The following is a 115,898-nucleotide window of genomic DNA, read 5'->3' on the forward strand; positions in this document are numbered from 1 at the left end:
CTGTAATCCCAACACTTTGAGAGGCCGAGATGAGTGGATCACGAGGTCTGGAGATCGAGACAATCCTGACTAATGCAGTGAAACCCCGTCTCCACTAAAAATACAAAAAAATAGCCGGGTGTGGTGGCAAGCGCCTGTAGTCCCAGCTACTCGGGAGGCTGAGGCAGGAGAATGGTGTGACCCCGGGAGGCAGAGCTTGCAGTGAGCTGAGATCATGTCACTGCACTCCAGCCTGAGCAACAGAGCAAGACTCTGTCTCAAAAAAAAAAAAAAAAGAAAGAAAGAAAGAAATATTTTCTCTGCAGTCTCCTGACACCAACTCCTGGCCTCAAGGAAGTTCTCCAGGGCAGAGGGTAACAATATGAAATGTAAACATGGGATGTGGGGGTGGTTCGATACCTCATCCTGATATCGGCTCTACCTTTTGGCTATGTCTTGGTCTAATTCAAAACCATGAACTCTGGAGCAGGGGATATCTCAGTAGCCTCCTTAGGAACATGCTACAAGCTGAGATCAACAAAGCAGGGGGCACTGGAGGTTGCACTTCAAAGATGAATGGGGGCCAGGAGCAGAGGCTGATGCGTGTAATCCCAGCACTTTGGGAGGCCCAGGTAGGTGGATCACTTGAGGCCAGGAGTTCAAGGCCAACATGGTGAAACCCTGTCTCTACTAAAAATACAAAAAAATTAGGCGAGCATGGTGGCACACACCTGTGGTCTCAGCTACTCAGGAGGCTGAGGCACAAGAATCGCTTGAACCTGGGAGGTGGAGGTTGCAGTGAGCCAAGATAGTGCCACTGAACTCCAGCCTGGGCAACAAAGCAAGACTCCATCTCAAAAAAATAAAAAAGATGAACGAATCCTCTCCAAGCAAGAAACGTCCTGGGGGCAGGAAAGCATCCATTTCTGCATCCTCAGCATCTAGCAGTTTCCAGCATATATCAGGTGCTGAAAAAAACTTTTTAAAAGGCCAGGCACAGTGGCTCACACCTGTAATCCCAGCACTTTGGGAGGCCGAGGCAGGAGGATCGCTTGAGCCCAAAAGTTTGAGACCCGCCTGGGGCAACATGGTGAAACCCTGTCTCTAAAAAATTAGCCAGGCATGGCGGCACATGCCTATACTCCCAGATACCCAGGAGGCTGAGATGGGAGGATAACCTGAGCCTGGGAGGTCAAGGCTATAGTGAGTCGTAATTGAGCCACTGCACTCCAGCCTGGACAAGTGAGACCTTGTCTCAAAAACAAAACAAAACAAAAATCTTAAAAAAAAAAAAAAAAAATGGGGGCCAGGCGTGGTAGCTCATGCCTGTAATCTCAGCACTTTGGGAGATCGGGGACAGCGGATCACCTGAGGTCAGGAGTTTAAGACCAGCCTAGCCAACGTGGTGAAACCTTGTCTCTACTAAGAATACAAAAAAAATTAGCTGGGCGTGGTGGCACGCACCTGAAGTCCCGGCTACTCAAGAGGCTGAGGCACAAGAATCGCTGGAACCCGGGTGGTGGAGGTTGCAGTGAACTGAGATCCGGCCACTGCACTCCAGCTTGGGTGACAGAGCGAGACTCCATCTCAATTAAAAAAAAAATTTTTATATATATATATGTACACACACACAAAAATTAGCTGAGCATGGTGGCAGGCGCGGTAATCCCAGCTACTTCGGAGCCTGAGACGGGAGAATAGCTTGAACTCAGGACGCGGAGGTTGCAGTGAGCCGAAATCGCGCCAGTGCACTCCAGCCTGGGCAATAGAGCAAGACTCCATCTCAAAAAAAATAGAGACTGGGTTTTGCCACGTTGCCCAGGCTGGTCTCAAGTGATCCTCCTGCCTCGGCCTTCCAAAGTGCTGGATTACAGGCTGGAGCTACCATATCTGGGCCTGAAAAAACTATGTCCTCGTGTTACAGGAGCATATTTGACAGGCTCATTTAAATATCCCCACTTCCATCAAGAACGGACCAAAGCTACCAAGGGTCATGGGGGAGAAATCCACCAGCCTTATCAAACCCCCACAACCCTACGGTTTCACATATGGGTGGACCAAGTGCCTACAAACAGCCAGATAGGACTTGCAGTTTGGCACAGAAGGATCTCGGAAGTCACCACACTGAGCTCACAAGTAAAAAGTTGAACAAACTGAAAAGTCAACAACTCCTCTGAAATCCGTCTGCGGAGGGAGGTCACAGGGCAAACTCCCCGCCGCAAAATTGGAGAGACAGGCGGATACAGAGAATTAAAACTTACCTGCGTAGAAACCCACGGGCAGAAGCCCCACACGGGACCCAGTGAAGAGGGGTGGGAAGAGCAGAAGGCTGAGGAGCTGAATTGCTGTGCCCCGCTGAAGAAGTCTGAGACAAAAACTCCCAGCAGGGCCGGGCGCGGTGGCTCACGCCTGTAAACCCAGCACTTGGGGAGGCCAAGGCGGGGGATCACGAGGTCAGGAGTTCTAGACCATCCTGGGTAACACGGTGAAACCCCGTCTCTACTAAAAATACACAAAATTAGCCAGGCGTAGTGGCAGGCGCCTGTAGTCCCAGCTACTGGGGAGGTTGAGGCAGGAGAATCGCTTGAACCCGGGAGGCGGAGCTTGCAGTGAGCAGAGATCACGCCATTGCACTCCAGCCTGGGCGACGGAGTGAAACTCCATCACAAAACAAAACAAAACAAAACAAAACAAAACAAAACAAAACAAAACTCCGAGCGGACCCAGACAGAGCGCCCTGTGCTCTTATGAGTTTTATCTACAGAGGCTCAACCAGGTTCTCAGAGTGAATATTAGAGAAAAATCCCCTCGTGCCTCCAGCAGGGGGAGAGGAAAAGAGACAACAAGCCCGGGCTTTCTGTTCTTAACAAGGTCAACCCTCAGGAGAAACTACTTAACCACAGCTGAACCTGCTGGGACTTCATCAGTGCCTACCTGACCTGGGGGAAGAAAAATACCCAACTCCAGCTGGCCCTAGCCTTCCACTTGGAGAAAAGGAAAAACCTAACCCCAGCCCCCAGGAGCCACCCTGTCCCGCCTCAGCGGGTGACTTGGGGTGTTAATAAGCACTTATGAAGTCCAGTCCAGAGGCACAGGCTCACTAAAGGATTAAGATCCGGCCGGGCACAGCCGGGCGCGGTGGCTCACGCCTGTAACTCCTGCACTTTGGGAGGCCGAGGCAGGCGCATCACGAAGTCAGGAGATCGAGACCATCCTGGCTAACACGGTGAAACCCCGTCTCTACTAAAAATACAAAAAATTAACCAGGCGTGGTAGCAGGTGCCTGTAGTCCCAGCTACTCGGGAGGCTAAGGCAGGAGAATGGCGTGAACCCGGGAGGCGGAGCTTGCAGTGAGCCCAGATGGCAACACTGCACTCCAGCCTGGGGAACAAAGCGAGACTCCGTCTCAAAAAAAAAAAAAAAAAAAAAAAAAAGATCTGGCCGTGCACAATGGCTCATGCCCAGAATCCCAGTACTTTGGAAGGTTGAGGTGGGAGGAATGCTTGAGCTCAACAGTTTAAGACCAGCCTGGGCAATATAGTGAGACCTCATCTTTAAAAAATAATAATAACTTAAAATAAAGATTAAGACCTGCTCAGAGGACTATTACAGAAGGCTTCTCCTCCCACCACACCTTACCACTGCTTTCCCCCAGGTCTATTTATAGCAGCTCCTTTTACCCAATAAATTATGTCCAGTTATCAGAGAAAAAATTATAAGGCATAATAAAATGCAAAAACCATCCAGAAGCTTTGTAGAAGGTGTTTTTTTTTTTAAAGGTCAGCCGGGCGCAGTGGCTCACGCCTGTGATCTCAGCACTTTGGGAGGCCGAGGAGGGCGGATCAACTGAGGTCAGGAGTTCAAGACCAGCCTGGCCAACATGGTGAAACTCCCATCTCTACTAAAAAAACACAAAAATTAGTTGGGCATGGCGGTGTGCGCCTGTGGTCCCAGCTACTCGGGAGGCTGAGGCAGGAGAATCGTTTGAACCCGGGAGGCGGAGGTTGCAACGAGCCAAAATGGCACCACTGCCTCCAGTCTGGGTGACAGAGCGAGATGCCATCTCTAAATAAATAAATAAATAAAGAGGTGGGGAAAGCTATACCATGATAATACTAAACAAAGAAGACTTCAAAGCAAGAAAGTTGTCAGAGCTTAAGAGGCATTACAGCCAGGTGTTGCCATTCACATCGATAATCCCAGCACTTTAGGAGCCCAAGGTGGGGGGGGGGATTGCTTGAGCCCAGGAGTTTGTGATCAACCTGGGCAACATAGCAAGACCCTGTCTCTACAATAAATAAAAATATATATACATATATCAGCTGGTCATGGTGGTGCATACCTGTAGTCCCAGCTACTTAGGAGACCAAAACTGGAGGATCACTTGATCCTGGGAGCTCCAGACTTCAGTGAGTCATGGTCACACCAGTGTACTCCAGCCTGGGTGACAGAATGAGACCCTGTGTCAAAAAAAAAAAGGGGGGGTTGCATTACAGAATGATAAAGGAGTCAATTCTCCAAAAACACATAATTAATCCCTAATGTGTATGCACCTAACAAAAGCATCAAAATACATGAGGTTAGAAGTGTTGGAACTAGGCCAGGTGCGCTGGCTCATGCCTGGAATCCCAGCACTTTGGGAGGCCGAGGCGTGTCGATCACCTGAGGTCAGGAGTTCAAGACCAGCCTGGGCAACATGGTGAAACCCCGTCTCTACTAAAAATACAAAAAATTAGCCGGGTGTGGTGGCAGGCGCCAGTAATCCCAGCTACTTGGGAGGCTGAGGCAGGAGAATCGCTTGAACCAGGGAGGTGGAAGTTGCAGTGAGCTGAGATTGCACCATTGCACTCCAGCCTGGGCGACAAGAATGAAATTCTGTCTCAAAAAAAAAAAAAAAGTGGTGGAATGGCACAGAGAAATTGATACAGTATGATGGTACTTCAAGACTTACTGTAAAGCTACGGTAATCAGGACAGTGTGATATTAGTGAAAAAATAGATAAATAGATCAATGAGCCAGGTGCAGTGTCTCACGCCTGTAATCCCAGCACTTTGGGAGGCCAAGGCAGGTGGTTCACTTAAGGTCAAGAGAATGAGACCACCCTGGACAACATGGCGAAACACTGTCTCTTAAAAAACAAAATAGATCAATTGAATAGAACAGAGATCTCAGAGACAGACCCACATAAATAGAGTCAAATGACCTTCGACGGAAGAGCAAAGGCAATACAACGAGCAAAGACAAAGACGGTCTTTTTAACAAATGTTGCTGAACAATTGGATGGACATCCACATGCAAAAAACTAAGTCCAGACTCTGACTTTACACACTTCACAGAATTAATTCAGATGGATCAGAGACCTAAATGTAAAGTTCAAAACCATAAAACTTTTAGAAGGTAACACAGGAGAAAATCTAGATAACTTCAGGTTTGGCAATGACTTTTTAGATACAGTGCCAAAGGTGGGATTCATGAAAGAAAGAATTGGGCTGCACGCAGTGGCTCACGCCTGTCATCCCAGCACTTTGAGAGGCTGAGGTGGGCAGATAACCTGAGGTCGGGAGTTTGAGACCAGCCTGACCAACATGGAGAAACCCCACCTCTACTAAAAATACAAAATTAGCCAGGTATGGTGGCACATGCCTGTAATCCCAGCTACTCGGGAGGCTGAGGCAGGAGAATCACTTGAACCCGGGAGGCAGAGGTTGCAGTGAGCCAACATCATGCCATTGCACTCCAGCCTGGGCAACAAGAGTGAAACTCCATCTCAAAAAAAAAAAAAACAGAAAAAAAATTGCTAAGTTGGACTTCACTGAATTAAAAAATGTCTTCTCTCTGAAAGATGTTGTCAAGAGAATGAAAAGACAAGCCGCAGACGGGGAGAAAATATTTGCTAAAGATATAGCTGATAAAGAAGCACTGTTGGCCGGGCGCGGTGGCTAACTCCTGTAATCCCAGCACTTTGGGAGGCCGAGGTGGGCAGATCACGAGGTCAGGAAATCGAGACCATCCTGGCTAACACAGTGAAACCCTGTCTCTACTAAAGATACAGAAAATTAGCCAGGCGTGGCGGCATGCACCTGTAGTCCCAGCTACTGGGGAGGCTAAGGCAGGAGAATGGCGTGAACCTGGGAGGCGGAAGCTTGCAGTGAGCCAAGATCACGCCACTGCACTCCAGCCTGGGCGACAGCGAGATTCGGTCTCAAAAAAAATAAAAAATAAAGAAGGACTGTTAACCAAAATATACAAAGAACTCTTGAAACTCAACAATAGGAAAACAACCTGATTTTTAAATGGGCCAAAAGACCTTAAGAGACATCTTTCCAAAGAAGATATACAGGTGGAGACCGGTCGCGGTGGCTCACGCCTGTAATCCCACCACTTCGGGAGGCCGAGGCAGGCGGATCACGAGGTCAGGAGATCGAGACCATCCTGGCTAATACAGTGAAACCCCGTCTCTACTAAAAATACAAAAAATTAGCCAGGCGTGGTGGCAGGCGCCTGTAGTCCCAGCTACTCGGGAGGCTGAGGCAGGAGAATGGCGTGAACCCAGGAGGTGGAGCTTGCAGTGAGCCAAGATCACGCCACTGCACTCCAGCCTGGGTGACAGAGCAAGACACCATCTCAAAAAAAAAAAAAGATACACAGGTGGCAAATATACATATGAAAAGATGCTTCATATCATATGTCATTGGGAAAATGCAAACTGAAACAATGAGATACCACTACAAACTTATTAGGATAACAAAAATCCAGAACACGGCAGAGCGCAGTGGCTCATGCCTGTAATCCCAGCACTTTGGGAGGCCGAGGCGGATGGATCACCTGAGGCCAGCAGTTCAAGACCAGCCTGGCCAACATGGTGAAACCCCGTCTCTACTAAAAATACAAAAATTAGCTGGGCGTGGTGGTGGGCGCCTGTAATCCCACTACTTGGGAGGCTGAGGCAGGAGAATTGCTTGAACCCGGGAGGTGGAGGTTGCAGTGAGCTGAGATCGCGCCATTGCACTCCAGCCTGGGGGACAAGAACGAGACTTCATCTCAAAAAAAAAAAAAAAATCCAGAATACTTGACTGGGCATGGGGACGCATACCCATAGTCCCAGCTCCTCAGAAGGCTGAGGCGGGAGGATCAATTGAGCACAGGACGTTAGGGCTGCAGTGAGCTATGATGGCACCACTGCTCTCCAGCCTGGGTGACAGAGCGAGACTCTGTCTCAAGGAAAAATAAAATGAAAAGCCTGTATGCTGTATGATGCCAACTATATTACATTCAGAAAAGGCCACACTATGGAGACAGTAAAAGGATCCGTTGCTAGGGTCTGGAAATAAAAGGTTGCCAGGGACAACCTTTTGTCCCTGGGACAGATGCATGAAGGGTGGGACGCATGAAGAGGCAGAGCACGGAGGATTTTTCGGGCAGGGAAACGCCTCTGAGAGAGCTGTAACAGTGGATGCATGTTCTGACACATTTATCCAAACCCATGACATGCACAACACCAAGACGGACCCTAATGCAAACTGTGGACTTTGGGTGAAAATGATGTCAATATAGGTTCCCTGATTGTAACAAATGTACCACTTTGGTGGAAGATGATAATGGGAGAGGCTATTAGCATGGGCAGGGAACATGTGAGAACTCTCTGTACCTTTTGCTCAATGTTGCTACGAATCTAAAACTGGCCTAAAAAAGTAAAGTCTATTAAAAAAAAAAAGACGCAGTGAGCATTGGGAAGAAAGGGACAGAGCACATGCCTTCCTCATGGAAATCATGCAAACATATTTTCTGAAGAAGACCGCACTTTTTTATTTTTTATTTTTATTTTTTTTTGAGATGGAGTTTCGCTCTTTCACCCAGTGGCATAATCTTGACTCACTGCATCCTCCAACCCGCAGGTTCAAGCTATTCTCCTGCCTCAGCCTCCCAAGTAGATGGGATTACAGGCGCCCGCCACCATGCCTGTCTAATTTTTGTATTTTTTAGTAGAGACGGGGTTTCGCCATGTTGGCCAGGCTGTTCTTGAACTCCTGACCTCAGTTGATCCACCTGCCTCAGCCTCCCAAAGTGCTGGGATTACAAGCATGAGCCACCGCAGCTGGCCAGACCCTACTTTTGAGTGGGGTCTTCTGCAGATGAGCCTGAGAAGGCCAGCAGGATTAGGTGACCAGGAAGAAGAGAGATCTTTGCATCTTCAGATGTAGGGGAGCACCGCCCATGGCAAATCTAAACATGAGCAGCTCCAGGCACCATGAAGTGGGCACAGGAAGATCAAAAGAGACTGAAGAATCTTTTTTTTTTTTTTTTTTGAGACGGAGTCTAGTTCTGTCGCCCGGGCTGGAATAGAGTGGCATGCTCTCAGCTCACTGCAACCTCCATCTCCCAAGTTCAAGCGATTCTCCTGTCTCAGCCTCCTGAACAGCTGGGATTACAGGCATGCATCACCACACCGGCTAATTTCTGTATTTTTAGTAGAGATGGGGTTTCACAGTGTTGGCCAGGCTGGTCTCAAACTCCTGGCCTCAAGTGATCAGCCTGCCACAGCCTCCCAGAATGCTGGGATTACAACCATGAGCGACCATACCCGGCCCAAAAGAGGCTGAAGAATCTTAATTTTAACTTTCAAATTTTATTGATGTAATTATTGTTAGAGTCAGGGTCTCGCTCTGTCTCCCAGGCTAGAGTGCAGTGGTGCAATCACAGCTCACTGTAGCCTCCAACTCCTGGCCTCAATCAATCCTCCTGCCTTAGCCTCCCAAAGTGCTGCACTTACAGATGTGAGCCACTGCACCCAGCCCCTAATTTTTAAAAAAAGCTTATGAATCTCAGAAAATATTTCTTTCCGGCTGGGCGTGGTGGCTCACACCTGTAAGCCCAGGACTTTGGGAGGTGGAGGCAGGCAGATCACCTGAGGTCAGGAGTTCAAGAACCGCCTGGCCAACATGGCGAATCCATGTCTCTAGTAAAAACACACAAAAAAGTTAGCAGGGCATGGTGGTGGGTGCCTGTAATCCCAGCTATTCAGGAGGCTGAGGCACGAGAATCGCTTGAACCCGGGAGGCGGAGGTTGCAGTGAGCCAAGATCGCACCATTGCACTCCAGCCTAGGCAACAAGAGTGAAACTCCATCTCAAAAAACAAAAAAAAAGAAATTATTTCTTTCCAACAGGAGAGAGCCTAGCACTTATAGGGAAGCCCTGAGCATGGATTCAGGTTAAAGAGCATTGGATCATGGCAGGTAACTGCAAGAAAAGCAACTACAGGGTTGTGAGGGGATGAAGGAGCCAGAAGGAACAGATCTCAGGATACAGATAACAGCCTTGAATCCGCCAGGCATGGTAGCTCATGGCTGTAATCCCAGTACTTTGGGTGGCTGAGGCAGGCAGATCACCTGAGGTCAGGAGTTCGAGACCAGCATGGCCAACATGGTGAAACCCCGTCTCTACTAAAAACTACCTCGGGAGGCTAAGGCGGGTGGATCACAAGGTCAAGAAATCAAGACCATCCTGGCCAACATGGTGAAACCTCGTCCCTACTAAAAATACAAAAATTAGCTGGGCGTGGTGGCACACGCTGTACTCCCAGCTACTTGGGAGGCTGAGGCAGGCGAATCACTTGAACCCAGGAGGTGGAGGCTGCAGTGAGCCGAGATTGCACCACTGCACTCCAGCCTAGCACCAGAGTTGAGACTGTGTCTCAAAAACAAAACAAAACAAAACTACAAAAATTAGCTGGGTGTGGTGGGATATACCTGTAATCCCAGCTACTCAGGAGGCTGAGGCAGGAGAATCGCTTGAACCCAGGAAGAGGAGGTTGCAGTGAGCCGAGATCGCACCATTGCACTCCAGCCTGGGTGACAGAGCAAAACTCTGTCTCCAAAAAAAAAAAAAAAAAAGTAGCTTAAACCAATAGCCAAGGGAGTTAGAGTCACCAGATACTTGGTTCTCTATAGAAATTAAAGATAACATCTTGGGCCTAGTATGGTGGCACACACCTATATTTCCATCACTTTAGGAGGCTGAGGCGGGTGGACCGCTTGAGCTCAGGAGTTTGAGACCAGCCTGGGCAACATAGCAAGACCCCTGCCTGCACTAAAAATACAAAACATTTGCCGGGCGTGGTGACACATGCATGTGGTCTCAGCTACTCAGGAGGCTGAAGTGGGAGAATCACCCGAGTCCAGGAAGTAGAGGCTGCAGTGGGCAATGATTGTGCCACTGCACTCCAGCAGCTGGGAGAAGGGAGTGAGACCCTGTCTCAAAAAAAAAAAAAAAATCAGTGAGAGGAAGCAAGGACTGGCCTTCACAGGGTCCAGATGCCTGGCACAGTGAGGCCAACCACCCACACCAAGGTTTGCAGCGAGAAAAAAGAGGGCATTTATTTGCAGGGCGCCAAGCAAGGAGAATCTGGCAGCTCATGTTTACATCCAGAACTCCCTGCTGGCTTGCAGGTAGGCGTCTTTAAAGGTAAGGAGGCAGAGGTTACGGCAAAGTCATAAATCAGTATGGAGGCTATACGTTGGTTTGGCCCTAAAAGGTGGGATATCTTAAAGTGGGGGCTTACAGGACATAGGTAGGTTCAAAGATTTTTTTTATTATTATTTCTAATTGGTTAAGGAAGAGAAAACTTTAAAAATGTGGAGTCGGCCAGGCGTGATGGCTCATGCCTGTAATCCCAGCACTTTGGGAGGCCGAGGGGGGTGGATCACCTGAGGTCAGGAGTTCAGGACCAGCCTGGGCAACTTGATAAAACCCCATCTGTACTAAAAGTACAAAATTTAGGTAGGGTGTGGTGGCGGGCACCTGTAATCTCAGCTACTTGGGAGGCTGAGGCAGGAGAAAAGCTAGAACCTGGGAGGCAGAGGTTGCGGTGAGCCAAGATGATGCCACTGCACTCCAGCCTGGGCGACAGAGCAAGACTCTGTCTCAGAAAAAAATAAAATAATATAATATAAAAATAAAATAAAAGTACAAAAATTGGCCAGGTGCGGTGGTTCACGCCTGTAATCCCAACACTTTGGGGGGCCAAGGTGGATGAATCACATAAGGTCAGGGGTTGGAGACAAGCCTGGCCAACATGGCGAAACCCCATCTCTACTAAAAACACAATAATTAGCTGGGCATGGTGGTGGGTGCTTGTAAGCCCAGCTACTAAAAAGGCTGAGGCAGGAGAATTGCTTGAACCCGGAAGGCGGAGGTTGCAGTGAGCCGAGATCATGCTACTAAACTCCAACCTGGGCAACAGAGCGAGACTCCGTTTCAATAAATAAATAGGCGGGGTGGGGTGGCTCATGCCTGTAATCCCAGCACTTTGGGAGGCCGAGGTGGGTGGATCACGAGGTCAGGAGTTCGAGACCAGCCTGGCCAAGATGGTGAAACCCCGTCTCTACTAAAAATACAAAAATTAGCCAGGCGTGGTGGCATGCACCTGTAATCCCAGCTATTTGGGAGGCTGAGGCAGGAGAATCGCTTGAACCCGGGAGGCAGAGGTTGCAGGGAGCAGAGATCGCACTACTACACTCCAGCCTAGGCGACACAGCAAGACTCCATCTTGAAAAAATAATAATAATGATAAATAAATAAATTCTAAGAGGTAGCACTTAGCCATCAGAGGTGAGAGAAATACATTGATCATACGGGTGGCAATGCTGGAATGAGAACCATGACGTCCTAACCGCAAGCAATCAGTGGCAATGGGAAATAGACCTAGTGGTGTTCCTAATGGATTGACAGCTACCCAGTGATGCCGTGGCTTGATCTACACAACAAAAACAACAACAAAAGAGGTCAAGAGCAGGCCGGGTATGGTGGCTCAAGCCTGTAATCCCAGTACTTTGGGAGGCCAAGGTGGGTGGATCACCCGAGATCAGGAGTTCGAGACCAGCCTGGCCAACATGGTGAAACTCCATCTCTACTAAAAATACAAAAATTAGCCAGGCATGGTGGTGCGTGCCTGCAGTCCCCACAGCAACTTGGGAAGCTGAGGCAGGAGAATCGCTTGAATGCTTGAACCTGGGAGGCAGAGGTTGCAGATCACGCCACTGCACTCCAGCCTGAGAGACAGAGAGAGACTCTGTCTCAAAAAACACCACAACAAAAAACAAAACAAAAACACCAGCACCCACAAAGGCTCAGCAGCATGCAGCAGTGTGGTGTGATTGGAGTCCCTCTGGTTCCCAGAATTGGAGTAAGGGTTCTGGCCTCTGTCCTCCAGGTGCCGGGGAGGGAAGGAAGTAGGGGAACCACACACTCAGTGTCACAGGAGGGTGTGGCATGGGTGCTTGGAAAAGGTGGTGCTGCCATTTAGGGCAGGAGCTGGTTCCACGTTGACTTGGGGGGATCAGAGAATGCAGATTCCAGGAGACAGAGTCCAGAGTTTTCAAAGGAAGTGGGTAGGTGGTGGCCACTGAGGGCAGTGCCTAGGTTCCTGGCTGCTGAGCTTCTTTTATTTGTCTTCGTATCTTTTTTTTTTTTTTTTTTTTTTTTCTGAGAGAGTCGTCTTTCTCTGTCACCCAGGCTGGAGTGCAGTAGCGCAATCTCGGCAGACTGCAACCTCTGCCTACTAGGTTCAAGCGATTCTCATGCCTCAGGTTTGCCAGAAGCTGCGTTTACAGACGTGCACCACCATGCCCACCTAATTTTTGTATTTTTAGTCGAAACAGAGTTTCACCATGTTGGCCAGGCTGGTCTCAAACTCCTGACCTCAAGTGATCCACCCGCCTCGGCCTCCCAAAGTGTTGGGATTACAGGCGTGAGCCACTGCACCCGGCCTGGCTGAGCTTAACAATAACACCATATTTCATTAGATCTAGGGCACCATCACCTGTAAGATGCATGTTTCTCTTAGGTACTACTAAGAAAGAGAAATCAGGCCAGGCAAGGTAGCTCATATCTGTAATCCCAGCACTTTGGCAGGCTGAAGGGGTCGGATCCCCTGAGCCCAGGATTTTGAGACCAGCCTGGGCAACAGAGCAAGACCCATATCTACAAAAAAAAAAATTTTTTTTTTTTTTATTTTCTTTGAGATGAAGTCTTGCTCTGTTGCCCAGGCTGGAGAGCAGTGGCGTGATCTCTGCTCACTGCAACCTCTGCCTCCCCAGTTTAAGCAATTCTTCTGGCTCAGCCTCCCAAGTAGCTGGGGGTTACAGGCGCATGCCACCACGCCTGGCTAATTTTTTTTTCTTTTGTTTTTTCCTTTGTATTTTTAGTAGAGACAGGGTTTCACCATGTTGGCCAGGCTGGTCTCGAACTCCTGACCTCAGGTCATCCACCAACCTTGGCCTCCCAAAGTGCTGGGATTACAGGCATGAGCCGCCGAGCCCAGCCTCTACAAAAAATTTTTAAAAATCAACTGGGCGTGTTGGCACACGCCTGTAATCCCAGCTACTGGGGAGGCTGAGTCAGGGGGATCACTTGAGCCCAGGAGGCTGAGGCTACAGAGAGCTATGATCATGCCACAGCACTCCAGCCTCAGCAACAGAGCCAGACCCTGTCTCTAAAACAGAAACAAACAAAAAAAAGACAAAAAGATAAATCACTGACAGTTAATTTTGCCAACATTTTTATCTTGTACTTTTTCAAGCATTCAGAGAAGTTTAACAGAATTGTTATCATGAACACACATATGGCCACCTCCCAGATGCTACTACTGGCATCTTACCCTATTTGTCCTGTCATGTATCTATCCCTTGATACATTCATCCATCCTTTTTTCTTTTTTTTTCCTTTCTTTAATTTTGAGACAGAGTCTCACTCTGTGTCCAGGCTGAAGCACAGTGGTGCTGTCTTACAACCACCCCCGGTTAATATTTTGTATTTCGACTATAGATGGGGTTTCACCACATTGCCTGGGATGGTCTCAAACTCCTGACCTCAAGCCACTCCCACCCACCCCCTTTGCTTCCCAAAGTGCTCTCAAAGCATGAATCACTACACCTGGCCAGAATATATATATATATAGTTGTTGTTGTTTTTGTTTTTGCCTTTTTTGAGATGGAGTCTCACTCTGTCACCCAGGCTGGAGTGCAGTGGCATGATCTCGGCTCACTGCAACCTTTGCCTCCTGGGTTCAAGTGATTCTCCTCCCTCAGCCTCCTGAGTAGCTGGGATTACAGGCATGTGCCACCACATCTGGGTGATTTTGTATTTTTAGTAGAAATGGGGTTTCACCATGTTGGCCAGGCTGGTCTCAAACCCCTGAACTCAGGTAATCCACCGCCACGGCCTCCCAAAGTGCTGGGATTACAGGCATGCGTCACCGCGCCCGGCTGATTCTATATATATTTAAAGGGCTTTGGCTCACACGTGTTTCTGCATTTGTCAACCATCAGTGAACGTTCACTCAAAAGTTGTCCATTTCACTGTGTAAATTTCCCCGCCAAAAACGAAGTGGTAAACACATATTCAACTGTAGTTAATAGTATGCATGCTGAAGTGCTTATCGTGATGTTTGCCAGCTACTTTGAAATGCATTTTAAAAAATGATGGGGCGGGTGTGGTGACTCACGCCTGCAGTCCTAGCACTTCAGGAGGCTAAGTCAGGCAGATCACTTGAGTCCAGGAGATCGAGACCAGCCTGGGCAACATGGCAAGACCCTGCCTCTACAACAACTACAAAAATTAGCCAGGTGTGGTGGCGTGCCTGTGGTCCCAGCTAGCCGGGAGGCTGAGGCAGAAGGATCACCTGAGCCCGGGAGGTCGAGGCTGCAGTGAGCTATGATCATGCCACTGCACCACTGCACTCCAGCCTGGGTGACAGAGCAAGACCCTGTCTCAAAAAAAAAAAAAAAAGAATCCCAGAAAGTTCCATCATGCCTGTCCCAGTCAATCTTCACTGCCTGTTCTGACTAGCTTTGCCTATTCTAGAACTTCTTAGAAATGGAATCATTCTAGATTCGATTCCTTAGAACGTGTTTGAGATCCATGCAAGTTGTGGGCATCAGTAGTTCACTTATTTTTATTGTCAAGTGGTTTTCTAGGGCATAGGTGCCCCATAGTTTGTTGAATCCTTCTGCTGTTGATCAACACCTGAGCTGTTTCCAGTGTTTGGTTATTATTGACAAAAAAAAATCATTGATTTTTTTTTGTTGTTTTTGGTTTTTGTTTTGTTTTGTTTTTTTGAGACCAAGTCTCACTCTGTCACCAGGCTGGAGTGCAGTGGCATGATCTCGGCTCACTGCAACCTCCGCCTCCCAGGTTCCGTGATTGTCCTGCCTCAGCCTCCCGAGTAGCTGGGATTACAGGCATGCGCCACCACGCCCAGCTAATTTTTGTATTTTTAGTAGAGACGGGCTTTTACCATGTTGGCCAGGATGTTCTCGAACTCCTGACCTCAAGTGATCCACCCACCTCGGCCTCCTGAAGTGCTGGGATTACAGGCGTGAGCCACTACGCCTAGCCTTTTTTTTTTTTTTCTTTTTTTTAAGACGGTATCTTGCTCTGTCACCCAGGCTGGAGTGCAGTGGCGCAATCATAGCTCACTGCAGCGTCAACTTCCTGGGGCCAGACGACCCTCCCACCTCAGCCTCTTGAGTAGCTTGGACCACAGCTGTGCACAGAGCGCTGTGAGATTACCGTGAGCTATGATGGCGCCACTGCATTCCAGCCTGGGCAACAGAGGAAGACTCCCCCTCTAAAAAAGAAAATGCACTCATTGTTGAAAAGACGCTTTATCAAAGAAGATATACGGATGGCAAATAAGCACATGAAAGATGCACAACATTACTGACCACGAAGAATTGCAAATTAAACCACAACAGGCCAAGTGAGGTGGCTCATGCCTGTCATCCTAGCACTTTGGGAGTCCCAGGTGGGTGGATCACTTGAGGCCAGGAGTTCGGGACCAGCCTGGCCAACATGATGAAACCCTGTCTCTACTAAAAATACAAAAATTAGCCAGGTGTGGTGGCAGGTGCCTGTAATCCCAGCATCTCAGGAGGCTGAGGCAAGAGCATCGCTTGAGCCTGGGAGTTGGAGGTTGCAGTGAGCTGAGATTGTGCCCTGCACACCAGCTTGGGTGACTGCGAGACTCCACCTCAAAAAAAAAAAAATGTGTAGAACTATACACCTAACACAGGTGAATTTTGCCGTATGTAAATTACACTTCAATCAACCAAAAAAAAGCACCTGAAAATATACGTAACTACACCAACAAAAAAGAGAGAGGCCACATCTCCATATCTTTGTACTCTGTGTGTGTGTGTGTGTGTGTGTGTGTGTGTGTGTGTGTGTGTCATGCATAGCAGAGGGGGGAAGAAGTGTGTTCGGAGGCACACCTGCTGCCATAACGATGGCTGGCAGCTTTAACTACCATGCATTTTTAATCACAGAAGCGTTCAGTGCTCGAATTTCCAGGAGCTGACCACCAGGTCTGAAATTCAGCCCGGCCCTTCTCTGACATGTGCAGCCTCTTGTCCAATCCTGCCCTGTCCGCCCCACTCCTCTAGTCCTGATCACGGGACTTGAGGTGTTTCCCGGAACAATAGTCCCATTCCCGCCTCCCGGAAGGGGAGCCCATGCCGAGTCAGCCAGCCTAGGAGGGTCCCCTTGGGTCCAACATGCTGGGTGTTGGTGGCCTCTTGTGGCCAGAAATAGAATTATCACATATTAAAAATGATCACTGGCCGGGCGCGGTGGCTCACGCCTGTAATTCCAGCACTTTTGGAGGCCGAGGCAGGCGGATCAGGAGGTCAGAAGTTCGGGACCAGCCGGGCCAACATGGTGAAACCCTGTCTCTACTAAAAATACAAAAATTAGCCAGGCATGGTTGCAGGAGTAGTCCCAGCTACTCGGGAGGCTGAGGCAGGAGAATCACTTGAACCCGGGAGGCGGAGGTTGCAGCCAGCCTAGATCGCACCCCTGCACTCCAGCCTGGTGACAGAGAGAGACTCCGTCTCAAAAAAAAAAAAAAAAAAAAAAATCACAATAGGTTGGGCACGGTGGCTCTTGCCTGTAATCCCAGCACTTTGCGAAGCCCAGGTGAGCCCAGGAATTCGAGACCAGCCTGGGCAACATGACAAAACCCCGTATCTACAAAAAATATATAAAAATTAGCTGGGAGGCCTGGCGCAGTGGCGCACGCCTGTAATCCCAACACTTTGGGAGGCCAAGGCAGGCGGATCACGAGGTCAGGAGATTGAGACCATCCTGGCCAACATGGTGAAACCCTGTCACTACTAAAAATACAAAAATTAGCTGAGCATGGTGGCGCATGCCTGTAATCCCAGCTACTCCGGAGGCTGAGGCAGGAGAATCGCTTGAACCAGGGAGTCGGAGGTTGCAGTGAGCCGAGATCGCACCACTGCACTCCAGCCTGGCGACAGAGCAGGACTCCATCTCAAAAAAATAAAAATAAAAATTAGCTGGGCATGGTGGGACGCTCCTGTAGTCTCAGCTACTTGGGACGCTGCGGTGGGAGGATGACTTGAGCCCAGGAGGTCAAGGCTGCAATGAGTCATAATTATGCCACTGCACTCCAGCCCGGGTGACAGAGCGAGACCCTGTCTCAGAAAAACTGAAAGAATTTTTTTTTTTTTGAGACGGAGTCTCGTTCTGTAGCCCAGGCTAGAGTGCAGTGGCGCGATCTCTGCTCACTGCAAGCTCCGCCTCCCGGGTTCACGCCATTCTCCTGCCTCAGCCTCCCGAGTAGCTGGGACTACAGGCGCCCGCCACCACGCCTAACTAATTTTTTGTATTTTTAGTAGAGATGGGGTTTCACCGTGTTAGCCAGGGTGGTCTCGATCTCCTGACCTCATGATCCGCCCGCCTCGGCCTCCCAAAGTGCTGGGATGACAGGCGTAAGCCACCGCGCCGGGCCCAAGAATTTTTAAAAGATCAGAGTAGGCCAGGTGTGGTGGCTCATGCCTGTATCCCATCATTTTGGGAGGCCCAGGTTGGAGAATCGCTTGAGCCCAGGAGTAGTTCTGGACAACAGAACAAGACCCTGTCTCTATTAAAAATATTAAAAGATCACATTAAGGGTTGATTCTGCTTATGGCTGGGGTGGGAACGGCATTTCCATACAGGGTTAGAGGCCTGTAAATTAGTGCAACCTTTTCAGCAGCACAAGTCAAAATCTAAAATACACACACCCGGCCGGGCGCGGTGGCTCACGCCTGTCATCCCAGCATTTTGGGAGGCCGAGGCGGGTGGATCACGAGGTCAGGAGATTGAGAGCATCCTGGCTAACAGTGAAACCCCGTCCCTACTTAAAAAATACAAAAAATTGGCCAGGCATGGTGGCGGGCACCTGTAGTCCCAGCTACTTGGGAGGATGAGGCAGGAGAATGGCGTGAACCCGGGAGGTGGAGATTGCAGTGAGCCGAGACAGCGCCACTGCACTCCAACCTGGGCAACAGAGCAAGACTCCGTCTCAAAAAAAAAAAAAAAAGAAAAAAGAAAAAAATACACACACCCTCTGACCTATGGGAATCACAGAAGTCTTGCCCAAACAGATTTTCCTCTAGTTCTAAGTAAAAGAGACAAGAATATTCACATCTTTGTGTTAAGTGAAACCACAGGAACACAATTGGCTATATCCAGAATGCGGGACCTTCTGTAGGACAGGGGCTTCAGTCTCGCCAACAAATCCCTGACATAAAAACGGGCAGTGAAGCTGGGCGCAGTGGCTCATGCCCGTAATCCCAGCACTTTGGGAGGCTGAGGCGGGCGGATTGCCTGAGGTCAAGAGTTTGAGACCAGTCTGGCCAACATGGTGAAACCCTGTCTCTACTAAAAATACAAAAAAATTAACTGGGCGTGGTGGCATGTGCCTGTAATCCCAGCTACTCAGGAGGCTGAGGCAGGGGAATTGCTTAAACCAGGAAGGTGGAGGTTTCAGTGAGCCAAGATCATGCCATTGCACTCCGTGGGTGACAGAGAGAGACTCCATCTCGAAAAAAAAGAAGTGCACTGAAGAGACCATTGATTATAAAGAAACTTAAGACCAGGCACATTGGCTCACATCTATAATCTCAGCACTTTGGGAAGCTAAGGCAGGCGGATCACCTGAGGTCAGGAGTTCAAGACCATCCTGGCCAACGTGGTGAAACCTCATCTCTACTAAAAATACAAAAATTAGCTGGGAGTGGCGGCACGCACCTGTAGTCCCAGCTACTCAGGAGGCTGAGGCAGGAGAATTGTTTGAACCTGGGAGGTAGAGGTTGCAGTGAGCTAACATCGCACCACTGCACTCCAGCCTGGGCAACAGAGCGAGACTCTGTCTCCAAAAAAAAACAAAAGAGAGAGAGAACGAGAGAAAGAGAGAGCCAAGAGTATCTCCACAGGATCATAGACAAATTGGGGGGAGGTGGTCAGGAATTCTGTGGACCTGTGCTTGGCAGCTCCCACTCGAAGCAATCAGATTAACACGTGGAGTAGACCCAAAACATTCCCCACATGCACCCAGACCCATCGTCACAGGCACCAGGGGCTTAGCATAAGCTGTGACCAGCACGGAACAAACGATAAGCCACTCTGGCACAGCGGTGACTCCTAGGAAGCCAGGCTTAAAGATGACGTCACAGCCATCCCCGGCCATCTGGAAGGCTGCCTGCCCAAAGCTGCGCCTTCTCGGGAGAAATCACAGGAAGAACGCCAAGCTACCAGTTCCTGACTGACCACGGGGCAAAAGGGGGAATTCTCTGAACGGTGATAGCAGCCTCCAAGCCACACACACATCCAATGGGAAAGGGCAAAAATCTAACTGGCCAAGGGGCTTAAGCACAGCTTTTTTTTGAGAGAGAGACAAGGTCTCACTCTGGCACTCAGGCTGCTGGAATGGAGTGGCATGATCATGGCTCACTGCAGCCTTCAACTCCTGGGCCCAAGCAATCCTCCCACCTCAGTCTCCTGAGTAGCTGGGACTACAGGCATGCACCACCATGACTGGCTGATTTGTTTAATTTTTTGTAGAGATGGGGTCTCGCTATGTTGCCCAGGCCGGTCTTGAATTCCTGGGCTCAAGTGATCCTCCTGCCTCGGCCTCCCAAAGTGCTGGGATTACAGGCATGAGCCACCGTGCCTGGCCAAGCACAATCTTTAACCATTAAGCGGCTTATGCTGACCCAGGGGCGACCCCTAGGTAGCCAAGTTAAAAGGTAAAAACAGGAAGAAAAAATCTGAGCAGGGACATCTGAGTCTGCATGGTGTGAGATGAGGATCGTGGTGGTGAAACTTGTTCAGCCCAGTCACAAAGTAATACATCACCTAGTGAACAACAGTAACCACAACCCCTGACTGGAGTTGGGGGAATCAAGTGTCAGAGTTGTTAAAATACATTATCTAAAACGTCCAGCTTTTGACCGGGCTTGGCAGCTCACGCCTGTAATCCCAGCACTTTGGGAGGCCAAGGCGGGCAGATCACGAGGTCAGGAGATTGAGACCATCCTGGCTAACACGGTGAAACCCCATCTCTACTGAAAATACAAAAAATCAGCCAGGTGTGGTGGCAGGCACCTGTGGTCCCAGCTACTCGGGAGGCTGAGGCAGGAGCACGGCATGAACCCAGGAGGCAGAGCTTGCAGTGAGCCAAGATTGCGCCACTGCACTCCAGCCTGGGTGACAGAGCAAGACTCCGTCTCAAATAATGATAATAATAATAATAATTTTTTAAAAATCCAGCTTTCAAGAAATAATTATGAGACATGCAAAGAAATAGGATTGGCTGGGCACAGTGGCTCATGCCTGTAATCCTAGCACTTTGGGAGGCCGAGGTGGGTGGATCACTTGAGGTCAGGAGTTCAAGAACAGCCTGGGCAACATGACGAAACCCCATCTCTACTAAAAACACAAAAAAATTAACTGGGAATGGTGGCATGAGCCTATAGTCCCAGCTACTCAGGAAGCTGAGGCATGAGAATGGCTTGAACCCTGGAGGCGGAGGTTGCAGTGAGCTGAGATTGCACCACTGCACTCCAGCCTGGGGACAGAGAGAGACTCCATCTCAAATAAATAAACAAATAAACTGCAAGACTTGTATATTTAAAACCACAAAACATTGTTGAAAGAAATCACAGACCTAAATAAATGGGAATACGTCCCATATTCATGGATCAGAAGACTTAATGTTGTGGGTTTTGTTTTTGTTTTTAGAGGTGAAGGTCTTACTATGTTGCCCAGGATGGACTTGAGTATCTGAGCTCAAATCATCCTTCTATTTCAGCTTCCAAAGTACCTGGCACTACAGGCATGTACCACCATGCCCAGGACTTAATATTAAGATACCAATTCTCTCAAAAATTACTTACAGGGCCAACACAACTCCTATCAAAATTCTGACTGTAGTTTTGTAAAAACTGACAAGCTGGTCCTAAAATTCCTACGAAAATTAAGAAACCTGGAATAGCTAAAACAATCTGGAAGACAGACGTACCAAGTTAGAGGTCTCACACTTCCCAGTTTTAAAACTTACTGCAAAGCTACGGTAATCAAGACAGTGTGGTACTGGCATAAGGATAGACATTAGATCAATAGAATAGAACCAAGAGTCCAGAAGTAAGCCCTTATGTTTTTGACAAGTGTTTCAATTTGAGGGGGAAAGAATTGCCTTTGCAAACAAATGGTGCTGGGAAAACTGGATCATGACCATTTTTTCTGATAGTAACTCAGCTGTTAATTTTATTGAACGTCCCTTGTATGTGATGAGTTACACTTTTCTTGCTACTTTCACGATTCTTTTTGACTTTCAACAGTTTGACTATCATGTGCCTAGCTGTTAATCGTTTTTTAGTTTATCATACTTGGAGTTCATCAAACTTTTTGAATATTTAGACTAATATTTTTTAAATCGAATTCAGGAAGTTTTCACCCTCTATTTCTTCTAATATTCTTTTTCCCCCTCTTCTCAATCCTATCCTTCTGGGATTCCCATTATGCATATACAGATATTCCTCAACTTACAATAGAATTATGTCTTGATAAACCCATTTTAAGTTGAAAATATCATAAGTCAAAATGCATTCAATACACCTAGCCTGGCAAACATCATAGTTTATGGCCGGGTGCAGTGGATCACGCCTGTAATCCCAGCACTTGGAAAGGCTAAGACAGGAGGATCACTTGAGCCCAGGACTTTGAGATCATCCTGGGCAACATAGGAAGACTCTGTCTCTACAAAAGAAAAAAAAAATTATATTAAACAATATGGCACTTCTGGAAATCAGATTCCTCTCTCCCCACTCCCTGGGGTTTGCTGTTGTTGTTGCTTGTTGCTGCTGGTGTTTGTTTAGTGACTTTTCTGGACTTTGTAAAATCTGTGTTCTTTGTTCTGTGCAACCACTGAAGACTTTGCTTAGTTATCTCAGTGGTCAGCTAATAACTGGACAGAGATATTCCTAGATGTCTACTTGCTTTGGCAGCACATACACTAAAATTAAAATGATACAGAGAAGATTATCTGACCCTCATGCAAGGATTACACACAAATTCGTGAATTATTCCATATTTTTAAAAAAGGATTTAAAAAATTAAAAAGAGATCTTTTTAAATGCTTTAGACCATTAAGTTTCCCAGCATTTGCTGACAAACTCTGTGTGTGTTGAGGCATGTTTTCAATATACTCCAGCAAGCAACTTACAACTCTGCCTTAGCCTTCATTTCCTCTTGTGTAGACACTCAAGGTCAGCCAGAGGTGAGAGTTTAGGACCTTCTCAGGTCTTCCTGGGTGTGCGCACAGCCCTGTACATACACATAGCCCACTAGATTCTCAGAAACACAGCAGGTGTTTTTTAAAGTATCTTATTGGCATCTCTTTTCCCAGTTATTCCTTTAAAAAATTTTTGATCAAGCCAGGCGCAGTGGCTCACGCCTGTAATCCCAGCACTTTGGGAGGCCAAGGCGGGGGATCACAAGGTCAGGAGATCGAGGCCATCCTGGCTAACATGGTGAAACCCCATCTCTACTAAAAATACAAAAAATTAGCTGGGCGTGGTGGTGGGCACCTGTAGTCCCAGCTACTTGGGAAGCTGAGGCAGGAGAATGGCGTGAACCCAGGAGGCAGAGCTTGCAGTGAGCAGAGATCACACCACTGCACTCCAGCCTGGGCTACAGAGCGAGACTCTGTCTCAAAATAAATAAATAAATATAAAAATAAAAATTTTTGGTCAGTTTCTTATTAGCCCCAACGGGTTATGTTGTGGGAAATAGAGGATTAGGGAGAAAAACAGAATCTACATATCTTACTAAATACAAGCATTGGCAAACATAGTCATAATTAATGGTTCAGAGAAGGAGAGACAGTAAAGGAATTTTTTTCTTTTCAACTTTGCTCAAGAGGGGGATGTCTGGAGCCCATTCCTTTGGCTTCGACTTTTCAGACAGTGTTATCTTGTAACTGTCCTTGAAGTGAGCTGGCTAAGCAGAGGAAAACTTGTTCTTCTTTTCTTCTTAACCCTTGCCTTGCCACAGTTACACCACATCAGGTAGTTGAAATGTTAAACAATTGCCACTGATTGTTTTGGGCAAATGCCTTGGGCATAGGGCTATTTGCACAGATACTGGCAAACTCTTGGATCAAATAAAGACAAGCTTTGAGAATAGCATTTTTCAGCAAACTGGCAGACAAGTCAAATAGTGACAGTTTTTTGGGGATGGGGCTTTTAGGGAGCTCCAAGCCCAGCCTGCCTCTTCCAGTGGCTGGCAAGATGCTTGTTTTCACAGCTACCATGGTTAAAAGCCAGCATATTTTCATGGATCTGGGAGAGAGGGATGCTTTTAGAGCAAATTAAAATGGCACAAAATCAGTGTTTATATTGAGATTCAGCCCTCTTACTTGAACACATCCTCTTCAAGTTGTTGCAGGCCTTTAGATAATTTCTAGGTCTGAAGAAGTTGATTTTGACCATTTTTGTCAACGTTCTCTTTGCTTATATGGAGGAGTGAGTTTTTGGAGATTCTTGCTCCACTATTCTGGAAGCATTTCCTTTTATCCATTCAATATTTTTTGTTTCCATTGCCATTCTTTAAATTTTTTAAATTTTATTGTAAATTGACCATGTGTGTATTTATGGTATACAGCGTGATGTTATGGCTTATGAATACAATGTGGAATAATTAAATCAAGCTAATTAATACATCCATCACCTCAAATATTTATATTTTTTGGTGGTGAGAACGTTTAAAATTTATTTTCTTAACAATTTTTTTTGTTTGTTTTAGAGACAGGGTCTCACTCTGTCACCTAGGCTGGAGTGCAGTGGCATGATCACGGCTCACTGCAGCCTCAACCTCCCAGGCTCAAGAAATTTTCCCACCTCAGCCTCTCAAGTAGCTGGGACTACAGCTGTGCGCCACCATGGCTGGCTAATTTTTAAAATTGTTTTGCCGAGATGGAGCCCCACTATATTGCCAAGGCTGGTCTCTAACTCCAGAGCTCAAGTGATCCTCCCACCTTGGCCTTCCAAAGTGATGGGATTACAGGCGTGAGCCACCACACCTGACCTCTTAACAGTTTTGAAATGTACTATACAGTATTGTTAATTATATTCACCAGGCTGTGCAATAGCTCTCAAAAAAGCACTCCTTCTGTCTAACTGAGATTTCGTACCTTTCTTTTTTTTTTTTTTTTTTTTGAGATGGAGTCTCGCTCTGTCGCCCAGGCTGGAGTGCAGTGGCGCGATCTCTGCTCACTGCAACCTCCGCCTCCAGGGTTCACACCATTCTCCTGCCTCAGCCTCCCAAGTAGCTGGGACTACAGGTGCCCACCACCATGCCCGGCTAATTTTTTCTATTTTTTAGTAGAGACGGGGTTTCATCGTGTTAGCCAGGATGGTCTCGATCTCCTGAACTCATGATCCACCCGCTTCAGCCTCCCAAAGTGCTGGGATTACAGGCATAAGACACCGCGTCTGGCCTCTTTTTTTTTTTTTTTTTTTTGAGATGTAGTTTCGCTCTGTTGCCCAGGCTGGAATGCAATGGCACGATCTCCGGCTCACTGCAACCTCTACCTCCCGGGTTCAAGCGATTCTCCTGCCTCAGCCTTCCGAGTAGATGGGATTATAGGCGCAAGCCACCATGCCCAGCTATCTTTTTGTATTTTTAGCAGAGACGGGATTTTGCCATGTTGGCCAGGCTTGTCTTGAACACCTGACCTCAAGTGATCCACCCGCCGCAGCCTACCAAAGTGCTGCGATTACAGGCATGAGCCACCGTGCCTGGCTCCCCACTCTATCTTAATAGCATTCTTAGGATGTGAGATATTCAAGCTCTTCTGTGTTTGTTTTTGTTTTTGTTTGAGATGGAGTCTCGCTCTGTCGCCCAGGCTAGAGTGCAGTGGTGTGATCTCAGCTCACTGCAACCTCCGCCTCCCGGGTTCAAGCTATTCTCCTGCCTCAGCCTCCTGAGTAGCTGGGATTACAGGCATTAGCCACCACGCCCAGCTAATTTTTGTATTTTTATTAGAGACGGGGTTTCACCATGTTGGTTTTGAACTCCTGACATCAGGTGAACCGCCCACCTCAGCCTCCCAAAGTGCTGGGATTACAGGCATGAACCACCGCGCCCAGCCATAGCCCTTCTTTTTAAAGAAACTAATGCTCAGCGAGGTTAGGTGACTGATGTAAAGTCATATATCCCCGGAGAACCGAGCCAGCGTTTGAACCCCAATACACCTGTTTGATATGAGTGTTCTGCATGTCCAGCCCTTCCTCCACTCATGTACCCTTTCACTCCAGTCCTTAGTTCCCTCCTCCACACCAGCTGTTTATCCCACAAGTTTATTTAGGCACTGATCTGTAGGAGGATTGCTCAGCTCCGAAGCTTGCAAATAAGGAGACTCCACGCACCTGCAGATGAGGGTTCTGCCCTCAGGTTGAAAGCAGAAAGTCTCTTCTCTCTGAGCTGGGCATCGGGCCGGTCACCTGGAGGAATCCCAAAGTGATGATAGAAGGCCCTGAGCATCCTTCCTGCTCTCCATGCCATCAGGAATGTCAGCTGATGCTGTCTCCAGGTGAGCCGAGACATGCAGGTGCATTCCTGCGTCACACGCAGGTCACGTCCCTGGCAGAAACCCAACCTGCTCTCTAACAACACCCTTCTGGCAGTTCCCAATACCACGCAGATGATAGAGCAATTAAACAAAAGCTGGATGAGTGAGCAGCGGCTCTCAGCTCCAGCCCATCCTTGCCATCAGAAAAGGAGGACCAGGGTTTAGTTCTTGAGGTGAAACCAGCCCAATTGTCCCCATGGAACTGATGTTTATGGTTTCTTTTAATAAACATAGAAATTGATCCTCCCAGTCTTTTTTTCTTTTTCTTTCTTTCTTTTTTTTTTTTTTTTTTTTTTTGAGACAGAGTCTCACTCTGTCACCCAAGCTGTAGTGCAGTGGTGTAGTCTCAGCTCACTGCAATCTGCCTCCTGGGTTCAAGCGATTCTTCTGCCTCAGCCTCCTGAGTAGCTGGGATGACAGGCGCCCTCCACCATGCCCGGCTAAGTTTTGCATTTTTAGTAGAGATGGGGTTTCACCATGTTGTCCAGGCTGGTATCGAACTCCTGACCTCAAGTGATCCACCTGCCTCGACCCCCCAAAGTGCTGGGATCACAGGCGTGAGCCACCGTGCCCACCCATTCACATCTCTTTTGACTGAGAACTTTACACTAAGATGAAGGAATTTTGACAATGGGCTCATGCGTTTGGGATTCACCATGTGCCCTATTACCCAGATGGATGGTAGAGTGGCCTACAGAAGGCTACTGAAGCAAGCCTATGGAAGGCTCGGTCGTGACTGCAGCTAAGAGACCACATCCTGTAAGACTGGGCTGTTGTTCAATAATATGCAGTACACGCCTGCAAACCAAGAGTGGAGGTGGTAGTGTTTCCTTGCATATAACATCTAATAACTCACTTAAGGAACTTTTGTTTTCATCTACCCAACTCAGGGCTTACTGGAGTTTGAGATCCTAACACACAAGGAATTCGCTTTTTTTTTTTTTTTTTTTTTGAGATGGAGTTTCGCTCTTGTTGCCCAGGCTAGAGTGCAATGGTGTGATCTTGGCTCACCACAATATCTGCCTCCCGGGTTCAAGTGATTCTCCTGCCTCGGCCTTCCGAGTAGCTGGGATTACAGGCAGGCGCCACCACGCCCGGATAATTTTGTATTTTTAGTAGAGATGAGGTTTCTCCATGTTGGCCAGGCTGGTCTCGAACTACTGACCTCAGGTGATCCACCCGCCTCAGCCTCCCAAAGTGCTGGGATTACAGGTGTGAGCCACCTCACCCAGGCCATGGAATTCCCTGTTTTATCCCAGGGAACAGAGTTGTGGTTCTGGTCCATTGGAAACTGAGTCTACTTCGCGGTCGTTTTGGGATCTTCATTCACTGAACCAATAGAGAGAGAAGGAGTTTCTATTCCAGCTGGGATCATAGATTGTTATGAGCAAGGGAAAGTTGGGTTGCTGCTCAGAATGAGATCGAGGAGAACTATGTCTAGAACCCCGAGGATTCACTCAGGCACCTCTTTATGTATCTTCATTCACCAATAACCATGGTGGGTGAGACATGACTATACAGTGGTAAGTAAAGAAAGGCAGACTTTTTTTTTTTTTTTTTTTTTTTGAGACGGAGTCTTGCTCTGTAGCCCAGGCTAGAGTGCAGTGGTGCAATCTCGGCTCACCACAACCTCTGCCTCCTGGGTTCAAATGATTCTCCTGCCTCAGCCTCCCAAGTAGCTGGGACCACAGGCGCCCGCCACCGCGCCCGGCTAATTTTTTGTATTTTTAGTAGAGACGGGGTTTCACCATGTTAGCCAAGATGGTTTTGATCTCCTGACCTCATGATCCGCCCTCCTCGGCCTCCCAAAGTGCTGTGATTGGCAGACTTATTAAAGAAAGTATGAAAGTACATTACCAAGCCAGGTGCGGTGAATCACGCCTGTAATCTCAGCACTTTATTATGAATGCAGTAGCTATGAACATTCTTATTTATGTCTTTTGGTGAAAATATGCACTAATTCTACTGTATATGCACCTAGAAATGCATATACAGTGCATTTGGCCGAGTCAAAAGGTATATATATGTTTAATTTTAGTAAATAGGCCGTGCTTGGTGGCCTGAGGTCAGGAATTCGAGACCAGCCTGACCAACAAGGTGAAACCCCATCTCTACTAAAAATACCAAAATTAGCTGGGCGTGGTGGTGGGTGCCTGTAATCCCAGCTACTCGGGTGGCTGAGACAGGAGAATCGCTGGAACCTAAGAGGTAGAGGCTGAGGTTACAGTGAGCCAAGATCGTGCCACTGCACTCCAGCCTGGGCGACAAGAGCAAAACTCCATTTAAAAAACAAAAAAACAAACAAAAAAAACAAACCTTTAGTAGGTAGTGCCCAAGTTTTCCAAAGTGGTTGAAACAATTTAGACTTTCATCTTGCAGTGAGCCGAGATCGTGCCACTGCATTCCAGCCTGGGCAACAGAGCGAGACTCCATCCACAGTGTATGAGAGTTCCAATTGCGCTCTATGGTCATCCACACTTGGGATTGTCAGTTGCTTTAATTTTAGCCAGTTTGGTGGATGCTTGGTAATACCTCATTTGCCCTTAATTTGCATTTTCTTTTTTTGTTTGTTTGTTTGGTTTTTTTGAGATGGAGTCTCGCTCTGTCACCCAGGCTGGAGTGCAGTGTTGTGATCCCGGCTCACTCCAACCTCTGCCTCCCAGGTTAAAGCGATTCTCCTGCCTCAGCCTCCCGAGTAGCTAGGACTATAGGTGCCTGCCACCAGGCCCGGCTCATTTTTGTATTTTTAGTAGAGACAGGGTTTCACCATGTTGGCCAGGCTGGTCTCGAACTCCTGACCTCAGGTGATCCTCCCACCTTGGCCTCCCAAAGTGCTGGGATTACAGGCGTGAGCCACCACACCCAGCCTTAAGTTACATTTTCTTAATGAGTATTAATGATGACCACCTTTTCAGGTGCTCATTAACCATTCTGATAACCTCTTTTGTGAAGTGCTTGTGTTCAAGTATTTTGCCTAGTTAAAAAAAAAAAAAGCTGTCTATATTTTTCTTATTGATGTGCAGAAGTTCTGGGTATAATTCCTTTGTCAAAAATATATATATTGCAGGCCGGGCGTGGTGGCTCATGCCTTTAATCCCAGCACTTTGGGAGGCCAAGGCGGGCAGATCACGAGATCAGGAGATTGAGACCATCCTGGCCAACACGGTGAAACCTCATCTCTACTAAAACACAAAAAATTAGCCTGGTGTGGTGGCACACTCCTGTAGTCCCAGCTACTTGGGAGGCTGAGGTAGGGGAATCGCTTGAACCCTAGAGGCAGAGGGTGCAGTGAGCCGAGATCGCGCCACTGCACTTCAGCCTGGTGACAGAGCAAGACTCCGTCTCAAAACAAAACAAAACAAAAATATATATATATATATATGTATAAAATAAATATATGTATCCCTGAAGCTTGCCTTTTCTTCCTCTCTTAATGGTCTCTTGAAAATAGCCCATTCTTCTCAATGTTGATGAAGGCCAATCTCCCATTTTGTGGTTACTACTTTTTTTCTTTTGAGACGGAGTCTCGCTCTGTCACCCAGCCTGGAGTGCAGTGGTGCAATCTCAGCTCACTGCAACCTCCACCTCCCGGGTTCACGCCATTCTCCTGCGTCAGCCTCTTGAGTAGCTGGGACCACAGGCGCCAGCCACCACGCCCGGCTAATTTTTTGTATTTTTAGTAGAGACGGGGTTTCGCCATGTCAGCCAGGATGGTCTCGATCTCCTGACCTCGTCATCCGCCTGTCTTGGCCTCTCAACATGCTGGGATTACAGGCGTGAGCCACCGCACCCGGCCTGTGGTTACTACTTTTTAAAGAACTTGTTTTGTTTTGAGACAGGATCTTGCTCTGCCACCCAGGCTGGAGTGTAGTGGCGCACTCATAGCTCACTGCAGGCTTGAACTCCCAGGTTCAAGCCATCTTCCCGCCTTAGCCTCTGAAGGTGCTGGGACCACAGGCACACACCACCACTCCCGGCTAATTTTTGTATTTTTGTAGAGACCGGGTTTCCCCATGTTGCCTAGTCTGGTTTCATAGTCCTGGACTCAAGCAATCCGCTTGCCTCAGCCTCCCAAAGTGTTGGGATTACAGGCATGAGCCAACACACCCGCTTTAAAGCACCTGTTTAGACTACTTTGTTTATCCCAAAATCATGAAGGCATTCTCTTGTTTCCTTCTAGAAATTCTATTGTTTTTACCTCTCACATCTAGGACTGTAATCCATCTCAAATTAATTTTTGAATGTGGTGTGAGGTAGGGGTATTTATTCCTTTTATTGAAAAGACCATCCTTTCCTCAATGATTTCCAATGTGTTCTTGACCCTATAATTAGAATTAACTTCTGTAAGCACTCATTAGATCGTTCCACTTTCCTGCCTAACGGCAGACCATTGCTCTTATGGACAATAATCAGATAATGGTCAGTTCCTTGCGTAACAATACACAGCTTGATCTGGCCACCTTCTGTCTCTCCTGCCAAATCTTGCCTTGTGTCTGCCTTTCCACTCTGAACATAGAGTTCTTTGGACAGGTCACACCCTCATCCTCAAGCCCTTCCCATATAGAGTGTTTTCATCCCCTTAGACTAGTTACTCAAACTTCAGGTCTCATCTCTTCCAGGAGCCTTCTCAATAGCACAGTCCCTGTCCCTTAAATCTAGGTTGTGTGACTTCTATATATGCATTCATGGTCAGGCACAGTGGCTCATGCCTGTAATCGCAGCACTTTGGGAGGCCGAGGCAGGCAGATTACCTGAGGTCAGAAGTTCGAGACCAGCGTGACCAACATGGAGAAATCCCGTCTCTACTAAACATACAAAAATTAACCGGGTGTGACGGTGCACACCTGTAATCCCAGCTACTCGGGAGGGTGAGGCAGGAGAATCACTTGAACCCGGAAGGTGGACGTTGTGGTGAGCCGAGATTGCGCCATCGCACTCCAGCCTGGGCAAGAACAATGAAACTCCGTCTCAAAAAAAAAAAATATATATATATATATATTCGCTCATTGTACCCCCGAGTTTCTAATTATATTTATTTAGTTTATTTTTTGAGATGGAGTCTCACTGTGTCGCCCAGGCTGGAGTGCAGTGGCATGATCTCGGCTCACTGCAGCCTTCACCTCCTGGGTTCAAGCAATTCTCCCACCTCAGTCTCCTGAGTAGCTGGGATTAAAGGGCCGTGCCACCACACCTGGCTAATTTTTTACATTTTTCATAGAGACAGGGTTTCACCATGTTGGGCAGGCTAGTCTCAAACTCATGACCTCAGGTGATCCACCTGCCTCAGCCTCCCAAAGTGCTGGGGTTACAGGCGTGAGTCACCATGCCCAGCCTATTTTATTTTATTTTTTTAGATGGAGTCTCGCTCTGTCGTCCATCCAGCCTGGAGTGCAGAGGTGCAATCTCGGCTCACTGCAACCTCCACCTGTTGGGTTCAAGCAATTCTCCCACCTCAGCCTCCCTAGTAGCTGAGATTACAGGTGCCCACCACCATACCCAACTAACTTGTGTATTTTTAGTAGAGACGGGGTTTCACCATGTTGGCCAGGCTGGTCTGGAACTCCCGACCTCAGGTGATCCACCCGCCTCAGCCTCCCAAAGTGCTGGGATTACAGGTAAGAGCCACCACACCTGGCCTTCTATGTATATTTAAATATCTCCCCATTATAACTTCTCTGAGGGAAAGGAGGAGGCCTATTTAGTTCACATGAGAGGTGCGTCCTAAATACTGTTGAATGAATGAATAAATTTAAGGGAAGATTCTGTCCCAGGAACCCAGACAGTATGGACCCTGGAGAAACAGGACGTTTCCAGTCTCAGATCTAGCGCTTGGCAAATAATTATTTCTGAGCCTCGATTTTCAAATCTGTAAAATAAAGATATACTATTCTCTACATAGGATTGTAATGGGCATCAAATAAGATAATGTGGCTGGGCACAGTGGCTCACATCTGTAATCCCAGTACTTTGGGAGGCCGAGGTGGGAGCATCACTCGAGGCCAGGAGTTCGAGACCAGCCTAGGCAACAGAGTAAGACCCCCCCCGCCCCCACCCCATCTCTACAAACAACTTAAAAGTTAGCAGGGTGCGGTGGCATGCACTTGTGGTCCCAGCTACTTGGAAGGCTAAGGTAGGAGGATCGCTTGAGCCTGAGTTTGAGGCTGCAGTGAGCTGTGATTGAGCCTCTGCACTCCAGCCTAGGCAACAGAGCGAGACCTTGTCTTTAAAAATAATAAAATGATAAGGTAATGCGCAGAAGCATTCAGCACAGTGATTGGCACATGGAGGGCCCATTGGGGTGTTTTTGTTTTTGTTTTTGTTGTTGTTTGAGACAGAGTCTCGCTCTATGGCCCAGGCTGGATGGATTGCAGTGGCATGATCTCGGCTCACTGCAATCTCCGCCTCCTGGGTTCAAGCGATTATCTTGCCTCAGCCTCCCGAGTAGCTGGGATTACAGGCGTACACCACCAAGCCCGGCTAATTTTTCTTGTATTTTTAGTAGAGACGGGGTTTCACCATGTTGGCCAGGCTGGTCTCGAACTTCTGATCTTAGGTGATCCGCCCGCCTTGGCCTCCCAAAATGCTGGGATTACAGGCCACCGTGCCCGGCCATTGAGTATTATTAAGAGGAGGGTACGCAGTAAACAGACTCCCGCCAGCTCTGCCCCATGCGCATGAGCGGCCGCGGCTCGCTCTCAGCCAGGCCCAGCGCGCCCCGACGCGTCCCCACGCGTGCGTGTTCCACCGGAACCCAAGCCCAGGCAGGCGGTGAGAGGGCGGGGCCTCCGCAGTGCGACTGCGCCGCTCGAGGCCGTGCGTCGCGGGGGCGGGGCCGCGCAGGCGCACCGGGTGCCCCGGCGCTGGAGCATAAACAAGAGCGGGGACGGGATGAGGCGGCGGTTGATCCCAGGGTGGCGAGTGGCGGCGACCGAGGCGGCGAGCGGGGCCCGGCGCCGACCCTGAGTGCAGCCTGACCCGCCCTCGCGCGCGCGCCCTCCCCGGCCGGGCCCACTCGCCGCGCGCCCAGCCATGAACCTGGCGAGCCAGAGCGGGGAGGCCGGCGCCGGCCAGCTGCTCTTCGCCAACTTCAACCAGGACAACACGTAAGGCCGGGGTCGGGGGTCGGAGTCGGGGTGAGGCCAGGGTCGGACCCGGGCTAGGGGGAGGGCCTCGCTGCCAAGCTCGGCGGCGTCGCAGGCTCGGCCTCCCCGCGAGCCAAGGCGCGCAGAGGCGTCCCCAGGGGCGGGCCCGGGGCGTGCAGGGAGGGACGCCCTCCAGGGAGACCCTCGGGTGCTGGCCTGGAGCTGCGGTCCCGGAGCGGGAGAGGTGGTGGAGAGGGGGCTGCTTTCACCCTCTTGCGGGGAGGCCCCCTGGCTTCAGACTTAACTACTTCTCGCAAAGTTGGGGCCGAACTTTGGGGCTTGACTTGTCTTGGCCGCCTGTGGAGCGCTGGGAGTGGGTCGCTTCCTCCTCTCGTCTCCTCTTCCCGCTGCTTGCTCAGCGTCTCCCACTCACTCTCCTTTGAATCAGGCCCTTCTCCTTGTCTTTTCATCGTCTTAAGACCCTTCTCTCTCTCTTGATTTTCTTTTCTTCGTTTCTCACTGTTTTTTTTGTTTGTTTTTGTTTTTTGGGGTTGGTTTTGTTTTGAGACAGAGTCTTGCTCTGTTGCCCGGGCTGGAGTGCAGTGGTGCGATCTCAGCTCACTGCAACCTCCGCCTCCTGGGTTCAAGCGATTCTCCTGCCTCAGCCTCCCGAGTAGCTGAGACTACAGGCACGCGCCACTGCGCCCAGCTAACTTTTTTGTATTTGTAGTAGAGACAGGGTTTCACCATGTTGGTCAGGCTGGTCTCGAATTCCTGACCTCAAGTGATCCGCCCACCTCAGCCTCCCAAAGTGCTGGGATTACAGGTGTGAGCCACCGTGCGCGGCCCTCACTGTTCTTTTTGGGCCATCAACTTTGATGTCTTCTCCAGCAAATAACAAACTTAGCAATAACCTTGGCATCTGAGCTAGCTAGGGAGAAACTGAGCCCAGAGAGGCGTTACGGACCAGTGCCCCAGGAGTCTCAGAGCTCCAGCGGGTGGGTCATCCTCAGGGCAAGAGAAGGCCTTAATGCCAGCCCGTGCATTCGGAACGCTGTTTGTCCACACTGATACGGGTTGGACGCTGCCTGGGAGGAGGACTTGTGGGGATGGTTAATAGATGAGCGAGCTTTCTGGAGAGAGAAGGGTGAGTTATGGGGTTGGCAGGGAGGAGGGCCATCTTGGAAGTGAGTAAGAGGAAGTGAGGAAAGAGAAGGAGTAGGGCATTTGGCATCTTACTAAGTCATTGGTTGAGTTGTTACTGGCTGAGTGGAATTAACAAAGCAGAAGATAAGATTCTTTAGGAAATTAAAAGTGAATTGTAGAATGGCCAACACTCAGTGGGTGGTGTACAGCAGGCGCTCAATAGCACCTCCCCAAAGCTGTGAAGACAGTCGCACAGTGGGACTGTATTGAGAGTCGGAAGGGGCAAATCACCTCATCCAGCTACAGATGAGGAAATCCTTCCGAAAGGCTCCAAGCTGGCCTGGGTCTTGGAATTGGTGGACCGGGGCGGAGCGGGGGCAAGAGTAGAATCTAGCCTCCTGAGCTCTCTTCCAATGTTCTTTCTGATCTGCCATGCTGTTTTTTTTTTTTTTCTGTTTGCAGAGTAGAATTCTGAAGACAGTGAATTTAGAAATAATAGCATAACAACGTGTAAAGATGAAAACTCCCAAGTACTGTAGTGTTCTGTGTGACCAAAAGCCAGAACAACAAACAATTCGGACAACCTGTTGCAGTTGAAGTGCAATAGACTATGTTAATCCAGATAGAGAAAAGGACACATCCCAAACCCATTCTGATTTCGTTTTTAAGCCCAAGGCCACAGTATTTTGAGACCAGTAAGAAATGGTAGTAGTAGTAGGGTGGTTTATGCCTTGTATAAATTAGAGAGTTTCCAAAACGTTGTCGGCCACTCTTTCAGTTTTTCACTAATTATTTCTATCAGAATGAAATCAAATAGAGAAAAGCATTCTCTTTTACTGTTACTTCAGCTGGACTGCCATGTTCCCTGTGTCACAGAAGAGTGTCACTCTGGCCTGAAATAGGACCTTTTCACACTTGGACGTTTTCACACTTACCCACTTCTCCATGCTCCCCGAAGTTATTACAGTTCAAGAGATTTCTGTTACTTTGAGATTTCATAACTTTGACTTGCCAGAGAGACCTTGATGTAGTGTAAACCTAAATTGGAATGAATAGTAAGCTAGGATTATACTAGAAGTTGACTGGGTTAAAATGACGGTAATTTGTTTTAAATCTACACTTGAATAGAGAAGTTCCCGGAGAGAGCTTTTATGGCTTATACGTTTTCCTCCCTTCTTAATCTCCAGAATTTATTGAGGAGCACAATTTTTAGCAAGTGAAAGAATGACCGTCTAGAACTCACATTTACTGTATGCAGTGAGAAAATTTGGAAGCCAGTTCACTTACTAGAATGTATATGTTACAGGGTCATTTCCCTTTTTTTTGTCTTTTAAATTCTTTTTGTATTTGTTACATACCAAACTATAACTGTCCTGCCTTTCTTCTTGTACTGGTAATATGATTTCCAATGTCGTACTTTTTCGTGATTCCTATCCTAAAAGTGTGCATCAGTTTTATTTGTTTTTTACCATTTGTTTTTTGTTTTGTTTTGTTTTTTTACCTAGAGAAGTGAAAAGGGCATCAAGAGCAGCTGGTCTTGGCCGTCGCGCTGTTGTCTGGTTAGTTCCAACCCTGGTTTCTGAAAGTATCACCTTGGAAGGCTTATGTTAGAGGACTTTTTTGGCTTTTTGAAATTGAAGTGAACCAGTTAATAAGTGGGAGAGGATCACTTGAATCTGAAATGGAAATATCAAGGACTACATTTTTCCAGTGGATACCACAGCTTGTGGGAAGTTAGTGATGTAGCAATGTCTGTTTTAAATGCCATGTCTAAAAGGGATGGAATGAAGAAAGGGACTTGACTTTCCAAGTCTTGTGTTTGTAGAATTGATGTTATGAAGTGTGTGGAGACAGTAGGAGAAAACTGTTGTTTTCTTCCGCCATGTCTCTTCTAGGCTATGCTTATTGTGCTGGGAAGGTACTGCTCTCCTCTGTTTGTTCATCTGTAAATCAAGGGTTTGGGTTTTTGTTTTTGAGATGGAGTCTCACTGTTGCACAGTTTGAAGTGCAGTGACATAGTTATAATGATCATAGCTTACTGCAACTTTGAGTTCCTGGGCTCAAGCAGTCCTCCTGCCTCAGCCTCCCGAGAAACCGGGACTACAGGCATAGGCCCCACACCTGGCTAATTTTTTTTTTAGTTTTTGTAGGCACAGGGTCTTGCTATGTCGACCAGGCTGGTCTTGAACTCCTGGCCTCATGCGATCTTCCTGCCTCAGCCTCCAGAGCATTGGGATTACAGGTGTGAGTCGTTGTGCCCAGCCTGAAGATGGTTTCTAAGATCCTTCACCCTTAAAGTTTTAAGTCATTCTGCCTGCTATGCAAAGGATATGTTTGAGGAGGGCAGGGGGTGACTTAGGAAGATATCGTCCAACAGCAGTGACCAGTGGGGAGGAGACTGTCTCGCCATCAGGACTTGTGTGACCCACAGGATGTGCATCATGCAGCCGAGGGAGAACTTAGGTGATGCCCAGTTTCTGGCTTGGGTTCTGGGTGAATGTGATAGCATCATGGTGAAAAAGCCGAGAAGGAGAGAACTCTGCTCGGGGATACTGATGAGTTGGAAAGGCCACAGCGATATGGAGGTGGAGGATGTGAGGTGGAGCGGGGATGGGGGTGGGCCGTCCATAGCCCTGAAAGAGAGGGCACCAGGGCCTCCCAGGTCTGGGCTGGCAGCCACAGTTGAGGTTGCTTTTGGTTTACAGTGTGGGGCTCTATCCACCTAAGCACGCAATCAAGTATGGCTTCTCTGCAAAGATGATGAAGAAGGAGTCTTTACGGACTGACGATTAGGGAAGGGGGAGAAAACGAAAATAAGCAAAAAATCTGACTCACATCTTCATTTTTGAGTGGCAGTCACTGTCTCTTTGATGTTGAATGTTCAAGTTTAAAATCATTGACGGAGACTTTCAGGTAAAAATGATGGATCAAACATAAGCATTTATTTTGGTTCCATCCCCAGACCCTAATAAAATGTTAATCAGTAAAATGTCAAAAAGATACATTTTCTAGTTTTAAACATTTCTTAATTTTTTATTTTTGTAGAGATGGGGTTTCACTTTGTTGCCCCGACTGGTCTCAAACTCCTGGCTTCAAGTGATCCTCCCGCCTGGGTAGCTCAGATTGCAGACGCAAGCCACCACCCTTGACCTCAAAAAGATATTTTAAAAGGCTTAAACTCATAGGATAGAAAGAATGAGAAGGGAGATATTAGCCAGTTTGGAAGCTAGCAAGTGGTAAAGGAAGTGGGATCTCAAATTGCTAGTGAAGAAAGCAGAGAACCAACCTAGTTTAAACTGCAGAATCCCCGCCAGGCTCAGGAATGGGCAGTCCAGGGCTCCAGAGGCGGGCTTGTGGGGCCGTGAAATGAGGAGGATGTGTTCAAGTGCGTTTAAAAAGCAGTGACTCTGTCCTTCCCTAGAGAAGGACAGGCCTCCTCTCTGGGGCGGGTAGAGCAGGGTCTCTGGGTTTGGGCACCAGGCACACTTGAAGGTGGGGATACTGGCAAAATGGGGGATTGAGCCAATACATATTTCTTTGGTTGTGATTTGCTAGTTTTCCCCTTTGTCAGTGAAAGAGCCCACTAATGGGGACAGGCACAGTGGCTCACGCCTGTAATCCTGGCACTATGCGAGGCCAAGGTGGGAGGATCCCTTGAGTTCAGGTGTTCAAGACCAGGTTGGGCAACACCGGGAGACCTTGACTCTACACAAAACAAAAATTAGCCGGGTGTGGTGGCACGCGCCTGTGGTCCCAGCTACTCGGGAGGCTGAGATGGGAGGATCCCTTGAGCCCAGGAGGTTGGGGCTGCAGTAAGGCGAGATCACACCACTGTGCTCCAGCCTGGGTGGCAGAGTGAGACCCTGTCTCAAATAAATAAAAATAAATAAATCCCACTCTGTTGACTTAAATAAATAAACATTTTTTGGCAATAAAGCTATGTATTAGGGAAAATCTCCTACTTACCTGTTGCTCTGTCTTTCCCATTAGTATGTCTGCCATTTTATGGTCAGGTCAATTTTGAAATTGTTTAAAGCCAAATCTCCAAAGGGGTGTTGAACTTGATTGTTGATGTTGAGACGAAAATATCAATCATATTTATATTTAATACCATTCTTTAAAAATACTCATCTGGCCAGGCACGGTGGTCACGCCTGTAATCCCAGCACTTTGGGAAGCCAGGGCAGGTGGATCACGAGGTCAGGAGTTCGAGACCAGCCTGGCCAAAATGGTGAAACCCCGTCTCTACTAAAAATACAAAAATTAGCCGGGTGTGATGGTGGTCACCTGTAATCCCAGCTGCTCGGGACTCTGAGGCAGGAGAATCACTTGAACCAGGAGGCTGAGGTTGCAGTGAGTTGAGATCACATCACTGCACTCTAGCCCGGGCAACAGAGCAAGACTCCATCTCAAAAAAAAAAAAAAAAAAAAAACTTATCTTTTGCCGGGCGTGGTAGCTTACACCTGTAATCCCAGCACTTTGGGAGGCTGAGGCAGGTGGATCACGTGAGGTCAAGAGTTCGAGACCAGACTGACTAACATGGTGAAACCCCATCTCTACTAAATACAAAAAATTAGCTGGGTTCGGTGGTGCATGCCTCTAATCCCAGCTACCTGGAACTACCTGGAAGGCTGAGGCAGGAGAATCGCTTGAACCCAGGAGGTGGAGGTTCCAGTGAGCCGAGATTGTGCCATTGCACTCCAGCCTGGGCAACAGAGCAAAACTCCGTCTAAAAAAAAAAAAGAAAAAAAAAAGCCAACTTATCTTTACTGATAAAGTGTACTCATACTATGGTATATATATCTCAAAAAATATTTGGAATATTTTTGTTTCCCTTTCTTAACGGATTGGAATGCACAGTTTTGTAAACTGTGGGGTTAAACTTCTAGCTGAGGTATTTAATATCGTAAATCAGCTTCCAAATATCTGAACTTGATTGGCAAAGTCCAGTTTTAACAAATGCTGTGTGTAGGGAGCACAGCAGAGAACTGGGATATCTAACCCAAGGATCAGGGACTAAGGCTCGTTAATTTTGCCCATGGGAGAAGCCCCCTCTTAAGCTCATTTTATACATAATGCTAATAAGCTTGGTGATTTGGTTTCCAAGTCACCAAGAAATTAGGAAGGACAGGGGCTGTTAATGATGGCAGGATGGTCACGAGGAAAAGTGACAACTGTCGGCAAAACAAGAGATGGAAAAATATTTTTATAAACTCAGTGCTACAGGCCGGGCATGGTGGCTCACGCCTGTAATCCCAGCACTTTGGGAGGCCAAGGCAAGTGGATCACCTAAGGTCAGGAGTTCAAGACCAGCCTGGCCAACATGGTAAAACCCCATTTCTACTAGAAATACAAAAATTAGCCAGGCGTGGTGGCAGGCACCTGTAATCCCAGCTACTTAGGAGGCTGAGGCAGGAGAATTGACTGAACCCAGGAGGCAGAGGTTTCAGTGAGCCAAGATCGCGCTGCTGCACTCCAGCCTGCGTGACAGAGCGAGACTCCGTCTCAAAAAAAAAAAAAAAAAAACCATAAAATAAATAAACTCAGCACTACAGTCTGGCTGTTTGATACGGGGTACACCAAACCCTCAGCTCAAAAGAACTTGTCATCCCTTGTTTTAAGGACACAGGAAGGTATACAATTTAAGAACAGTTTGTTTTTTTAATCAGAAAATGGGAGTGGGGGAGTCATGCTTAAAATAGCAACCCTTAGTTATCTGGAAAATGTTTTTCTGAACATCAGTTTCCCAAAAGTTCTGGGTTGCTGAGATTTTGTTTTAGTTTTAGCCTAGGGATATTACTCTATTCTTCTTGGTTCTTTTATTAATTTTCAAAATATTTACAGGTAGTAATACCTAATTATTTCATTGATATAACAATTGATATAACTAATTCAGTGTAGTAAAGAAGCAAAAAATTTTTGCAAAGAAAAATTATATGAGCTGGTAGAGTTTTGTTTCTGTTCTTTTTATGCTTCTAAGATCAATGTGATTTTACAGATTAATACTGATTATAGCAACTCTTCTTGGAATACATTTCTTCCACATACGTGTGAAAGAGTAGTTGGAAATCTCAAGTTTTTAATAAATCACATGATCATTAAAATAGCCCTGATCCTATCTTGGGGTACAAATACTTAGTGTGAAACGTGCCCCTTCCCTGTTTCAGCCTTCTGTTTTACCTCCTCATTTTCATGTTCTCCCAGATGTTAAAAGTGATCCTGGTATCTGATTCGTCTGTACCCCAGTGCTTCCTGCTTGTTCGCTCATCTTTCTTCTGCTGAAAGCTGGACTTGCTTCTTGTTATGCTTTCTTTGGTCAGCTGGGTTCTGGAGAGGCACTTTTCTCTCCAGAAAAAAGGGGAAACCCCTTCTGTGGTGTCCCCGAGGCCCCTGCTGGGAGGGGCTGCTGAGCTGTGGGCTCCTTGAGCCTCCTCTCAGAAGCGGGTGATGAGTATGGACTCATAAACGCAAGGCCATGAAACCAATCCTCTGCTTTTTCCTTGTAAGCCAACGACGGGGCCTTTGATTCCAGACTCTAAGGTAGCTTTGGAGTCCGTTTCGTTTCCAGCCCACTGCTCAGCCATGGCACAGCACAGGGGTAGAGCCACGGGTAGTAAAGGCCTGCAGAAGCACAGAGAGATGCCTGCGCCCACCTCGATTTTAAATACCTTTGTTTAAAATTTAGAAAATTCACTTACTTAACTTTTTTTTTTTTTTGGTTGGAGTCTCGCTCTATCACCCAGTCTGGAGTGCAGTGGCGCAATCTCCACTCACTGCAGCCACCTCCTCCCAGGTTCAAGCAATTCTCCTGCCTCAGCCTCCCAAGTAGCTGGGATTACAGGCGCCTTCCACCATGCCTGACTGATTTTTGTATTTTTAGTAGAGACAGGGTTTCGCCATGTTGGCCAGGCTGGTCTCAAATTCCTGACCTCAAGTAATCTGCCCGCCTCAGCCTTCCAAAGTGCTGGGATTATAGGCGTGAGCCACCGCACCTGGCCAGCTTACTTAACTCTCATACTCTGACATATACTGTGTGTATATATCAGACCACTTGAGAAACCTGAGTTTGTTTTGAGGGAACCAGTAAGGCTGATTCCTTGTGCTTATATCCCAAACTTATATTTAAAGTTTTATAGAGTTTGTTTTTTAGTATTTTTATTTTAATTTTCCCTCCACTTTATTGTGGTGTAATTAAAATTGTGTCTGTTGAAGGTATACAGTGTGATGTTTTATATACACACGTCTTTTGAAGTGATCACCAGTCCAGTTAATTAACATATCTGTCACCTCAAATAGTTACCTTTTTGTGACAAGCACACTTAAGATCTGCTGTCTCAGCAAATTTCAAGCACACAATACCTTATTATCAACTACAGTTACTATCCTGTATGTTAGATCTCCAGAAAGAGTTTTTTGGTTTCTTTTCTTGAGACAGTATCTCGCTCCGTCTCCCAGGCTGGAGTGCAGTAGCAGGATTAATCTTAGCTCACTGCAGCCTCAACCTCCTGTCCTGGGCTCAAGCAATCCTCCCACCTCAGCCTCCTGATTAGCTCTCTGGGACTGCAAGGGCACCACCATGCCTAGCTAATTGTTTTATTTTTAATGTTAATTTTGTAGAGATGGAGTCTCAGTATTTTGCCCAGGCTAATCTTGAACTCCTGGGCTCAAGCAGTCCTCCTGCCTCGGCCTCCCAAAGTGTTGGGATTACAGGCGTGAGCCACCACATCCAGCCTCAGAAAAGTTTTATAGGATTTAAGTAATAATATTGTCTGTATTTTATTGACCTTGTAGCATCTTCCTGTGCCAAGCACTTGATACAAACAGTGTGAAATGATTTGCTCTGTGCTGATTTGTGGAGGGCACGCGGGGAACTTGCTGGGAACTCGCTGGGAACGTGGGAGCTGGTTTCTACATTGTCACTGTCTGCACGTATCAGCTCTTATTTCTGAATTTGGCTTTTTTGCAGGTCCCTAGCTGTTGGTAGTAAGTCCGGTTATAAATTTTTCTCCCTTTCTTCTGTGGATAAGCTGGAACAGATCTATGAATGCAGTAAGTGTTTGCTTTATTTTTCCCCTTCTTTAAAAAAAAAAAAAAAGTTGTACTTGAATTGGAATGCGATCTAAAATTCAGACACTGTGGTTGAAGTCCAGACACCCTCTTACCAGTCCTCTGCTTCCACCTTCATCTCCCCAAGAGGTGGCAACTGGTGACGCCTGTGGCCATCTGCCCTGATCTGTGCATTTGCCTACATAGGAGGGCAGGTAGCGAGGGAGCTCTGTTCATGAGGGTCTTCAGTACATGAGCACATACCATGTGTGCTGGTCTGTAACTTCTCTCCCCTTTAATGCCATTTAAACCGTCTAAATTACTGTCATAAAGGGCTTCCAGAAAATTGAAAATTTTACAGCCCCTGTAGGAACAATTTATTTTCCCGCGTTGGCATTTTACAGCATTGAGGTGGCCTGCGTGTCGGAGAGGCGCATGGAACAGCGGGAGGTCATGCGCTTTGGCCTCTTGCTCAGTCATGTTTTGTGTGGTTCTAGATGGATTACTTCATCTCTGGGCCTCAGTTTCTTTTATTTTTTGCAAAACAGAAATAATGCAGGTCTGTAAGATTATTGCCAGGATTAGAGATTATGTATGTGTGTACTTAACAGTGTGCAAAAATAGTATTTGCTGAGTAAAGCCTGTGATGGAGACTGTGACTGGAAGCTTTGGACTCTTTCCACATGCGTAATTTTTAATTAAGATAGTTATGGATTCACGTGTAGTTGTAGGAAATAATACAGGTCCCTTGCATCCTTTACCCTGTTTTTCCCAATGTAACATCTCGCAAAGCCCCAGTGTAATATCATAGCTGGGATATTGACATCCACCTCTCCTGAGCACGCTCTCCAGTCCTCCTTGTGCTCGTTTGTGTGTGCGTAGGTTCTGTGCAGTCTTTTTTGTTTGTTTTTTTTTGAGACGGAGTTTTGCTTTTACTGCCCAGGCTGGAGTGCAGTGGTGCCATCTTGGCTCACCGCACCCTCCGTCTCCCCCAGGTTCCAGCGATTCTGAACTTTGTGCTGGTGACTTTTAATTATGGTGTTCTCCTGGCCCGCCAGCAGGTGCGGCCTTTCGGACTCCGTCCTGGGCCCTGGCCTCCTCTCTGCAGGTGAGCGTGCAGGTGCCGCTCACCTCCATCAGGGGATGTGTCTGATTCTTCCAAGCAGTCTCTTTCCTGTTGCTGCCCCCAAGAGCAAGTACCCAGGCCCTTTGCAGGGAGAGAGTGGGGCAGCAGAATTTCCATGATCAGCGTCCCTGACTCATGGCTCCTGGTGGCTGGCTTAGGTTTTACTCCTTTCTTTGTCCTTAGACTTGCCTGCTGGTACTTACTAAATCTTCCAAAAAAGCCTTTCTTCTGCCATGGAGGCTGGGAGATGTGATCTGGGCAATAACATAGGTGTGAGCCAGGGCTGTTTATCCCAGGCGCCGCCCGCCTTCCTGAAGTCCTGCCACCTGGCTGCCTTCACGTGAGCCACACAGGATTGCTCCCCACGGTGGTTTCTGCAGTGGAGGGCAGCCTCGTCTCCAGGCTTTTATGAATGACTGAAACTCAGTCCAGATCCAGATGAAGTGCCGGAATTGTGCTATTAAATTGTTGCTGGAGTCACTGTAGTCATCTGTTTTGAAATGCACAGAGTTTTTTTCCGTTGCTGGGGGCCAGTGCTTATAAAGAGTGGAAGAATGCCAAAACCTGGTCTTTCCTTTTCCTCAAATTGAAGTTTAGTTACTGGCTTCTAGTGACTTATTTCCCAGAGATTTTTAGTGGAACAAAATGGGATGTCTTGATAGTATCTTTTAGAGTGGATATTGGCCGGGCGCAGTGGCTCACGCCTGTAATCCCAGCACTTTGTAAGGCCAGGACAGGCGGATCACATGAGGCCAGGAGTTGAAGACGAGCCTGGCCAACATGGCACAACCCTGTCTCTACTAAAAATACAAAAAAATTAGCCAGGCGTGGTGGCACACACTTGTAATCCCAGCTAATAGGGAGGCTGAGGTACGAGAATCACTTGAACCCAGGAGGCAGAGGTTGCAGTGAGCCAAGATTGTGCCATTGCACTCCAGCCTCGGTGACAGTGACACTCTGTCTTAATAAATAATAAAAAATAAAGAGTGGATGTTTCCTGACCAACATGGTAAGGTGGGTGCGTGAATGTCTGTGTTCTTCTTAGTGAACTTTGGCCCTTAAAAATAGATGATGAAATGGACAAAGAATGTTTTGAGGGTTAATACTTTAAACTGATCTATTACGTTGTTCTATTCCTAGAATATTATCTGCCTTTCCTCTTTCACATTTTTTTTTTTTTTTAGTAGATAAGAGAATGTCTCTTAGAAAACAGGTTAGCTACTAAGTGAAATGTCAAGATTGTTTTCTAGCGTTTTTCTATAGGTAGACTCAGAGGAAAGAATGTTTCTTCATGTCTCAGTATTTAGTTCAGGCTCAGTATTGACGTCTACCCTCAAAACTTTTAACAATCCATCATAAAATCAGATCTTTGCTGTCACTCACTGTGGCTGTTACAGAAAGAATGGGCCAGAGCTGGTCTTAGAGAAAAACAAGATGGACAGGTACTTGTTGTTCATTTATTTACTTAGAAAAGAAAATTCACACACACACACAAAAGCTTGGTCTAGCAGTACTGGAAGATAGATTTTTCTACCATCAATGTTGTAATTTCAAACTTGAAAGTTGCGGGAACTGCCAGATAGGCTTTGCACATTGTTTATGGGCGCCTCATATATGTATATATATGGGGACAGAGTCTCGCTCTGTCACCCAGGCTGGAGTACAGTGGCATAATCATAGCTCACTGTACCCTTGACCTCCTGGGCTCAAGCGATCCTCCCTCCTCAGCCTCCTGAGTAGCTGGGACCACAGGCACATGCCACTACACCTGGCTAATTGTTTTTTAATTTTTGTAGAAACGGGGGTCTTACTATGTTGCCCAGGCTGGTCTTGAACTCCTGGCCTCAAGCAGTCCTCCCACCTCAGCCTCCCAAAGTGCTGGGATTACAGGCGTGAGCCACCGCACCCAGCCTCTCGTATGATCAGTGCTGGGATTACAGGCGTGAGCCACCGCGCCCGGCCTCTCGTATGATCAGTGCTGGGATTACAGGCGTGAGCCACCGCGCCCGGCCTCTCGTATGATCAGTGCTGGGATTACAGGCGTGAGCCACCGCGCCCAGCCTCTCATATGATCATTTTCTTTCTCCATGTGCATTTTTGTTGTCGTCATTTTTTGAATATACATAATGCACAAAATGTGGTCTCTTTTCCCTAAAATATTCTACAACAGTATCCTACACTGTTAGGCAAAATAAATGAAGGGTATGGGTTTATTATTTGTAAAAGATCACAAAAGTTTAGAAGTTGGCTTTTTTCAAAAGCTGCACTGTGTGTTTTCTTTACATTTGCTAAACTGGATTCTGAGCTAGGAAAACGTCTCATAAACATTCCGTTCTGAAACCCAGCACAAGCAGACTGCTCCTTAGCTCAGCAAAAGTGACTACAGCCTGCGTTGATTATGGAAGTGTAGCTGTTGACATATAACATGTTTTATCAACCTTCCTGCTTGGCCAAGAAACTAATCATTTACTTTACGGGCCATCATCTGCATCTTAAGGTTTGAGAAGTGGTGTTTTCTGACGTTAGTCTTATTTGACAGGCAGTGCACTGGTTGGAATATTAATTTCAGTGAGATTTATAGTAATGTATCCTACAGAGGAGAAACCACGAGCGTCTCTTGGCCTAAATCTGTGGTGCTGGAATGCTGGCCTCTTACCTTGCATCCTGGCGGAGCCGCAGACACACACGGAAGTGGATTCAAGCATTTATTTCATGGCCTCATTCTTCCCTTCCCACTCCAGAGCTTCATCGTTGCCAGCTATAAACCACGCCAGCAGAAGCAAAAAGCAACATTCTTTTTTAAATCAAGTAATTAATTTCTTAGATTTTAGTCAGGCAATCTCTAGGAGGGAAGTTTGGCAGAAAGTGTGGCTGAGGCCACCTAGAATGAGTGCTAAAAGCAAGGCCTCATTCCTCCAGTGGGATGGAAGTCACTAAAGTTTACGTTCAGCCTTTTTGTTTTTTTTTTTTTTTTTGAGACGGAGTGTCGCTCTGTAGCCCAGGCTGGAGTGTAGTGGCGCAGTCTTGGCTCACTGCAAGCTCCGCCTCCCGGATTCACGCCATTCTCCTGCCTCAGCCTCCCGAGTAGCGCCACCATGCCCGGCTGATTTTTTGTGTGTGTGTATTTTTAGTAGAGACAGGGTTTCACCGTGTTAGCCAGGATGGTCTCGGTCTCCTGACCTCATGATCCACCCGCCTCAGCCTCCCAAAGTGCTGGGATTATAGGCGTGAGCCACCACACTCTGCCACGTTCAGCCTTTCTTAGTGTCAGCGTGAGTGCCTCTTGGCACTGGTGTCCTGGGACGTGCCATCTTGAGTCAATACATCTGTGCAGTCTGGTTTCTTTGCTTTCTTTTGATTATTATGGCATCTTTCACCTAGCAGCCTGATCCATTGTCCACCATTATTTCATGGGAGGGCTGAGCCAGGTTTGTACTTCAGTTTACTGGAAAGTGATTGTTCTGGGTATGCGGGTTCCATGTATATTTATGTGTTTGAAAGTTCATCTGGGCCGGGCGCGGTGGCTCACGCCTGTTATCCCAACACTTTGGGAGGCCGAGGCGGGTGGATCACCTGAGGTGAGGAGTTAGAGACCAGCCTGGCCAACATGGTGAAACCCCGCCTCTACTAAAAATATAAAAATTAGACAGACATGGTGGCGCGCTCCTGTAATCCCAGCTACTCTGCAGGCTGAGGCAGGAGAATCACTTGGACCCGGGAGTCAAAGGTTGCAGTGAGTCAAGATTGTGCCACTGCGCTCCAGCTTGGGCTGTCTCAAAAAAATTAAAAATAAGAAAGTTCATCTCTATGTGAAGTGTAATAGAAAAATATTAGAGCATCTTGAAATAATACAGTAGGAAAATGGCAACAAACCTAAACTACTAGCAATATATAAAAGTAGGTTGCTTTCTGAAAGGTGTATTCCTGAAAAGATCTAGTCAGATTTGGTCCGTAGAACTTAATGTCACTGCGAAGTGCATCCTTTTGTGTTATGGCTGTTACCATTACTACTACTACTGCGTTTTTAAAACACAGGGTCTCGCTCTGTCACTCATGCAGTGGTGCCAACACGGCTCACTGTAGCCTCAACCTCCCGGGCTCAAGTGATCCTCCCTCTTCTTGCATAGCTGGGACTGACTATAGGTGCACACCACCATGCCCAGCTAATTTTTTTTTAAGAGTTGGGGTCTCACTGTGTTGCCAAGGCTGGTCTTGAACTCATGGGCTCAGGCCATCTTCCTGCCTCAGCCTCCTAAAGTGCTGGGCCTACAGGTGTGAGCCAACATGCCCGGCCTATTAGTCTTTTTTTTTTGAGACGGAGTCTCGCTGTATCGTCCAGGCTGGAGTGCAGTGGTGAGATCTCGGCTCACTGCAACCTCCACCTCCTGGGTTCAAGCAATTCTCCTGCCTCAGCCTCCCAAGGAGCTGGGATTAGAGGCATGCCCCACCACGCCCGGCTACATTTTGTATTTTGAGTAGAGACGGGGTTTCAGCATGTTGGCCAGGCTGGTCTCGAACTCCTGACCTCAGGTTATCCATCCGCCTCAGCTTCCCAAAGTGCTGGGATTACAGGCGCGAGCCACTGCACCCGGCCCTGGCCTATTAGTCTTGAGTAATGACAAAAATATGTTCACTCCAGAGTGATTGGTGGTTCATTTCTGCCTTTTGCAGAGCCGCCTCTCCTACTTGTGGTTACTGACTCTTGTAAATGTGATGAGAGTTACAGATCTGTCTCCCCCAGAACACTCAGTGTTTAGCATATGGTTTCAGCGACGTTAGAGACTCACGCAGCCCATCCAGTTATCCACGGACACCTGGTCTTTGCAGTTGGCCCTCACACTTAGTTTCTGTCCTGCCTCTGCTGCTGCCCATGTCCCCACAGGAGGAGGTGGCTCACTGTGCAACCTCCACCTCCTGAGTTCAAGTGATTCTCCTGCCCTAGCCTCCTTAGTAGCTGGGACTACAGGCATGTGTCACCACGCTCGGCTAATTTTTCTATTTTTTTTAGTAGAGATGGGGTTTCACCATACTGGGGAGGCTGGTGTTGAACTCCTGACCTCAAGTGATCCACCTGCCTCTGCCTCCCAAAGTGCTGGGATTATAGGCATGAACCATCATGCCTGGCCTTATCTACAATTCTTAAATCAACTCAAACTGAGTTCTTTTTTTTTTCCCCCCATGCAGTCATGTGCTGCTGCTGTTTTTTTTTTTTTTTAACTACCTGTTTCTGCCGTTTGCCTGTTTTTCTGTTGGGTTATTTATCTCCTCATGACTTAAAGCAAATTAGCCATTTGTTAGGGGTTGCAAATATTTTTTTTTTCTGTCATTTGCCTTTTGACCTTGTTTATGATTCTTTTCACTATTCTGAAGTCTTGAATTTCTATGTATTCAAATGCATTGGTCTTTTTTTGTAAGGCTTCTAAATACTAGAAGGGGTTTTTCCTGCTCCCAGCGTGTACATGAAACATTTCCCAAGGTGGTCACCTAATACTCTGGGGTCGTGTTCTACCTTCAGTACTTGGAGTGCATTGGATGTAAGGAATCCCTCCCTTGCATTAAGGGGCTGGGAAGGATGCTTGCCTGTGTCCTTACTTATGTAGAGGGGCTTCCTCTGAAGCATTTAGGGTGAATGTCAGAAGGAGCTTCTCTTCCAAACTTAAATAAAGAAAAAATCATGGAAGCAAAATGGTAGAAAGTTAATATTTGTTGGATTAGGTGGTGAGTATATGGAGGTTCATTTTACTGTTCTCTTTTATGAATATTTGCAGTTAAAAACGAGCTTTTCTGCCTTCATCCTCCCATCCCTGTTTAAAGCATTCTGAAAGCTCTGCTTTTTCCCATTAACATTTTAGAAAAACCATTTCCAAGTGATGGTTGGTGGTATTACCTTCTCAGCACCTGCACGTAAGCAACTGAAGACATCATTTTTCTTTCTAACATTTTATTAAAGGAAATTTTCAAACTGAAAAGTGGAAAGTATTTTACAGCTAACACCTGTGTATCCACCACTTAGATTCTTCCCTTGACATTTTACTATACTTGTCCTAACACACACACACACACACACCATCTATCTTTTTTATGTTTATTTCTTTTTTTGAGACAGCATCTAGCTCTGTCACCCGGGCTGTCAGGCTGGAGTGCAGTGGTGCAATCATAGCTTGCTACAGCTTTGACCTCTGGGGCTCAAGCGATCCTCCTGCCTCTGCCTCCAGAGTTGCTGAGACTACAGGAGTGCACTGCCATGCTCAGCTAATTTTTCGATTTTTTTGTAGGGACACGATCTTGTTATGTTGTCCAGGCTAGTCTCAAACTCCTGGGCTCAAGTGATCCACATCAGCCTCCCAGAGTGCTGAGATTACAGACAAACCACCACACCTGGCTTTATTTTGTGTGTGTGTGCATTTCCAGGTAGATGGCAGGCGTCAGTACATTTCTCCTTAATACTGAGTAGAGTTCAGTGTTTGTTTTTTTCTTGTAAGGTAAAATTTACTTACAGTGAAATGCATCTATCTTGAGTGAACACTATGTGAGTTTTAACAAATGCCTGCATCTCTGTGAACTGAAACCCTATCAAGGTTTACCATCACTCCAGAAAGTTCTCTCATACTTCCTTCCAGTCTCAGGTCCCTTCTGCCCACATTCCCCAAGAGGCAACCAGTGTTCTGGTTTTTTTCTACTATAGATTAGTTTTGTCTTTTCTAGAACTTGATATGAATGGAGCATCTACTCTTTTGATGACGTTTCTTTTGCTCTACATTTTTTTTAGATTTATCCACATCTTATGTCTCATTTGCCCAGTATGTGAATATATGACAGTTGTTGATGTATTCTTTTCATGACAGTTATCTGGGCTTTTTGTAGTTCAGCTATTATGAACAAAGCTACCATGAACATTCTCGTACAAGTCTTTTAATGGACACATATTTTCACTTAGATAAATATTGTAGTGGAATTGTTGGCTAGATATATGTTTAGTTTTGTAAGAAACCCCCATAACCTTCTCCTAAGTGACTATACCATTTGTGGTTCTGTCAGTGCTGTATGAGAGTTCTGATAGCTCTGTGTCCTCACTAACTTTTTTTTTTTTTTTTTGAGAGAGTCTCTGTCGCCCAGGCTGGAGTGCAGTGGCACAATCTCAGCTCACTGCAACCTCCACCTCTGGGGTTCAAGCAATTCTCCTCCCTCAGCCTCCCAAGTAGCTGGGATTACAGGTGTGCACCACCACACCTGGTTAATTTTTGTATTTTTGGTAGAGACGGGGTTTCACCACGTTGGCCAGGCTGGCCTGAAACTCCTGACCTCTGGCAATCCGGCCATCTCGACCTCACAAAGTGCTGGGATTACAGGCGTGAGCCACCATGCCCAGCCTCCTCACCAACTTTTGATATTACTAGTTTTTTTCTTTTCAGCCCTTCTGATGTGTGTATAATGATATCTTCGTGGTTTTAATTTGAATTTCTCAGGTAACTAATGGTGTTGAACATTTTCATGTGCTTGTTGGCCGTTTATATATCTTCTTCTGTGACATGTCTGTTCCAGTCTTTTGTTGCTTTTTAGGTTTGGTTGTTTATCTTTTTATTATAGAGTTGTTAGAGCTCTTTAGATATTCTGGATACCAGTCCTTTGTCAGATATGTTTTGTGACTGTTTCTCCTAGTCTGTGGCTTGCCTGTTTTCTTTCTTCGAGCAAATGGTTTAAATTTTGATGCAGTCATATTTATGTTGTTGTTTTTTTTTTTCTTCCATTTATGGTTTTTGCTTTCTAGGCCCTGTCCAGGAAACTTTTGCCTACCCTACAGTCAGGAAGGTGTTTTCCTATGTGTTCTGTGAAAGCTTTATATAGTTAACACTATACATAAAAGCTAAAGTTTTTATATTTAAGTCAATAATCTATCTCATTAATTTTTATGTATGTTGTGAGGTATGAATCAAGGTTGTTTTTTTCCTAATGGATTCCTATTCCATCATCATTTGTTGAGAAGATTTTTCTTCCCTCCTGGGATTGCTTTGGTGCTTTACAGTCCTGTGACCTGTGAGTCTGTTTCTGGACTCTTTAGTCTCTTCTAATGATCTATTTGTCAGTCTTCAACTTTGTTCTTTTTCAGGGTAGCTTTGCATTTTCTAGTTTCTTTTCCTTTCCATATAAAATTTAAAATCCACTTCGTCTGCAAAAGAGCCTGTTGGGATTATGATTAGGATGGGATTGGACCTAGAGATCAGTTTGAGAGTTGATACGTTAATAATGTTGAGTACCCAGAATATGGTATATCTCTTCATTTATTTAGCTCTTTTTAAATTTGTTTTGGTAATATTCTGTGATTTTTTTTTTTTTGATATGGAAGTCTTACATCTTTTGTAAAATTTATTCCTAATACTTTGGATTTTGACATTATCATAAAAGAAAATTATTTCACTTTTCCAGTTTGCTGCTGGCCTAAACATATAGTTAATTTTTTATATTTTAATCTCGTATCCTATGGCTTTGCTAAATTCATATATTAAATAGTTGCTCCATAGATTCCTTAAGATGGCAGTGAAGGCTGTTTGATGTCTTGCTTGCTAATGTTTGTGCCTTTTATTTCTTTTTCTTGCCTCACTGCAATGTGTAAGACCTCGAGCACAAAGTAAGGAGAGTGAGTATCCTTGCCTTGTTTCTAGTCTGAACGGGAAGAGTTCAGATATCTTCACCATTAAGTACAGTGTCAGCTGTAGATTTTCTTAACTGTTCTTCATCAGTGAGAGAAGGTTCTTCCTAATTCCAGGTTTCTTAAGTTTCTACCATGAATGAGCATTGCATTTTCTCATGCTTTTTCTGCATCTGTTGGGTTGGCACAGTCTTTCTCTGTCCAGTTGAATTGGAATTTATCACCACCTCTAATGGCGACTTGCTCTTTGAGATGATCGTCTCATACTGTCCTCACTTTGAAATCTCCCACCTCCATCCCATCACAGTTAACACCTGCTGCTGCTTCAAGAGAGGTTTGTGCTGTCGGTCTGGGGCTCCCTTCTCTTTCCTTCTTCAGGTGACCAGCCCCCTAAGTGGTTTGTTCCTCCAGGCAAACAGTCTCAACCATAAATCCATCTCAGTATATCTAGTAGCTCCTGTATTTGAAGACAGAAACTTCCCTTGCCCGTGCATATCCCCCAGCCCCTCCCATATTTCTACTTCTCCAGAACATAACTTCTTTTTTTGTTTTGTTTTTTTGGTTTTTTTGGTGGAGTCTTGCTGTGCTGCCCAGGCTGGAGTCTGGTGGTGCCATCTCAGCTGGCTGCAACCTCCGTCTCTCAGGTTCAACTGACGCTCCTGCCTCAGCCTCCCAAGTAGCTGGGATTACAGGCACCCACCACGATGCCTGGCTCATTTTTTGTATTTTTAGTAGAGATGGGGTTTCATCATGTTGGCCAGGCTGGCCTCGAACTCCTGACCTAGGTGATCTGCCTGCCTCAGCCTCCCAAAGTGATGGGACTCCAGGCGTGAGCCCCTGCGCCCAGCCTGTAGCATAACTCCTATAGGTAGTTGCCTAAGTTTTTTTCCACTTCTCATTCTCTTTCATGTTTCAGCCATTCTTCCTACACATCTCCATCAAAATATGTCGAGGTCGCCATATAAGCTCCTCGCTCCCAGACTCGGGGGACGCGTCTCATTTCCTCTTCCCTCCTCTGCAGTGCTGGGCACAGTTGCCTGCTTGCTGTTCTTCAGATGCCCTCTTCTGTTGACTTCCATCTCATACACGGTCTTGGCTTTTCTCTTACTCAATCTCCTTTGCTGACCTTTGGCAGTTTCGGTGCCACACAGGGCCCTGGGCCCACATCTCTTTGGCCTCCTCTCCGTGATGGCAGTTACTGCCCTGTTTACCACTGTATACTTGGGATGGTCTCTCCTGGTGTAGGATCTGCTGTTTGTGTTGAATGGGTGAAGTAAATAAGTCGAGTTTTACCAAGCAAAGCAGTAAGAACCTATTATTTGAAAAAAAATAAAAATACAGTTGATTCTTGTTGTTCACAGTTCTAGTCTGTAAGTCTCTGGGACGCTGGATTAGCGAATCATGAAGTGTTGCTCCCAGGGGAAGGATTGGTAGGTGGCCTCTGGTCGCAACATTTTCCTCAGCTGATCAAAAGACAGCCTCGTTTTGTGTGTGCTTCCCTGCCTCAAGACATGCTGACGTAATGGGGATTGTTGGTTCACTAACATTGAACTCGCGGCTCGCATAGAACTCAGCCCACACATGTGCTTTCTCCGCGGGGTACATCCCAGGCTGCTTGTGCTTAGGGCCACTCGACGACACTCAGCACTGTGCCAGGGCCAACAGTGAAATCAACAACAAGCACAAAAGTGCAAAAAGCAGACACTCAGTAGCACTATGTAGACCATGAAAAGGACAGTTGTTTTCAGAATCAACACGAGAAAATAGGACGTTGCCCTGTGTGACCTCAGCCAGGAACATGTGCATCATGTGACTCAAATCTTTTCCCGAGGCTGGGAGCGGTGGCGCACGCCTGTAATCCGAGCACTTTGGGAGGCTGAGGTGGGTGGATCACCTGAGGTCAGGAGTTCAAGACCAGCCTGGCCAACATGGTGAAACCCTGTCTCTACTAAAAATACAAAAATTAGGCAGGCGTGGCGGCATGCAACTGTAGTCCCAGCTACTCAGGAGGCTGAGGCAGGAGAATTGCTTGAACCCGGAAGGCAGTGGTTGCAGTGAGTCGAGATCACGCCATTGCACTCCAGCCTGGGCAACAAAAGCAAAACTCTGTCGCAAAAAAATAAAATCCCACTTTGCATGTGTCTACAGACGGCTGTAAAACACCGTGAGTGTTTATGCAGGGTCACAAATAAACCTTACCTAGCAGGTGAGTTCACAGATACTGAGCCTGTGCATGTTGAGGAGCAGCCCTATTTGGAAGTAAGTTCTTTTCACCACTGATTGGATTTAGGAGGCCAGTGGATTTAAATAAAATGGTACTTAATAAAAAACCAGTTTTGTGTATACCAGGTTTTCCTATGTGTCCCAACCCTGGAGTTAATGAAGCTGAGAGTCCAACTCTTCTTTCACCATTCAGGAAGTAGATATCAGGTCTTACAGCTAATTAGAGCAGAGCTGAGACTGGAATGTGACTGTTAAACTCACCTTCCTGCAGGGTCGCCGTGGCACCCAGTACTCACCAAGGTTGTAGTGCCGCACACACGCCCAGTACATGTGTTAGGACGCGTGCCGCTGAGCTTCACCAGGAGCACTTCTGCCTCTTGGATGTAGCACTGGGGTTAATGGCATTTCACCACCCACTGAAACTGAATGGCACAGAGATTGAGTTTTGTTTTTTGTTGTTGTTGTTGTTGTTTTGATGTTTTTAAAACAACACCATTTGGGGAGTTTGGGGAATATCCAAAATCTGGTCATAAGGTCCATTCCATCCATTCAGCCAGTGTGGAAGGAGCTCCTCCTCTGTGACAGGCGACATTAGACCTGGGGGTGGTGCAGCCGTGAATGGGCCAAACACGGCACCTGTCCTCAGACCATCAGTCCAGCAGGGAACTCTGTCGCTCAGCCATTGCCTAGATTCTCAGTGGTAAGCACGGTGACTGCTAGAGGCAACAGGTACAGGATGCATCTGGGCCAGTGCGTGCAGCCCCTAATACTACCAAGTACTACCTGAGAATGGGGTGCCTGGAGAGTGAGAGGCTGGACAGTGGCCGGGGAAGGGCCTTGTGCCCCTGGATTTGCACATCTGGCTGCCGGATTTGAGAAGTGAGGGTGGCAGCCTCAGGACACCAGCCATGATCATCGTTCAGTCCTACCCTCTTTTTTGGGGCAGGACTGGTATTACAGACAGGGTCTCACTCTTTTGCCCAGGCTGGCATGCAGGAACGTGATCACGGCTCATTGCAGCCCCAACCTCCTGGGATCAGGCACTCTTCCTACCCCAGCTACACCGGCATGCACCACCACGCCCAGCTAATTTTTGTATTTTTTGTAGAGATAGGACCTCACTATGTTACCCAGGCTGGTCTCGAATTCCTGCCCTCAAGCAATCCTCCCACCTTGGCCTCCCAAAGTGCGGGGATTACAGGTGCGAAGCACCGCATCTGGCCCCAGCCCTCTTTCTCGCCCACCGCCTAGCAAGAGGGCTGCCGTGACTTGGTATCCATGTCAATCTCCGGAGGGAAAGAGAGGACTGGTTAGAGAACCAGGGTCTGATCTTTAGGGAAATTATTTTTACTGCAAATAATTGACATTCTGGGTTATGCACCATCTCTTCTGAGTTGGGTTGGCCTCGTGTGTGAGTGGTGCTGCGTGCCAGGTGCTAGAGGTGTATCCGCTGACAAAGATTCCTGTGTCCACGTACTGGCATGATCCCTCCTGATCGTGCCTTTCGTTGACAGATCCTGGAAGACGGTGGCCCCTAGTCTGAGATGCTGCTGAGCAGAGAAGCTGCAGACAGAGCCTGTCCTCCCCGGCCCCCCCACCCTGCCACCATCTCCCCATTTGTGGCAGACGCTTGCATCTGTTCCTTTTGAATGAAGGTCACTTGCTGTTGTCAGAAAGAAGGTTTATGACAGCTTTCTGGTAAAAGCAACTGAAAAGACACTGAATGGATGCTGTGAAGAGCTCAGGATGATGCGCTTGTGTTTATGGCCCGTTCCATTGGACGTGGTGTCGCGCTGCACGATGGTGCGTAGGTCAGCGAGGGGCCGCGGGTGCGATGGTCCTGTGAGAGGAGCGGCCGTGTTTTTGCTGCAGCTTTCCCATGTTTCATTCACACACACAAGTACTTGTCACTGTGCTGCAGCTGGCCACAGTATCCAGTTAGTCACATGCGGCGCGGGTCTGTAGCCAGGAGCCACAGGCCACAGCATACAGCCTAGTGGCATAGTAGGCCTACCATCTAGATCTGTGTTTGCACGACAGAATTGCCTACGGGGCTTTTCTTTGTTTTGTTGTTGTTGTTGTTGTTTTTGAGATGGAATCTCGCTCTGTGGCCCAGGCTGGAGTGCAGTGGCGTTATTTTGGCTCACTTCAAGCTCCGCCCCCTGGATTCACACTGTTCTCCTGCCTCAGGCTCCCGAGTAGCTGGAACTACAGGTGCCCGCCACCAAGCCTGGCTAATTTTTTGTATTTTTAGTAGAGGTGGGGTTTCACCATGTTAGCCAGGATGGTCTTAATCTCCCGACCTTGTGATCCACCCACCTCGGCCTCCCAAAGTGCTGGGATTGCAGTCGTGAGCCACCGCGCCCGGCCCCTTCAGGGCATTTCTTAGAACGTAAGTCAGCGTTTTGTGACACATGAGTGTAATAGCAACATCTTTTTAATAAATATGTGTCATGCCACTTTGGACATGTGTGATTCTTTGGCCAGCCTCAGTGTGCGAGCACATAGGCTAGCGCTCAGCACATGAGTCTGTGGAACCCAGGGGAAGCAATTGCAGTTTCATAGTAGTTTGTGTCTTAATTAAGGGAGCCCCTAGACCTTACTCTTTCACTTTACCTAGGAGTTTGGTTCCTAAACTCACCATTCAAATCCAGCAACAGAACTGACTGAAAGGAACCTTTGTCTTTCGTGTGAATGCTCGTGAGGGGCCATCCTTAGAGTGGAAACGCTCCTGAGGCTCCAGCGACTCAAGACCCTCAGACCCCCAGGCTGTCCCCACCCCATGACCACATGTTCCACAGGCACCCTCAGCGCTGTGCCCTGCGTGTCGCCCAGGCAGGTGTTTGTTTTTGAGCACAGATTCTGCCTGTGGCCATAGCCATGTGGAGATGTTCACGCATGTACTTCCCTTTGTGATTTCAGCCGATACGGAAGATGTGTGCATTGTAGAGAGATTGTTCTCCAGCAGCCTAGTGGCCATCGTGAGCCTTAAAGCACCAAGGAAGCTAAAGGTTTGCCACTTTAAGAAGGGAACTGAGATCTGCAACTACAGCTACTCCAACACGATTCTGGCTGTGAAGCTCAACAGGCAGGTGAGCGCTGCCCCAGCTGGGTATGGGCTTGTCTGTTGCTCCCTCCAGCACTCTGGGACAAGCCCACCCCACCGGCATGCCCCTCCGTCATTCCCTTGCTGCCTGGCCCCACGTTGCTGGGCACAGATCCTTGCCTACAGAGACCAGCTCTGTTTCCTCACCCACCAGCTTTGCTCAGCCCATTCCATTCACGACAAATGCCCGGGCCTCTGCCACACTGCTCCCATACAGGCGTCCCCGGCACCACCCAGAGGGTGGATGGCAGTCTTTTTCACTTATTACCTGGTTTTGCTTTTATAAATGTTACTTAAAAAAAAAAAATTTGTCCGAGCACAGTGGCTCACGCCTGTAATCCCCACACTTTAGGAGGCCGAGGCGGGCAGATTGCCTGAGGTCAGGAATTTGAGATCAGCCTGGCCAACATGATGAAACCCCGTCTATACTAAACATACAAAAATTAGCCGGGCATGGTGGCAGGCACCTGTAATCCCGGCTACTCGGGAGGCTGAGGCAGGAAAATTGCTTGAACCCGGGAGTCGGAAGTTGCAGTGAGCCGAGGTCATGTCATTGCACTCCAGCTTGGGCAACAAGAGCGAGACTTCGTTTCAAAAAAAAAAAACTTACAGACTTTTTTTTTCCTTTTGTAAATTGTTAGTTTAACTTTGAATTCAAGATGAAGGATTTATTACTTTATCTCCTCCTAAACGAATAAGACTGTCCGGCACAGAGGAAGGACGTGGTGGGTGGCACGTGTGCGTGTTTCACGCACGTGTGTGTGTCTCCCAGCTTGTGCTCACACCCAGGGTAACAGCACCACCTGGGAGACCCCTGGCAATCTGATTCTGCCCGCGTTCCCTGCAGGGAAAGCTGATTAGGCTGCTGGCTGTAGAGTGGACATGATGACAGCCAGTAGCTGCACTCTGAGATATAGTGACTAGGTGAAGTCACAGTAGAGACTGTGACTCTAGCATTTGCGTAACGCTAAACTAAATGGCCTGGTTAGAATTCCCAGTAGAGCTGGGGTGAGTATGAGGGAGAGGTGCACCCGGCCTGGCTCCTTCTTGATTGTTGATGGAAAGCAGCTGTATCCTTGGCGCTTCTAACATTGGTCTGCATGGTGTTCTAGAAGGAACTAAGATTGTGAAGCCAAGGCAGGGGTGGATCACCTGAGGTCAGGAGTCCAAGACCAGCCTGGCCAACATGGTGAAACCCCATCTCTACTAAAAATACAGAAATTAGCCAGGCGTGGTGGCAGGCACCTGTAATTCCAGCTACTTGGGAGGCTGAGGCAGGAAAATCACTTGAACCCGGAAGGGAGAGGTTGCAGTGAGCCGAGATCACACCATTGCACTCCAGCCCGGGTGACACAGCGAGACACTGACTCCAAAAAAATAAAATACAATAACAGTAGAAGGAACGAGAGCGTCATAGTCCAGGAGTCAGTCAACTGGAGATTGGGGCAGGTACTGCACTGGCCGTTGCTTCACATTTGGTTTCGTTTTGTCTCTCGCCTAGAGGCTGATAGTATGCCTGGAGGAGTCCCTGTACATCCACAACATTCGGGACATGAAGGTGCTACATACGATCAGGGAGACGCCTCCAAACCCTGCAGGTGAGCTAACTTGTGAGGAGAGAATCCCATTTTTCTGATTTTGCCCTTGAAAGATAGCTATAGGTGAGAGAGATTTTTTCTTTTTATAGGTTCCGCAGGTGAGACAGATTTTAAAAGTATTGATCCCAAACCAAGCTGCCTTCCTACTGATGCTGGTCATGTGACCACATAAACTCATTGGTTTGATCAACTTTCAAGTTTGAGGTTACTGATCAGTTCAAACCAAAGGCCTTTAATCCTTTACAATACTGGTATCACCTAAGGTGGGGATTTGGGGTTGCAGAACTTTCTTAACACAGCAAACAAGATTGTATCCAAGCTATTATTTGTTCCTAATGCTCTGTTGAATGAACGCTGAATTATGTCTGACATCCAAGAAGGAGCTCTCAGGTGGAAGTTTGCATCTCATCCTCCGTGTGTCGTTTGCAGGCCTGTGTGCGCTGTCAATCAACAACGACAACTGCTACTTGGCGTACCCAGGGAGCGCGACCATCGGAGAGGTGCAGGTCTTCGATACCATTAATTTGGTGAGATGCCTTTCCTGCTCGAATAGCTCTCTAAAGTGTGGCTTTTTCCTGAAGAGGAGCACCGTGGTGTCCCTGGCATCCTGACTTGGCTCAGCAATACAACCGCTGCACCTTTTTTTTTGTTTGTTTTTTTGTTTTTGAGACAGGGTCTTGCTCTGTCGCCCATGCTGGAGTGCAGTGGTGCAGTCCTAGCTCACTGCAGCCTCAACCTCCCAGGCTCAAGTGATCCTCCTGCCTCAGCCTCCCGAGGGGTTACAGTCATGCAACACCACACCCAGCTAATTTTTTATTTTTGTAGAGATGGAGTCTTGCTGGGTTGCCCAGGCTGGCCTCAAACTCCTGGCCTCAAGCCATCCTCCCGCCTCGGCCCCCAAAAGTGCTGGGACTACAGGCGGGTGCCCCGCGCCCAGCCCCGCTACTCTCTTCTCAGTAGCAGAGCAGGTCTGGCTCATTCTGCTTCTGGATCTGCTGCAGCGTTCAGACCAGTGCTGAGCTCCTCGCCACGGGAATGTTTGAAGGAACATAGAAAACCTTAGGGGTAAATCGCTTTGCTTTTTCTAAAGTTGGAGCATTTCCTTGGATGCCCAGCCCCAGTAAATCAAGTGGGTTTGGCATTTGTTTGGACCGTAATGGTGTTTTAGGAACAGCTAATTGGCACTTGCGGACCAAGTGCCAGCCCTGGGGCGTGGGCGGTCACTGTGCGGTGGCCACGCTTTATTGGTGTCCCTTTTTCAGAGAGCTGCAAACATGATTCCGGCTCACGACAGTCCTTTAGCGGCACTGGCCTTTGACGCAAGTGGAACTAAACTTGCCACGGCTTCGGAGAAGGTGAGTCTGCTTTTCCCCGGGGGAGCACTGGTGCCAAGGCGTCCACAGACTTTTTCAGTTCTGTTCACACAGCCAGCTTAGAGGCAAGGTCCTATACTTACCAGCTCCGGGAGAAGCAAAGACAGCCACCCGCTTGTCAGGCCACGGGCGTGTACTGCCCGAGAGTGAGCGGAGCTTGCGGTGTGCCACTGGGACTGGAGAGCTGGTCCACATTTGTAGTAGAAAATACAGAAACGTCCAGAGGAGACAGAAGTGCCGTGTGTAACCACACCGCTCACCCAGTGTGTTTCTAAATGATGAAACTAACACATAACAGTAAAGAACCCAGACAGTGATGAAACGTGAAAAAGCAAAGACAGAATTCTATCCAGCTAGTCTGAACACATTTCAGTGTATTTCATTCTCTTTAGTCCACAAAATTAGGATCCTACTATGGGTATAATTTATCCTTTTTCACTCTGCATGACATTTGTCTAAGTTCAAAAACACTTGTAATGGCCGCGCAGTATTTAGTTGTGATTCATGTCAACATCACCCTTTTGGGACTTTGTTTCCAATATGTTGCTGCTGTAGGTAGTAGTGTATTTAAGTCACGTATCAATGTTTTATATGTATTTCTAACTATGAATTCAAGAGATTCCAGTAGGAAGAATGTCTGGCTTTAAAGGAGATGGCCTCTAAATGTCCCCGTGTACCTGTGACCGCGTGGCGAGGCTCCCTGGCCCCCAGGAGACTGAAGGCTCCTCGTTCTCTTCCTCACTTGGACTCTGCCTCTCTTTTCGTTTCGGTTCCTCTTTTCTTGAAAGTTGCGTCTTCCATTCTTCTGTCTTGAGGTCGCGTCTGCTCTCCCGCCTCCGTTGTCTCCGCTCTTCGTTGGCCACCGATGACCTTTACTTTGATTTGGATATGATTTTGCTTCTCATTGAAATCCTAAAATAGCCTCCCCTTTCAAGCCATCTCTCCCCTCAAACTATCGACCAGAGAAGATACAATAAAACGTCGGCTCACTTCCTTAGCTTTCCTGCCTGGGCCTTTGTTCTTCAGTCTCACACCCGAGTTCTGTAATAATGATGTCACCGCTTATGGGTCACTTCTGGGTCATGAATTATCCTGGATCTTTTATCTTCATTACCTCATTTGTTTCCCCTCAGCAAGGTAAACAGTTCTCTGTTTCATAGCAAGGGCTCAGAGAGGTTAAGCGGTGTGCCCGGGGCCGCCCAACTGGGCAGCAACAGAGGGGTCAGACTCCAAGTCTGACTTTGATTCTAATTATGCTAGACTATCCCAATATCACCTTGTCCTTTTCTTTTCCCTTTGAAATGGCCCTGAAATTCTGTTACCCTTTGACTAATCAAAGTCTCACTGGTAACGTTTTTTTAGTTGCTCTTATAAAGGCCCAAAAGTACTTGATGGAATATTAAGGCCCATAAAAATAGAATTTTTTTTTCTGGACTATAAAGAGGAACCTTGATTGCTTTTACATGGAATTCTCTCATCTGTGGAGTGAGAGCAGCAAGGCCTTCCCAGCCCTGCTCTGTGTCAGGTGCTGAGGCCCCCCTGAGGCCTGTGACTTAATCCTGCTTTCAAGAATCTTGCGGTCATGTGGTAACAAAACAACTCTTAATTAATTAGTATTGCACGGTAGACGTGCGCCACAAAATTATGTCTTACCTGAAAGTTTAGGCTGCAGAGGACAAAACCTTTGCCGTGGTTATTTTTGTATATGGATGCAGAAAATAGTTCATTCTCTAATTCTCAATGTTACAAGCTCAATTTGTGTCCCTCCATCCAGAGAGAACCAGGTGTTCTCAAGTACCAGGTTTTTTTTTTTTTTTGAGACAGGGTCCTGCTTGCTCTGTCACCCAGGCTGGAGTGCAGTGGCACAATCTCTGCTCTATGCACCCTCCACCTCCCAGGCTTAAGTGATCTTCCTACCTCGGCCTCCCAAGTAGCTGGGACGACAGGCACCTGCCACCACGCCCGGCTAATTGTTGTATTTTTTGTAGAGATGGGGTTTCACCATGTTGGCCAGGCTGGTTTCAAACTCCTGAGCTCAAGCGATCTACAAACCTCAGCCTCCCAAAGTGCTAGAATTACAGGAGTGAGCCACCGTGCCTGGCCTGTATCCTGATTTCTAATAGCTGTATACTATCCCATTGTATGAGTTTACCATAATTTATGTAAACAGTTCCTTGGTGTTCTACACTTTAGGTCATCTGCTGCTTTTTACTTTTTTTTTTGAAACGGAGTCTTGTTCTGTCCCCCAGGCTGGAGTGCAGTGTGGTACGATCTCAGCTCACCACAACCTCCACCTCCCAGGTTCAAGCAGTTCTCCTGCCGCAACCTCCTGAGTAGCTGAGATCACAAGCGCGTGCCACCACACCCAGCTAATTTTTGTATTTTGAGTAGATGGGGTTTAACCATGTTGGCCAGGCTGGTCGTGAACTCCTGACCTCGTGATCCACCCGCCTGGGCCTCCCAAAGTGCTGGGATTACAGGAGTGAGCCACCACGCCCAGCCACTTTTTACTATTTATAAACACAGAGATAGTGCAGTGGCATGATCATGGCTCACTGCAGCTTCCACTCCTGGGACAACAGGAACGAACCATCAGGCTTGGCTGATTTTTTTGTTTTTTGTAGAGATGGGGTCTCGCTGTGTTGCCCAGGCTGGTCTTGAACTCCTGGGCTCTAGTGTTTCTCCTGTCTTGGCCTCCCCAAGTGCTGGGATTACAGGCATGAGTTACTGCATTCAGCTTAGGTAGTCTTTTCTTTTTCTTTCTTTTTTTTTGAGACAGAGTCTCTCTGTAGCCCAAGCTGGAGTGCAACAGCGCGATCTCAGCTCACTGCAACCTCCACCTCTGGGGCTCAAGCGATTCTCGTGCCTCAGCCTCCCAAGTAGCTGGGACTACAGGTGCGTGCCACCACACCCACCTAATTTTTTTTTTTTTTTTTTTTTTTTTGAGACGGAGTCTTGCTGTGTCGCCCAGGCTCAAGTGCAGTGGTACAATCTCGGCTCACTGTAACCTCCGCCTCCTGGGTTCAAGCGATTCTCCTGCCTCAGCCTCCTGAGTAGCTGGGATTACAGGCATGTGCCACCATGCCTAGCTAATTTTGTATTTTTAGTAGAGATGGGGTTTCACCATGTTGGCCAGGCTGGTCTGGAACTCCTCACCTCAGGTGACCACTCACCTCTCCCAAAGTTTGGGATTACAGGCGTGAGCCACCGCACCTGGCCCACACCCAGCTAATTCTTTCGTATTTTAGTAGAGATGGGGTTTCACCATGTTGCCCAGGGTGGTCTCGAACTCCTCACCTCAGGAGATCTGCCCACCTTGACCTTCCATCAGCCTAGATATTCTTAACAGTTTTTATATTTAACAGTTTGAACCTCCTAAAATTTGTATAGTAGGAGGGTGAATGTTGAATAATTCTTCCTGCCCTGCAAATTTGGAATGCTACCCATTTTAAGGCCTTTCTTTCCATCAGTCTATTTCTTTTTGTGCTAATTTAATACCATTATATCACTTGATAGTATTCTTTTAATATTCAAGCATTCAGTCCTGCTCGTTATTTTCTTGGCGCTTCTCTATTTATTCCCCCAGATGTTCATGTCTGTCTCATCATCCGCAGATCTGATATTAACTTGGGAGAAGTTGGCATCTTCAAGACACTTCCCATTAAAGCAGGCACATGCTGAGCTCCCTTGTATTCCTAGTTCTTTGTCTTAGTAAGATTTTCTTCGTGTGCATCTTACCATTTGGTGAGTTGGGATTGACTCCTTATAAGGTAGTTGAGATTTCCAGCTAATCGGCTCTCTGGATCCATAACTGAATTTAAAGTGGCAGGGAAGACCTTGGTGGGGTCTGAAGCCTCGTCAGACCACAAGGTCTTGCCCGTGTACCACACACAAATCCAGGCTTTTATTTATTTATTTATTTATTTATTTATTTGTTTATTTGTTTATTTATTTATTTATTTATTTTTTCCAAGATGGAGTCTTGCTCCAGAGCTGGAGTGCAGTGGTGCAATCTCGGCTCACTGCAACCTCCACCTCCTGGGTTCAAGCGATTCTTCTGCCTCAGCCTCCCGAGTAGTTGGGATTACAGGCATGCGCCACCACACCCAGCTAATTTTGTATTTTTAGTAGAGACAAAGTTTCTCCATGTTGGTCAGGCTGGTCTCAAACTCCTGACCTCTGATGATCTGCCCGCCTCGGCCTTCCAAAGTTCTGGGATTACAGGCATGAGCCACCACGCCCGGCCCAGGCTTTTATTTTTAATAGTTTAAACTTCAGATGACTCAGAACAATAGAATGATACGCCACTTTTGCCCTCAAGACTGTTAGTGTTGAGAGTAAGTAGTCATTTAAAATAGGTTTAAAGAAAAGATTGAACATTAAGTCAACAATAGAACAGGGGAGTGTTTTTCTATGCTCGTGGCAAAAAGTGTGGAGGTGATGTTCAAGGGGGACCCTGGGGGACCCCAGACTCCTTGGTGGCCCAGGGCAGAGCTGTCCTGGAGGTAGCCGTGTGGCGCATTTGCAGTCTGCTGTGAAAGATGGGAAATTCCTGTTTTAACTCAGCTCAAATTCTTCTTTTCTCTTTTCCTTCCACAGGGGACCGTGATTAGGGTATTTTCCATTCCAGAAGGACAAAAACTCTTTGAGTTTCGGAGAGGAGTAAAGAGGTAAAGTACATGAATGTCCAGAATGGATTCTGGAGGTTGTATTTGGATTTCAGTTTTATGTTATCTATGAACAAACAAGTAGAACCCCCAGGAGAATTCCACACGAGCATTTCTAGCCCGGCTAGGTCACCGGGTAAGATCTGGGCGTCGGTCTTGTCATGGGAATTGAAGAGCACTTTCAGAAAAGCAAATTGGGTTTTTGTTTGCGCTCCCACCCGCTAGTGTGAGAGTTGTGAAGCGCTCACGCAACCAGGTGGGCTCTCCAGTGCCCGGCAGCTCCCAGCCTGCTGTAAGGGACGGGGCGGCGACCTCATGGGTAGCACACCCTCCCCTTTAAAGGCCACGCTCTGAGAACCTGTTCCAGCTCTCCAGCTCCGCTTCCACCCTCAGCAAATGGCATTGGCCCCTTCTTTTAACCCAGAAGCCGCAGCCTGGAGTTCTCTTGTCTTCCTCCCTCCAGGCCGCAAAGCTTCCCTCATGTGTGCTTACATGCCTCCTGTGGCGCCTGCTTTGGAGGCAGGACTGTCCCTCCCTCGTCGGACAGTAGAGCGGGGGAGGCCTCGGGCTCTGGAGCCCGTGCCTCAGATCGGAGCCCTAGGGAGCACTTTCAGTCGCATGGCCGTGGTCGGCGGGACCCCACCTCAGGTCTGTGGCTCCACGTCTCTGATCAGTACCTCCCTCCCTGAAGGTGGCTGTTGAAAGAGGAGGGGCTGTCTTTCGGGGACTCTCCTGCCATCTGGTCCCCCTTCCTCATGGGATCCCCACAGGTGCAGCAGGTGCGCCTCAGTATCCCCAAACGTCAGCGCTCCTCCAGCTCCTGCCTCCTCGTGTGCCTTGGTCGTCTTCCTCACACCACATATTTCTGGATTTTTCCTGTGCTGCTTCTGCTTAGTCCCCTCCTGTGCCTGTTTCTGCCCTGGAGCCGCTCCTCAGCCAACCTCCTTCCTCACCCCCATGGCCTGTGTGTGTGCTGATCCCGGGGCTGGACATGTAGCCTGGCTTCCTTCTTGAGGTGCCCGTATTCCTCCTGCCTGCTGGGCACTGGGCACCTCAAGCCACCAGGCCAGTTTGCCCCTGGCCCCTCGTCCCTCACACTCCCCATCTTGGTAAATAGCGCCACTTGCCACCCCCGCCAGCACCCTGGCACCCAAGCCAGAGGGACTCGGCCCTGCATCCTTCCGCCTGAATGGTGCCTCCAGGGAGCTCCCAGCTGTGGGCCCGCCCTGTGCCCCTCCGGCCACGCCACCTGATCCAGGCTTTGCCTGGTTTCTGCTGTTGCCCTGGATTCCCGTCAGGCCGTTCTTCAGACTCTCACCCAGGCTGTTTGAAAAATGTAAATATAATCCAATCACAACCCACCTGACATCTCCCACCACACCTCTGTCCTGCAGGATTAGCCCCAGGCCCCTGCCTTGGTTCAGCAGGCCTCCCGGCACCAGCCCTTCCGCCCAGCCTGATTCTGTTTCACTGTCCCTGTCCTGGCTCTAGCAGTACTGCACTTTCAGATCCTCAGAAGAGCCGATCTCTTTTATCCACCAGGGTCTTGCGTGAGCTGGCAGATCTGGTGACCTGGCCGGCTTCTGTAACCCTGGGAGTCCAAGTCCAGTGTCGCCCTCGAGGAGGCCTTTTTTTGATCCTTGGGTTAAATCCCTTTCTCCATGCATCTCTAGTGCCTTCAACGTATTTTTCTCACATTCCTTTGCCTGTAGCAAATGGAATATTTGGGTGACCGCCCAGGGGGTTCACCTTGCCCGCTGCCTAGACAGAGCCGATTCATCAAGATGGGAATTGCAGTAGAGAAAGTAATTCATGCAGAGCTGGCCGTGCGGGCAGAGCTGGCCGTGCGGGAGGCTGGAGTTTTATTACTACTCAAATCAGTCTCAGCATTCAGGGAGCAGAGTTTTTAAGGATAACTTGGGTGGGGAGAAGCCAGTGAGCCAGGAGGGCTGATTGGTCAGAGATGAAATCTTAGGGAGTCGGAGCTGTCTTCTTGCACTCAGTGAGTTCCTGGCTGGGGGCTACAAGGTCAGATGAGCCAGTCCATTGATCTGTGTGGGGCCACCGGATCCATCAAGTGCAGGGTCTGCAAAATATCATAAGCAAACTTTCTCCCAAAGTTAATTCAGCCTATGCCCGGGAATGAACAAGGACAGCTTGGAGATGAGAAGCAAGATGGAGTCAGTGAAGCTAGATCTCGTTCACCGTCTCAGTCATAATTTTGCAAAGGCGGTTTCGTTTGCACCTCCCTGACCCCACCCCCATCGTTGGATGCTGCATTAAGGCGAGAACATTCCTAATTCATACCCCTACCTAATTCATACACATGGTCAACACTGACTCCAGGAAAACCCCTTGCTATTACGGACAGGGCTAAAAGTATCTTGTATTTCTAGGGTTATGAAGAAATTCACATGAATTTAGTGGCTTTGGGATGCCGATTGATTTTTAAGACACACTGGAGCCACTTTGCCTGTTGAAAGTTTTGCTCTGTCTTTTTTTTTTGTCTTTTTTTTTTTTAAATAATTGAGACAGAGTCTCACTCTGTCGCCCAGGCTGGAGCGCAGTGGTGCAATCTCAGCTCACTGCAACCTCTGCCTCCCAGGTTCAAGCGATTCTCCTGCCTCAGCCTCCCGAGTAGCTGGGACTACAGGCACCCGCAACCACAGCCAGCTGATTTTTGTAATTTTAGTAGAGACGGGGGGTTTCACCATGTTGGCCAGGATGGTCTCGATATCTTGACCTCGTGATCCGCCCACCTTGGCCTCCCAAAGTGCTGGGATTACAAGCTTGAGCCACCATGCCCATCCCTTTGCTCTGTTCTTAAACTTTACTGAGGTTGCCGATTTACCCTCTGGTGTGGAAAGAATGGCTGTAACTTAAATTACTGAGTTTTCTTTTACTCACCTTAGGACTATAAATCCATCCTACTTCAGCTAAAAGTGGTTTAGTGAAATCCTATTCCTTTTGTCATATGGAAGCTTGCAGCTGTGTTAACGAATTGTTCTTAGTATTTCCATTTGAACATTTTCCTCTCTCAAGGAAAATGTTTGAGAAGGTGGCTGGAGGGGAATAAAACTTACCAGCAGGCCCAAGTATGCCCGTGACAGGAACTCTTCTCCACCACTTGAGTTGAACCCCCGGGGCAGCTGCTGGCTCCGGTGGCCCGCCCCAACCTGCGCGTCTCCCCAGGTGCGTGAGCATCTGCTCCCTGGCCTTCAGCATGGACGGCATGTTCCTCTCCGCCTCCAGCAACACTGAGACCGTGCACATCTTCAAACTCGAGACTGTGAAAGAAAAGTGAGTTGCAAATATACGTTTCTTTAAAAATGATGCAAAACCCTTTGTCCCCACTTGCTGCCTGGATGTGAGAGGTAAGCACGGACCCGCCCACCCTCTGACATCGTTAGCCAGTGAAGACCCTGGAGCTGGCCATGGAGCGAGCACCTCTGCATCCAGGCTTGGCAGTGAGGAGGATGGGCCCCAGCAGATGAGCTTCTCCCACGGGCAGCACGCAGGGTAGACAGAGGCCTCACGTAGGGCATGGAGGGCCCAGGTGGACATCCTTTTGTCAGTGAAGATGGCCCCTCCTCAGGTTCCCTCACGACAAAAGCGTTTGTGATCAGACAGCCCACTAGGGTGAATGGCTGGTCTCTTACCTGCCCACGGGTAAGCAGAGACATGGACGGCTTCCACAAGAATTTATTATCGCAATGAATGTGTAGGATGAGGGGGGTCTTATCTTTTAAGAGGGTCTTACTCTGTTGCCCAGGCTGCAGTGCAGTGGTACAGTCATTACTTATTGTAGCCTCTAGCTGCTGGGCTCAAGCGATCCTCCTGCCTCAGCCTCCTGAGTACCTGGGACTATAGGCGTGCACCATGCCTAGCTAATTTTTAAAATTTTGTAGAGACAGAATTTTGCTGTGTTGCCCAGGCTGGTCTGGAATTCCTGGGCTCAAGTGATCTGCCGGTGAGCCACCGCGCCCAGCCTATCTTTAAAAATTTTTTAAAGAACATCTCACTCAGACCAGTGTTAACAATAACATACTTTAGGTGGTCAAAAATAATAAATTTTGTTAGGTATATTTCATCACAATTTTTAAAAAGACAAATGGAGCATGCCCCGCCCTCCCCCCCAAAAAAGATGAATAGCAACACAAACAGGATACGGGAAAATAACATTTTGGGGTCTATACTCAAGGTTTTTGGAGACTTCTGTTAACAGAGACCTAGCAGGGGTCATCAGTTAGGCCCTAGACGTCCTCACACCCTTGCAAAGGGGATGTGTGGTCAACTGCCACGTCTTGTCCGTGGCCAAAGGCTGCAGCTCCTCCCTGAAGCCTGAGCACCCCTCCCCCGACACCTCCCAGAGGAAGCTCCGTGACGCCCCTGGGGCCCTCAGTGTCTGCTTACAACCAACCCTGTTTAATTTTCCTGTGAAGAATGGAGACTTTTGCTGTCAGCTCCAGAGCTGTGCGTCTGTGTGAGTAGGGGGTGGCCGTCCCCCCAGGGAGGGTGCAGCTTCATGTGTCTGGTGGCCTTTCCTTCCAGACCCCCAGAGGAGCCCACCACCTGGACCGGGTACTTCGGGAAAGTGCTCATGGCCTCCACCAGCTACCTGCCTTCCCAAGTGACAGAAATGTTCAACCAGGGCAGAGCCTTCGCCACGGTCCGCCTGCCATTCTGCGGCCACAAAAACATCTGCTCGCTAGCCACGTGAGTAGAGCCGGCGCCTCCGTCCCCCACCCCGTGTGCCTCAGGCCGAGGGGCCCAGTCCTGGCGGCTTGTGACCCCTTCCGTGCTTCTCCTGAACAGGAGCAGCTTCTTAGAGCCGACACTCCATCGAGAGTTGTCGGGGATGGAAGGTCCCCTGGCAGGCGCTAGGCTTGCCGCTCTGTGCGGGGGTCCATTTTCACATGGGCTCCTGTTCTGTTTTTGTGGACAGTCTGCGGTATTAATGAAAGACATTAAGTCAAACCTCGTGAGCGTGCCGTAGTTAACCCTTTGGGGCCACAGAAACCGCACTTGCCGAGTCTCAGGCATCCGTCCGGCTCCAGGGTCTGGCCTCAGAACACACACGGGGCCTGTGGAGGTTCTGTGCTGCGTGCGGGAAAGATCGTCATTACATCCAGTGATGGCAGGGCTTTGGGCTTCCGTGCGTCTTTAAACATCATTTTCCAGTTTTGTTATCTGACTAGCATCCTGGAAAACTTCCCTGACGATGACTACCTATAATAATCCCAGAAGCCACAAAACTGGTTTCATCCTGCTCTCGTCTCCCGTGGGCTTCAGGGCTCAGCACACGAGTGCAGCCTTGGCCATGTGAGCCGAGGTCAGTGGGGCGCCAGACACCTGCAGCTGCCCTTGTGCTCATCTTGCTGGGATCTCTTCCCTCGCCTGCCACAAGTGAGGCTGCCATGTAGTAAGACCGTTTTTGTGACAGTTGTTTAGAATTTGGCTGCTCTTTATTCTCCCTAGAATTCAGAAGATCCCGCGGTTGTTGGTGGGTGCCGCCGACGGGTACCTGTACATGTACAACCTGGACCCCCAGGAGGGCGGCGAGTGCGCCCTGATGAAGCAGCACCGGTGAGTCTGCTCCGGCCGCTTCACGGAGCTGCTCCGCGCTGGCAGGGGGCTTTCGGGGCACCTGGCGAATGTTTGTTTATTTCCTTGCAAACCAGTGACATAGAGGGGCAGATTCCAGCACAGCGGCCCATGCCGCGCAGGTCGGGAGCTTCGCTTTCCCAGGTGAAATCAATGCCGCCGCAAGACAGGGAGCCCCGGGCTGCGGCTGGCGGTGTCAGGGCTCCCTCAGGGACTGGGCACAGAGGCGACGCAGGGGTGGCGGGAGCCGCATTTGTTCTTAGGTGGGGGAGAGGTGCTGGGAGGCCAGGCCCTCCTCCCCAGGGTGGAGTTTCGCATTTGGAAAGGAAGGGCACAGCGTGGTGGCCTCCACCATTCAGTGCACATGGCTGAGAGCCTGTTGTCTCACTGTGAGGTACAGGTTTGTTCTTGGAAAACAGGGAGTTAACATTTGTTCATTGGGAAGTAATGCATTTTCATTCTGTCTTACATGTTTTTTAATGATCAAAAAGTTCTAACAACATATAATTTTTTTTTTTAGAGATAGGGTCTCACCATCACCTAGGCTGGAGAGCAGTGGTGCAGTCACAGCTCACTGCAGCCTTGACCTCCCAGGTTCAAGGGATCCTTCCACCTCAGCCTCCCTAGTAGCTGGGACTACAGGCGCACAGCACATCCAGCTAATTACTTTCTTGTGCAGGGTCTTGCTAGGTTGTCCAGGCTGGTCTGGAACTCCTAGGCTCAAGTGAGCCTCCTGCCTTGGCCTCCCCAAGTGTTGGGGTAACAGGAGTGAGCCGCTGCACCTAGCTTTTTGTGTGTGTGTGTGAAATGGAGTCTCACTCTGTCACCCAGGCTGGAGTGCAGTGGCGCGATCTCGGCTCACTGCAATCTCCGCCTCCCAGGTTCAAGCAATTCTCCTGCCTCAGCCTCCCGAGTAGCTGGGACGACAGGTGCATGCCACCATGCCCTGCTAATTTTTTGTATTTTTAGTAGAGACGGGGTTTCACTGTGTTAGCCAGGATGGTCTCCGTCTCCTGACCTCGTGATCCTCCCGCCTCAGCCTCCCAAAGTGCTGGGATTACAGGCGTGAGCCACTGCACCCGGGCTAGCCTGACTTTTTTTGTAAATAGTGAATCCTCGTTATTAGTTAGTTCTTCCATTGTAAAAGTGAAATATTGTCTTGTTAGGTATAACTCCCTCTTTAGACTTTCCATGTAAAACTCTTCATGTAAAAATGTGTGCAGATACACAAGGAGATTAAAGTTGCCACGGCGTGATGAATGCCTGGCGTCCTGTGTGGTGAGTGGTTCGCTGGCTCTGTTGCCGCAGGGCAGCCAGTGTGTACTGCCCGCGAGGCCGCCCTGTGTGGAGATGCTGAGCTGTGTCGCTTTCTTCCCTCCAGGCTGGATGGCAGTCTGGAAACGACCAATGAGATCTTGGACTCTGCCTCTCACGACTGCCCCTTAGTCACTCAGACATACGGCGCAGCTGCAGGAAAAGGTACTTACGTGCCTTCATCCCCAGCGAGACTTGGTAAGGGGCGTGACGCAAACCTGGAAGGTAATTAGCCCCACAGCCCGGAGTGCTCCTGCCTTCTGCTGGCTCCGGAGCCACCCCACCAGCTCCTCACTGGGAAAGATGGGGACTGGTTCTGAGAACATAGGCGAGGTTGGTAAATGGGTGTTCCCAAGGCCTCTCTCAAGGCTGAATTCAGTTTCGTTTCCTTTTTTTTTTTTTTTAAAGGAGAGATGGGGTTTCCCTATGTTGCCCAGGGTGGTCTCAAACTCCTCCTGGGCTCAAGTGATTCTCCCGCCTCAGCTTCCCACAGTGCTGGGATTATAGGCATGAGCCACCATACCAGGCTCATTTTCTCCGTTTTTAAAGAAAATGTCATCCTGGCTCAGGTGACTCGGGGGTCACGTGACTTGGGCTCAGACTGGCCACCTCTCAGCCAAGATACCACCCTGAAAAGTACTGCCAAGTGTTTCACCTCAGTCTTTTCCCTCCCACCTTTTTTGTCCTTCAGCAAATCTGCATCGAGTACTGCCTTCATGCTGGGCCTGTGAAGTGCAGAAGCTGTAGGGGAATGAGGCCAGTGGGCTCCCCTCCGGCGGCAGCACTAAGACCCATGCATGAGACCCTCCAGCCACAGCCTAGGCTATGTGAGTCACCTTCTTAAAAAAGCCAACTCTCACTCCAGTGGGAGAGCCTGTGGCTTTGCACCCACGCAGGGCTGTGCCTGCTCGCTGCCACTCCCATCTGTGAACCGGCGCTTCCAGTTCATGAGCCCACCCTGAGAGTCTCCTAGTGTCATTTTTTTTCCTGGCGTTATTTTTGAGCTCTTAACCAGCTTGAGAGAGTTTGTGGCCTGTCCATTAGGGAGCCTCTGTTTACTGTGCAGGCATCATTTTGACATTTATGAATGTCAGAGAACAAATGAGTTCATCTCGAGCTGCCTAAGGCTGCAAAGAGTTCATTAGAAAGCAATCAGAATTCAGAACGTCTTAATACAGGCTGCAGTTTATAAATATACACCAGTGTTTCCAAAACACAGTCCTCAGTGTGTGTCATGGGGTCTGTGGTGTGTCCCCAGCCTTTGAAGGGTGACTTCGTCGTCTCTTTGCAGCCTACACGGACGACCTGGGTGCTGTGGGTGGCGCCTGCCTGGAGGACGAGGCCAGCGCCCTGCGCCTGGATGAGGACAGCGAGCACCCGCCCATGATTCTTCGGACTGACTGAACTTGACCTGTGACCTCTGACCCGGGGAGCAGAGAACACTGGCTTCACAGAGGACTTTGTGCATTGCTGCTATGAACTTTGACCTGAGTCGGGGGAGAGGATGGCAGAGACTTTATTAAAAAAAAAAAAGATTGTAGCGGTAGTCTAACTCCATAACGCTGAGGAAATACATCATTTTCACTTCAGTGGCTTTTAAATCCTGCTTATGAATTTTAGCTTTTTGTTTGTTTGTTTTCTCTTTTTGCCAAAATTAACTGTTTGGTGAAGCCCGCAAAACCTCCTCGCTTTGCATGCATGAACGTGCCAAGCCAGCATAGGGGAGCTAGAAGCCACTTTCCAGCCACCTGCCGTTGGGTTTTTTCATATCTGTACATAATGCCGAGTGCGTAAGGAAACCGTGGCGTCACACACAGTGGGTCTGCTTGTCAAGGCCAGTTCTGCAGTGGCAGGCCCGGGGCTGCCCACCAGGTGTGCTGGGCAGACTTCAGCTGGGACAGAAGTCCGATCTCCCTAGGGCCCCACCTGGACCATTTTCCCTCCGTTTTGTTTTGTTAATTAAATTCTTTCCAAATTGGATCACTCTGGGATTTCTTCCATTGTGGACTTTTGTTTCTGATCTTGTTTTCCATGTGGATATTGGAGGAGAGCGAGGTTCTTTCTGATACTAAAAACCTTTCTTTCAGGCAGCAAATGAACTTGAAAGGTTGCCTGGACTCCCTGGAGCAAAGGAAAGCGATTTTGTTTGTATAATTAAATGATCTGTTCTTCTACTTCACTCTTCCTGTTGAAAAACTGTGTGTTTTTTTTTTTTTTTTTAAGGAAAGTTTGTAGCTCCTCCTATGCCCAGGAAAGCACAGAACTCAAGTGTGGTGGCCGTCTGAGCTGTCCTTTCGCTGGCCCCGCTGGCCGCAGGGGCTTCCTACCTGTGTGAGAGGTCGTAGCGGGAGACAGCAACAGAGAGTAGGTGGCTGGGCCACGTCCTTCACAGGGCGACATGTGCCTTTCTATTTTCATCTTAGAAAATTCCCTCAGCAAACCGATGAGAGATTGTGGTTGCAAGCTTCAGCATTTGCCTTGCTTCCCTTTTCATATTTACAGAATTAAAACAACCTCAAGTACCTCAGACTCTGCATTCCAAACCAAGGCACCCAGCAGCCAAAGTGTCGAGGGCATTTAAGTGGCATTAATGGCAGGAGAGATGGTTTTAGAATATTTGGAGTAGTGGAAGTTACGGATAGAAGGGAAAAGGCAAAAACTATTTACCCTGCCTTTGCAGGCTCGGGTTTTTGAACCGAGGAAGGCTGGGACGCCTGTTTCCAGATGGTTGTCATGGTCACACTGGTCGAAGAGCTGGAGGGGAGTTGTCCCCTCAGCTGAGCGGCTGCGGTGAAATGCCCCAGTGTTCCTGGGTTGGCTTTACGGCAAACTAAATGCAGGGGATGCTGGAGTCCGACTCACCTACACCGGCTTCCTCCCAGCTGCTGGTGTGCGGCACACACAACATCTGCATTAGGCAGAGGTGCAAGTGGGCTGATTGAACTTTTCCTTCAAAACCTGCTTGTCTGTCCTGGACCTTTGATGAAATGGGATCCCGGTCACGCAGGCTGAGACAGTGGGGACCGCCGAGGCCAGAGTGGGCTATGCTTGAGCAGGGATGAGAAGGGCCGCGGCAGCACGCAGCCTTGACCCACGCCTGCGTCTTGTGGTGCAAGGCCAGAGGGCTCTCTCTAGAACCTGACCGTGCACTCCATCTCCTGGGAGGCACTTTTGGCTAGAGTGAGTGTTCGTGGGGGGAAAAAGTGTGCACAAGAGATATGGAACCCTGAGCTAGGGTTTCCTGTCACCAAAGAATGAGCTGCATTTCCAGTTCTGTGTTAAAGTATTGTTTGTTCTGGTGCCTGCCTGTGGTGGTGATTTGGAGACTCAAATCTCCTTTGCCAGGTCTCTTGTCTTTCTTTGGGATTGGTAGTATAGAAGATGCTGGGAATTGTCTTCCTCGCTCAGCCTCGGCTTCCCGCATTGTAAGATGAGGCGGTTGCAGAGGAGGCCTCGGACGTCCTGTGACCCTCGGCCCACACTCCCCGTCGGGTGGCCCTGGCAGGGCTGGCTGGGTGCGTTCCCTGCAGACCACAGGAAGCCCTGTGCTTGCCTGGGTCAGGGCTAAGCTGTGCGCCCTAGAGGAGGGAGGAGGACTGCAGATTCTTGGTCGAGAAGAACGAAGAGGATTTCTGTGTTTGCTGAGCAGCCATTGTGGAGGGTTACCCGCCTCCGCTTTCCCGTTGCCCATTTCACTGCCACCAGCTCCTCTTCCTCTGCTCGAACCCATGAGTCCCAGCCTCACTGGCGGCCTCAGACATGCTCAGGAGTGACGGGGACAGAGGGAGGCCGCTGAGTTGCCCGTTAGAACTCTTACTGCTGCGCCAGAGACCCAGGTGGAGAGGGACCCTGAACCAAACAGAACGTGTGCTAATTTTCCCAACTCCAAACTGTACACTCATGTTCATTTTTAAATTATATTTTTCCAAACTTCAAAAAGGACGATGAGCGTGGGGGATAGGAAACAAAACCTGTAAACGTTGTGAATGGGCTCAGTGGACTCTGGGACCAAACCTTCTGTAATCTCTAAAACAATGGGACCAAGAGCTGGATGGAACCTGGAGTCAAAAAGTCAAAAAGAACTGCTTCAGTCCCCGCTGTACCGCCTGCCTAGCTGAGGGATCAGGCAGGGCGCCTGGGAGCCTGCGTTTTCTGGACCGTTCCGTGGGACTCATCCTTACCTCACAGGGCTGTTGTGAGGTGTTGTGTGACTGCGTGTCCTGCAAACGCCCAGCTCGGTGCCCAGCCGGCGGTGGGCACCCAATAAACGCTACAACATAAATGTGTCTTCCGCAATTAAACACGATTTTTATTCAGTTCTGGTTTTTGAATAAGCCAGGCGGGAGGGAGGTGACAATACGGGTAAGAAGTGTAATTCAGAGGCTAGGCACGGTGGCTCACGCCTGTAATCCCAGCACTTTGGGAGTCCAAGGTGGGCGGATCACTTGAGGTTAGGAATTCGAGACCAGCCTGGCCAACATGGTGAAACGATATTTCTACTAAAAATACAAAAATTAGCTGGGGGCGTGGGGCGGGGGATGGTGCACGTCTGTAGTCCCAGCTACTCGGGAGGCTGAAGCAGGAGAATCGCTTGAACCTGGGAGGCGGAGGTTGCCGTGAGCCGAGATTGCATCACTGCACTGCAGCCTGGGCAACAGAGCAAGACTCTGTCTCAAAAAAAAAAAGTGTAATTCACATGGAGGTTACACGTGGGTCTCTTTCATCCCCGCCTTTTCTCTTAACACCAAGCTTAACGGGCAGGTGGTGCGAGCTGGTCTGGGAGGTGGTGGGCGCCCTGGAACAGCAGGCCCTGCCCCTGTCAGGGGACCCAGGAGCTCCATGGCTGCCGTTCCCTGCCACAGAGAGAACTGTGTGATTCTTCCCACGCGCGGTTTCATTTGGAGAGGGGAGAGAGGGAGTCTTCCTACCTCCACAACCAGCAGCGGGCTCCACGTGTAAAAGGCCGGGAGTGCTTTGGCCACAGCTTAGCCAAGGAAACGGGACAAGGGGTGGCAGAAAACATGCTCATCCCTGTTGCTCGTCTGGTTTTTTTGGTTTAGTTTTTCGTTTGGGGGTTTTTGTGTGTTTTTTTTTTTTTGAGACCGAGTCTCGCTCTGTCGCCCAGGCTGGAGTGCAGTGGCACGATCTCGGCTCACTGCAACGTGCACCTCCTGGGTTCAAGCAATTCTCCCTCAGCCTCCTAAGTAGCTGGGACTATAGGCACGCACCACCACGTCCGGCTAATTTTTGTATTTTTAGTAGAGACCGGGTTTCACCATGTTGGCCAGGCTGGTCTCGAACTCCTGACCTCAAGTGATCCACCCGCCTCGGCCTCCCAAAGTGCTGGGATTATAGCCATGAGCCACCTCGCCCCGCTGCTCGTGGTTTTCATAACCACATTGGCAAAGGGTGGGGATGGGCCAGGCTTGTTGTTTCGTGTGTCCCCTGCCCTACATCTTTGTAGACCAGACCTTTGCAGGCAGGGAATGACCGAGTCACTTGTTTGAAATGTACATGAGGTGGCTCATGCCTGTAGTCCCAACCCTTTGGGAGGCAGAAGCGGGCGGATCATCTAAGGTCAGGAATTCGAGTCCAGCCTGGCCAACATGGCAAAACCTGTCTCTACTAAAAATACAAAAAGTAACCAGGCATGGTGGTGGGTGCCTGTAATCCCAGCTACTCTGGAGGCTGAGGCAGGACAGTTGCTTGAAACCGGGAGGTGGAGGTTGCAGTGAGCTGAGATCATGCCACTGCACTCTCACCTGGGCAACAGAGTGAGACTGTCTCAAAAAATAAAAAGAAACGGGCGTGTGACACCATGGCCAACAAGCAGGAAATCCAAATGCGTTATTTTACAAGCTTACTTAAGAGAGAGGCGGAACGATTTGGCTTCAGCTCTGTGGTGTTGGAGATGTAAAAAGAATGTGCAGGGAAACCGTGGGACTTCTGTTTGGGTCTCCTCCCTGCTTTACATAGAATTCTCTTTTTTATGACTTATTTGTTACTGAAAATATATCATGATAATCATTGGCCAAGCAGATAGGGTTTTTCTGACGTATCTTTTAGTTCTGACCCAGGTCATAACCCTTCGCCTATGTCATACCTTTTCAATCTGTGGGTTTTTCTGAAGCACAAAAACAAAACAAAACCAATCTCAGGGTTTTGAGATGTGACCAGTTCTTACCCTTCCCTAATAACCAGCTAGGAAAGTCTCTAATTTAGAAAAATGAGGCCTGGCGCGGTGGCTCATGCCTATTGTAATCCCAGCACTTTGGGAGGCCAAGGCGGGTGGATCACGAGGTCAGGCGTTTGAGACCAGCCTGACCAACATGGTGAAACCCCGTCTCTACTAAAAATACAAAAATTAGCTGGGCGTGGTGGCACATGCCTGTAATCCCGGCTACTCAGGAGGCTGAGGCAGGAGAATGGCTTGAACGCGGGAGGCGGAGTTTGCAGTGAACAGAGATCATGCCACTGCACTCCAGCCTGGGTGACAGAGCACAGCTGTGTCTCAAAAAAAAAAAAAAAAGAAAAAAAAAATGAAATCTTTCTAAAGTTCAGAATGTGAAGAGACTGTCTTGATTCCTCACCCCTACATCGTTTCTTTCTATAGTTACAATGTAAATAGATTCCTCTTAACACTTCATTTTAGGTGAAGCTGTTTTTGGTGCTGCCAGTGTGCGTGCATGTGTGTGTGTGTGTCTGTGAGTGTGTGAGTGTGTGTGCCTGCCTGAGCTTCAGGTAAACATACTGATTACATTCCCTCACCAAATCTGACTGAAAGCCCATTGCTATCAGCATTTTATAACACGTTAAAGAATTGGACGTGGTGGCTCACACCTATAATCCCAGCTTCTTGGGAGGCCGAGGCAGGAGGATCGCTTGAGACCAGCAATTTGAGGCAAGGCCAGTCTGGACCACATAGCAAGACCCCCTCTCTTAAAATTAAAACCTGTATTCTATTTTTTTGTTCATTGCCTACTCACAGGCTGAACATCTCATTTGTTTTTGTTTGGTTGGTTTATTTTGTTTTTGAGACAGTCTCACTCTGTCGCCCAGGCTGGAGTGCAGTGGTGCGATCTCAGCTCACTGCAACCTCTGCCTCCCAAGTTCAAGCAATTCTCCTGCCTCAGCCTCCCGAGTAGCTGGGATTACAGGTGCCCACCACCACGCCCGGCTAATTTTTGTACTTTTAGTAGAGACGGGGTTTCACCATGTTGGTCAGACTGGTCTCGAATTCCTGACTTCATGATCCACCCACCTTGGCCTCCCAAAGTACTGGGATTACAGGCATGAGCCACCGAGCCCAGCCTTAAACATCTAATTTGTACCAAATTGCCCTATAATTCTACCTAGAATATTATAGCAAAATGCCAGAAGCCTGACTAAAATCTTTTAAAGAAACCCAACTCGGCCAGGCGTGGTGGCTCACACCTATAATCCCAGCACTTTGGGAGGCCGAGGCGGGTGGATCACGAGGTCAGGAGATCGAGATCGTCCTGGCTAACACGGTGAAACCCTGTCTCTACTAAAAATACAAAAAATTAGCCGGACGTGGTTGCAGGCGCCTGTAGTTTCAGCTACTCGGGAGGCTGAGGCAGGAGAATGGCCTGAACCCGGGAGGTGGAGCTTGCAGTGAGCCGAGATCACCCACTGCACTCCAGCCTGGCGACAGAGTGAGCCTCCGTCTCAAAAAGAAAAAAGAAAAAAAAACAAAAAGAAACCCAGCTCTCCCAGGGTGGGGGGCATTACACAGGGGAGCCCCTCTGGGTGTCGCTGCAGCTGAATGATTGCGTTGGTGGAATAGCTGGCCCACTTGTGCGTGGGCCAGGACACGGTGGACCTGTTCCGCCTGCATTCTTGCCGGTCCATGTTTGGATTAGCATGTGAGTTTAAACATAGCGCTGATGCGGCGATTCTTCTAGAAGCACATCCTTCTCTGAGCTGAATTGCTTCATCACACACTTCCTTCTGGCTTGGGGAGTTCCTTTCATCAAAGGCCAAGCCTTGTGTGCTTCGGTCCTGCCCATCTCCTTGGGGCCTGCGGGACGTTGGTTGGCGTGGAGTCTTCACAGCCAGCTGTCCAGGCTGGCAGCTCTCCCATCAGGGCTTCTCACAGCCACCGTCTGTCTGAGCAGACGCTGAGCATCATGGCATCCCTCGGACACACACAAGACTCCACTATTCCCTGTGCTGATTTCTGTTTCTGTTACCGCTTCTGCTTCTAATTTTAATTTTTTTTTTCTTTGAGATGGGAGTCTCGCTCGGTCGCCCAGGCTGGAGTGCAATGACATGACCTCGGGTCACTGCAACCTCCACCTCTCAAGTTCAAGCAGTTCTCCTGCCTCAGCCTCCGGAGTAGCTGGGACTACAGGTGCGCACCACCAAGCCTGGATAATTTTGCATGTTTCTGTAGAGACGAGGTTCCACCATGTTTCCAAGGCTGTTCTCAAACTCCTGGCCTCGGCCGGGCGCGGTGGCTCACGCCTGTAATCCCAGCACTTTGGGAGGCCGAAGTGGGCGGATCACCTGAGGTCAGGAGTTTGAGACCAGCCTGGCCAATATGGTGAAACCCCGTCTCTACTAAAAAAGAAAAAAAAATTAGCCTGGCTTGGTGGTGCGCCCCTGTAGTCCCAGCTACTCGGGAGGCTGAGGCAGAAGAATCACTTGAACCTGCGAGACGGAGCTTGCAGTGAGCCGAGATCGCGCCACTGCACTCCAGCCTGGGCGACAGAGCAAGACTCTGTCACAAAAAAAAAAAAAAAAAAACAACTCCTGACCTCAGGTGATCCACCCATCTCGACCTCCCAGAGTGTTGAGATTACGGGCGTGAGCCACTGCGCCCGGCCCTGTTGCTGCTTTTAGAAGTGGCTTTTTCTTCCTGTGCGACATTACTTTTTAGTGGGTCAGCGCAGAAATGTGCTTGGTCTCCCTGCGACGGCCAAGCACCTTTCCTCAAGGGAATCTGAAGACTTTTCCCTGCCTTTCCTCTCCCTCGGGGAGGTCCCCTCAGCGCCCTCCTCTTGACCTTCCCTGGTGCGTTTAGTGCTGAGCCTGTGCCTGAGCCTGGGGACCTGGGAGAGTTCGGACCGAAGTCCACCGAGGGCCGCAGAACGGCAGGGTTGGGGAACTGGCTCCCTGGCGCGCACAGCTCTGTCTGCAGGGCGCGGATCTGCGCTCGGTGTGAGGAGGCACGGTGCATGTTAAGTCGAGAAACTTCTAAACTCCGCCATCAGCTTTGGAAATAACGGCTGGGATTTCCTGCTTAAACCAGCATCCCAGAGCACACGGGTACTAGCAGAAGCCCTAAGTAAAATGCAACGGGCTCTGAAGGAAGTCCTGGAGCCTCCTGCCCGCCTGCCCTCGCCATTCATTCAGTCCTGCAGTGACTCTGAGGAATGGCGTGGGCGGGAGGACAAGTCACCTTTAAAGCCAAGCACCCGGTGGGCGCAGTGGGTCCCGCCTGGAATCCCAGCACTTCGGGAGGCTGATGCGGGCGGATCACGAGGTCAGGAGTTCGAGACCAGCCTGGCCAAAATGGTGAAACCCCATCTCTACTAAAAATACAAAAAATTGGCTGAGCGCGGTGGCTCACGCCTGGAATCCCAGCACTTTGGTAGGCCGAGGCAGGAGAATCGCTTGAACCCGGGAGGCGGAGGTTGCAGTGAGCCGAGATGGCGCCACCGCACTCCAGCCTGGACGACAGAGTGAGACTCTGTCTCAAAAATAAATAAATAAATAAATAAATAAATAATGCAGATATCTTTAGAAATATAAAACAGTATCCTAGGGGCCAGGCACAGTGGCTCACACCTGTAATCCCAGCACTTTGGGAGAGCCCGAGGTGAGAGGATTGCTTGAGGCTGGGAGTTGAAGACCAGCCTGGGCAACAAAGCAAGACCCCCGTCTTTACGAAAAATTAAAAAATTAACCAGGTGTGGCCAGGCATGGTGGGTCACGCCTGTAATCCCAGCACTTTGGAGGCCGAGGCGGGAGAATCACAAGGTCAGGAGATCAAGACCATCCCAGCTAACACGGTAAAACCCCCTCTCTACTAAAAATACAAAAACTTAGCCGGGCGTGGTGGCGGGCGCCTGTAGTCCCAGCTACTCGGGAGGCTGAGGCGGGAGAAGAATGGCGTGAACCCGGGAGGCGGAGCTTGCAGTGAGCCGAGATTGCGCCACTGCACTCCAGCCTGGGCGACAGAGCGAGGACTCCAGCTCAAAAAAAAAAAAAATTAGCCAGGTGTGCTGATATGCCCAGCTACTCAGAAGGCTGAGACAGGAAGATCACTTGAGGCCAGGAGTTCGAGACCAGCCTGGGCAACAGTTTGAGACCCGCCGCAGCCTCTACCCAAAAAAAATAATAATATTCTAGTTTACAAGCATGCTACAGTTACAAACTCTTCCTTGGTAAGATTTTCCTCCCCAGAGCGCTGTTGTCAGACTCCTGGAGCTGCTGAGGCCCTGCAAGCTGGGTAGACAACGGAGGCAGGCCGGGCCAGGCGAGCTCCCCTGCACCCCTCCCCGCCCCCGCCCTGCCTTTCCTGTGCCTCTCTGGACCCTAATGCTGCGAGACACAGACGGAGAGACCATCAGGACCTCAGGAGCCGCCTGAGTCTCCTCCCAACACCGAGCTCTGCGGAGGGTGGATGGGTTTCTTCACGGCCACTAGGTGGTGGAAGTCTCTCAACCGTGCAGACATCTGCGGGGCTGGTGGGTTGGCAAGCTGTGGGGGAGGGTGCCCTGGTCAGACTGTGTCCTTGGGGGCTGGGCGGTCGCACCCGGGAGCTTCGCCAATGTGCTAGTTTGAATGAACTCCCAATGCAAAAATGGCAAACAGCGGCCGTGGAGAAACCTGGCTTCCTCTGACAATGGGAATTTCACTCTGTTCTCGTTACCGCCTGTGGATGAATGTGGGTCTCGGAGGGCGCCTCTCCCTCCGGGGAGAGGGTGACCTTGCCACAGTGGCACTCCATTCCAGCGGCAGCTCCCTCCCCTGTCTGTAGCCCCACGGCCTCCTGACCGCCTGCCTTCTTATTGGCCACCCCTCCCCTCTCAACGACCTGTTTCCCAATCATGCCATTCCCCCGAGGGAGAGCCGATTCATCACCATTTAAAACGATGAATCGATAAAGCCGGTCAGGCCGGGCGAGGTGGCTCATGCCTGTAATCCCAGCACTTTGGGAGGCTGAGACAGGCGGATCACCTGAGGTCAGGAGTTTGAGGCCAGCCTAGCCAACATGGTGAAACCCCGTCTCTACTAAAAATACAAAAATTAGCTGGGCATGGTAGCGGGCGCCTGTAATCCCAGCTACTCAGGAGGCTGAGGCAGAACACTTACTTGAACCTGGGAGGCGGAGGTTGCAGTGAGCCGAGATCGCGCCACTGCACTCCAGCCTGGGCGACAGAGCAAGAGTGCATGTCAAAACAAAAAAAGAAGAAAAAGAAAAAGCCAGTCAGATCTAGAGAGGGCGACCGGAGCATCACCCCCAGATGGCTTGACTCTGAGCTCCTGACCTCAGCCTTGAGACAGAGGCTCTCCCAACACACACACACATAGACACGTGCGCACACACACACACACACACACACCCTGCACCAGCAAACGCTGTCTGCTCTGAAGCAGGCACTGTGTAGTCTGATATGTCCCCGGGAAAGGAGGGCGGCCAAGCACAGACAGCTCCCGAGAGAGCCTGAGGAGAGAGCTGTCCAGCACCTCAGGACAGAGAAAGTGCTAGAGAGGCCCTTGGCTTCCCTGCATCCCACGGAGATAACAGCAGGTACAGGGAGTGAGGTTCGAGAGCAGTGAGTGTAAACCATAAGGCTCTGCCCGGGCAAGACATGGTCCTTTCTCTCTTTTTTTCCCCTCCCTTCCTTCCTTCCCTCCCTCCCTCCTTCCTTTCTTTTTTCTTTTTTTTCTTGTTTTTTTTTTTTTTTTGAGACGGAGTCTCACTCTGTCACCCATGCTGGAGTGCAGTGGTACAATCTCAGCTCACCGCAACCTCCGCCTCCCAGGTTCAAGTGATTCTCCTGCCTCAGCCTTCCGAGTATCTGGGATTACAGGCACGTGCCACCACGCCTGGGTAATTTTTGTACTTTTAGTAGAGATGAGGTTTCGCCATGTTGGCCAGGCTGGTCTCGAACTCCTGACCTTAGGTGATCCGCCTGCCTCGGCCTCCCAAAGTGCTGGGATTACAGGCATGAGCCGCTGCACCCAGCCTCATTCTTTCTTTTTTCTTTTAGAGTTTGGGTCTCACTCTGTCACCAGGCTGGAGTGCAGTGGTAGGATCACAGCTCACTGCAGCCTCAACCTCCTGGGCTCAAGTCATCCTCCCACCTCAGTCTCCCAAGTAGCTGGGACTCCTGGTGCCCACTACCATGCCTTTTTGTAGAGGCAGGTTCTCGGTACATTGCCCAGGCTGGTCTTAAACTCCTGGGCTCAAGCAGTCCTCCTACCTCAGTTTCCCAAAGTGCTGGGAATACAGTCATGAGGCACCGCACGCAGCCACCTACTCATTCTAAGACCATTCCTTCCCTGTGGTGGTGTTTATGAAATTGGAGTGTTAGGGGCAGGGCACGGTGGCTCACGCCTGTAATCCCAGCACTTTGGGAGGCCAAGGCAGGTGGATCATTCGAGGCCAGGAGTTCGAGGCCAGCCTGGCCAACATGGCAAAGCCCCATCTCCTTTAAAAAATACAAAAATTAACCAGGCTTGGTGGTGTGTGCCTGTACTCCCAGCTACTCAGGAGGCTGAGGCATGAGAATCCCTTCAACCCGGGAAGCGCAGATTGCAGAGAGTTAAGATCGCACCCCTACACTCCATCCTGGGCAACAGAGTGAGACTCTGTCAGAAAGAAAGAAAGAAAGAAAGAAAGAGAGAGAGAGAAAGAGAGGAAGGGAGGGAGGGAGGGAGGGAAAGAAAGAGAGAGAAAGAAAGGAAGGAAGGAAAAGAAAGAGAGAGAAAGAAAGAATGAAAGAAAGGAAGGAAGGAAAGAAGGAAGGAAGGGAAAGAAAGAGAGAGAAAGAAAGGAAGGAAGGAAGGGAAAGAGAGAGAGAAAGAAAGAAAGAAAGGAAGGAAGGAAGGGAAAGAAAGAGAAAGCAAGCAAGCAAGCAAGAAAGAAAGAAAGAAAAGAAAGAAAAAGAAAGAAAGAAAGAAAGTAAGAAAGAAAAAAGAAATTGGAGTGTTTCACAGCCCAGGGTCATTAATTTGGCCACCTGTCCCCTGGAAATCCATAACTAAGTGACACCTTAGAATGAAAGAAACGCCTCATGGTGTGCACAGTGACCCATTGGCTTCAGGGCACTTTGCTCACAAAACACCCCTCCCCAAATAGAAGACTCTCCTGGGCAAGGTAACTCATCCCAGCTGGTGGCACAGGGCAGGACAGGGTTCAGTTGCTCCTGGCAGAGGCTGAGGGAACAGGGCCGGGAGAGGCCCCTGCTGTCCTTGTCTGAAGAGCCAGGATCTGCATAGCTCCCCACCCTCAGCCACCCCACCCTGGCTTCCCTGGGCCCCTTCTGAGATGCAGAGATGCGTGCTGGGATTGGCCATCATCCACCCCCAAGCCCAGACCATGGCACCATGCCCCAGGCTGCCTGCGGCCCCTCTTCCTGATGGACTCGCAGTCAGGTCCCTGCAGCCTCCTTGGTGCTGACAAATGGCCCCCAGGAGGGTGCCTGGCCACTGACCCAGAACCCACCATGGGACCTGCGTCCTGGCCGCTGGCCAGCTCTGTCATTTATGTCCTTCTTGACCTTCGTGGGAGCGCCCAGGCTGCTCCATTCTGTCCTGAAACCTACACCAATGCAGAACGTCACTGTGGTTGGCAGAGTCACTGTGTTTGCTTCAGGTGGGCACCGCAGGCAGGGCTGAGGGCTGTGGCTGCCGTGTTGCCAGCAAAGGAGAAAAACCCGCAATTTGTTCAGATGAGCTCCTTTGCTTAAGGCTCTGGGGAGCATCTTTTCTGGTTATTTTCAGCTTTCTGCTCCTTTTGAGGAAGTTCAAGGGATCAGCTCCTGTCCCCACCCCCTGACTCCAGGGGTCAGACTGTGTCAGTGTTCTGGGGGTCCCTCTTAAGGAGGCACCCCAAATCTGGAAGAACCGCTGGGCTCCTAGAAAGATGAAGACACGTAGAGCTGTGCCCATCACTGGGCAGTTTCCATCAGAGAGGGCTTTGGGGCTTCGGAGCACGAGTCCCTCCCCAGGCCCTGTCCTCCAGAAGGATTTGGATGGGGTCATCGGAGAGAGAGAGCTCGTCCTACATGGCAGCAAGTGGCTCTTTTCACAAACTGTCCCTGCGCCTAGCTGGGCATAGTGGCACGCACCTGTAGTCCCAGCTACTGGGGAGGCTGAGATGGGAGGATCACTTGAGCCCAGGGTCTCGATCAAGGCTGCAGTGAGCTATGATCGCACCACCACATTCCAACCTGGGGGATAGAGTGAGACCCTGTCTCAAAAACAACAACAACAAAAAAAAAAAAAAAAAAAAAAAAAACAGTCTCTAGCCAGGCACAGGGGCTTACACATGTATAATCCCAGCACTTTGGGAGGCCAAGGTGGGTGGATCATCTGAGGTCAGGAATTCAAGACCAGCCTGGACAAGATGGCAAAATCCCATCTCTACTAAAAATAGAAAAATTAGCCGGGCGTGGTGGCAGGCACCTGTATCCCAGCTACTCGGGAGGCTGAGGCAGGAGAATCGCTTGAACCTGGGAGGCGGAGGTTGTGGTGAGCTGAGATCATGCCACTGCACTCCAGCCTGGGCGACAGAGTGAGCCTTTATCTCAAAAAAAAAAAAGAAAAAGAAAAGAAAAGAAAGATCACCTGTAACTGCCAGTGCCAGAGCTAACCTGGGGTTAACACTGCTGCGTGTTTCCTTCTGGTGACTTTTCTAACAGAGAGAGCCTGTTAGGAGCTGATTTATTCACATTAGTATGTAGCCCCACAATGATTGTGTGTTCTCCCTGCGTTACTCATGGGAATCTTTTTTTTCCAATCCCAAAATTGGAATCCATTGTCTGACAACACATTTGTGTGTTGGACAAAAGAGGCTGCCTGGAAAGGGTGCATGCTGAGTGATAGGAATGCAGGAGGTACTTGAGAGGCTTGAAACAGGCCGGGCGCAGTGGCTGTCACACCTGTAATCCCAGCACTTTGGGAGGCCGAGGCGGGCAGATCACGAGGTCAGGAGATTGAGACCATCCTGGCTAACACGGTGAAACCCGGTCTTTACTAAAAAATATTAAAAAATCAGCCAGGCGTGGTGGCAGGTGCCTGTAGTCCCAGCTACTCAGGAGGCTGAGACAGGAGAATGGCATGAACCTGGGAGGCGGAGCTTACAGTGAGCCGAGATTGCGCCACTGCACTCTACCTGGGCGACAGAGCGAGACTCTGTCTCAAAAAAAAAAAAAAAATTAGGTGTGGTGGCAGGTGCCATTAGTCCCAGCTACTCAGGAGGCTGAGGCAGAAGAATCGCCTTAACCCCGGGAGGCAGAGGTTGCAGTGAGCCAAGATCGCGCCACTGCACTCCAGCCTGGCAACAGAGCAAGACTATCTCAAAAATAAATAAATAAATAAAAATAAAAATAAAGTCTGGAGACCACAGAGCAGGGTGTCTGAATGCAGGACTGTGCCCACCCTGCTGGCAAGCATGGAGGACGGCGTGGAGCCAGGGTGGCATGTTCACTTGCACGCATGTGTGCACATGTGTGTAGACGTGTGTGATTCCTGGGCACGCAGTGTTGGAAAGATCACTGGCCTTTGTCCCAGACCAGGATTCCAGCCTGGGCTCTAAGTGGCCGTGTGGCTGCGGATGGGTGGATGCGGAAGCCAAGCAGGCTATATCCTGCATTAATGTGGCCATTGAGCTAATGTCCGTGGAGTCATCACAGGTCCTGATCATTGGAGACATTGGATTTTTTATTTGTTTATTATTATTTATTTATTTATTTATTTTTGAGATGGAGTTTTGCTCTTGTCCCCCAGGCCGGAGAGCAATGGTGCGATCTCAGCTCACTGCAACCTCCACCTCCCAGGTTGTCACCCAGGCTGGAATGCAGTGGCATGATCATAGTTCACTGCAGCCTCAACCTCCTGGGCAAGCAATCCTCCCACCTCTGCCTCCTGAGTAGCTGGGACTACAGGTGTGCACCACCACCCCCGGCTAATTTTTAAAAATTTTTTAGAGACAGGGCATCTCCCTCTGTTGCTGAGGTTGGTCTTGCACTCCTGGCCTCCAGCGATCCTCCTACCTTGGCCTCCCAAAGTGCTGGGATTAACAGGCTTGAGCCACTGCAACAAGCCCTGCCAATGTATGTTTTAAAGGGCATACTGTATTGTTCCTTCACACCCTATCCCTGCCTGGTGGGGTGCTTCCTCTCTCTGGCCACCCTGCGGTTTGTCCCGAGTCTTCCCTCCTGCACAGGTGGGGAAGCCCTTCAAGGTCCACTCCACAGTTTTCTTGAGCGTGGGACACTTTACGATCCACAGATATTTGACAGGACCCATGAATGGAAGGAAATAAAAGATTTTTCGTTCATTTTTGCAGACACAGTCACAGGATCCCAGAGGATGTATTTAGAATATGACATCTAAATATAATTTTCTCCTGGGTTGTTCAGAAAATTGCCATCATCTGCCATGCAGAACTGTGTAAAACCAATTTGCTCATGCAAACTCTGAACTCACTATTCTCACAGCCTCCCAAAGCCTGACCCTATCAGGCACTCCCCTGTCTTTTTGACCAAGATTGCTTTTTTGATTTTGAACACAGTCATTTCCCAGGGAACCTGGCGATTTTCTATCTCTTCCGTTTAGGCCACCACCTTCCTTACTGCAGAAATAGGCCTTGGGGGCTCTTGCTTCCCTGTGAGTTCCCCGCCTTGCTCCGCAGCTACACTGTGTTTATTTTTTATTTATTTATTTTTTTGAGATGGAGTCTCTCACTCTGTTGCCCAGGCTGGAGTGCAGTGGCCTGACCTCGGCTCACCACAACCTCCAGCTCCCAGGTTCAAGCGATTCTTCTGCCTTAGCCTCCCGAGTAGCTGGGATTACAGGTGCACACCACCATCCCCAGCTGATTTTCATATTTTTACTAGAGACAGGGTTTTACTATATTGGCCAGCCTGGTCTCGAATTCCTGACCTCAAGTGATCCGCTCACCTCGGCCTCCCAAAGTGCTGGGATCATAGGCATGAACCACAGTGCCCGGCCAGCTTCACTGTGTTAGCTAAGTCTTCAGGGACCCCCTCCTGTCATTGCTGTATTCCTTCTTAGCAGTTAGCAACTCAAATACACAGCCTACTGCCCCCTGACAAGGAAAGTGTGTGAACCAGGAAGACAGCCTTGGCTCCTCTGTCCTGTGTTCAAGTCCCCAAGGTGACCAAGAGGAAGAGGAGGTAGCAAAGTGACAAGAGCGAAAGCACCAATACTGAGAATCTGGCCATTTCTGGATATCAAGCAGTAAACAGTTCAAAAGCTTCAAGTGCAGACCAGGTATGACGGCTCACACCTGTAATTTCAGCGCTTTGGTGGCTGAGGCGGGAGGATCACTTGAGGCTAGAAGTTTGAGACCAGCCTGGGCAACATAGCGATACCTCATCTCTACAAAAAATACAAAAATTAGCCGGGCATGGTGGTGCACACCTGTAGTCTCAGCTACTCAGGAGGCTGAGGCAGGAGGATTGCTTCAGCCAAAGATTTCGAGGCTGGAGTGAGCTGTGATTGTACCACAGCACTCCAGCCTGGGTGACATAATGAGACTCTGTCTTTTTTTTTTTTTTTTGGAGCTAAGAGTTTGGGTCTGTCGCCTATGCTGGGATACAGTGACATGATCTCAGCTCACTGCAACCTCTGCCTCCTGGGTTCAAGTGATTCTCCTGCCTCATCTTTCTGAGTACCTGGGACTATAGGTATGTACCACCACGCCCGGCTAATTTTTTTGTATTTTTGCAATTTTAGTAGAGACCGAGTTTCACCATGTTGGCCAGGCTGGTCTCAAACCCCTGAACTCAAGGAATTCACCCACCTCAGCCTCCCAAAGTGCTGGGATAACAGGTGTGAGCTACTGTGCTCGACCAATAAAGGCTTTTTTTTTTTTTTTTTTTTTTTTTTGAGGCAGGTTCTCACTCTGTCACCCAGGCTGGAGTTCAATGGCTCGATCCTAGCTCACTGCAACCTCCGCCTCCTGGGTCTAAGCGATTCTCATGCCTCAGCCTCCCAAGTAGCTGGGACTACAGGCGTGCGCCACCATACCCGGCTAATTTTTGTATTTTTAGGAGAGGCGGGGTTTCGCCATGTTGGCCAGGCTGGTCTCGAATTCCTGAGTTCAAGTGATCCACCAGCCTCGGCTTCCCAAACTGCTGGGATCATAGGTGTGAGCCACCGCGCCAGGCCTAAATAAAGCCATTTTGAAAAGAGAGAGTGAGAAGTAAATGAACACACTTCCTGGCCTTGGTCCTGCTTGGAGAGGATTATCCTAGACCCGGTGGAGCAGCGCCCCCTCCCGAATCCACTGAGTCAGCAGAAGATGCTGCGTTCCAGCCTTTCCCCGGGAGGAGGAGCGGGGGGCCGCTGCGAAACTGATCACGCAGATCCGGGTGGGCGGCCTGGAGCCCTTGAGCTACAGGGCCTGGGTGCTTCCCCGCCATGACCATGGCCAAGGCCTGCCTGAGTGGTGGGGGCCGAGTCAGCTGCAGCCACGATAACAGCTACTCCCAGGAGGCCCCGTCTCCCGGGCAGCCACAGTATCTATCCGACAGTTCCCATTCTGTGAGGCCCAGGCTGGATCGATGCAGACAGTCCATCTCATTTATCACTCCCTTAAGTACCACCCAGCAGGGCCTCCTGGGAGCCCGCTGGCCACAAGCCCTCCAGGCCACAGCCGTGGCAAATCCAGACCTCGCCCTGAACTGCAAGGAGAAAACACACTCAGCCTAAGCCCCTGCCCCTCTGGCCACGTGGCTCCCTTGTCACCGTCGAGGAAGTGTGCCCAGAAGGAGCGGCCAGGGCTTTCCTTCCTCAACTCCTGCACAGGGCAGCCCCTTCCAGGCCATAGGCTCAGGGCCTTAGCCTGCAGGCCAAGGGCAGGCCCGGGGACACAGTGAGGGGCCTGGGCTATTTGAACAGCAGGGAGAATTTCCCATGCAGCATCGCAGAGGTAAGAGGCTCGATTCTTATGGCTTCTTTCCAGTATTGAGGAGCTCAAGACCTGTGTCCACTCTGATTTGGTACATCAGGGTTCTTTGAAGTCAAGATAAAAATGCAGAGCCAGGCACTTTGGGAGGCCGAGGCAGGTGGATCACTTGAGCATGCTTGTAGCCCTAGCTACTCAGGAGGCTGAGGCAGGAGAATTGCTTGAACCCAGGAGGCGGAAGTTGCAGTGAGCCAAGATCACGCCACTGCATTCCAGCCTGGGCGACAGAGGAAGACTACATTTCAAAAAAAAAGAAAGAAAGAAAAATGCAGAGACGAATCTCTGAAATTAAAATGTTTTATTTGGGCGGGGTGTGGTGGCTCAGGTCTATAATCCCAGCACTTTGGGAGGCCGAGGCGGGCAGATCACTTGAGGTCGGGAGTTCGACACCAGCCTGGTCAACATGGTGAAACCCCATCTCTACCAAAAATACAAAAATTAGCCAGGCGTGGTGGTGCACACCTTTAATCCCAGCTACTCAGGAGGCTGAGGCAGAAGAATCGCTTGAACCTGGGAGACGGAGGTTGCGATGAGCTGAGATTGCACCACTGCACTCCAGCCTGGGTGACAAAGCGAGACCCCATCTCAAAAAAAAAATAAAGAAAATACAATGTTTTATTTGAGAAGACAGAACTGTAATTCGGGGCATCCACAATGACTAGGTATGTCCAAGAACAAAATGGAGGTCGGAGGTTTTAGAGAGAGAGAGAGACAGACAGACAGACAGACAAGGGAAATGTTACGTATTGCTCTTTGAATTAATTTTTTTTTTTTTAAGACAGCGTCTCACTCTGTTGCCCAGGCTGGAGTGCAGTGGCTCAATCATAGCTCACTGCAGTCTGGACTTCCCAGGCTCAAGTACTCCTACCGCCTCAGCGTCCCAAGTAGCTGGGACTACAGGCACACACCACCATGCTGGCTAATTTTCTTTCTTTCTTTCTTTCTTTCTTTTGAGATGGAGTTTCACTCCTGTTGCCGAGGCTGGAGTGCAATGTCCCAATCTCGGCTCACCACAACCTCCGTCTCCCGGGTTCAAGTGATTCTCCTGCCTCAGCCTCCGAAGTAGCTGGAATTACAGGCATGTGCCACCATGCCCAGCTAATTTTTGTATTTTTGGTAGAGATGAGGGTTTCTCCATGTTGGTCAGGCTGGCCTCAAACTCCTGACCTCAGGTGATCCACCCGTCTCGGCCTCCCAAAGCGCTGGCACTACAGGAGTGAGCCACCATGCCCGGCCCACGCTAGCTAATTTTCTTTGTTTTGTGTGTGTGTGGGTGTGTTTCGTTTTTGTTTTTTTTGTGATGGAGTTTTGATCTTGTTGCTCAAGCTGGAGTGCAATGGCGCGATCTCAGTTCACTTCAACCTCTGCCTCCCGGGTTCAAGCGATTCTCCTGCCTCAGCCTCCCGAGTAGCTGGGATTACAGGCGCCTACCACCACGCCCGGCTAATTTTTTGTATTTTTAGTAGAAACGGGGTTTCACCGTGTTAGCCAGGCTGGTCTCGAACTCCTGACCTCAGGTAATCCACCCACCTCGGCCTCCCAAAGTGCTGGGATTACAGGCGTGAGCCACTGCACCCGGCCCAATTTTATTTGTTTTTGTAGAGATGAGGTCTCACTATGTTGCCCAGACTGGTCTTGAACTCCTGGCCTCAAGCGATCCTCCTGCTTCAAGGCTCCCAAAGTGCTGGGATTACAGGTGTGAGCCACCACATCCAGCACATACTGCTCTTTGAGAAAGATCCTTGGTGCTCGTGAGGTTCCCAGGAAGGGAACCTGGGACGCTCTGATTGACAGGTGATGGAGGTGGGCAAAATTAGTCCTAGGGTTGCAGTGAGCTATCTCAGCAGCTGTACAGAAAACTGGCCTCAAATTACAGCAGCAGTGCCAGCCTTGGGGCTTGCGGAGAATGACATTTTTGGAGCAGGGTTCTGTGTCAGTTTTTCCCCCTGGCCTCTTGACGCTGTTTTAGTTGAGTATGACAAGAATGACCCAGTTCAGATGATCAACCTTCACAGTTCAAATCCCAATGCCACCACGTGCCAGCTGGGTTAATGTCCTGGGACTGCCATGGCAAAGTATCGCAGACTGGGTGGCTTCAACCACAGAACTTGATTCTCTCACTGTTCCGGAGGTCACAAGTCTGAGACTGAGGTGTCTGACAGGGCCACCCATGCTCCCTCCAAGGACTCTGTGGGGAGTCCTTCCTGCCCCTTCCAGCTTCTCATGGCTCCAGGCTTCCTTGCTTTGAGGCTGCGTTGCTCCAGGCTCTGTCTGTCTCCTCTCTGTCTCTGTCTTCTCCTCTGTCATTGGGTTTAAGTCCCACCCTAAATCCATACAACCTCATCTCAAGACCCTTAACTAATTACATCTGCATTCACCCTGTTTCTTTTTCTTTTTCTTTTTCTTTTTCTTTTTTTTTTTTTTTTTTTTTGTGAGATGGAGTCAGGCTCTATCACCCAGGCTGGAGTGCAATGGCGCAATTCCGGCTCACTGCAACCTCCACCTCCAGGTTCAAGCGATTCTCCTGCCTCAGCCACCCGAATGGCTGGGATTACAGGCATGCACCACCAAGCCCAGCTAATTTTGTATTTTTAGTAGAGATGGGGGTTTCGCCATGTTGGCCAGGCTGGTCTTGAACCTCTGACCTCAGGTGATCTGCCCACCTCAGGCTCCCAAAGTTCTGGGATTACAGGTGTGAGCCATTGCACCCAGCCCATCCTTTTTTTTTTTTTTTTTAAATAGGGTTTCACTCTAGCACCCAGGCTGGAATGCAATGGTGCAATCTCAGCTCGTTGCAACCTCCGCCTCCTGGATTCAAGCCATTCCCCTGCCTCAGCCTCCCTGATAGCTGGGATTACAGGCACGTGCCACCATGCCCAACTAATTTTTGTATTTTTAGTAGAGATGGGGGGGGTCTTACTGTGTTGGCCAGGCTGGTCTCGAACTCTTTTTTTTTTTTTTTTGGAGACGGAGTTTCGCTTTTGTTGCCCAAGCTAGAGTGCAATGGCACGATTGTGGCTCACTGCAACCTTCGCCTCCCAGGTTCAAGCAATTCTCGTGCCTCCACCTCTGAGGTTCAAGCAATTCTCGCGCCTCAGCCTCCCGAGTAGCTGGGATTACAGGCATGCGCCACCATGCCCAGCTAATTTTTTATTTTTAGTAGAGACGGGGTTTCTCCATGTTGGTCTCGAACTCTCGACCTCAGGTGATCCGCCCACCTTGGCCTCCCAAAGTGCTGAGATTACAGGCGAGAGCCACTGCACCCAGCTAAAGATGACATCTTTTTTTTTTTTTTTTTTTGAGACAGAGTCTCACTCTGTCACCCAGGCTGGAGTGCGGTGGCGCGATCTCAGTTCACTGCAAGCTCTCCTGGGTTCACGCCATTCTCCTGCCTCAGCCTCCCAAAGATGACATCTTAACATATGTCCCTGAGTTGTTTTTCAGAAACCTGGACCCCCCCACCAAACGATCTGTTGACAGGTAGACCTCAGATAAGGGGGACCTGAGGACAGAACTCTGACCCCTGTTCTTTGTTCTAAATTATCTCCCGAGGGGCCTGGAGGAGGTCCTGTCCACAGGCCAGAGCTAACATTCTTTTCTACCGATCCCAGATTTTTAGACAAAGCTTCACCTGCTTAAAGCAATTGCAAATTAGAAAATCTTCAGGTCGGACGCGGTGGCTCACGCCTGTAATCCCAGCACTTTGGGAGGCCAAGGTAGGCGGATCATGAGGTCAGGAGATCAAGACCATCCTGGCCAACATGGTGAAACCCTGTCTCTACTAAAAGCACAAAAATTAGCTGGGCATGGTGGTGCATGCCTGTAAGCCTAGCTACTCGGGAGGCTGAGGGAGGAGAACCACTTGAACCCGGGAGGCGGAGGTTGCAGTGAGCTGAGATCGCACCACTGCACTCCAGCCTGGCAACAGAGCGAGACTCCATCAAAAAAAAAAAAAAAAAAAAAAAAACACTTCAAATCTTCCTATGACCTGTGGGTCCCTGCTTCGAGATATCCCACTTCTATTTATTTATTTATTTATTTATTTATTTATTTATTTTTGAGATGGAATCTCGCTCTGTCTCCCAGGCTGGAGTGCAATGGTGTGATCTTGGCTCACTGCAACCTCCACCTCCCGGGCTCAAGCGATTTTCCTGCCTCAGCCTCCCGAGCAGCTGGGATTACAGGTGCGCGTGCACCACCACACCCAGCTAACTTTTTGTATTTTCAGTAAAGAGAGGGTTTCACCATGTCGCCCAGGCTCGCCTCGAACTCCTGGCCTCAAGTGATCCACCGCGTCGGCCTCCCAAAGTGCTGAGATTATAGGCCTCAGCTGCCGTGCCCGGACCCTCCCCAGCTTTAAAAACCCTTGCCCATAAGCCATTGGGAAGCCGTCGGGGAGTCTGCGTTTTAAGCACGAGCTGAGCTGCCCGATTCTCCCTGTTTGGAGTCCTGCGCGAAACGCCTCATTTTCTCTTCACTGCAGCCCTGATGTCAGAATTAGGCTTTGCTGTGCGATGCGGGCAGACTCTGGTTTGGTAACAACAGTCCAAAGGCATGTGCCGTCTGTTGCAGAAGAGCTGATGGAGCGGGGGGGGGGGGTGCGCTCTGTGGGCAGTGGGGATATTTTAGGTGGGGCTTTGTTCCCTGCCCCCAGCCCCGAACTCCAGGCCTCATCTCTCCTGATGGTGGCGAAACCGAGAACCTGACTGTGGAATTTACTATCTCTGTCCCTCGCAGTTGGTGTGGGGGCTGTCTTCTGGGGGACTCATATTTGCATAAGCCGGGGGAGGGCTTGGCTGCAAAAGAGCCACGAACGAACGAAGGATCACAAAAGCAACACAAATGCTCCGAAGCACTTAAAATAAAACCCAGCAAAGAAGCAGGCCAGTTAAGAGAAGGTGCGATTACCTAGTAGTCATTTTAAATTCACGCTCGGCCCTCCAATCTTCTTAAGTGGTGGCCTGACTTTGCGTTTCAGCTGGACCTGGAATACATTCGGTATTCACTTTTCAGAAGCGACGCACCAGCCTACGGTCCCAGCTCACGTCTGGGGGAGGTAGGCACCCTTATTTCTGCGCTGTAAATGGAAAGGCTGCCGTCAGAGGTTATGTGGGAGGGTGAGAAAAAACGTGGAGGGTTTTAGCAACAGAAATGAACCAGGTGGACACAGATCCCCCAGCTATAAACACATGGCTGAGCTCAAAAGAAAGAGAGGCGAATTCTCAAATGTGAGAGCAGGAGGGCTGTCTTATGGCACGTGGCGCCAGGAGCGTGGACCCCAGATCCAGGCTCTAGCTTGGGGCTGCAGTATAATATCCACTCCAGTTGAGACTTGACCTTGAATTTGTTTGAGATGCAAGAAAAGAGATGGCTCAAAATGCAAATCACTGGCCAGACACGGCGACTCACGCCTGTAATCCCAGCACTTTGGGCTGCCGAAGCAGGTGGATCACCTGAGGCCAGGAGTTCGAGACCAGACTGGCCAACATGGTGATACCCTATCTCTACTAAAAAATACAAAAATTAGCCGGGACTTGTAATCCCAGCTACTCGGGAGGCTGAGGCAGGAGAATCGCTTGAACCCGGGAGGTGGAGGTTGCAGTGAGCCAAGATTGCGCCATCGCACTCCAGTCTGGGCAACAAGAGTGAAACTCCATCTCAAAAAAAAAAAAAAAACAAAAGCAAATCATTGAAGAGCTGCCCAGTCAAGAGAGATTCCTGAAGAAGGCTCAGGATGTCTGGCGTATCCAGGGAGCTCAGGTGCTTGCCAGGGCCTGGGGGAGGTTGAAATGTGGAGGGTTTGCTTCACGGGTGGAGAGCTTCTGTTAGGAATGGTGAAAAAGTTATGTAATCAGATGGTTTGCACAACATCGTGAATGCACACGATGCTGCTGAATTGTTGACTTAAAATAGCTGCAACAGTCACTTTTATATTGTGTATATTTCCCCACAATTAAAACCAAAAGAGGCCGGGCGCGGTGGCTCATGCCTGTAATCCCAGCACTTTAGGAGTCCGAGCCAGGCAGGTTGCTTGAGTTCAGGAGCTCAAGACCAGCTTGACCAATGTGGTGAAACCCTGTCTCTACTAAAATACAAAAAAAATTAGCTGGATGTGGTGGCAGGCACCTGTAGTACCAGCTCCTCGGGAGGCTGAGGCACAAGAAATCGCTTGAACACGGGAGGTGGAGTTTGCAGTAAGCCGAGATCGCGCCGTTGCACTCCAGCCTGGGCAATAGAGTGAGACTTGGTCTCAAAAAAAAAAAAAAAGAATGCTCAGGTGTCCGGTTATGAAAGTAATATTCATGAATCAATTTTTTTTTTTGAGACGGAATCACTCTGTCACCCAGGCTGGAGTGCAGTGGCATGATCTCAGCTCACTGCAACCTCTACCTCCTGGGTTCAAGTGATTCTCCTGCCTCAGCCTCCTGAGTAGCTGGGATTACAGGCACCCACCACCACACCTGGCTAATTTTTGTATTTTTGTAGTAGAGACGGGGGTTTCACCATGTTGGCCAGGCTGGTCTTGAACTCCTGACCTCAGGCAATCCACCCGCCTCAGCCTCCCAAAGTGCTGGGATTACAGGCATGAGCCACCACGCCTGGCAGAATCAATCATTTTCTACATGCCAGCAATGATAGATTAGAAAAAACAGTGGTGGAGGGGAGGCACCACAAGACTGGCAGGAAATCACTCACAATAGCAGCAAAGACATAAAACACTGAGTAATTAATTAAATGAAATGAATACAATTTATATGAAAAACAGCTACAGTATCTGGAGCGGCTCAGGAAGTATTTGTTAAACAAATGAATAATTACAAATTTTATAGGGATATAAAAGAAACAAGAAAAAAAGAAAATATTTACCACTTTTTTATAGGAAAAAAAAGCAGTAACAATCCAAGACATTGGAATAAGCCTATTGGTACAAAGACTGATTATTGGCCAGGCACGATGGCTCATGCCTATAATCCCAACACTTTGGGAGGCCAAGACGCGAGGATTGCTGGAGTCCAGGAGTTTGAGACCAGCCTGGGCAACATAATGAGACCCCCATCTCTATAACAAATTGTTTTATGTTAGCCAGGTGTAGTGGCACACTCCTGTAGTCCCAGCTACTCAGGAGGCTAAGGTGGGAGGATCGCTTGAGCCAAGGAGGTGGAGGCTGCAGTGAGCCATGATTGTGCCACTGCACTCCAGCCTGGGCAATGAGTGAGACTGTCTCAAAAAACACAAAAACAAAAAAAGACTTGACTATTAAAAAGAAATCAAAGCAATGGGTAATGACTCATTTGGAATGGCTAAAAACACTGTGTCCCTGCTAGTAAAACTCTTGCATCAATAATGAAAGGTAACAATCTCAATAACTAGTGAAAACAGGTGAAGCGCCTGCAGGGGTCCATCATGCTGTTCTTCTAGACATGTTGTGACGTTGAAAAATTTCACAACAAAACGTTGTAAAGTTCGTGAAGCAATTGGAAACATTTGAGCACTGACTGGATGGTCAGTGCTGTTAAGGAAACATTGTTAATTTGTTTTAGGGGGATAATGGGGGATAATGGTATAATGAGATGGTTTTCTTTTTTCTCTTTTTCTTTTTTTTTTTCTTTTTTTTTTTTTTTTGAGCTGGAGTCTCCCTCTGTCGCCCAGGCTGGAGTGCAGTGGTGCGATCTCAGCTCACCACAACCTCCGCCTCTTGGGTTCAAGCGGCGATTCTCCTGCCTCAGCCTCCCGAGTAGCTGGGACTACAGGTGCCCACCACCACACCCAGGTAATTTTTGTATTTTTTTTTTTAGTAGAAACGGGGGTTTTGCCATGTTGGCCAGGCTGGTCTTGAGCTCTCGACCTCAGGCGATCCATCTGCCTCGGCCTCCCAAAGTGCTGGGATTACAGGCGTGAACCACCACACCCAGCCTTATGGGATGGTTTTCAAAAGCATCCTTTTTTAGAAGTAGATTCTGATATATAATCGGATGGTATGATATGATATCTGGGATTTTCAAAGTCTGGAATGTGGAGGGGAGGAGGCACAGGTACAGGTATGGATGAAACAAGCTCACCCATGAGTCGACAATTGCCAAAGCTAGGTGGTGAGGACATAAGCTTCATTGTTTTATTCTCTCGGCTTCTGTATAATTTGAATTTTTCAATAACACGAATATTTCTAAAGCCAATGACTTCATTATTGTTCCAAGATGACATGATTACCTATATGGAAAATTACAAAGAATCAACACAGAAACTTCCTGGAACTAATAAGCGATTATAGCAAGGTTGCAGGATACAAAGTTAATTTACAAAGGTCAATTGCTCTCCTAAGTACGGGCAATGAACAATTGGCCTTAAATTTAAAACATAGGCCGGCCCGGTGGCTCACACCTGTAATCCCAGCTCTTTGGGAGGCTGAGGCGGTCGGATCACAAGGTCAGGAGATCGATACCATCTTGGCCAACATGGTGAAACCCCGTCTCTACTGAAATACAAAAAATTAGCCTGGCATGGTTATGTGTGCCCTGTAATCCCACCTACTTGGGAGGCTGAGGCAGGGGAATCGCTTGAACCCGGGAGGTGGAGGTTGTGGTGAGCTGAGATGGCACCTCTGCACTCCAGCCTGGCAACAGAGCAAGACTCTGTCTCAAAAAAAAAAAGGAAATTTAAAACACAGTACCATTTATATTAGCACCTTAGAACTGAAATACCTATGAAACTAACAAGATATATACAGGATTGATATGAGGAAAATTATAAAAGTCCAATGAAATAAATCAAAGAAGAACCAAATAAATGAAGAGATATTCCATGTTCATGGATAGGAAAACTTGATATCGTCAACATGTCAGCTCTTCCCTACTTGATCTATAGATTCAACACAATCCCAATCAAAATCCTAGCAAATTATTTTGTGGATAATGACAAACTGATTTTCAAGTTTATATGGAGAGACAAAAGAGCCAGAATAGCCAACATAATATTGAAGAAGAAAGTTGGAAGACTGATTTAATATTTACTATAAAACTACAGTAATCAAGGCATAAGCCAGGCACAGTAGTGGACACCTGTAGTCCCGGCTATATGGGAGGCTGAGATGGGAGGATGGCGTGGGCCCGGGAGTCCAAGGCTGCAGTGCACTACGATTGCACCTGTGAATAGCCACTGCACTCAAGCCTGGGTAATGCAGAGAGAGCCCATCTCTTAAAAATAAAAATAAAAACAGGGCTGGGCGCAGTGGCTCACACCTATAATCCCAGCACTTTGGGAGGCCAAGGTGGGTGGATCACCTGAGGTCAGGAGTTCGAGGTCAGTCTGGCCAACATCGTGAAAATTTGTCTCTACTAAAAACACAAAAATTAGCTGGGCGTGGTGGCGGGCGCTTGTAATCCTGGCTACTTGGGAGGCTGAGGCAGGAGAATCACTTGAGCCCGGGAGGCAGAGGTTGTGGTGAGCCGAGATCCCTCCACTGCGCTCCAGCCTGGGCGACAGAGCGAGACTCAGTCTTAAAAAATAAATAAATATACAAATAAATAAAAATAAAAAAGGAGGTGGGGGAACCAGTACCGTGGCTCACCCCTATAATCCCAGCACTTTGGGAGCCTAAAATGGGAGGATGGCTTGAGGCCAGGAGTTTAAGACCAGCCTGGGAAACACAGCAAGACTCCATCTCTACAAAAATGAAAAATAAAAAATTAGCCAGGCACTGTGGTACACACTTGTAGTCCCAGCTACTCAGGAAGCTGAGACAGGAGGATCCCTTGAGCCCAGGAGGTCAAGGCTGCAGTGAGCTTTGATTGCACTATTGCACTCCAGCCTGGGCAACAGAGCGAGAACTGGTGTCTAAAAGATAAATAAATAAAGACCCTGTGGAATTGGCAAGCAAACAGAGATGGATCAATGGAGCAGAATAGAAAGCCCAGAAATAGACACACATAAATATAGCACGTTCCTTTGGAAAACCATGCAGTGTATCTTGAGCTCTCCAGCAGGTTTGCATCAGTGATGAGGAGAAACTCCTTTTATAAAAAAAAAAAAAAAAAAAAAAAAATTGCAGGTCAGGCAAGGTGGTTCTTCCCTGTAATCCCAACACTTCTGGAGGTCAAGGCGGGCCTGTAATCCCACCACTTTGGAAGCTCAAGATGGGAGGATTACTTGAGCCCAAGAGTTCGAGACCAGCCTGGACAACACAGTGAGACACCATCTCTACATTTTTTTTTTTTTTTGAGATGGAGTCTCGCTCGTCGCCCAGGCTGGAGTGCAGTGGCACTATCTAGGCTCACTGCAAGCTCTGCCTCCCAGGTTCATGCCATTCTCCTGCCTCAGCCTCCCGAGTAGCTGGGACTACAGGCACCTGCCACTGCGCCCGGCTAATTTTTTATAGTTTTAGTAGAGACGGGGTTTCACCGTGTTAGCCAGGATGGTCTCGATCTCCTGACCTTGTGATCCGCCCGTCTTGGCCTCCCAAAGTGCTAGGATTACAGGCGTGAGCCACCGTGCCCGGCCTTATTATTATTATTTTTTTAATTAGCCAGGCATGGTGGTGCACGCCTGTGGTCCCAGCTACTCAGGGAGACTGAGGTGGGAGGATCACCTGAGCCTAGGAGGTCGAGGCTGCAGTGAGCCAAGATTGCACCACTGCACTCCAGCCTGAGAGACAGAACAAGACTCTGTTACATGTATTTGCACAAAGAAGAAACAATAGACACCAGGGCCTACTTGAGGGTGGAGTTGGGGAGGAGGGTGAGGATCAAAAAAGTACCTGTCGGGTACTGTGCTTATTACCTGGGTGATAAAACATTCTGTACACCAAACAGCCATGACACATAATTCACCCATGTAACAACCCTGCACGTGTGCCCTCAGTATCTAAAACAAGAGTTAGTCCGGGCGCGGTGGCTCATGCCTGTAATCCCAGCACTTTGGAAGGCCAAGGCAGGCAGATCACTTGAGGTCAGGAGTTCGAGACCAGCCTGGCCAACATAGTGAAACCCCATCTGTACTAAAGAATACAAAAACCAGGCCAGGCGCGGTGGCTCACGCCTGTAATCCCAGCACTTTGGGAGGCCGAGGTGGGCGGATCACGAGATCAGGAGATCGAGACCATCCTGGCTAACACGGTGAAACCCCGTCTCTACTAAAAATACAAAAAAAAAAATTAGCTGGGCATGGTGGCGGGCGCCTGTAGTCCCAGCTACTCGGGAGGCTGAGGCAGGAGAATGGCATGAACCCAGGAGGCAGAGCTTGCAGCGAGCCAAGATTGCGCCACTGCACTCCAGCCTGGGGGACAGATGGAGACTCCACCTCAAAAAAAAAATAATAAAATAAAAAAAATCAGCCAGGCATGGTGACACATGCCTATAATCCCAGCTACTGGGGTGGCTGAGGCAGGATAATAGTTTGAACCCGGGAGGTGGAGACTGCAGTGAGCCGAGATGACGCCACTGCACTCCAGCCTGGGAAACAGAGGGAGACTCTGTCTCAAAAATATAAAATAATAAAGTAAAATAAAATAAAAGATACATAAATAAATTAATTAATTAATTAAACATTTCGTTTTAACAGGCTTTCCTATCTCATCACCAACTCAGGGCAGTTTCTCCAGGAACCTGGCAGGCCCCGCCACAGGGAGACCCTGCTTCAATTCGCCACGCCCAGGCCTTGCCTGGTGGCCACTCTCTGCAGCCCTCCCCAGGGGTCCCTGGCCCAGCTCCAGGCCTGCTCAATGCCCTGTTCCTAACACTGACATCTCACAGCGACTGAGATCCGACTACGGTCCAGGCCCCACCGGAGGTGCTTCACAGGAATCATTTCTGCCTCACGATGGCCCTTTGAGGAGAAGGCTTTTATCGTGCCCGTTGCAAATGAGGAAACTGAGGCATGGAGAGAGGTACTAACTCACACAATAGCAGGAGACCCTGGATGCAGCTGCAGGCAGTCGGCCCCGAGAACCTGCTCATCTCAGGCCTGCCAGCTCCTCTACCTGCCTTCTCCAGTACCCTGGGAACCCCTCGAGGACAGGTGTCATCGGTTGCCTCATCTCACCGTCCCTGGGCCCAGCACGGATGCAGGCACACAGTGGCTGCTCACGTAAGCTGAGTGAAAGGAGTCGTGGCTGCAGGGTGCCCTGGGCCTCCACCCTAGCTCCTGCTATAGAATGTCTCCAATACAAACATGCCTTTTTTTGTTTGTTTGTTTTGTTTTGTTTTGAGACGGAGTCTCACCCTGTCGCCCAGGCTGGAGTGCTATGGTGCAATCTCGGCTCACAACAACCTCCATCTGCTGGGTTCAAGCGATTCTCCTGCCTCAGCCTTCCAAGTAGCTGGGATTGCAGGCGTGTGCCACCATGCCCAGCTAATTTTGGTATTTTTAGTAGAGACGGGGTTTCGCCATGTTGGGCAGGCTGGTCTTGAGCTCCTGACCTCAGGTGCTGGAATTACAAGCATGAGACGCTGCTCCCAGCCACAAACACGCGTCTTTATTATTTTTTTTTTTTTTTGAGACGGAGTCTCGCTCTGTCGCCAGGCTGGAGTGCAGTGGCGCGATCTCGGCTTACTGCAAGCTCCGCCTCCCGGGTTCATGCCATTCTCCTGCCTCAGCCTCCTGAGTAGCTGGGACTACAGGCACCCGCCACCACGCCCGGCTCACTTTTTATGTATTTTTAGTAGAGACGGGGTTTCACCGTGTTAGCCAGGATGGTCATAATCTCCTGACCTCATGATCCACCCTCCTCAGCCTCCCAAAGTGCTGGGATTACAGGCGTGAGCCACCGCGCCCAGCCTCCGAGACCCTTCTTAGCAGAAGTGATCTGGGAGCAGGAAGCACCAGAAGGGGGGTGTCCCCAAAGCAACCCTGAAGCAAGCGTGCAGGCAACCTGAAAGGGCTGTGGGTGTGGGCAAGCCTGTTCTTTAGGCAGCTGGAGCCTCGGTGGGCAAGAGGAACTCAACCCTCTTGGGAGCCCCTGGGCTGCTGTGGCTGTCCCAACCCAGGCACTAGGAACCCCGAATTTATCCACCAGCTGCCACCCATCATGGGCGAGGGCCGCTCCTAGGGCCAGCCCCAGCTGTGCACCTGCACCGGGAATGGCCTCAGGAGGAAGGTGACTGGAACCTGCAGGAGGACATGTTGGCTGGCACCCACCTTTTGGGGCAAGACAGGCTGAGGGGTCTGGGCGTAGTGGCTCACACCTATAGTCACAGCACTTTGGGAGGCCGAGGCAGGAGGATCACTTGAGCCTAGGAGTTCAAGACCAGCCTGGGAATACAGTGAGGCTCCATCTCTACAAAAAATTAGCCAGACGTAGTGGCATGCACCTGTGATCCCAGCTATGTGGGAGGCTGAGGCAGTAGGATCACTAGAGCCCAGGAATTGGAAGCTGCAGTGAGCTGAGATTGCGCCACTGCACTCCAGCCTGGGGGACGGAGCGAGACCCTGTCTCAAAAACAAAACAAAACAAAAAAAAATAGAAAAGGGCAGAGGGGAAGCACGAGGTCAGGAGTTCAAGACCAGCTTGGCCACTATGGTGAAACCCTGTCTCTATTAAAAATACAAAAATTAGCCCAGGTGCAGTGGCTCATGCCTGTAATCCCAACACTTTGGAAGGCCAAGATGGGTGGATCACCTGAGGTCAGGAGTTAGAGACCAGCCTGGCCAACATGGTGAAACCCCATCTCTATTAAAAATACAAAAATTAGCCAGGCATGGTGGCAGGCACCTGTAGTCCAAGCTACTTGGGAGGCTGAGGCAGAAGAATCGCTTGAACCCAGGAGGCGGAGGTTGCAGTGAGCCGAGATCGCGCCACTGCACTCCAGCCTGGGCGACAGAGTGAGACTCCAGGGCAGAGGAGAAAAGAGAGGGAGAGAGGAAGGGTGGGGATCAGGATGAGGACAGGGAGAGAGACAAGCAGAGAGAGGAGAAGGCAATGTCACAGCAGCCACTAGAACCAAGACCACTGTCCCAGTTCTGTCTTCCTTTTGGTCACAGCAACCTGCCATCAGTCATTCCCTGGCCACCTGTGCCCGGTACAAACAACATGTCTGCCCTCCTGAGGCTGGGCCTGCTTCCTAGAGTCTGGGAGTGGAAGACATCACATGACCAGCTAGACCTCGACTCCCCAGGACCCCCTCCACCCCACCACCCCGGCTCCCTGCTTGGGGCAGAGCTGAAACAACTCCCGCCCGGCCACATATGCCCTGAATCTTCCCCACAGTTGCCAGGGCCACGGTATCCAGGAGGAGCGAGCATTCAGCCCTCACTGCACTCAGCCCTTCCTGCCTTGCCCAGGCCCATGAAGATGGCCTGTTTCTCCCTCCTTGATGGGGAATGAACCTGCTGGAGACGGGCGCACCTGCTCCCAAGTTCATTGAGAGTGCCAGCGAGGCGGGGGCTTGGAACCAGACCCCTGTGCGCCGGGCCTGCGCCCCTCAAATGCAGGCTCTGAGCATGTAAGCTATTTTTGTACGCACAGCGAATGTTCATTTTCCTCCTCAGAGGCAGGGCTGTTGAACCTTCTCTTCAGGTCAGGGACCCCTTAGAGAGTCTTATAAGAGCCACTTCCAGGGAAAAATCACACTGGCTCGGCCGAGAGGGGCCCTGCACTCTGAGAGCCTGTGATTTCCTGAAGCGTGAAGTGTTTGGAGGAAGATTAGCCTCTCCCTCCTCCAGAGGCAGAGCTGGGAGGTGGAGGAGCCCAGCAGGAGGTTCAGTCCCAGGCTGTGGGAGCCCCTCGACCCCCGAATCTCCACCTCCTCCCCTGAGCCCTGCCTGGGTGACATCCTCCCAGGAACCAGGACAAATGGATCAGTCACAGGGTTCCCACTTGGCCTCCCTGGGCCTGAAACGACCCCACTCATTCTAATCTCCATCCTCCGGGCTCTTGGGAAGGTGAGAAATGTCTTCTGCCTCTGAAATCTCAGAAGAAATTATTTCCACTCCAGCAGCAGGAAACCCTTTGAGGGAAGAGATGGCTCCATCAGCAAAGAGGCCACAGGATGGAATTGGCCCTGGGGCAGGGGCCTGCCCAGACTCCTCCCAGGCCAGAGAGAGGTGGGCTGGGGGACAACGAGTCCCCTCCACAGGGCCCCGGTACTGCATGAGCCGGTGAACAGGCTGCTCACAGACCAGGACCTTGTATCTGTGACCCAGCCAGCAAAGGGTCCCTCAGGGCACACACACAGCCAAGCATGAACCTGGGAAATGGGAGCTCCGGCCCAGACTGGGGGGACAGGGTCATCCCCCAGCCTCACCCCAGTTCAGATCACAGCCATATGCAGAGTAAACTTGGGGTACAGGCAAGGCCCTGAGCCCTTCCCAAAGCTGAGGGGAAGTAGGTTTGGCGAGGAGATGCAGGGAAGGTTCTGGAAGGCTGGAAGCGCACCTCTTGTCTCCTCTCCTTTGGAGACAGTTTGTGGAATCTCTCTGGTAAATTTTTTTTTTTTTTCCTGAGGCAGAGTCTCATTCTGTCATCCAGGCTGGAAGGCAGTGGCACGATCTTGGCTCACTGCAACCTCTGCCTCCCTGTTTCAAGCGATTCTCATGCCTTAGCCTCCCTAGTAGCTGGGATTACAGGTGCACACCCCATCACGACCGGCTAATTTTTGTATTTTTTAGTAGAGACAGAGTTTCACCACTTTGGCCAGGCTGGTCTTGAACTCCTGATCTCAGGTGATCCTCCCACCTCGGCCTCCCAAAGTGCTGGGATTACAGGCGTGAGCCACCATGCCCAGCCTCTTTTTTTGTTTTTGTTTTTTTGTTTGTTTGAGACGGAGTCTTACTCTGTTGTCCAGGCTGGAGTGCAGTGGTGACATCTTGGCTCACTGCAATCTCTGCCTCCCAGGTTCAAGCAATCCTCCTGCCTCAGCCTCCCAAGTAGCTGGGATTACGGGCATGTGCCACCACGCCCTGCTAATTTTTGTATTTTTAGTAGAGATGAGGTTTCATCATGTTGGCCAGGCTGGTCTCGAACTCCTGACCTCAGGTGATCCACCCGCCTTGGCCTCGAACTCCTGACCTCAGGTGATCCACTCACTCTCACCTCGGCCTCCCAAAGTGCTGGGATTACAGGTTTGAGCCACCACACCTGGCCAATTCTTTTTTTTTTTTTTTAAGAGTTGGGGTCTCGCTCTGTCACCCAGCTGGAGTGCAGTGGTGCCATCATAGCTCACTGCAGCCTAGACCTCCCAGGTCCAAGCGATCCTCCCACCTCAGCCTCCCAAGTAGCCAGGACCACAGGTGCACCACCACCACACCTGGCTAATGCTAACGTTTAAAATTTTCTGTAGAGACAAGGTTTTGCTCTGTCGCCCAGGCTAGAGTGCAGTGGCATGATCACAGCTCACTGTAGCCTCGAACCCCTAGGCTTAAGTGATCCTCCCATGTTGGCCTCTCAAGTAGCTGGGACTACAGATGGGCACCACCATGCTCAGCTATAGGATGAACTCTGACGGTCAGAAGGGTGAGGGGCCAGAGGCAGGACCCTCCAGGCAGAGAGACCAGCCCAAGACACAAATCTGGGAAGCGTGAGGGACCAGGTCGCAGAGGGTGGGGGCCCTAAATTAGACCAGGGGACATACCCCACATCTTGCCCAAGAGCAACAGAGTGCCGAAGGGCTGCCGACGGGCTGGTGGGCACACACCAGCTGTGGCCCTGGGGCTCTGGCAGCTGAACAGGTGTCTGTGCCAGCCCAGTGCCCAGACCCCAGGACCAAGCAGATGGTCACAGAGCAGTCTCTCTTCTGTGCAAGGCCAAGCCACCACCGGGTACCAGACTTCATGTGGGGGCACTCCCGAATGACCACCCATCCTTCCATCAGCCCTGGGTGGGCTTTTGCCATTTTACAAGAAATGGGAGGCTCAGAGAGGTTGAGAAATGTGATCAAAGACACACAGCATAGCCAGGGGTTGAATCCAGGACTGCTGGGACACCAGGGGAGTGACAGTTTACAGCAGAGCACGTGTGTGTCTATTGTTGTGAGTGTCTGTGTGAGCCTGGCAGTGGCCACGGGTGTCAGAGCCGACTCCTCCCAGCTCCAAAGACGACCGTGTGCCCTGTCCCCAACTCTGACCTCATAATGATAGCTGGAAACCGGTGGGAATGTTGACACCGTGGAAATTAGCAACTGCTACAAGTCAGAACGCTGGGTGTGTTAAATACTGACCAGTCCAGCACTGACTGACAAGTGTGTGCATCTACGTGAGATTGAGTGTGTGTGTGTGCATCTTTGTGTGTGTGTCTTTGTGTGTGTGTGTCTAGGTCTGTCCATCTGTGTGGCGCCTTTGTCTCCTGCTTTGCTCATCTGTCTATCCCTGTCTGAATCTGTGTGCACGCCTCTGTGTGTCTGAATGTGTCTGTGTGTGTCTGTGGCTGAGTGTGCTTCAGTGTGTCTGTGTCTTGCATGCATGTATATGTCTGTGTGTGTCTATGTGTGTGTCCAAGCACATATGCATTTGTGTGTGTGACAGCGTTTTGGGGGGTGTGTGTGTGTCACTGTGTCTGTGTGTGTTCATGTGACTGTGTGTCCTGTCAAGCTGAAGATGATAGTTTCAACTGAAATTGAGGCTGGCGCTCTCCACTACAAAGCTCAATTTGCTTGCAAATGTCCTTCAAGAGGCAGAGGAGACAGGAGCGGAGGGGGCGGGAGGCAGGAGCCAGACAGAGGCAGCGACCGGCAGCAGAAATGACGTCACCAGGCAGATTCCAAGAGCGCCCCAAGACCAGTGGGGTGTCACCCACCCCTAGAGGCACTGTGGATCCTAGAGGAGACTCTGGCAGGCCCCAAACACAGCCCTTGAGAAAGCAGTCATTTGGGAGGATTCGGAGTGATAAAAATATAAAGTTTGTTGCTTGCGAAAATCACTTGTGACTTAAGAGCCTGCGTCTCCCGTTGTCATGGAATTGACAATACCATTGAGGATCAAAGGGACAAGAATAGATGAGGAGCTCTGTTTCCCACTTAACTCCTGGAAGCCTTTTCTCCCAAGCTTCGCACTCTCTCCTCCCTCTGAAGAAGACTCTAGAGGCTGTAGTGCAACCCTCCATCACTCAAAAGCTGGGACCCTCTCTGTTCTGGACAGAAACCCCTTGTCAGGAAGAGCCCCTCCTCCCCCACCCCAGCCATGTGGCTGCCATCCCGCTGCCCCACCCTCCTGGCCCCGGGCAACCATGTGACCCACGCTGGGCCAATCAGATTCTCCCCTGGGATTTTTCACATTGAAACCCAGCGAGAAGGGTTGGGCCCTACCGGAAGATAAAAGTGGGTGGCTGTGTGGGTGGTGGCTGACGCCTGTAATCCCAGCACTTTGGAAGGGCGAAGTGAGAGGATCACTTGAGGTCAGGAGTTTGAGACCAGCCTGGACAACATGGCCCATCTCATAGACTTGATGGCCAAGGCCCCAAGAGGAGGCATGACTTGCCCAAGGCCATACAGTGCAGGGTGCCGGGCGATAAAGTCCCAGAGACACTGTCTTCCTCCTGCAGGTCAAAGCACCAGAATCCAAAGCGCCCTCCACTCCTGATGGCTCAGAAGGGAGCCACCCCATCAATTATTAAAGGTCCTTAAAAGCCCAAGAAAACTGAGATGGGACTGGATCAGAAGCCATCATACCACTCACAACCTTTGGCTAAAAAGGAAAAATTAAGGCCAGGCGTGGTGGCTCACACCTGTATTTCCAACACTTTGGGAGACTGAGGTGGGTGGATCACTTGAGGTCAGGAGTTCGAGACCAGCCTGGCCAACATAGCAAAACCCAGTCTCTACTAAAAATACAAAAATTAGCCAGGCGTGGTGGTGGGCGCTTGTAATCCCAGCTACTCGGGAGGCTGAGGCAGGAGAATTTCTTGAACTTGGGATGCAGAGGTTACAGTGAGCTGAGATCGCACACACTGCACTCCAGCCTGGGCGACAAGAGCAAAACTCCATCTCAAAAAAAAAAAAAAAAAAAGGAAACATTAAATTCATGGGGAGTTAATCCACGTATGGCACAAGGCAGGGATTCTCAGTGTTTTGGCATCCCTGGGATAACGACAAACCTCGCTTAGAACAAGATGTTGGGAGCCACAGAGTGGTTTCCAGGTAGTCCCTTTGACATCTTGGGGGAGTGGGGAGGGTACTGTGAAATGTGACTCTCACACTCACCTCAGCTGCACAGGCAAGTGCTCCAAGACTTCACAGGTGAACTTTTAGCTAAGGACAGAGTTCTTTCCCACCCTCCCCCACATGCATATTTATTTCACCCAACAAAACCTGACTTTTACACACATTTCATAAAGCAACGCGCATTCTGCATTCCCACGGAACGTTATATTGTGTGCATTGCTTCATCTCACCAGGCTTCCTTTTTAAGAACTTCCCTCTGCCCAGGCGTGGGTGGCTCATGGCTATAATCCTAGCACTTTGGGATGCCAAGGCCAGAGGATTACCTACGTTCTTTATGTTATTTAGCCCGGGCAACATAGTGAGACCCCATCTCTACAAAAACAAAAAATTAACCAGGCATGGGGGTGCATGCCTGTTAGCTACTCAGGAGGCTGAGGCAGGAGGATAGCTTGAGTCCAAGAGGTCAAGGCTACAGTGCAGCGAGCTATGATCGCACCACTGCACTCCAGCCTGTGCAACAGAGCGAGACCCTGACTCTTTTTTTTTTTTTTTTGGAGACAGAGTCTAGCTCTGCAGCCCAGCCTGGAATGCAGTGGCAAGACCTCAACTCACTGCAACCTCCACCTCCCGGGTTCAAGCAATTCTCATACCTCAGCCTCCCAAGTAGCTGGGATTACAGATGTCCACCACCACACCAAGCTAATTTTTGTATTTTCAGTAAAGATGGAGTTTCCCTACGTTGGCCAGGCTGGTCTTGAACTCCTGACCTCAAGTGATCTGCTCACCTCGGCCTCCCAAAGTGCTGGAATTACAGGTGTGAGCCACCACGCCCAGCCATACCCTGACTCTTAAAAATGAAATAAAATAAAGTTAATGTTGTAAACATGAAATATGCTGCTCTCAAGAATTGATGTTCAGGTCGGGCATGGTGGCTCATGCCTGTAATCCCAGCACTTTGGGATCCTCCCAGCAGGACGATCACTTGAGCCCAGGAGTTCGAGACTAGCCCAGGCAATATGGTGAAAGCCCATCTCTACAAACCCCACAACAATTAGCCGCGTGTGGTGGCATGGGCCTGTGGTCCTAGACACTCAGGAGGCTGAGGTGGGAGGATCACTTGAGTCCAGGAGGTCGAGGCTGCAGTGAGCTATCATGGTGCCACTGCATTCCAGCCTGGGCAACAGAGCAAGACCCTGCCTCAGGAAAATAAAAAAAAAAAAGGATGCTGTAGGAGTTAGGACCAGAGAGATGTTGTGCTGTTTTAGGTGAACTTTCGTGTTACTGATGATGAAGTAGAGTATCCAAGAGTGACTCTGCACACCCGAGAAACACCCTGAGTATGTCCCATCTCCTGGCAGCTCAGCACCCTTTCTGCTCCACCCCAGGGTCTACATGGTCATCCTGGGGCCACCACCTTTTATTTGATCATAAAGTTTTTTGGTGGCTCTTGCCTCTCTGAGACCCCAACAGAAAACAGCAGATTGAGATCAGGGTAATTCAAGGAGGGTTATTTGCAAAGGCATGGTTCACATGAGGGAGGACAGGGGGTCAAGAATCGCCCGGCACTACGGTGACCTGGGATAGCAGAAAAAGAGCTGTGACCGGCCGGGCGCAGTGGCTCCCAGCACTTTGGGAGTCCGAGGCGGGAGGATCATAAGGTCAGAAGATCGAGACCATCCTGGCTAACATGGTGAAACCCCGTCTCTACTAAAAATACAAAAAATTAGCCGGGTGTGATGGCGGGCGCCTGTAATCCCAGCTACTCGGGAGGCTGAGGCAGGAGACTTGCTTGAACCAGGGAGGCAGAGGTTGCAGCGAGCCACTGCACTCCAGCCTGGCAACAGAGCGAGACTCCGTCTCAATTTAAAAGAAAAGAAAAGAAAAGAAAAAAAAGAGCTGTGGCTGCCCCTAAGCCCAAACCAGTAGGGAAGGACCAGGTGCCAGAATCTACTTTTTTTTTTTTTTTTTTGAGACGGAGTCTCACATTCTCACCCAGGCTGGAGTGCAGTGGCGTGATCTCGGCTCACTGCAAGCTCTACCTCCCGGGTTCACGCCATTCTCCTGCCTCAGCCTCCCGAGTAGCTGGGACTACAGGCGCCCGCCACCACGCCCGGCTAATTTTTTGTATTATTAGTAGAGACGGGGTTTCACCATGTTAGCCAGGATGGTCTCGATCTTCTGACCTTGTGATCCTCCCCGCTCGGCCTCCGAAAGTGCTGGGATGACAGGCGTGAGCCACCGCGCCCAGCCCAAGACACCAGAATCTAGAATGAAAGAGAGGGTCCTTGGGAAGCCGTGACCTATGTCAGGGAACACTCTAAGCAGGGTGACCTCACAGGGAGGGAGTCAGGGGAAGATATGGTTGACCTCGAATCCCTTTCTCGCTCACTCCAGCCCCCTGTTGGTGTCTTCCTTCCATTAGCCAAATCTCACTGGAAGACAGAGGCAGGGAGTCCATTGATGTGGCCCGTACAGGGCAGCTCCCCAGGGCACTCAGCAGGGTGGAGAAGGGCAGGGGGAAAACAGAGGATGAAATTTGCACAGTCTGGTGACGACCCCTCCCAGGTTATACTGGCCAGTGGCTGCTGGGAGATTTGAGCACCAGGAGCCAGAAGAAACCTCCCGCAGGGCTTGTCTTAGTCCGTTTGCTATTGCTACAACTGAATACCTGATGCTGGGTAATTTTTAAAGAAAACGGCCGGGCGCGGTGGCTCACGCCTGTAATCCCAGCACTTTGGGAGGCCGAGGCGGGCAGATCACGAGGTCAGGAGATAAAGACCATCCTGGCTAACATGATGAAACCCTGTCTCTACTAAAAATATAAAAAATTAGCCAGGCGTGGTGGCAGGTGCCTGTAGTCCCAGCTACTCCGGAGGCTGAGGCGGGAGAATGGCGTGAACCTGGGAGGTGGAGCTTGCAGTGAGCCCAGATCATGCCACTGCACTCCAGCCTGGGTGACAGAGCGAAACTCCGTCTCAAAAAAAAAAAAAAAAACGAAAACTATTTATTTCTTACAGTTCTAGAGGCTGGGAACTCCAAGGCTGTGGGGCTGTGTCTGGTGAGGACCTTCTTGCTAGTGGGGACTCCTCTCTGCAGAGTCCCAGGGAGGCACAGGGCATCCCATGGTGAGAGGGCTGAGCATCCTATCTCAAATCTCTCTTCTTCTTATAAGGCCACCAATCCCACTCCCATAATAACCCATAATTAATGAACGGATTACTCCATTCGAGAGGGCAGAGCCCGCATGACCCAATCAGCTATTAAAGGCCCCACCTCTCAATACTGCCGCATTGGGGATAAATTTCAACATGAGTGTCGGAGAAGACAAACATTCAAACCATAGCAGGGCTTCTTAGTCTTTGTGGGAATCAAGGAGAATTTGATGAAATCCATCGATTCCTCTTCCTGGAAACAGGTACATCCACACTCCTTCAGTTGCAAGTGGCAGAAACGCCACTCAAACAGCTTTATGCTAAAAAGGGAATTTACTGGCCCACAGCGTAGGTGTCAGGTAAGGCTAGATCCAGGGTCTCAAGTAATGCTGCCAGGGCTCTGGCTTGATGGCTGTTCCGTTTGTCTTCATGAACTTCATTCTGCACATAGGTGCTGGGCACACGGCAGACAGGTGTCTACGGCAGCTTGATCTTATCTCTGCAAATTGAGGCGCCATAAAATAAACGCATCCAGGAAGACCTCATAAAAGTTCTACGGAAGGCTCTGACAGGCCAGGCTTGAGCCATATGCCCTTCCCTGACCAACCTCTGTGTTCCAATGGATACTGTCCCGTGACTGGCCTCAGTGATGCTTTGGTGACTCACAGCCCTACATCTCCCCAGGGCGGGTGGGGTGGAAGTTTCCCAAACCAATACACACTATAGCCACCTTGGGAGGCTGAGGCGGCAGATCACGAGGTCAAGAGTTCGAGACCACCCTGGCCAACATGGTGAAACCCCCCCCCCTCCACTAAAAATACAAAAATCAGCCCAGGCGTGGTGGTGCGCACCTGTAGTCCCAGCTGTTGTGTGCAGCCCTCTCCTAAGACACACAACAGCGCAGGGACCACAGGCCACCACTCACCCCTTTTCTTTGCAGGTAGAGAAATGGAGCCACAGATCAAGGTCACCCGGTGAGTGAGAAGCAAAGTCTGGAGCTGAGGCAAGTTTTTCAAATTCCTCATCCAAGGCTTTCTCTTGGAAAGCCCAAAGCTTATTAAATCCTTAAAGGGCATTATCAACGGGACGTGCATTGAGTTTCCTTAATCCTGCAAGAGGATTAGGAGAATTCAGCCAAGATAAGCTCCTTCAGGGACAAACCAGCCGCCTCTCAGCAACCCGTGCTCTTAGCGGGCTGGGACCAGCCCCCTCAAGGAGCCTCAACCTTGGGACCCATCCCCACCTCATCAGGCTCACAGCCCATAATTATAACAACCACAGCCGTGTTCAGACAGCCCAGGAAGGCTTCCAAGGGGACTGGTGTTTTTAGAAGACAAAACAGCACGAACAAAGATATATAGTCAGAGGCTGGGTGCAGTGGCTCTTGCCTGTAATCCCAGCACTTTGGAAGGCTGAGGCAGGAGGATCACTTGAGCTCAGGAGTTTGAGACAGGGCTGGGCAACATAGTGAGACCCTGTCTCTACAAAAAATTTTTTAAATTGTGTAGCTGGGACTACAGGTGTGGTGGCATATTCCTGTAGTCCCAGCTACTCAGGGAGGCTGAGGCAGGAGAATCACTTGAACCCATGAGTTTGAGGCTGCAGTGAGCTATGATTGTGCCACTGCAGTCCAGCCAGGGAAACAGAGCAAGAGCTTGTCTCTAAAAAGAAGAAGATATGGAGGCTGGAACTTGAGGTCATACCTACCCCTAAACATACAGGGCCTGGGATGAGGGCCACATGATGAAAGGCTCACACATCATACTTAAGAGTTATAAATCAAGCGGAAAAACTGCTAGGCAAATACATTCTGTCTCATACTTTTCTTTTTTTAATTTTTTTTTTTAGAGACAGGGTCTTGCTATGTTGTCCAGGCTGGATTCAAACTCCTAGGCTCAAGCAATCTTCCCACCTCGGCCTCCACCTGAGTAGCTGGGACTAGAGGCAGGCACCCAACTCCTGTTTCATATCTTTCATTTTTTCTTTTTCTTTTCCTTTTTTTTTTTTTAATTTGAGACAGGGTCTCACTTTTGTCACTGGGGCCAGAGTGCAGTGGTACAATTTCAGCTCACCGCAGCCTCTGCCTCCCAGGCTCAAGCAATCCTCCCTCTTCAGCCTCCCAAGTAGCTGGGACTACAGGTGCACGCCACCACGCCCGGCTAACTTTCCTATTTATTGTAGAGCTGGGGTTTCACCATGTTGCCCAGACTGTATTCAAATTCTTGGGTTCAAGCCATCCTCCCGCCTCGGCTTCCTGTGGCTCTGGGATTAGAGGTGTGAACCACGGCACTGGTCCATGGTTGATTTCAAGGTGCCAAGATGACATCACTGGACTTGGATTTGGGGAGAGAACGCAGCCGCACAGCACACTGTCATTTGGCGTTTCCATCCTACAGGGTACCAGGGACGGAAATAACCCGGAGAATGCACACCCTACTCAAATAATTAGACAGTGATGAATTTTGAGTTTGTATTACCTTTGTATGTTTATTTCATTCCATTTTTAACAATGGCTGGCCGGGCGCGGTGGCTCATGCCTGTAATCCCAGCACTTTGGGAGGCTGAGGTGGGCAGATCACGA

The 115,898-nt window shown here is 49.3% G+C and overlaps 1 protein-coding gene and 1 non-coding gene across 6 annotated transcripts; both read left to right on the forward strand.

Moving 5' to 3' along the window:
* Nucleotides 1-22,317: 22,317 nt before the first annotated feature.
* On the forward strand, nt 22,318-22,419 carry LOC115935440 (U6 spliceosomal RNA). The gene has a single exon (XR_004071072.1). It is a non-coding gene; the product is annotated as a U6 spliceosomal RNA (small nuclear RNA).
* Nucleotides 22,420-32,744: 10,325 nt separating this feature from the next.
* On the forward strand, nt 32,745-74,067 carry WIPI2 (WD repeat domain, phosphoinositide interacting 2). 5 transcript variants are annotated; one of them, XM_019031402.4, is made up of 13 exons: nt 32,789-33,058; nt 35,689-35,742; nt 42,151-42,233; nt 57,149-57,318; nt 58,834-58,930; nt 59,360-59,457; nt 60,193-60,285; nt 64,903-64,973; nt 68,163-68,270; nt 69,522-69,686; nt 70,449-70,556; nt 71,956-72,053; nt 73,180-74,067. In XM_019031402.4, the coding sequence occupies exons 1-13, from the start codon at nt 32,985-32,987 to the stop codon at nt 73,290-73,292; spliced, it is 1,332 nt and encodes a 443-aa protein (XP_018886947.1). In that variant the 5' UTR covers nt 32,789-32,984; the 3' UTR covers nt 73,293-74,067. The 5 variants fall into 5 exon arrangements, with proteins under 5 accessions (XP_018886948.1, XP_018886949.1, XP_018886947.1 ...); XM_019031400.4 differs by having other exon boundaries at nt 32,790-33,058; nt 71,956-72,086; XM_019031403.4 differs by lacking the exon at nt 35,689-35,742 and having other exon boundaries at nt 32,745-33,058; nt 71,956-72,086.
* Nucleotides 74,068-115,898: the final 41,831 nt, after the last annotated feature.

This window comes from Gorilla gorilla, chromosome 6 (assembly GCF_029281585.2).
Source record: "Gorilla gorilla gorilla isolate KB3781 chromosome 6, NHGRI_mGorGor1-v2.1_pri, whole genome shotgun sequence".
NCBI lineage: Eukaryota > Metazoa > Chordata > Mammalia > Primates > Hominidae > Gorilla > Gorilla gorilla.

Coding starts and splice junctions, on each gene's coding strand:
- WIPI2 (XM_019031400.4), top strand. CDS start 32,985: ATGAACCTGGCGAGCCAGAGCGGGGAGGCCGGCGCCGGCCAGCTGCTC. Junction 69,687..70,448: donor AACATCTGCTCGCTAGCCAC/GTGAGTAGAGCC, acceptor TATTCTCCCTAG/AATTCAGAAGATCCCGCGGT. Junction 70,557..71,955: donor GCCCTGATGAAGCAGCACCG/GTGAGTCTGCTC, acceptor TCTTCCCTCCAG/GCTGGATGGCAGTCTGGAAA.